At 50.5% G+C, this 139,781-nt stretch overlaps 8 protein-coding genes across 11 annotated transcripts; 3 read left to right on the top strand and 5 right to left on the bottom strand.

Moving 5' to 3' along the window:
* Positions 1-5,938: 5,938 nt before the first annotated feature.
* Positions 5,939-21,625, top strand: RDH13 (retinol dehydrogenase 13). Of its 4 annotated transcripts, none has more exons than XM_054709981.1 (7): positions 5,939-6,000; positions 12,708-12,826; positions 13,210-13,365; positions 16,285-16,389; positions 16,792-17,004; positions 18,382-18,483; positions 20,611-21,625. In XM_054709981.1, exons 3-7 carry the CDS (start codon positions 13,239-13,241, stop codon positions 20,817-20,819), a joined length of 756 nt encoding a protein of 251 aa, XP_054565956.1. In that variant the 5' UTR covers positions 5,939-6,000; positions 12,708-12,826; positions 13,210-13,238; the 3' UTR covers positions 20,820-21,625. The 4 variants fall into 4 exon arrangements, with proteins under 4 accessions (XP_054565956.1, XP_054565954.1, XP_054565953.1 ...); XM_054709979.1 differs by lacking the exon at positions 5,939-6,000 and adding an exon at positions 7,497-7,598; XM_054709978.1 differs by lacking the exon at positions 5,939-6,000 and adding an exon at positions 10,026-10,205.
* A 7,111-nt stretch (positions 21,626-28,736) lies between these two features.
* On the top strand, positions 28,737-35,138 carry GP6 (glycoprotein VI platelet). Its single transcript, XM_054710792.1, has 8 exons — positions 28,737-28,779; positions 29,974-30,009; positions 30,120-30,377; positions 32,275-32,559; positions 32,847-32,900; positions 34,033-34,083; positions 34,378-34,428; positions 34,894-35,138. The coding sequence occupies exons 1-8, from the start codon at positions 28,737-28,739 to the stop codon at positions 35,136-35,138; spliced, it is 1,023 nt and encodes a 340-aa protein (XP_054566767.1).
* Positions 35,139-36,578: 1,440 nt separating this feature from the next.
* On the bottom strand, positions 36,579-71,362 carry NLRP2 (NLR family pyrin domain containing 2). The gene is made up of 13 exons (XM_054710074.1): positions 71,351-71,362; positions 69,324-69,386; positions 60,136-60,397; positions 56,606-56,647; positions 53,441-53,515; positions 51,231-52,830; positions 49,341-49,508; positions 47,437-47,601; positions 42,681-42,851; positions 41,661-41,831; positions 40,228-40,398; positions 38,533-38,703; positions 36,579-36,717 (listed from the first exon to the last, which is right to left on the bottom strand). The coding sequence occupies exons 1-13, from the start codon at positions 71,360-71,362 to the stop codon at positions 36,579-36,581; spliced, it is 3,210 nt and encodes a 1,069-aa protein (XP_054566049.1).
* Positions 71,363-72,660: 1,298 nt separating this feature from the next.
* LOC114229790 (leukocyte immunoglobulin-like receptor subfamily A member 2) lies at positions 72,661-75,729 on the bottom strand. Its single transcript, XM_054710073.1, has 7 exons — positions 75,673-75,729; positions 75,184-75,219; positions 74,735-75,019; positions 74,198-74,497; positions 73,196-73,495; positions 72,880-72,924; positions 72,661-72,749 (listed from the first exon to the last, which is right to left on the bottom strand). Exons 1-7 carry the CDS (start codon positions 75,704-75,706, stop codon positions 72,661-72,663), a joined length of 1,089 nt encoding a protein of 362 aa, XP_054566048.1. The 5' UTR covers positions 75,707-75,729.
* A 1,560-nt stretch (positions 75,730-77,289) lies between these two features.
* On the bottom strand, positions 77,290-78,936 carry LOC103304795 (leukocyte immunoglobulin-like receptor subfamily A member 6). Its single transcript, XM_054710793.1, has 2 exons — positions 78,665-78,936; positions 77,290-77,704 (listed from the first exon to the last, which is right to left on the bottom strand). The coding sequence occupies exons 1-2, from the start codon at positions 78,933-78,935 to the stop codon at positions 77,571-77,573; spliced, it is 405 nt and encodes a 134-aa protein (XP_054566768.1). The 5' UTR covers position 78,936; the 3' UTR covers positions 77,290-77,570.
* Positions 78,937-79,915: 979 nt separating this feature from the next.
* On the bottom strand, positions 79,916-89,610 carry LOC103303386 (leukocyte immunoglobulin-like receptor subfamily A member 3). Its single transcript, XM_054710072.1, has 5 exons — positions 89,517-89,610; positions 88,968-89,267; positions 87,425-87,724; positions 80,248-80,547; positions 79,916-79,926 (listed from the first exon to the last, which is right to left on the bottom strand). Exons 1-5 carry the CDS (start codon positions 89,608-89,610, stop codon positions 79,916-79,918), a joined length of 1,005 nt encoding a protein of 334 aa, XP_054566047.1.
* A 13,719-nt stretch (positions 89,611-103,329) lies between these two features.
* Positions 103,330-113,667, top strand: LOC103303389 (NACHT, LRR and PYD domains-containing protein 2). Its single transcript, XM_054710071.1, has 7 exons — positions 103,330-104,906; positions 105,644-105,814; positions 107,913-108,083; positions 110,165-110,335; positions 110,668-110,838; positions 112,250-112,417; positions 113,334-113,667. Exons 1-7 carry the CDS (start codon positions 103,330-103,332, stop codon positions 113,665-113,667), a joined length of 2,763 nt encoding a protein of 920 aa, XP_054566046.1.
* A 9,522-nt stretch (positions 113,668-123,189) lies between these two features.
* On the bottom strand, positions 123,190-129,160 carry NCR1 (natural cytotoxicity triggering receptor 1). The gene is made up of 7 exons (XM_028137608.2): positions 129,127-129,160; positions 129,015-129,050; positions 128,511-128,795; positions 125,845-126,123; positions 125,539-125,589; positions 124,491-124,538; positions 123,190-123,380 (listed from the first exon to the last, which is right to left on the bottom strand). The coding sequence occupies exons 1-7, from the start codon at positions 129,158-129,160 to the stop codon at positions 123,190-123,192; spliced, it is 924 nt and encodes a 307-aa protein (XP_027993409.2).
* Between the last annotated feature and the right edge of the window lie 10,621 nt (positions 129,161-139,781).

Below are 139,781 nucleotides of genomic sequence, written 5' to 3'. Positions count from 1 at the left end.
TGAGAGAGAAACATAGACCAGCTGCCTCCTGCACACCCCCCACCGGGGATGTGCCCGCAACCAATGTACATGCCCTTGACCGGAATCGAACCCTGGACCCCCTCAGTCCGCAGGCCGACGCTCTATCCACTGAGCCAAACCGGTTTCGGCTTCTTTTTCCTTTTATAAATATATTTCTTTATTGAGTTCAGAGAGGAAGGGAGCGGGGGGGGGGGGGGAGAGAGAGAGAGAAACATCCATGGGGAGAGAGAATCAGGGATCGGCTGCCTCCTGCACACTCCACACTGGGGATGGAGCCTGCAACCCCGGGCATGTGCCCTTGGCCGGAATCGAACCTGGGACCCTTCAGTCCGCAGGCGGACGCTCTGTCCACTGAGCCAAGCTGGCCAGGGCTTTAAATATATTTTTATTGATTTAAGGAAGAGGGGGAGGGAGAATCATGGATCCGCTGCCTCCTGCTCGCCCCACACTGGGGATCGAACCCAGGCATGTGCCCTTGACCTGGAATCGAACCCTGACCTCCTGGTCCCTAGGCTGACGCTCAGCCTCGGAGCCAGGCGGGCCGGGCAGGGGCTGTCTTTCTATGCCCAGAGCTAGTGCCTGGCCCTCTGGGCACACCTGTCTGCAGTTCCGTCTCCACCTGTTCCCTTTCCCAGCCCCTTCGGGGATTTCCCTCACAAACCCCGGGTGATGGCCGTAGGAGCCCAAGGCGGCATGGGCAGCGAGTCCCCCAGAATGTCAGATGTCAAAGCTCAGACCTCACCCCCGGGGCAGCCCCCTCCCACGCTGATGAGACAGCCCCACCTGGTTCCCACCGCCATGGGTTCTCCCCTGGCCCTGCCCCCTAACTGGTCTCCCTGCTCCTGCCCTCCTCTCGCCCTAGTCCCAGTGTCTGCTCAGAAACCTCCAGGGGTGCCCCTTCTCGGGATAAAAGCAGAGTCATCGGGGTGTTCAGCGACATTACTCTAGCCACCCCCTCCCCGCTCACTCTGTCCCAGCACACCAGCCTCCTGCTGCTCCTCCAGCACCCAGACCCCATCCTGCCCCAGGGCCTTTGCACGTGCAGCTCTCTTTTCCTGGAATGCTGTTCCCTTCCCCGGCCTCCCCTCCTTCAGGTCACCTCCTCAGAGAGGCCCCCTGAAACACCCCACTTAAGATCCCCGCACCTCGCCCTGGCCGGGAAGCTCCGATGGTCGGAGCATTGTCCGGATGTGCCCATGTTTATGGTTTGATCCCTGGTCAGGGCACGTCCAACCAAGGAATGCATCAATGACTGGAACAGGAGCCCGGCCAGTGTGGCTCAGTGGTTGAGCACGGACCCATGAACTGTGAGGTCATGGTTTGATCTGGTCAGGGCACATTATATATTTTTTCAAAATATATATTTTATTGATTTTTTACAGAGAGGAAGGTAGAGGGATAGAGAGCTAGCAACATCGATGAGAGAGAAACATCAATCAGCTGCCTCTTGCACACCCCCCACTGGGGATGTGCCTGCAACCAAGGTACATGCCCTTGACCGGAACCGAACCTGGGACCCTCCAGTCCGCAGGCCGACGCTCTATCCACTGAGCCACACCAGTTAGGGCAGGGCACATTATATTTGTGTATGGATTCTCCCCACCACAACCTAGGAAATGGGTCCCGGGAACCCCATTTATACGTGACAAAACGGAGGCACATACAAGTTACTAGTAAGTAATTTGTTTACAACCACACAACCAATACACGACGAAGACTTAAAAATTTATATGTATATATTTGTATTGACTTCAGAGAGGAAGGGAGAGAGAGAGAAACATCCATGATGAGAGAGAATCATGGATCGGCTGCCTCCTGCACGCCCCTCACTGGGGATGGAGCCCGCAACCCAGGCATGTGCTCTGACCTGGAATCCAACTGTGACTTCCTGGTTCATAGGTCAACACTCAACCACTGAGCCACGCCAGCGGGCGTGATGATGGAGACTGTTGAACCCGGGCCATGCAATCATGCAATGCAGCCCCTTCATCTTCTGGTGCTACCCTCCCCTGACTGGCTCCTGCTAGCTGTGTGACCCTGGGCAGGTGCCTGCACCTCTCTGTGCCGCCCAGCACAGCATGGGGAGGGTGGCATGAGGTTATGGCGAGCGTTCAGCAGGGTAACTGGCCGAGAGGAAAGGAGATGACAGAGGCGGCGTCTCTCTTCCCGCATGTGCTGTCACGCGGCTGCAAAGGGCAGCGCGGAGCCCCGGAGCCGAGGAGGCTGTGGAGGGAGCGGGCACGGCAGACTTCCTGGAGGAGGAGGAGGGGCGGCCGGCGCTGAACCTGAAGGGCCGGTTCGGCAGCCCAGGGTGGCCCAGAGGACGAGGGAGGGGTGTTCCAGGCCAGGGAGCCGCTGAGCCTCTGCAGGGCTGGGCACACCTGGGTGCTGTCAGCAGGCCGGGCTCTGGGTCCCTGTCACCTCCCTGTCCCAAATGCTTTCTGAGCCTGGCCTGGCCTGGGTTGGGGTCCGAGGGAAGGAGCAAACCCCTTACCTCCTGTGAGGATGGGCACCCCATTCACAGAGGAGCAGATGGAGGCTCAGAGTCTGGGAGGGGGTCACCAGCCAAGGTCACAGGGCCCCAGGCTGTGACACTGACTCATATGCAGCCGAGCCCGGGCCCTTTCTTCACATGCAGGTGGAGAAACTGACCTCAGAGAGGCATTTGCTGGGAGTCAGGGCCTGGACCCCGCAGTCTGAGGGAGGAGGGCTGGGGGCCTGGGTCTGAGGGAGGAGGGCTGAGGGCCTGGACTCCTGGGTCTGAGGGAGGAGGGGCTGGGGGCCTGGGTCTGAGGGAGGAGGGGCTGGGGGCCTGGGTCTGAGGGAGGAGGGGCTGGGGGCCTGGACTCCTGGGTCTGAGGGAGGAGGGCTGGGGGCCTGGGCTCCTGGATCTGAGGGAGGAGGGGCTGGGGGCTGGACTTCTGGGTCTGAGGGAAGAGGGCTGGGGGCCTGGACTCCTGGGTCTGAGGGAAGAGGGCTGGGGGCCTGGACTCCTGAGTCTGAGGGAGGAGGGCTGGGGGCCTGGACTCCTGGGTCTGAGGGAGGAGGCTGGTTGCTGGACTGCTGGTCTGAGGGAGGAGACTGCCGTGGAGCAGGCACCCCCAGTCTCTCCCCCGCCTCCCCCCCAGGAGTCTGGAACAGTCTTTGAGACCGAAACCGAGTCCCCGCCCTACCTCCTGGGCCCAGTGGCTCCTTCCTCCTTCTCTGGCCGCAAAGGCGGGCCCCTCCCTCTCTCCAAACCGTAACAAGTGGTTCCCAAATTCCAGTGGGGCTCCCGCCCTCGGAGGGCTGGCTCAGTAAGTCCGGGGGAGCCAGGGGCCCCTGTCTGGGAGACTCCAGGGGGACCCGGCCTGCCTGCCCACAATTCTCCAGGCCGCCTTTCACTGAGTGAGTTCGGGCCGGGGCTCTGGGCTCATCTCTGGCCTCAGACTTGACGTTAGGGGGCTGGGCTGGTGTTTATCCTCTGGGCCGGGGAGGGAGGGAGGGTGGGGGGTGGGATGGGGGGCACAGGGAGCCCAGGAACTAAAGAGAATTCCCCACTGGGGCTTCGCAAGCTAAGGCCCCTGGTGTCACCCCTGGACCCGCCCCCCTGTCTTCCCGCATCCTCCCTCCCAGCCCACCCCTCCCCCACCCACCTGTAGGGTTTGCAGAAGAATTCCCAGGACTGGGAAGGAGGTCAGATTCCCGGGAAGTGGGAGGGATGGCGGGTTGCTGTGGGAGGGGTGTGGTAAGATGGCAGCTGGGTGTCAGCTCATTTACTCATGCAATACAAGGTTCCGAGACCTCATTGGTGCTCCCCCCACCCCCCCGCCCTCAAAAGAGGGTCCAACTGGGGACCTAGCCCCTGTGGGTCCCACAGTCCCGATTCACAGTGAGGCGTGCCCCCAGGGCGGTGGCCCCGTCCTCGTGATTCCCCAGAGGAGGCCTTTATTCCAGCTTTGTTGTGGGTGTGTGAGGCCGTCAAAGAAGCCTTCCCTGCTTCAGGGATAACGGGGCAGGGTTCTGACGGATGAATAGGAGTTCGCCAAGGAAGATGTGGCAAGGAATGATATCTAAACACAAACACGGGGAATGGCACACGGGAAGTCTCCAAGTCCTGCAGCAGCAGATTCTTTTTTTTACAAATATATTTGAATTTATTTCGGAGCGGAAGGGAGAGGGAGGGAGAGAGAGAGAGAAACATCAGTGCTGAGAGAGAATCATTGATGGGCTAACTCCTGCATGCCCTCTACCCGGGCATGTACCCTGACCGGGAATCCACCCGTGACCTCCTGGTTCGTAGGTCGATGCTCAGCCACTGAGCCACGCCGGTGGGGCTGTAGCAGCAAATTCCTAAGCACCTACTGTGTGCCAAGCGCATGCTAGGCGCTGGACAGAGGAAACCCCTGCCCATGTGTTAGTCATCCTATCGGGTGTGGTGCGGAGTTGGGAGGTAAACAGACAGGAACACACACACACACACACACACACAGACACGCACACACACACACACACACACACACGCACGCACACACACACACACACACGCACATACACACACACACACAGGAATAATTCTTTCAGAGAGTGAGTGCCCAGCGCGAGGGAGGAAATGGAAGGCGCAGCGAGGGACGGGAGGAGGGCCGGCAGGCGCGGCCCCGTCAGGGTGTGGGGACGCCTTTGGGAGGAGGTGGCATGCAAGCTGTGACCTGAATTTGGAGAATGAGAGAGAGGTCCAGGCCAGGAGACACCTTGGGGACGCGGGGGCGGGGGAATCTGCAGGAGGCAGGGCTGGCGGGAGGAGGTGGCAGGAGACCCAGCTGTGGGGACCTTCCTGATGCTGTGAGGAGAGCAAACGGGAGGGTGGCCGCCCCCAGGGCAAGCGGATTTGCCCGAAGCCTGAGCCTAAGAAGCTCCCACTCTGGCTGGGGAGGCGACACCAACGTGTTTCATTTTTATTTTTTAAAATATATTTTATTGATTTTTTACAGAGAGGAAGGGGGAGGGATAGAGAGTTAGAAACATCGATGAGAGAGAAACATCGATCAGCTGCCTCTTGTACACCCCCCACTGGGGATGGGCCCACAACCAAGGTACATGCCCTTGGCCGGAATCCAACCTGGGACCTTGCAGTCCACAGGCCGACGCTCTATCCACTGAGCCACACCAGCCAGGGCAAACGTGTTTTATTTTATTTAAAAAATATCTGCATTTATTTTTATTTTTATTTTTTTCAAATATATTTTATTGATTTCAGAGAGGAAGGGAGAGGGAGAGATAGAAACATCCATGATGAGAGAGAATCATGGATCGGCTGCCTCCTGCACGCCCCCTACTGGGGATCGAGCCCGCAACCCGGGCCTGTGCCCTTGGCCGGAATCGAACCCGGGACCCTTCAGTCTGCAGGCCGACGCTCTATCCACTGAGCCACACCAGTGAGGGCCCTTCCTTTCTTTTGAAAAAATGTATTGTTTTATTGGTTTCAGAGGCGAAGGGAGAGAGAGAGAGAGAGAAACATCAATGATTTGAGAGAATCATTGACCGGCTGCCTCCTGAACGCCCCCACTAAGGATCGAGCACACAACCCGGGCAGGTGCCCTTGAACAGAACCGAACCTGGGACCCTTCAGTCCGCAGGCTGAGGCTCTATCCACTGAGCCACACCAGCCAGGGCCTCCTAGTTTTTTAAATTTATTTTTTTAAGGGATTGGTGATAGAAACTTTAAAAAAAGTTACTTTTTTTTCAATTTCAGTTTACATTCCATACTATTTTGTACTCATTTCAGGTGGATAGCATAGCGGCTACACAATCATGTACTTTACAACATGACCCCCCGGATAGAAACTTTTAAAAAAAAAATTGTTTTCTTTCCTGGCAGGAAAAAAAGTGAACCAGATGTGAACTCGAAAGATCCTCGGGATGAGGAAGAGATGGGTGATCCTCGGGCGACTCTAAAAGCAACCCCATCCCAGGTGGAGAGTGTGTGTATATCTGTGTGGGGTGAGTATCAGATGCATGGAAATGAGCTTGGTTCGGTAGAGACTTGGACGCCAGGAGCCCTCTGATGGGGAAATCAGAGGGCATTGTGGGAAAATCCTCTCAGCACCTGGGACAGCGCCCAGTACTTAGGCAGCTAACACTGGTATGTAAACACGCAAAGCCTATGAAGATCAGAGGGAGGACTGGAAACATCCCGGGTGTGTCTGGGAACCAGGTGGGAGGCGCCCAGCGGGAGGAATCTGCCTGCATTGTTCCTTTAGAATGACACTGGCAGCCAGGGGTGCGCGGGCCCTCACCGTGGGTCAGGTCCTGGTTGCACGGCAGCTCCCAAAGTCTAGGACAGGAGCCAGCCAACCACGGCCCTCTGCTGTTTTATTTATTTTTAATTTTTATTGATTTCAGAGAGGAAGGGAGAGGGAGAGAGAGATAGAAACTTCGATGATGAGAATCATTGATCAGCTGCCTCCTGCACGCCCCCTACTGGGGATCGAGCCAGCAAAGGGGGCATTTGCCCTTGACTGGAATTGAACCTGGGACCTTCTAGTCCGCAGGCTGATGCTCTATCCACTGAGCCAAACCAGCCAGGGCATAGTTTTTTTTTTGTTTTGTTTTTTTTTACTCTAGGGACTAGTTGTTGTTGTTTTTTAAATATATTTTATTGATTTTTCACAGAGAGGAAGGGAGAGGGATAGAGAGTTAGAAACATCGATGAGAGAGAAACATCGATCAGCTGCCTCCTGCACACCTCCTACTGGGGATGTGCCTGCAACCAAGGCACATGCCCTTGGCCGGAATCGAACCCTGGGACCTTTCAGTCCGCAGGCCGACGCTCTATCCACTGAGCCACACCGGTCAGGGCTGTTGTTGTTTTCTTATTTTTATTTTTTTAAAGGTAGCAATTGTGACAACTTTTAAAGTTCCATATAACAGGACTTCCAGTTGTATTGACATTTTTTTTTTTGGTAAATATATTTTATTGATTTTTTACAGAGAGTCAGAAACATCGATGAGAGAGAAACACCAATCAGCTGCCTCCTGCACACCCCGCACTAGGGATGTGCCTGCAACCAAGGCACATGCCCCTGACCGGAATCGAACCCGGGACCCTTCAGTCCACAGGCTGACACTCCATCCACTGAGCCACACCAGTCAGGGCCAATGACCCATTAGTTACATACATTCTTACATGGGGAAGGAGGATAAAACTCCACACAGCTGGTTTGCCATGCATTGGAATGGCCGTTTAGGAAGGCTGTTCTGACTGACACTCCCACCGGCTGGTATGCGACCTGTTCTGCCACATCCTTCCCGACACTCAGTATCATCTCTGTTTTGATTCTGCCAATCTGATAGGCAGGAAACACGTTGTTATGATCCTAACGAACATTCCTCTGACTCCCAGTAAGGCTGAGCAGCTTCGTTACATTTGTTAACGTACTTTTATTTATTTATTTTTATTATTATTATTTTAAATATATTTTATTGATTTTTTACAGAGAGGAAGGGAGAGGGATAGAGAGCTAGAAACATCGATGAGAAAGAAACATCGATCAGCCACCTCCTGCACACTCCCCACTGGGGATGTGCCTGCAACCAAGGTACATGCCCTTGACTGGAATCGAACCTGGGACCCCTCAGTCCGCAGGCTGATGCTCTATCCACTGAGCCAAACCGGCTAGGGCTGTACTTTTATTTTTTGCAAATTGCCTGTCATGTCCTTTGCCTATGCTCCCATCTCCCTGTTGGAGGCAAGCTTTTTTTCTTCTTATTTATTCATAAGAGCTCTTTACATATTAAGGATACCAGCTCTTTGTCATTTGGGTGGGTAAGAGGATCCCGAAGTTGAGAGAGGGGGAAGTTGCTGTGTAAGGTACACATCTAAGCAGAGGTGGATCAGAAATTTGAAACAAGATCTGTCTGGATCCATGTCTGGGGATCTTTACCACAGCCTCCATGGCACCTTCTCCTGTCCCTGGCGTTGCCCCTCCACGGGCCAGGAGCTCTGAGTTCCCACAATCTCAGAAAGGGGAGAGGCCTCTGACCAGATCCAGCCACCCTTACTACATCCTCAACAGCAAACCAATTCTTCGGTTTGTTGTATCGATTAAATACTTGGCACATACTAGGTACTCAAGAAATAGTATCTGGTATTATTTTTATTTTATTTATTTAAATTCTAACCAGACCATATGTTTTTATTGATTTTTAGAAAGAGAGAGAGAGAGAAGAGAGAGAGAGAGAGAGAGAGAGAGAGAGAGAGAAAGAAACATCAATGTGAGAAAGAAACATAGATTGGTTGTCTCCCATATGTGCCCTGACTGGAATCAAACCTTTTTGTGCACAGGATGATGCTCCAACTAACTTAGCCATCCAGCCAGGGCAGTATCTGGTATTATTATTATTATTATTATTACTTTTAATTTAAAAATTTTCTCTTCAGCCACATGTCTTGCCAGCTGCCTCCTCCTTCGAACCAACCTCCTATAATGTGAAATATCGGGCACTCCCCAAGCAAGTTGCCTTCTGACTCCTGGCTTTTGCGTATGCTATTCCACCTCTCTACTTGGTCCTTTTGAAGAACTCCTACTCATACTGCAAAACCCTACTAAGGTTCCCCTTTCTCTGGGAAGTCTTCCCTCACTCCCAGACTGAATTCCCAATAACAGAGCCTGGGCCCAGGGCTGTTGTTTTCCCTCCGAGCTTTCCAGCCCACTCCAGAAAGAAGACACACCTCTCCGAGAAGAAAGGTTGTTAGCTCTATAAAAGCCGCAGAACCAAAGCGAACACACGTCACTCCATTCCTAGGAAACGAAACATTGCGTCCACGGTCAGCTTTAGTGTCCGAGCCAATACTCAGAGAGCTCTTGGGACAGTTGGAAACAATTTAACAGTCCGACATTTTTCACTTCAAAGCATTCTCAAGTGTGTCTGCTGCTTGCTGACAAAGCCGACCCACTCGTAAATTATCCAAGCACTTGTTGCCAAGTGATTTCCAAAACAAAACCCTAAAAATCTCTAGGGGGTTCTTTTCTTTTTAGCCAGCTTTATCGCAGCGTGATCGGCAGGCGATGGTATTCACTATTTGTAAGCGAACGCTGAGCCTTGTCAAATGTACGCAGTCAGGAGTATAACCATCCATAGGATGAAGATAGAGACTATCTCCAATCACACCCCCCAAATTCCCTTCCAGTCATCGCTGCCCTGCTCCCTCTGCCCCAGCCACTGAGCTCCATCCTCTCACTATAGCTTTGTCTTCCCTGGAATGTCATGTAACCGGATCCTACAGCACCAATCAGTCCTTAGGGTCTGCCTCCAGGGTCCCTCCGATCCAGGAGTCAAAACACCCAGCCCTCCTCCCTCAGACCCAGGAGTCCAGCCCCCCAGGCACCCAGCTCTCCTCCCTCAGACCCAGGAGCCCAGGCCCCCAGCCCTCCTCCCTCAGACCCAGGAGCCCAGGCCCCCAGCCTCCTCCCTCAGACCCAGGAGCCCAGGCCCCCAGCCTCCTCCCTCAGACCCAGGAGCCCAGGGCCCCAGCCTCCTCCCTCAGACCCAGGAGCCCAGGCCCCCAGCCCTCCTCCCTCAGACCCAGGAGTCCAGGCCCCCAGTCCCTCCTCCCTCAGACCCAGGAGTTTGGAAACCCGAGGCTAGTATATTGGTCCTGAGCATCAGAATCCTAAAAGTCAGCCATAGCGTCTGTGAGGAAGGTCTAAACACATTTCAGACGAGGCAACAGGCTGATACATTGGAAAGACACCCAGAGGAACAGTCCTGAAGCGGCAGCTGCAGGATTGGAATCCTGGATTCACCCCAGAACTGAGCTGTGTTTTGCAGCAGAACGACGGTGACGTCATTCCAACACCGCGTAGGCCCCGCCCCTTCAGCCTCGCCCACAGCCCTAGGCCACGCCCACAGCCTAGTAAACTACATTTCCCAGCAGCAGTAGCGCTCACGTCCCACCCCCATAGGTCCCGCCCTGGAAGCCCCGCCCCCTGTCGGCCACGCCACGCCCCTTTCAGGAAGTCGGCGGTTCCAGCCGGGCCGCCTGCCCTTCCCCACGTGGATCGCGGGTCGCACGCTCCTTGGAGCGACCGGGCGGCGGAGGTGCGGGCGGCCCCGCGCTGCGTCCCGCGCCCGCCCGGCATGAACCGCTACCTGGTGCCGGTGTCCATGCTGGGCACGGCGGTGGGCGGCGCCGTGCTGCTCAGGTGAGTGCGTGCCGGCTCCGGTCTGCAGCCGGGGGAGCGGAGGCCGGGCGGGGACCTCCGACTCCTCGCCCGCCAGCCACCCCCCTGCAGCGCCCCCGGAGGACGTGGGGACGCCCCGAAGCCCCGGCGATGGCAGGTCACCGCCAAGGTCACTCAGAGGAAGGGGCGGGTCCGGGCCCTGGGAAACTTGTTGGTCTAGCGGCTTCCGGGCTTCTAACGGGTGAATTCATTCATTCATTCTGCAGATAGTTATCGAGCAGCCCCGTATGTCACCGGCTGGGCCGGGGTGCAAGGAAAAGTGTGTGCCCCCTAAACTCTCTAATCCGAAATGAGGGGAACAGAGAGAATTGTGCAACTCGACACAGGGAAAGCTCCGGTTGCATGGGGTGTGAGTGTGTGTGTAGCTCACTTAAAAAACAAAACAAACCCATTGCTTATGCTGATAGGCATGCGTACAAGTCCTTTGGTGGCTCTCTAACCCTCTCACCTCCCTCCCCTGCCATTTGTGTCTGGATCTATTCTTTTTTTTTAAAAAAAATATTTTATTGATTTTTTACAGAGAGGAAGGGAGAGGGATAGAGAGTTAGAAACATCCACGAGAAACATGGATCAGCTGCCTCCTGCACACCTCCCACTGGGGATGTGCCCGCAACCAAAGTGCATGCCCTTGACTGGAATCGAACCTGGGACCCTTCAGTCCGCAGACCGACGCTCCATCTGGATCTATTCTTGTTCATCAAATTATGTTGCTCATTATACCCCACCTATGAGTGAGATCATGAGATATTGATCTTTCTCGGACTGGCGGGATGGGAATGGCTGGCTGGGGTGGGGGGTGGGGGGAAGGGTCAATTGGGGGAAAGGGAGACATAGGTAAAACTTTAGACAGTTAAAAAACCCCACAGCCCTGGCTGGTTTGGCTCAGTGGATAGAGCGTTGGCCTGCGGACCGAAGGATCCCAGGTTCGATTCCGGTCAAGGGCGCATGCCCGTGGTTGCGAGCTCGATTCGATCCCCAGTGGGGGGCGTGCAGGAGGCAGCCAATCAATGATTCTCATCGTTGATGTTTCTTTTTTTTATTATTATTATATTTTATTGATTTTTTTTTTACAGAGAGGAAGGGAGAGGGAGAGAGAGTTAGAAACATCGATGAGAGAGAAACCTCGATCAGCTGCCTCCTTCACACCCCCTACTGGGGATGTGCCCGCAACCAAGGTACATGCCCTTGACCGGAATCGAACCTGGGACCTTTCAGTCCGCAGGCCGACACTCTATCCACTGAGCCTAACCGGTTTCGGCTCATCGTTGATGTTTCTATCTCTCTCTCCCTTCCTCTCTGAAAATAATAAAAAAATATTTAAAAAACCCCCACAAACAAACCCCAAAGAACAGCTACCAACTGCTCTATAGCAGCGCTGTTCAGTAGAACTTACTGCGGTGATGGAAGTGCTTTAGAGGGGAGAGGGAGAGAGACACATCGATGTGAGAGCCCAGCACTGACTGGTTAGTTATTAAGTGATTTAAATGAAAGAGCGTCAGGTGGCTGGTGACTGTAGTGTTTCTTTTTTAATTTCTTTATTGATTATGGTGTCACGTATTTGTCCTCATCCCCCCATTCCCATCCCAAACCCCTCCCCACGCATGCCCCCACCCCCCTGTTGTCCGTGACCACTGGTTAGGCTTATATGCATGCACACAAGTCCTTTGGTTGATCTCTCCCCCTCATCCCCACCCTCCCCTACCTTCCCTCTGGGGTTTGACAGTCTGATCGATGCTTCCCTGTCTCCAGGTCTGGGGGGCGGGTGTCTCTCAGCCCGGCCTGCACCCTCTCCAATCTGGGACCCCTCGGGGGATGTCCGACTGCCGGTTTAGGCTCCTAACTGCTCGCCTGCCTGCCTGATTATCCTTAACCACTTCTGCCTGCCAGTCTGATCGTCCCCTTAACTGCTCCCCTGCTGGCCTGATCGCCCCCAACTGCCCTCCTCTGCCAGCCTGATCACCCCCAACTGCCCCCCCTGCCACGACCTGCCTCCTCTGCCTGGACCGGCCTCCTCTGCATTGCGCAGAGCTGCGGGATCCCCAGGCCTCACCGCATGGAGCGGCTGCTGGCCCTGCCTCTGCTGTGCGCGTGGCCACCTTGTGATGGCCATGTTGTGACGGCCATCTTGTGACGACGTGAGGGCATGACTAGGCTATTACTAGTGTAGATGATTTTTCCCTGGCCAGGCAGCTCGGTGGGTTAGAGCCTCATCCCAATACCTCCAGGTTCCGGGTTCGATCCCCTTTTAGGACACATACAGGGAGCGAACAATGATGCGTAAGGAAGTGGAACAGCAAGCCATCAGCCGTAACCTGGCAACGGCCTCGTGGAGTCAGGCAGTGTCGGCCCGTCTTTCCGTTGGGGGACACGAGCTCAGAGGGGCCGCTTGCCTGCGATCCAAGCGGTGGGGTCCCCGGTGCGTGGTCAGGCAGGTGGAGCTGAGGGGCTCTCTCTCGCCTTCAGGGACTATGTCGCGGGCGGGGCCTGTCCCAGCAAGGCCACCCTTCAGGGCAAGACCGTCATCGTCACGGGCGCCAACACCGGCATCGGGCGGGAGACCGCCTTGGAGCTGGCCAGGAGGGGTGAGTCCCGGGGCGGGGCGGTGGGGGCTGGGGGGGGGGCTTTGGGGGCTGGGGTGGGGCGGGGCGGTGGGGGCTCATCCCCCCATTCCCATCCCACACCCCTCCCCACGCATGTCCCACCCCCCTGTTGAACTTAACCATTGGTTAGGCTCATATGCATGCACACAAGTCCGTTGGTTGATCTCTCCCCCTCCCCCCACCCTCCCCTATCCTCCCTCTGCGGCCCGACAGTCTGATCGATCGATTCCTCCTTGTTTCTGGGTCTGTTCTTGTTCATCAGTCTATGTTGTTCATCATTTCCCCTAGATGAGCGAGATCATGTGTCACTAGAGATATATAGGGCTTTATTTTTAAAAAATTTTTTTTCCATCCCGGGCTTCCAGGCGGCAACGTCATCCTGGCCTGTCGAGACATGGAGAAGTGTGAGGCGGCGGCCAAGGACATCCGTGGGGAGACCCTGAATCACCGCGTCAACGCCCGGCACCTGGACTTGGCCTCGCTGAAGTCCGTCCGAGAGTTTGCCAAGAAGGTCATTGAAGGTAGAAGATCATTGATCTCACCGTGTGGGTGAGACCTCGGGGGGCCAGGCTCTGAGGACCAGGAATTAAACCAGGCCTGGACCTTAAGCTCACAAAGCCAATCATCTCTACTGTCTGGCCCTGGTCCCTTTTAAAAAATATTATTTTTATTGATTTCAGGGAGGAAGGGAGAGGGAGAGGGAGACAGAAACATCAACGATGAGAGAGAATCATGGATCAGCTGCCTCCTGCATGCTCCCTACTGCGGATCGAGCCTGCAACCCGGGCATGTGTCCTTGACCAGAATCGAACTGTGACCTCCTGGTTCATAGGTCGATGCTTAACCACTGAGCCACACCAGCCGGGCTGGACTTTGTTTTTTTTTTTTTTTTTCAAATCCTAGGATCAGGCTCGAGTTTCTGCACTTGTCACACTGATTGCCGACTCACGCATTTTGCTCCCCACCTGGGGTTCTCTGGACTGTGGGCGTACTCATGTTTTTGAACAGGAATGAGGTGGACAGTATTCAATGTTCAGAAGGTACAAAAGCAGAGGCAGTCAGACGTCTCCCTGCCACGCCCGCCCCTGGCTCCCAGCCCCGCCTTCCTCACGTGTGTTCAGTGCTCACATGTCCGTCTGCAGAGAGTTCATGCATCTGCCACACAGGAAGGTGCATCTCCGCCCGTGGCTTTTAGTACGAATTGGAGCCTGTCCTACGCCCGGTGGTGTCCCAGCACTGCCCTCCCCGTTCTCTCAGCTTCCTCATTCTTGTGGCTGCATGGTATTTCTTCATTCTTTCCGTGTGGCTACATGGTATCTCTTTACGACTTTATTGTGGCTACATTGTATCTCTTCATTCTTTCTTTGTGGCTACATTGTATCTCTTCATTCCTTTCTTTTTTAAAAAAATATATTTTATTGATTTTTTACAGAGAGGAAGGGAGAGGGAGAGAGAGTTAGAAACACCAATGAGAGAGAAACATCGATCAGCTGCTTCCTGAACACCCCCTACTGGGGATGTGCCCCCAACCAAGGTACATGCCCTTGACCAGAATAGAACCTGGGACCCTTGAGTCCACAGGCGGATGCTCTATCCACTGAGCCAAACTGGTTAGGGCTCATTCCTTTCTTGTGGCTACATTGTATCTCTTTATGCTTTTCTTGTGGCTACATTGTATCTCTTTATGCCTTTATTGTGGCTACATTATATCTCTTTATTCTTTTCTTGTGGCCGAATCGCATCTCTTTATGCCTTTATTGTGGCTACATTGTATCTCTTTATGCCTTTATTGTGGCTACAATGTATCTCTTTATGCATTTCTTGCGGCTACATTGTATCTCTTTATGACTTTATTGTGGCTACATTGTATCTCTTTATGCTTTTCTTGCGGCTACATTGTATCTCTTTATGCCTTTATTGTGGCTACATTGTATCTCTTTATGCCTTTCTTGTGGCTGCATGGTATCGTGTTCCCTCGTGTGGTCTGGCGGGTTCCGGCCATTTGGCTGCCAGCCTTCCCGCGGCTGCTGTGAACGTCTGACCTCGTGTCCGTGTCATTTGACTTGCGGGTGACGGTGTCTGCACGTCTCGGAGACAGCCTCTTCCTCTCCACCCGGCTGCGTGTGAAATCACAGCAGGGAAGCTAGCCGGGACACAGAGGAGCGGGTGCTGAGAAGAGGCGAACAAATAAACACGAATGGACTGTTTTCCCTGATGCAAAGAAATACATGCTCCTTATGGGAAAATTGATAAAATCGATAAAATTCGGGATGGTGAAGAACTAAACACCTTTGATTCCACACCAACCTCAGGGGACTCACTGCTAACTTTTCCCCTGCTGAAGGGTGAAGTTTTCTTCCTTTCTTTCTTTCTTTTCTTTTTTTTTTTTTAAACATATTTTATTGATTTTTTTACAGAGAGGAAGGGAGAGGGAGAGAGAGTTAGAAACATCGATGAGAGAGAAACATCGATCAGCTGCCTCCTGCACACCCCCTACTGGGGATGTGCCCACAACCAAGGTACATGCCCTTGACCGGAACCGAACCTGGGACCCTTCAGTCTGCAGGCCGACGCTCTATCCACTGAGCCAAACCGGATAGGGACATGGTGAAGTTTTCATTGTGAAAAACTTCACTACTTTTCTTTCTTTTAAATGCTAGAGGCCTGGTGCACAAATTCGTGGACCAGTGGGGTCCCTCAGCCTGGCCTGCGGGATCGGGCCGAAACTGTCTCTCTGACATCCCTCAAGGGGACCTGGATTGCGAGAAGGCACAGGCCAGGCCGATGGGGTGGGGAGGGATGCAGGAGGTTGGCCAGCCGGCTAGGGACTGTGGGAGGGCTCCAGGGCATGTCTGGCCGGTCTTGCTCAGCCCCTATCAGCCAGACCCCAGCAGCAAGCTAACCTACCAGTCAGAACGTCTGCCCCCTGGTGGTCAGTGCACATCACAGCGAGTGGTTGAGCAGCCTTAGCATATCAGTAGCATATTATGCTTCGATTGGTTGAATGGCTGACCAATCGATCGGACACTTAGCACATTAGGCTTTTATTATATAGGATTTTTACTGATTTCTAGAGAGAGGGGGAGGGAGAGGGAGAGAGAGAAACACCCATCAGCTGCCTCCTGCATGCTCCCCGCCGGAAATCGAGCCCCAAATCCAGGCACGTGCCTGACTGGGAACTGAACTGGTGACCTTGTGGTACCTGGGGCGACACCCAGCCCACTGAGCCACACCAGCCAGGCCCAGACTCCCCTTCTTGTGAGGACGCTAGTCATGCTGGATGAGGACCTGTGACCTCATCTTTACTCGGTTACTTCCGCAAAGACTCCGTTTCCGCAGGAAGGCCCGTGCCCAGGTTCCGGGTGGTCGGGAAGGTCGGGGACACCGTGCGGCCCGGCGCAGGCGGGAGCTGACGCACTTGCCCGGCCCCTGTCTTCCAGAGGAGGAGAAGGTGCACGTGCTGATCAACAACGCGGCCGTCATGCGCTGCCCACACTGGACCACGGAGGACGGCTTCGAGATGCAGCTCGGCGTGAACCACCTGGGTGAGGCCGCGCTGCGCACGCCGGGACGTGAGCCGAGCGGGTCAGGCACGGCTCTGGGAGGGGGTGTCCACTTCCTTTTTTTTTTTTTTTTTAAATATTTTTATGGATTTCAGAGAGGAAGGGAGAGGGAGGGAGAGAGAAACATCAATGATGAGAGGGAATCCTTGATCGGCTGCCTCCTGCATGCCCCCCACTGGGGATGGAGCCCACAACCCAGGCCTGTGCCCTTGACGGGAATTGAACCTGGGACCCTTCAGTCTGCAGGCTGACTCTATCCACTGAGCCACACCGGCCGGGGCGGGGGGGTGTTCACTTTCCATGTCGGCCAGGTGGCCACTCCTGGGGTCACTGCGCGCTCGTAAAGTCTTTGGGACAGTTCTCTTTTTGTCGGCGTTCATCCAGGTCACTTTCTCCTGACGAACTTACTGCTGGACAAGCTGAAGGCCTCGGCCCCCTCGCGGATCATCAACCTCTCGTCCTTGGCCCACGTGGCTGGGCACATAGACTTTGACGACCTGAACTGGGAGAAGAGGAAGTATAACACGAAGGCGGCCTACTGCCAGAGTAAGCTGGCCATTGTCCTCTTCACCCGGGAGCTGAGCCGGAGGCTGCAAGGTGCGTGTGTGCCGTGCCTCTTCCTGGAGCTCTGAGCCCGGAGCGGTCCTGCTGTGACCCTGGGCTGATGGGAGGTCAAGCATGGGCTCTAGGACACAGGAGGCAAATGCATGACACACACAACCAGGCGCCCCTCCAGTACCTGAGCAGACATCACTAATCAAGCACACACCACCAGGCTCCCCTCTGGTGCCTGAAGCAGACATCACTAATCTATCACACACCACCAGGCTTTCCTCCAGTGCCTGAAGCAGACATCACTAATCAATCACACACCACCAGGCTCCCCACCGGTGCCTGAAGCAGACATCACTAATCAATCACACACCACCAGGCACCCCACTGGTGCCTGAAGCAGACATCACTAATCAATCACACACCACCAGGCACCCCACTGGTGCCTGAAACAGACATCACTAATCAATCATACACCACCAGGCTCTCCCCTGGTGCCTGAAGCAGACATCAATAATCAATCACACACCACCAGGCTCCCCACTGGTGCCTGAAGCAGACATCACTAATCAATCACACACCACCAGGCTCCCCCCTGGTGCCTGAAGCAGACATCACTAATCAAGCACACACCACCAGGCTCCCCCCTGGTGCCTGAAGCAGACATCACTAATCAATCACACACCACCAGGCTTTCCTCCAGTGCCTGAAGCAGACATCACTAATCAATCACACACCACCAGGCTCCCCTCCAGTGCCTGAAGCAGACATCACTAATCAATCACACACCACCAGGCTTTCCTCCAGTGCCTGAAGCAGACATCACTAATCAATCACACACCACCAGGCTCCCCTCCAGTGCCTGAAGCAGACATCACTAATCAATCACACACCACCAGGCTCCCCTCCAGTGCCTGAAGCAGACATCACTAATCAATCACACACCACCAGGCTCCCCTCTGGTGCCTGAAGCAGACATCACTAATCAATCACACACCACCAGGCTCCCCCCTGGTGCCTGAAGCAGACATCACTAATCAATCACGCCTTTGCCCTTGTTTCTCATAGGGGGGTGGGTTGTCCGCTCACCTGGGTGCCTGTCAGACCCCACCCCGACCCACTGCTTCAGGCCTCTGGGGGTGGGGCCCGCGGTCTGGGTGTCCCCAGGCTCCACGTGATTTTGATTTTGACACACTGGGGTGGAGAGGCCGTGCTCTGGGCAGCCATGTGACGGAGCCGCCTCGCACGATGAAACCACCTGGCGTGGAGGTTTCAGAGCAACAAGGTGATGTGGGTTCAAGGGCAGGAAATGGGGCAGCCCCGGAGCTCAGGGTGGACAGCGTCAGGCTTGCTGGGAAGGAGCGAATCTGATATCCGTCTGCCCCCCCCCCCCGCCCCCTCCCCCCTCCCTTCTCTCCCCAGGCACGGGCGTGACGGTGAACGCGCTGCACCCCGGCGTGGCCAGGACAGAGCTGGGCCGGCACACGGGCATGCACAGCTCTGCCTTCTCCAGCTTCACTCTCGGTAAGCCCCCTCCTGGCCCGGGGGCCCTCGCTAAACCCCTGCCCTCCCGGCCTGGGGCCCAGGAGCCGCCTGCAGGGCATTGAGACCAGTGGGATGTGCACGGAGTGGCAGATTATGATGATCTCTGAACGCATAATCATCCGGCCACTCAGTGTGTTTGTATCTCAAATGGGCACCAGAAGTATTCCAGACTTTTGTGGAGATCAACCACCTATTTGCCCTGAGCTTTCTGTCAGCCAGTGCAGAGGGGAACACTGATCAGGTGCACGGTTTATAGTATCTTTTTTTAAAAAAATATTTTATTGATTTTTTACAGAGAGGAAGAGAGATGGATAGAGAGTTAGAAACATCCATGAGAGAAACATCGATCAGCTGCCTCCTGCACACTCCCCACTGGGGATGTGCCCGCAACCAAGGTACACTCCCTTGATGGGAATCGAACCTGAGACCCTTCAGTCCGCTGGCCAATGCTCTATCCACTGAGCCACGCCGGTTAGGGCCCTTTTTCTATTCTTGCCCTGGAGTGACTACATGCCGCCCACCTGGGTTTCCTTTACTCCGTCTGTCGATTCAAATGCTCATCTCCCGGTCACACCCTCACAGCCACCCCCAGACATACAGTGTCGCCCGAGCTCGGGTTGACTGCTAGCCAGTCAGGCTGACGTGATGCTAACGTCACATCACAGGCTGTCCAGGGGCTGGGCTCTGCTCCCTCTCCTGAGTCATCGTGGCACCAAGAAAGTCACGTTTCTGCGTGGCCGTGGTTCTCCACCTTCCTCATGCCGCGACCCTTTAATACAGCTCCTCATGTTGTGGTGACCCCCAACCATAAAATTATTTTCATTGCTACTTCATAACTGTAATTTTGCTACTGTTAATGAATCGTAATGTAAATATCTGATATGCAGGATGTCTTAGGCCAGTGGTCGGCAAACTCATTAGTCAACAGAGCCAAATATCAACACAACGATTGAAATTTCTTTTGAGAGCCAAATTTTTTAAACTTAAACTTCTTCTAACGCCACTTCTTCAAAATAGACTCGCCCAGGCCGTGGTGTTTTGTGGAAGAGCCACACTCAAGGGGCCAAAGAGCTCCATGTGGCTCGCGAGCCGCGGTTTGCCGACCATGGTCTTAGGCGACCCCTGTGAAAGGTTCGTTTGACCCCCAAAGGGGTCGCGACCCACAGGCTGAGAACCGCCGCTGTGTGGAGCCTCAGAATAGCCCAGGACACAGGCCAGGGCCCATCTGACTGACGAGAAAGCCACGTCTCAGAGGGGAAGCCCTCGGAGCCAACCCCTGGGGTCTGGCTGAGCTCAGGGTCACCTCAGTTCCACCCCAAACCAGCTGTGCCCCAGGGGGGCGGCGGCACCTCTCTGAGCCTCAGCCTCCTCCTGCAGAGGGCGGGCCTGCGTCAGCGCCCCGGGAGGGCAGGAGGAGGCCTCCCGTAACCGGCCAGCACAGCGCCTGGCCCAGACTGAGGGGGACAGTTCGAACTTTACAACTGGCATTGTCACCCGGAAAGACACGTGGTGGGTGCGACCAGGGGCCAGCATCTTAAGCTGTTTGCAGTCTATAATAAAAGTTATTTTAGCCCTGGCCGGTTTGGCTCAATGGATAGAGCAGACCCCCAAGGGTCCCGGGTTCGATTCCGGTTAAGGGCATGTACCTTGGTTGCAGGCTCCTCCAGGGCCTGGGCCTGGGCCCTGGTCCGGGCTTGTGCAGGAGGCAACCAGTTGATGTGTTTCTCTCACATCCATGTTTCTCTCTGTCTTTCCCGCTCTTTTACTCTCCCTAAAAATCAATAGAAAAATGTCCTCGGGTGAGGACTAACAACAACAAAAAGTGATTTTAAAGCAAGATGGGGTACGGTGGGGCCTCGGGGCTGATGGACAGGAGGGAGAGCCTCCATTTGCCTGGGAAAAGCCAGGGGGGCTTCCTGGGGGAGGCAGCTTCTGGAGGGATGTGCTAGGGAAGGGGAGGGAACCGCAGGGGCAGAAGCCCCGCGCGGGCTCAGTGGGACGCCCGGCCAACGTCTGGCCTGCCCGGGCCCCGCCCGCGTCTTGGGTTGGGTAGGACCTTTGGCGTCCTGATGCCTGTGGGCTGAACGCTCTGTGGGCTGATTGCAGGGCCCATCTTCTGGCTGCTGGTCAAGAGCCCCCAGCTGGCGGCCCAGACCAGCACCTACCTGGCCGTGGCCGAGGAACTGGAGGGCGTTTCTGGGAAGTACTTCGATGGACTCCGAGAGAAGGCCCCGGCCCCCGAGGCTGAGGATGACGAGGTGGCCCGGCGGCTCTGGGCCGAAAGCGCCCGTCTGGTGGGCTTGAAGGCGTCCTAGGGGTCCCCTTCCCCCCAAATACCTGGGAGCCGGTGTGAAAAAACCATCAGGATGGAGCCGCAAGACCAAGGCTGGCTGCCATGCCCACGCCACCCTCTAGGTGGCAGCATTGGCCAAGCCTTCAAACGAAGGACCCTGCCTGCCTGCCGTGCCCGCAGCAGCCGCTAGATGGCAGCATTGACCAAGGAATGCTGGCTGCCATGCTCACATCGCCCTCTAGGCGGCAGCATCGGCCTTTCCACGCTCCCTCTGGCTTCTGGCCGCGGTGGACTGGGCTGCAGGTGCGCACCTGAGCCCGGGGCTGCCACAGGGGAGCCAGGCCGCCAGCTGCTTCCCCTGGGAACCTAAACTGGGAACTGCTGGGGCAGGAGCCAGCGCCCTGTGACGTGGGCCACGGTGGGGGGCAGGGTGTCTGCTAGACCTGATCGAGTTCACCGTCCCCCGTGGGACCTGCACGCCGCTGGGCTCCTCTCTGAGCCTCAGTTTCCCCAACTGGAAAGCGTGCAGAATCCCCGGACTACCTCACAGGATGGCGTGCTGAGCGTTTCTTGCCAGGGAGTTTCCTGAGGGTCTTTGTGTGCCAGACCCTGGCCAGGTGTGGGGGAAGGAGGGGTAGCAGTGTGTGTGTGGGGGGGCTGTACCCCGAGACCAGGCTGACACATATCTGGCCCGTTATCCCTGAGTCACGCCCCCCTGGACAGGTGAGCAACGCACCAGCTGCTGCTGCTGAGGGCCCAGGGGTCACAACCTTCCCTTCCCCTGTGGACTCTCAAACTTGCTCTTTAATAAATAATGAGGAAAATCTAGCTGAGTCACAGGTCTCACTTCCTCTGGGCATGTGGGGAAGTCCCCATGGGCTCATGTATTTCTTCCTTTTTTTTTTTTTAGATCTTGCCATTCACACTCTAGGTTCCTTTTTATTGTTTTAACCCTTGGTAAAAATGTATCCAAGAAACAGGATACACATACATTTTAAAACATGAACCGTTAGAGCCCGGCCGGGGTGGCTCAGTGGTTGAGCATCCACCCAGGAACCAGGAGGTCACCCGGTTCGATTCCCGGTCAGGCCACATGCGGGGTTGCAGGCTCAACCTCCAGGAGGGTGTGCAGGAGGCAGCCGATCAATGATTCTCTCTCATCATTGATGTTTCCATCTCTCTCTCCCTCTCCCTTCCTCTCTGAAGTCAATAAGAGAAAAGGCTCCTGCCCTGGCTGGTTTGGCTCAGCTTGTGGACTGAAGGGTCCCAAGTTCGATTCTGGTCAAGGGCACATGCCCGGGTTCGATCCCCAGGAGGGTGTGCAGGAGGCAGCTGATCGATGATTCTCTCTCATTGTTGATGTTTCTCTCCCTTCCTCTCTGAAATCAATACACGTATATTTTTTAAAAAGCCTCCTAAGGCCGAAACCGGTTTGGCTCAGTGGATAGAGCGTCGGCCTGCGGACTCAAGGGTCCCAGGTTCGATTCCGGTCAAGGGCATGTACCTTGGTTGTGGGCACATCCCCAGTAGGGGAGTGTGCAGGAGGCAGCTGATCGATGTTTCTCTCCCATCAATGTTTCTAACTCTCTATCCCTCTCTCTTCCTCTCTGTAAAAAATATATTTAAAAAGCCTCCTAAGAATGAGTTACTAATTAAATATAAAATTAGTCCCCCGATCAGCAACTTCAATCCCACTCATTCCAGGTGCTTCCTCCACGCCCTTTGCCACGGGAAGGGGTGGTTTTGGGGGAGCAGATGTGGACGCCTTTGGGGGCGCCTCAGTTCTGTCTGCCACTCTGTCCCTTTCACACCTGCTTTCTTAGCGTTTCTCACGGTTCTGTTTAAAGGAGGCAGAATTACCGACCCTCTCCCCCCACCCACCTGGCCCGTGTTAGGAGCAAATCGTTAGGAGCAAATCGACTGAAATGAGATGTTATCGCCAACTCCCTGCTGCTCGCTTTGGCTTAAAAAAAAAAAATCAGGATGTCTCTGCAGGAAGAGGATCGGAATGCAAAGTCTGGTTCTGGGGCGCACTCTGTTCTGGGGGGATGGTTATGGGTTCAGAGGAAAACGGCAGCCAGTCTGGCCCTCAGCCACGTGCAGGCAGTTGGCGGTTTGCGGCTGCGAGCCACAAACCCCTCAGACCGACATCCGCTTCCTTTTCGGAACCGAGAAACCTCAGACCACAGACGCTGTCACACACACTGATGTCACCCTTCCTCGCCCCGGAGGCTCTGAGCGGCTCCAAACCCGGCGCGAACCGGAGGTGAAAGGTGAAGAAACCCCGTCTGAAACCACCTCAAACCCACAGCCGCCCGGGGACGGCACTGAGGGAGAGCACCAGCAGCCGGGGAGGAAGCGAGAAAGGGCTGTGGGTTATGGGGGGCGGGTGCAGGCTTCACGGAGAGGCACCCGAGTGGGGGTGACACTTTCGTGGGCTCTTTGGGGCCTGGGGCCTGTGCCGGGAGGCCCGGCTGCTGGGGACAGGTGCTGGCCGGGTGCCCGCCGGGCTGGTGTTCGCCCCGGCTGGGGCGGATGCTCTAACCACTGACCCACCGGCTCTGGCTGAGGGACCTGGTCACCATCCCACCTGCCTGACGGCGACCATCACCACGGGCCACTTCACCCCGACGCTGGGCGTCTGGGGCGGGTTGATGGTTCCCCCTAAAGTTATGTCCATCCCTGGCCGGTGTGGCTCAGTGGATAGAGCGTAAGCCTGCGGACTGAAGGGTCCCAGGTTCGATTCCCGTCAAGGGCACATGCCCGGGTTGCGGGCTCGGTCCCCAGTAGGGGGCGTGCGGGAGACAGCCCATCAATGATTCTCTCTCATCATTGATGCTTCTATCTCTCTCTCCCTCTCCTCTCTCTCCCTTCCTCTCTGAAATCAATAAAAAAAATATATATAAAAAAATTATGTCCTCGTCCTAACCCTGGGTACCAGCAACTGGGACCTACTTTGGAATAATAAAAAAAAAGGTTCTTTGCACTGAAGGTAGGGACTCGAGATGAGATCCCCCAGATGACCTGGGCGGGCCTCCAACCCCAGGACCAGGGGCCTTGCAAGGGGCAGAGGGGAGGACAGATGAGGGCAGAGGGCACAGGTAGGAGTGAGGGACCCCCACACCGAGGCACGGCCCCCCGAGATGCAAAAGGCAAAGAACAGGCTCCCCTGGGGCGCCCTGACCCCTTGACCTTGGAGAACTGAGCGAGAACAGGCGTGCTGGCCATGTTTCAACAGCCAGAGGACACATACAACCTCTCTCCCTCTCTGCTTTCTTTTTTCGCTTGTTATTCCTCACCCGAGGGTTTTCCCCCATTGATTAAGGGAGGGAGAGCGAGAGCAACATCCATGTGAGAGAGACACACGGATTGGTTGCCTCCTGCACACACGCCCGGGGGCTGGGGGGATGGAGCCTGCAACCCAGGTACCTGCCCTGGACCGGGATTCAAACCCGCGCCCTCTGGGTCCCTGGGCGGATGCTCTAACCACTGACCCACCTGGTCTCCACACCGGATGGCAGTACCGCCCCCCGAGGAGTGACAACCCGATGGTCCCCCGGCATCGCCGGGTGCGTCTGGGCGGGAAACGCCCCCTGTCGGAGGCGGGCAGCCTCAGGAGCGGGGAGCGGGCGGGGGGGGGGGGGGGGGGGGGGGGGGGAAATGGACCTACCGCTCCCGGCGGCGCACAGCGGGACCACACACCGCGTTTGCCCGGAGGCTCGCGGGGAGGGAGCGCGGCGCGGGCCGGTGGCTTTGGGGTTGACATCGCCGTGGAGACGGTGCGGATGGAGGGAGGCTGTGCGACCGAGAGCGAGTGTCCCCGAAGAGCGGCCGGTGCCCGGGAAGGCGCGAGAGAAACCGGGGTTTCCTCCAGCTGAGGGCGCCCCGAAAGCCACGCCCCCGGGGGGCGGGGCCTGTAACGGCGGCGGAGCTTCGCGGGAGGCGAAACGCGCAGCCTCGGACCGGCTGGACCCGGGGCTGGGTCCTTGGCGTGGACGCACCTGGAAACCTGGAGCCCCCCGCCCCCCCGCCCCCCAATGCCCCTGGATCGGAGGTCCCGGCAGGTGTCTCCCCCGTGAGGTTGATTGGCATCAAGCCCTAGCCCCGCCCACCCTCCTGTGACCGGCTCACCTGGGTGATGGGGGGCGGGGGATGTCGGCTAACGCGCGGTGATTGGCTGAGCCTGGGGCTCACCTGGGCGTGGCTCTCGGGCGTTAGGCGGGGGGCGGGGGATTGAGGGGTGAGGGTGGGAGGTTGGGGGGTCCGGCTGGGGAGAATCCGTGGACCGGGAGTTCCTTCAATATTTCTGGCTTTCTAACCAGTGATCACGGACAACAGGGGGGTGGGGGCATGCGTGGGGAGGGGTTTGGGATGGGAATGGGGGGGATGAGGACAGATATGTGATACCTTAATCAATAAAGTAATTAAATATTTCTGGCTTTCCGGGGACCCGGGGGCTGTATGTAGGTGTCTCCCACGTAACGAGTGAAACCGGGGCAGCCCTGCGGGTGTGGCTCAGCCGGCTGAGCATCGCCCTGGGCACCCACAGGTCTGGGGTTCGATTCCAGGTTGGGGCACGTGCCTGGGTTGCGGGTTTGATCCCCTGTCAGGGCGCCTGTGGGAGGCAACCAATCTATGTTTCTCTCCCTCTCTCCTGTCTCTCCCGCCCGCCCTCCCCTCATAAAAACAAATCCTCAGGCAAGAGCAAAAAGAATGCCTGATGAGACCATGTGTCCCTGGATCCGGATGAGGCCTCGTGCACCTAGGCCCGGGTGAGCCCAAGTGGCCCTGGGTCTGGGAGAGGCCAAGCGTCCCTGGGTCCGGGTGAGACCATGTGTCCCTGGATCCGGGTGAGGCCTCGTGCACCTAGGCCCGGGTGAGCCCAAGTGGCCCTGGGTCTGGGAGAGGCCAAGCGTCCCTGGGTCCGGGTGAGACCATGTGTCCCTGGATCCGGGTGAGGCCTCGTGCACCTAGGCCCGGGTGAGCCCAAGTGGCCCTGGGTCTGGGAGAGGCCAAGCGTCCCTGGGTCCGGGTGAGACCATGTGTCCCTGGATCCGGGTGAGGCCTCGTGCACCTAGGCCCGGGTGAGCCCAAGAGGCCCTGGGTCTGGGAGAGGCCAAGCGTCCCTGGGTCCGGGTGAGACCATGTGTCCCTGGATCCGGATGAGGCCTCGTGCACCTAGGCCTGGGTGAGCCCAAGTGGCCCTGGGTCTGGGAGAGGCCAAGCGTCCCTGGGTCCGGGAGAGACCATGTGTCCCTGGATCCAGGTGAGGCCTTGTGCAACTAAGCCCAGGTGAGGCCACGTGCCCCTGGGTCTGGGAGAGGCCAAGTGTCCTTGGGTACGGGTGAAGCCAGATCCTGGGTCCGGGTGAGGCCGTGCGCCCCTGGATCCATCCGGGTGAGGCTGGGTCCCAGGCCCGGGTGAGACCACGCGCCCCTTGGATATGGGTGAGGCCACGTGCCCCTTAGACCAGGTGACGCCGTGCCCCTGGGATCGGCCGAGACCAAACCAGAGGGAGTCAGACCTCCATTACCACCATTTGTCCACCATCCAGAGCTGAGGGGTCAGTGCTGACATGTACACATAAGGAACTACTGGACATCGAAATTGGGTCTCAAAAGAACTGTTGGTCCAGGGGGAAGCTCACTACAGATTGATTCATTTGCCTGTCAGCATAAATATTATTGCTCGTCTCACATTCAGTTCTTATTAGTATATATCTAGTGACATCTGATCTCGTTCATCTAGAGTAAATGATGAACAACATAGACTGAGGAACAAGAACAGAACCAGAAGCAAGGAGGCATCGATCGGACTATCGGGCCTCAGAGGGAGGATACGGGAGGGTAGGGGGAGGGTGGGGGGGAGGGGGAGAGTTCAACCAAAGGACCTGTATGCATGCATATAAGCCTATCCAACGGTTAAGTTCAACAGGGGATTGGGGCATGCGTGGGGAGAGGGGTGGGATGGGAATGGGGGGATGAGGACAAATATGTGACACCTTAATCAATAAAGAAATTAAAAAAAAAAAAAAAAAGAATGCCTGAACTTAGACACAATTTAAAAGTTCATGGAACCCTAACCGGTGTGGCTCAGTGGATAGAGCGTCGGCCTGCAGACTCAAGGGTCCCAGGTTCGATTCCAATCAAGGGCATGTACCTTGGTTGCGGGCACATCCCCAGGTACATGGTTTGCAGGAGGCAGCTGATCAGTGTTTCTAACTCTCTCTCTCTCTCCCTTCCTCTCTGTAAAAAACCAATAAAATATATTAAAAAGAGAAGAAACCAGAGGAAGGGCACCCTGTGGACTCTGCAGGGTTAAGGGAAAAAGGAGAAAAAAGGGGAAATTAAGATTTTTGCAAGGAGTGGGGGAGGGAAGGACGGAAACCTCCTCCCCTAACAAGAACCTGAACTTCACCACACGGACAGTAGAGGGCGCTCGTGTCTGAAAAAACTTCACCTTCGGCACCAGCCGCCTTAACTATTTAGCAACACGTGTTCTCTCTCCCACGGGTGTTTCTCTCTCCGTCTCCCCCCTCCCTTCACTCTCTCTAAAAATCAATGGAAAAATAGCCTCTGGCGACGATTAACACCAACGGAGGAACTCACGGAAGGGAACACGGTACCAATCACCCCACGCCAGCTGTTGTGACCAGAACCGTCACCGAGTTCTCAGGTTGGACCTGGGCCTGTGGCTCCGTCCACGGCGGTCCCACCGGGTTCTGCGGGGCGAGACTCAGCCCTCTGACGCCGCCCCGCCTCCCCCTGCAAACCCGCGGCTCTCCGGGTGCACACACAGGCCGGGGAGAGCCGGGCGGTCGGCCACGTGTCTGTGGCTGCAGGCCCAGCGGGAACCCGCAGAGGGATGTGGGTGGCCGCGGCGCCGGCTCTGCACCCAGCCTGTGTCACAGGAGGGGAAGTCCCCTTCCTGCTGAGCAGGGAGGCGGTCGCTCTGTGTCAAGGGCTCAGAGCGCCGGGCTGCCCCGTCCTGGGCGTGTCCCGCTGTGGCCATCGCCGTCCAGAGCGAGCTGCGGGCTCATGCCCGGGGGTCACTGTTCTGCTTGGACTTGGGGAGCTGATGGAGGAGGCTGTGGAAGGACGAGGATATAGATATGAGGTTCCTTACCCGGCGGCCCTCGGTGGGGTCCTGTGGCTGGTGAGGGATCGAGAGACCACCCTACGGTCATTTTTCTTTCTTTTTTATTATTTTAAAAAAATATATTTTTATTGATCTCAGAGAGGGAGGGAGAGGGAGAGAGAGATAGAAACATCAATGTTGAGAGAGAATCATGGATCGGCTGCCTCCTGCACGCCCCCTACTGGGGATGGAGCCTGCAACCCCAGCATGTGCCCTGACTGGAATCCAACCCAGGATCCTTCAGTCCGCAGGCCGATGCTCTAACCACTGAGCCAAACTAGCTAGGGCTTTTCCATTGATTCTGAGAGAGAGAGAGGAGGGAGGGGGAGAGAGAAACATTGACGTGAGAGAGACACATCAATCGGTTGCCTCCCACACACACCCTGACCAGCACCGGGGATCGAACCTGCAACCCAGGTGTGTGCTCTTGACCAGGAATCGAACCCCTGGCCCCACGGTGCTCGGGGGGCCAGCGCCCTAACCACGAGGCCAGGGCTCGTTGGGGGTTGGATCTGCACGTCTCCAGGGAATGCCAGGCGTCTGTGGGAAGACTGGCATGTGGAAAGTCCCTCCGGCGCCTGGTGGCAGGAGATAAGTGAGGTTCCTTGGAGCTGTGAGCAAGTCATTGCCGGGGGTGAGGGGGGCACAGCTCCGGCCGGATAAGTCTCCATTAGGAAAGGGCGGCGGGGGGAGGGGGGGAGGGCGCTTCTCCCTCTTCTCGTCTGTCCATCCGGTGTCCGGGCTCCAGCCCCTCACAGCTCCCTCCAGGGCTGCGGAGCTCAGGACCGGCCTCCTCGGAGCCATGTCCCCATCTCCGTCTGCCCGGTCTGCCCTCTTCTGTCTCGGTGAGTCCGGAGGGTGGACCTGGGAGACGCTGAGGGGCGGGCAGGGGGGTACCAGGCAGATAGCTGTTTGAACGTGGCACGCGCGATGGATTTCAGAGCAAGAGGCCAGCGGTGAGGGCCCCGCGTTGGGTGGGAGGGACCCCGGGGGTGACCTCTCTGAGTTTTCCCAGTCTCTTCACGGCCCGGGCAGGACATGAAGAAAACATGCTTGGTGTCGGCTCAAACTTTCTCCCACTACAACATCTTTTATCTATTTAATTAATTAATTAAAAAATGTTTTTATTGATTTCAGAGAGGAAGGGAGGGGGAGAGAGAGATAGAAACATCCATGATGAGAGAGAATCATGGATCGGCTGCCTCCTGCACGCCCCCTACTGGGGATGGAGCCTACAACCCAGGCATGTGCCCTTGACTGGAATCGAACCCAGGACCCTTCAGTCCACAGGCTGACGCTCTATCCACTGAGCCAAATCAGTTAGGGCCCACTACAACATCTTTTTTAAAAAAATCCTCACATACTTGGGTTGCAGGTTCGATCCCCAGCCCCGGTCTGGATGTGTGTGGGAGGCAACCAATCGATGTGTCTTTCTCACATTGATGTTTCTCTATCTCCCCTCCCCCCCGCTTTTCCTCCCTCCCTTCTATTCTCCCTAAAAAGCAATGGAGCCTGATGGTGTGGCTCAGTGGTAGAGCATCAACCCATGAACCAGGAGATCCTGGTTCGATTCCTGGTCAAGGGCACATGCCTGGGTTGTGGGCTCGATCCCCAGTGGGGGGCGTGTAGGAGGCAGCCGATAGATGTTTCTCTCTCATCATGGATATTTCTCTCTCCCTCTCCCTTCCTCTCTGCAATAAAAAAATATATATATAAAAAAAATAAAAAGCAATGGGAAAAATATCACCGGTGAGGATTAACAACAACCAAAAGGGGAAATGCTGTCCGTAACACTCACCCTCAACCTCCCCTCCCCCGGCCGCTGCCAACCATTACTCTACGTCCTGTCACTGGACGGATGGCCGCTGCCTCCACAGGGAATATAGAGGCCCGTCACGTTAGCTTCCCTCACTTCCGTTAGGGGCCTGTGTGTCTTCCAAAACCGCCGACCGGAGGCCCAGAATGCCTCCCGGCGTCCCGCCCACAGGAAGTGTGGGTCCCGGACGCCCTAGCCCTGGGTCCTTCCCTTCTGTCCCCAGGGCTGTGTCTGCTGCAGGTGATACAGGCTCAGGACGGTGAGTGGGGACCCCTCCTCGGGGCCCAGCCGGCGGCGAGGGGAGCGGGCAGGGCGGGAGGGCCCGGGGCCCGGCTGACCCCCACGGCCCTCTGCTTGCTTCCCTCCCAGAGCCACTGCCCAGGCCCACCCTCCAGGCCCTGCCCAGCCCCCTGGTGCCCCTGGACAAGCCGGTGACGCTCCATTGCCAGGGCCCGCCCGGCGTGCACTTGTACCGCCTGGAGAAGCTGAGGTCCGGCAAGTATGAGGACAAGGACACCCTCTACATCCCGGCCATGAAGCAGAGCGCGACCGGGCTGTACCGCTGCTCCTACCAGAACGGCAGCCGCTGGTCCCCGCCCAGCGAGCAGCTGAAGCTGGTGGCCACCGGTAACCGGACGGACGGACGGACGGACGGACGGACAGGACGGGGCGGGCGGGCTGTGGCTCGAGGTGCGGCCTCAGGGCTGATGGCGCTCAGTCCTGGGCTCGAAGGGGGTGCGATGGGGGGAGATGGTTATGGTAAACGCAGGGTCTCCAGGGGCTGGGACGAGGGTGGGGCAGGGACGCCCTGGGCTTGCGCGCTAAATGTTGGGGAGGTGGCCCCCCTAATGCAGCCATCCAGGTAAATGACATGTTAGGGCAATAGCTGCTTACAAAGGCCGGTGTGAAGCTCGGCCCGTGTGGCTCCGTGGTTGAGCGTGGACTTATGAACCAGGAGGTCACGGTTCGATTCCTGGTCAAGGGCACAGGCCCAGGTTGTGGTCTCGATCCGCAGTGTGGGGCATGAAGGAGGCAGCCGATCCATGATTCTCTCTCACCATTGATGTTTCTCTCTCTCTCTCTCTCTCCATTACCCTTCCTCTGAAATAATAATAGTAAAAAAAATTAGTGAAGCTCACCTGATGTGGCCTCATTGGTTGAGCACATACCTAGATTTCGGGTTCAATCCCCACTTGGGGCAGGTACGGAAGGCAACCGATAGATGTTTCTCTCTCTCTCACATTGATGTCTCTCTCTCTCTCTCTCTCTCTCTCTCTCTCCAGTGAGGATTTTAAAAAAATCATGCCCTAACCGGTTTGGCTCAGTGGCTAGAGCGTCGGCCTGCAGACTGAAGGGTCCCAGGTTAGATTCCCGTCAAGGGCATGTACCTTGGTTGCAGGCACATCCCCAGTAGGGGGTGTGCAGGAGGCAGCTGATCGATGTTTCTCTCTCATCGATGTTTCTAACTCTCTCTCCCTCTCCCTTCCTCTCTGTAAAAAAATCAGTAAAATATATTAAAAAAAAAAAGAATCTTAAAAAAAAAAAATCAGTGAACTAAACCAGTCAGAGAGAGACAAGTGCCAGATGATCTCACTCATACGTGGACTCTAATGAACAAAATGAACTAACAAGCAAAATAGAGACAGACTCACACGCTAGCGAGAGAGCAGGCTGCCGGCTGGTGTGAGTGTGTGTGTGTGTGTGTGTGTGTGTGTGTGAAGGGCTTGAGCAAAAAAGAGAGAGAAAAATGCATGGACAGGGACCACAGTGGGGTGATTGCCGGGGGCGGGGGGGGGAAAGGGAGGTGGAGGAGGGCATGGGGGATACATGGTGATGGAAGGAGACATGACTTGGGGTGGTGAACACTCCACATGCAGTGTGCAGGTGATGTGTTGTGTGGAACTGTGCACCTGATACCTGCATAATTCATTAACCGGTGTCACCCCAATAACCGGTGTCACCCCAATAACCGGTGTCACCCCAATGCATTCAATTCAAATTTGTTTTTGGTTAATCCTCACCCAAGGATCTTTTCCCATTGATTTTTAGAGAGAGAGAGAGAGAGAGAGAGAGAGAAAGAGAGAGAGAGAGAGATGAGAGAGAGAGAGACATTGATTGGTTGCCTCTCGCATGCGCCCCGACCAGGCAGGGCCCGGGGATCCAGCCTACAACTGAGGTACGTGCCCTTGTCGGGACTCAAACCCGGGACCCTCAGTCTGAGGGCTGACTCTATCCCCTGAGCCAAACTGGCCAGGGCTATGATGTCTAACTTTGTACATTAAAAAAGAAAAAACACACATACGTTTTTATCGATTTCAGAGAAAGGAAGGGAAAGGGAGAGAGAGAGAAACCCCGACGGGCTGCCTCCTGCTCGCCCCCTACTGGCGACCAAGCTGACAGGGCGGGCGTGTGCCCTGACTGGGAATCGAACCGGTGACCTCTCTGCAGGGGACGATGCTCAGCCAACGAGCCACGCCGCGGGCAGCGGCTGCTGTCTTTGCTACCAGAGTCCTCTTGTTCGCAGGGATTTATGACAAGCCCACGCTCTCGGCCCAGCCCGGCCCGGCGGTGTCCCCCGGAGGGGACGTGACTCTGCAGTGCCGGAGCAGATACGGCTTTGACCAGTACGCCCTGTACAAGAAGGGGGACGCCGGGCACTCCAAGGGCGCTGAGCGGTGGTACCGGGCCGACTTCCCCATCATCACGGTGACGGCCGCCCACAGCGGGACCTACCGGTGCTACAGCTTCTCCAGCAGCTCCCCGTACCTGTGGTCCGCCCCCAGCGACCCCCTGGAGCTCGTGGTCACGGGTGAGGGGGTGCAGGCCAGGCCTTCCCGCCTCTGTCTCCGCGGACCCTGATGCCAGCTCCCGGCGGGGGGGGGGGGGGGGCGGACCTAGAGGTGCAAAGGGTGGACTTTATGCCAACGCCCGAGTGTCTTCTCTCCCAGGAGTCCGTTAGGTCTAAAATATACTTTTATCGACTTCAGAGAGGAAGGGAGAGGGAGAGAGAGAAACGTCAATGAGGAGAGAGAATCGTGGGTGGCAGAAAAACACAGCGGACAGGCCGCAGAATTCCCCCTTTTTCTGATTTCTCAGGGATCTCCGGGACACCCAGCCAGGCACCCACAGAAGCACCTTCCTCTACAACACGTAAGTCCTGAGGGTTCGCCCCGGTGTCTGGGGTCCAAGGCACGTGGATCCCCTGTTTTTCATCCTCATCTGAGGACATGTCTGTTGATTTTTACCGGAAGGGAAGGAGGGAGGGAGAGAGAGAAACACTGATCGGTTGCCCTCCTATAGGTGCCCTGACCAGGGATCCAACCCACAACTTAAGGCACGTGCCCTGACTGGGAATCAAACCTACTTCCTGGTGCAGGGGACGACGCTCCGACCAGCTGAGCCACACCAGCCAGGGCCATTGGTCAATTCTTTTTATTATTTGTTTATTTATTAAATTTTTTTTTATTGATTTCAGAGAGGAAGGGAGGGGGAGAGAGAGAAACATCAATGATGAGAGAGAATCATTGATCGGCTGCCTCCTGCAACCAGGGCATGTGCCCTTGACCAGAATCAAACCCAGGACCCTTCAGTCTGCAGGCCGATGCTCTGTCCACTGAGCCAAACTGGCCAGGGCTATTTATTTATTTTTAAACATATTTTATTGATTTTTCACAGAGAGGAAGGGAGAGGGAGAGGGAGTTAGAAACATCGATGAGAGAGAAACATCCATCAGCTGCCTCCTGCACACCCCCTACTGGGGATGTGCCCGCAACCAAGGTACATGCCCTTGACCGGAATCAAACCTGGGACCCTTCGGTCCGCAGGCCAACGCTCTATCCACTGAGCCACACCGGTCAGGGCCCTTGGTCGATTCTTGCTTGTGCCCTGACTGGGGACCACACCCACAATCTTGGGGTATCAGGGCGATGCTCTAACCAAGTGAGCTACCCGGCCAGGGCCATTACTAGTTTAACTTTCACATCGACGGGGTAGAGGAGATGGCCCATCCCTTTACCCTTCCCTTAAAAAACCCCACAAAACTTTATTGTTGAAAGTATTACAGATGTCTCCCCCTCCCCCCCCCATTGATCCCCTTCTAGCCCACACCTGGCCCCACCCCAGGCCATCAACGCACTACCGTCTACTCTGTCCATGGGTGGTGCATATATGCACACAAGGTCTTTGGTTACCTTCTTCCACCCACCTTCTCTCTGAGATTCGACAGTCTGTTCCACGCTTCTATGTTCTTCCTTTTTAAAATTTTATTATTTTTTTATTTCAGAGCCTTCTAAGGACACCACCACCTTTTCAGGGGGGCCAGGCTCTACAACTGGTGAGTAAGGGATTCTCTCTGGACCTTCCTTCTCCTCACCTGTGTCTCTTTTTTTCTGATTTTTAAAAGTCTTTATTGTTGAAAGTATTACATATGCTCCTTTCCCCCATCTACCCCCTCCAGCCCACCCCCGACTCTGCCCCAGGCTCTCACCACCCCACTGCCTGTGTCCATGGGTTATGTATGCATCCAAGTTCTTTGGCTAATCTCTTCCTGTCCACCCAACCACCCACTCCCACCCACCTACTCCCACCTTCCCTCTGATATTTGACAGTTCTTTATTTTTTATCCCAGAGCCTTCTAGGGACACCACCATCTTTTCAGGGGGGCCAGACTCTACAATGGGTAAGGAGTCCTCCTCCCTGGACCTTCCTTCTCCCCACTCTTGTCTTTATCTATAGCTCACTGCTTTCCCTATACGGAAGCGATAGCTCTGGGATCTTGGGGCCCGATACACCCCGTGTGAAGGGGAGGGGAAGGAATGGTATATGGAGCTCAGACTGGGGAAGGCTGAGGTCTTCTAGAGGATCAGAGTAAGATCCATTCCACCTCCACCCCTTAGAGTAGCTTTTTCTCCCACAATCAGCCAAACAATTAGGGAGTATCTGTGTAGGGGGCGGGTTGCATCCGAGGCCTGATATGAAAGAGGTTATACTCAGGGAACTGGGCTTATCTGACCCTGGGGGAGGGGGAGGGGCCCTCCAGGACGGAGGTTGGCATCCCAGTGAGCAGAGAGTAACAGGACCTCAGGTGAGGGAGTACTGCTATGAGAAGCCCACGATGGGGCGCCCGATTCTCTTCATTCCCCAGGCCTCGCCCATCAGGACTACACCAGGGGGAACCTGGTCCGGATATGCCTCGGGGCTGCAATTCTCATACTCCTGGCGGGCATCCTGGTAGAAGACTGGCACAGCCGGAAGAAATTCCCGCTGCGCTGGGTCCCGGCTGTCCACAGGCCGCTCCCGCCCCTCCCACAGGCCCCGAAGTCACAGAGTGGTCAGGACGGGGGTCGACCAGCTGGCCATCCCCAGGGTTTGCCACCATCAGAACCTTAAGACATGGCTGTATCAAAGAGGTCATGAGAGCAGGGAGGGGACTTGGTGTGTGTGTGTGTGTGTGTGTGTGTGTGTATGTGTGTATATGTGTGTGTGTCTTCTTGGTGCTCCGTCAAGGAGCCGTTGAGTCAGTGTCTATTTGGCTTTCTGATTGCTTCTCAGCCTTTAAGGTCAAGTGCACTTGGCTTTCTGTTGATTAACCAAAGAACTTATCTACACTAATAAAAGAGAAACATGCAAATTGACCATCACTCCACTACGCCCACCAGCCAATCAGGAAGGAATATGCAAATTAGGACAAAGATGGTGGCCGCCCAGCTGCTCCAGGCATGGGGTGGCTGGGTGGGGCAGGTCACCTGCTATGAGAGGGAGGGCGGGGGGGGGGGGCCTGCGAAGGGATCTACAGGAGCGGCACTCCAGCTGCAGTGAAAACGAAGACTGCAGACTCCGGAGTCTGCAGCAAAGACGAAGAAGGCAGACTCCGGGCAGAGCGAAGGCCTGGGTCCCGGGTGCCACAGGAAAACCGGTGCTGGAAGCCAAGGGAAGGAAGGCCTATTGCATGAATCTCTTCATGCAACAGGCCTCTAGTATGCCTATATGCATTGCTCATAGACACAGACAATAGGGTGATGAAAGGCTGGGTGGGAACTGGGTGAAGAGGAGCAATGGGGGCGGGGGGAAATGGAGGGCACCTGTAAGACTCTCAACAATAAAGTTAAAAAAAAAAAGAGAACTCCCTCTGCTTGGGACAGAAAAGAATTGAACCAGCAACCCATCAGTTCACTAGACAATGCTCTATCCACTGAGCCAAACCGGCTAGGGCTAGTCACTGATGTCTTGCACATTGAGGCTCTTACAACTTCCTCACCACAACATCATACTTCCACCCTTTTTTCCCCCCCAAATGTTTTCATTGATTTTTAGATAGAGAAATGGAGAGGAGGATAGAAACACTGATTAGAGAGAAACATCGATTGGCTGCCCCCTGCACACCCCTCTACTGGGGATGGAGCTCACCACCCACCCGGGCATGTGCCCTGACTGGGATTCGAACCAGTGACCTCTTGGTGCATGGGAGGACGCTCAATCCACTGAGCCACTGGCCGGGCTCCCTCTTTCTTCAGCTGGCTCCTGGGTGGACCTCTGTGTCTCAGATGGCTCCTGGGTGGACCTCTGTGTCTGGTCTGACTCAGTCAGTGAATACAACCTCCTCCACAAGTGCTTTCACCTTTATTTCTCTTGATAAATTCGTGACTGGGGCAGCTCATCATAATAGGATTAAGTGACACGGGCGTGTCTTGTGTAAGGGGGAGGGTGCAACCACGGCCCATCGGGTCCAGCAGCTCCTGTCGCTGAGTGGGCACACAGTAAGCTCACCCTCGCCTTGAAGATCCGTGGGGACCACGGGACAAGGAATGACACAGGGGGCGAGGGGGGGATTCAGAAAATGAAGTACGCAGAAGAAGGCCTGTTATTTTTGGGTTCCTCGTTGTCCCTCTCAATGGTCAGTTTTGGGTTGCCCTCTTTGATTTCTGCCAGCAGCTTCTGGATTTGGGCGTCAGAATGATCCATCTTCAACCTGGGCGGGGGGGGGAATCGAAGGTTTCTTGTGGTTTCAAGGAGACTCATTCCAGACCCCCCAAGCACCCGCACGTCTCATGCGTTAGGGATTTTCAGTGAAGGGACCGCCTTTATGCTGCCACGTAGAGTTCCATATCGACTTGATAGGGAACACATGGCATCAGGCGACCCTCCTGACGGCATAAAGCCACTGGCGAGCTTTGGGTGCTCGGAGGCTCTTGGGTGATTTTCACGTCCTCCTTGGTGTGGGAGATGGAATTGACGCATGTGCCTGTGACATGGCTCTAACACCTGCCCGCTCCATACCTCACTCTGCCCACTTCTGCTGTGTAGGTGGATCCATACCTCACTCTGCCGACTTCTGCTGTGTAAATGGATCCATACCTCACCCTGCCGACTTCTGCTGTGTAAGTGGATCCATACCTCACTCTGCCAACTTCTGCTGTGTAAGTGGATCCATACCTCACTCTGCCAACTTCTGTTGTGTAGGTGGATCCATACCTCACTCTGTCAACTTCTGCTACGTGGGTGGATCCATACCTCACTCTGTCAACTTCTGCTATGTAGGTGGACCCAGGATGAGACAGACAGACTCAAGCCAAGTCAGCCAGATCAGCTTTTTATCCCCGTTAGGCTACATGATGCTATCTAATGACCATGCTCCATGCTTTTTTTTTGTTATTAATCCTTACCTAAGGGTATTATTTTTCCATTGATTTTTTAAAAAATATATTTTATTGATTTTTTTTTTTGTCACAAAACGGTACCAATTTTAATGGGTCCAAAATGAAACTAATAATTCCCTGCTACTGTCTCCCCCATTTTTATTGATTTTTTTACAGAGAGGAAGAGAGAGGGATAGAGAGTTAGAAACATCGATCAGCTGCCTCTTGCACACCCCCTACTGGGGATGTGCCCGCAACCAAGGTACATGCCCTTGACCGGAATCGAACCCGGGACCCTTCAGTCCGCAGGCTGACGCTCTATCCACTGAGCCAAACCGGTTTCGGCTTCCATTGATTTTTAAAAAATATATTTTTATTGATTTCAGAGAGGAAGGAAGAGGGAGAGAGAGATAGAAATACCCACGATGAGAGAGAATCATGGTTCGGCTGCCTCCTACAAGTCCCCCACTGGGGATCAAGCCCGCAACCCGGGCATGTGTCCTTGACCGGAATAGAACCTTGGACCTTACAGTTGGCAGGCCAATGCTCTATCCACTGAGCCAAACCGGCTAGGGCTCCATTGATTTTTATTTAGGGAGAGAGGAAGGGAGGGAGGGGGACAGAGAGAGACAGAGAAAGAGACAGAGAGGAAGAGAGAGAAAGAGAGAGAGAGGGAAAGAGAAACATCAATATGAGAGAGACACATTGATTGGTTGCCTCCCGCACATGCCCCGACCTGGGCCAGGGATCGAACCTGCATCCCAGGCACATACCCTTAACTGGGAATCAAACCTGAGACCCTTCAGTGATGCTATAACCACTGAGCAACACCACCCAGGGCTAACCATGCTTTATTTAACCTCTGATGATTGACAGCGGCCCCATTTCTAAGATTCACCCCTTGGTAACTATGGTAACTATCGAGCCCGGAACCCCGGGCATGTCCCCTGACCGGGAATCGAACCGTGACCTCCGGGTTCATGGGTCTAATCAAGAGAAGGAATCCACAGACAAATTATCTGGTGACCGAACATCAACGGATTAAAACGGAATGTTAGCGACATACGTGCCTACAAGGAATCCTGTCATTGGTGCTCCCTTAAAATCTACAATCATGGCGCAAACACTGGGGCATAGGAGGGTCATACCTGAGTTTCTGGAGAGGGCAACTCTGAAGTTTCAGGACATCTCCCAGCATCTTTATCCCGCTGTACTCCAAGGAATTCTGGCCCAGGTCCAGACTGACGAGGTGTTGGTTGCTGCTAAGGGCCGACGAGAGGTCTATACAACTAAAAGGGGTAATCGCACACCCCCATAACCTGTAGGCGAAACACAAAAATCCATTCATTCATTCACTCACTCATTCATTCATTCAACCAGTGCTTATTGATACCGTCCCATATGCCAGGCACACTGTTGGGTGCTGGGGATCCAACAGTGACCCACACGAGTCTCCTCCCTCCGAGTTTGGCAATAGGGAACAGAGCAATGAATCTAGTGTGCCATATACTACAAGTCCAACATAAAAGAGGGTTATGAAGCATAAGGGGTGAAGGGAGAAGCTGGGGGTGCTCACTGCCATGGCCGAGGAAGACCTGAAGGGTTAAAGAGAATGAGCCGTACAGAGAGCTGGAGGAGAAGCCCTCCAGGCAGAGCAATAGCTTGTGCAAAGGTCCTGAGGTTGCATCTGCTTGTTAGCATGTAAAGTAACATCAAGGCAGTCGCGTTGAGTGAGCCAGGAAGGGCTGTAGGTGATGCCACAGGTAAGCCAGGGAGGACTGTAGCGGGGGGGGGGGGTCCCAGATAAGAGGGGGCCAGCTCGAAGAAGGCCCTGAGGTCTTGGTAAACCTAGGATTTTACTCGGAAGGAGATGGGGAAGCACGGAGGGTGTTGGTCAGAAGGGTGAGGAAAGTTACACCTTAGATGGCAGTCTTATGGTTGGCTGGAAAACTGTAGGGGACAAAGAAGGCAGGATTCAGACTGATTTGAAAACTCTACCACAACCCACATGTTACCAGTATGTGTGTGGGTGGGTGGGGGTAGAGAACAGATCTAGATATCTGGAAGGGGGGGGGGTAGCATGATTTCAACAAGGGTTAGATTCGATACTTGAACTTATTGATTCCAGAGGGAGAAAGGAAAGGGGGGAGGGAGAGGGAAAGGAAGAGGGAGGGGGGAGAGAGAGAGAGAGAGAGAGAGAGAGAGAGAGAGAGAGAGAGAGACTGAGAGATTTGTTGTTCTACTTATTCATGCATTCATGCGTTGATTCTTGATTGAAACTACAACATTGGCATACGGAACACGATGCTCTAACCAACTGAGCTACCCAGCCAGGGCTATTCTAGAGGCCTTTTAAAATACATAATTGATTAAAAAATATCCTCGCCCTAACGGGTTTGGCTCAGTGGATAGAGCGTCGGCCTGAAAGGACCCAGGTTCGATTCCGGTCAAGGGCATGTACCTTGGTTGAGGGCACATCCCCAGTAAGGGTTGTGCAGGAGGCAGCTGATTGATATTTCTCTCTCATCGATGTTTCTAACTCTCTCTCCCTCTCCTTTCCTCTCTGTAAAAAATCAATAAAATATATTAAAAAAAACATCCTTGTTGTTGAAAGTATTACACAAGCCCCTCTTTTCCCCCCATCGACCTCTTCTAGCCCCCCTGCCCCCACCCCAGCCTTTACCATCCTCCAATCCTTTTTATTATGAGCACATGGCACAATAACATGCCTACATATCTCAATATTGTCATCAATAGAGCAGGGGGTGGGGAGGGGGGGGGGAGATTGCCACACGGATATTTCATTGCAGATGCAGATTCAAGTACAAAAGCCGTGAACTGACCAGAGACGTCTGAGGTGACACAGGGGTTTCCTCAGAGCCTCACACAGAAACTTCACCCCCGTGAATCCGATGTGGTTCAGCCCCAGGTCCAAGTGCGTGAGCCTCGAGTTTTCTTGGAGAAGCGCGGAGAGGGTGATGCAGCCGTCGCTGGTTATGCTGCAGTGGAACAGCCTGGAGATCGAGCGCAGGAAGGAAGGAAAAAACAACACAAAACTGTTAGTCCTCACGGGTGTGACACAACCAAACCATGATCGACAAGCTCAAGCCATGGCTGCAGATTCAATCCCTGGCCCAGGTCGGGGCATGTGCGGGAGGCAACCAATAAAAAAAATACTTATTTAAAAAATATTTTTATTGATTTCAGAGAGGAAGAGAGAGAGGGAGGAGGGGAGAGAGAGAGAGAGAGAGAGAGAGAGAGAGAGAGAGAGAGAGAGAGAGAGAAACATTGATGATGAGAGAGAATCATGGATCGGCTGCCTCCTGCACACACCCTACTGGGGATGGAGCCCACACCTGGGCATGTGCCCTTGACCGGAATCAAACCTGGGACCCTTCAGTCCGCAGGCCGACGCTCTATCCACTGAGCCAAACCAGCTAGGGCTGGACATCAATTCTACAACACATCATCTGTACATTGTATTGTGTGTTCACCCCCCCAAGTTGAGTCTCCTTCCATCATCACTTATCCCCCCTTTACCCTCTTCTACCTCCCCCACCTCCCCTCTAGCACCCACCAAACTGTTGTCTGTGTCCATGAGTCTTTTTTTCCTTCTTCGCTCAATCCCTTCGCCCTTCTCATTCAGCCCCCAGCCCCCTCCCCTCTGACAGCTGTCCAACTGTTCTCTGTATCCAGGTGTCTGTCTCCACTCTGTTTTGTTCTTTCGATTTGTGTTGCTTTAAGCTACTTAGTTTGGGGTCATTTGTTACAGACGCCCTGGGAAATCAGGACAGCTGGCCTGTATGACTTCTACTATAGCCACGGGGCAAAGAATTCCAATCCTACCGTGGTCTGCCACCTTCTACTAGCCCAGTGGTCGGCAAACTCAGGAGTCAACAGAGCCAAATATCAACAGTACAATGATTGAAATTTCTTTGGAGAGCCAAATTTTTTACACTTAAACTTCTTCTAACGCCACTTCTTCAAAATAGACTCGCCCAGGCCGTGGTATTCTGTGGAAGAGCCACACTCAAGGGGCCAAAGAGCTGCATGTGGCTCGAGAGCCACAGTTTGCCGACCATGGTACTAGGGGAAGTGGCCAACTGTATTCCCTAAATCCAGTTATTAGGAAAGTGGTATCTTAGGCATGGAGGGCACACACACACACACACACACACACACACACACACAACACACACACACACACACACACAACACACACACACACACACAACACACACACACACACACACACACACAGCCAGCGGGGACTTACACCAGGGTCTGTAGCTGACATTCCGTGTAGCTCAAGCCCTCGCACAGAAGTCTCACCCCGTGGTCCCCAAGGTCGTTCTTGGCCAAACACAGGTGTGTCAGCCTCTGGTTGACCATCAAAGTGGAGGCCAGCTCCTTGCAATAGGCGGCTGTAAGGTGACAGTTTTCCAGCCTGTGGGAGGGGGAAGCACCACACATACCCACGGTCAGATGGTGAGAACGTTCCCGAAGCCCAACCTTCTTGGCCGAGAGCTCTCCTTGTTGTCAGCAGGGCGGAGTCATCTGGGACGGCTAAAAAGCATCTCCCCCAAACCTGAATGGGATTGCTTGCTGCCAGACAGCTCAGGGCATCTTAATCTGCATGTTATTGCCTCCTGTTGGCCAAACACCGGAACAGCTGTAGGCTATTCCCCAGTCTGACACTGCTTCTGTAAGCCCTACCCTTTGAAACTTTACCTTTTATTTTAAATTTTTAAAAATATATTTTATTGATTTTTTTACAGAGAGGAAAGGGAGAGGGACAGAGAGTTAGAAATATCGAGGAGAGAGAAACATCAATCAGCTGCCTCCTGCACACCCCCCACTGGGGATGTGCCCGCAACCAAGGTACATGCCCTTGACCGGAATCGAACCTGGGACCCTTGAGCCCGCAGGCCGACGCTCTATCCACTGAGCCACACCGGTCAGGGCCCCAATGCCTTTTAAAACTATCTCGTCCCTGGACTCCTTACTGAATCTACACATCAGCTCCTTTCTCCAGATTGCTGAACCCTTTGTAACGCTGGGACAAGAACCCTGGCACTTGTTCATCCCCCACCCTCTCTTGCCGATCACATACGTGATCACAGTGACAAAGAGACAGGAGTGAGAGAGAAGAGATGCACGAGACCCAAAATGGGAACCAAGTGTCTACCTCAGTAGGTTGCCCAGCAAATATGGGTGTTACCATCGCTCTTCTCTATGTGGTCTCCGATCTAAAAAAAAAATGAAGATGCCCCGTGGGAAAAGAGGAGACACTCACGAAAGCCTCTGCAGGGTGCACTTGGGGTGTCGCAAAATCATGTACAGCAGCTTGGCGCCCTCGTCCTGGAACTCATTGGCCGTGAGGTTCAAGCACGTGAGGGAATGGTTCGTCTCGAGGGAGGTGGGGAGATCAGCCCACTGCTCGGCCGTGGCAGAGCAAGACACCAACCTGCAGGAGACATGGGAGGACGTCACCCTGGAGAACCAAACCCTGGACCGTGGCCCCCGTCTCATTCCTCACTCCACTCCGTGATGTGACTCCCTGGACCACACGGTCTGGAGTCGTGGCTGTCACCGTGTGGTCCCAGGACCACCTGCATCACCACCGTTGGACAACCGGCTGGAAGTGGAAAACTCCAGAAACGCTGGGTGTAGGGCCCAGTGATCTGTGTTTTCAGGTGTCCTGCAATCATCACCCAGAAGATGAGTTAACACACATTCTTGGGTCATATACCCAGAACCTGACTGAGAAGATCTTGGTGGGACCCAAGAATTTGGATTTTGAGAAGTTCCCAGGTAGCCCTGGCTGGGTGGCTCAGTTGGTTAGAGCGTTGTCCCGTTATCGCCAAGGTTGAGTGTTTGATTCCCTGGTCAGGGAATCAACCCATGAGTGCATAAATAAGTGGAACAACAAATCAATGTCTCTCTCTTCCTCTCCCCCTTCCTTTCTCTCTCTCTAAAAAAATAAATAAATAAATAAATAAATAAATAAATGGCACCCACATTCAATTTCTGGAAATGAATATTCTTTTTAAAAAATAAATATATTTTGATTTTTTTTTTTTACAGAGAGAGGAAGGGAGAGGTATAGAGAGTTAGAAACATCAATGAGAGATAGACATTGATCAGCTGCCTCCTGCACACTCCCTACTAGAGATGTGCCCTCAACCAAGGTGCATGCCCTTGACCAGAATAGAACCTGGGACCCTTCAGTCTTCAGGCCGACACTCTATCCACTGAGCCAAACCGGTTAGTGTGGAAATGAATATTCTTATTATGGTGCAATGGAATTTCACTGGATGTGTATCTCATGGCCTTTGGGGGCAGGTTTCTAAAAAAATTTGGTTCTTGCCCTGGCCAGGTGCCTCAGTTGGTGGAAACGTCATCCCATACACCAAAAATGTTGTGGGTTTGATCTCCAGTCAGGGTGTATACAGAAGGCAACCCATTAATGTTTCTCTCTCACCTCTTTCTCTCTTTCTCTCTCTCAAAATCAATAAAAACATATCCGTGGGTGAGGATATCCTGGTTCTTCCATTTACTATGCATGAAAATGTGGTCAAGTTACTTAAATTGATGAAACCTCATTCCCATCTTTAAGTTGGGAATAAGTCATACCCTCACATGATAATTTGCATGAAATGCCAACAGAGTGGATGTCACATAGCTCACATTCATGAAAATTCAGTGAAAACACATCCCTCTCTTAAGAGTCTCAACTGTAATAGAGGAACCAAAGTTAACTAGGGACTTGGAACACCAACTAGAACATTAACTGCTTCTGATGAAATAAGCCAAACATGCCAAAACCGGTTTGGCTCAGTGGATAGAGCGTCGGCCTGTGGACTGAAAGGTCCCAGGTTCGATTCCGGTCAAGGGCATGTACCTTGGTTGCGGGCACATCCCCAGTAGGGGGTGTACAGGAGGCAGCTGATCGATGTTTCTCTCTCATTGATGTTTCTAACTCTCTATCTCTCTCCCTTCCTCTCTGTAAAAAATTAATAAAATATATATTTAAAAAAAAAAAAAAAAAAAAAAAAGAAATAAGCCAAACATGTATGGAGTCTTCTCCTTCCACTTTGGGTATCTGCTTATCCACCGAGAAACAAATTAGGGACCCGAATCTTGCAGCGACACAATGTATTTTCCCAGTGAATCCTCGCGGGAAAGAGAAAGGAAGGTCACTGGGAATGATCGATAATGACAGTACCTACTATTGAATGTGTATGTGCTGAATGTGGTTTCATTCCACCCTCAAGTCCTTGTGAGATGGGCGTTATTCTATCCTACCGATGGGGAGAAGACCTAGTTCAATAGCCCAAGATTCTATCAGTAAAGGAAGAGCCATAATTTGAGACCAAGAGGTTACATTAAACTGTGTTTCTGTTACTACTCAAATGTGGTCACGTGAGGGCCAATGGAACCCGATGACGAGTGATGACCACACGGAGAACTTCCCAAGGGGAGGTCTCTCAAACCAGAGGGGTACCAGGAAAGGGAACACCCCATGCTCCCGAAGGGTCCTTTCGTGCAAAAATAAGGCCAGTAGCCCAAGCTGGTTTGGCTCAGTGGAGAGAGCACTGGCCTGTGGACCAAAGGGTCCCAGGTTCAATTCCGGTCAAGGGGACATGTACCTGGATTGCAGGCTCCTCTCTGGCCCAGGCCCTCGTCAGGGCTCATGCAGGAGACAACCAATCGATGTGTTTCTCTCACATCGATATTCCTCTCTGTCTTTCCCTCTCTCTTCCACTCTCCCTAAAAGTCAATGGAAAAAATATCCTTGGGTGAGGATTTAAAACAAAAAGGAAAAAGAAAAAGAAAAGGAAAAAAGGCCAGTAGCTGTTATTCTGAATCATGATGTAGAGAGACATGAGCCACAAACAAATGATGCCTGACAGAGGATGACAGCTCTAAGTTACCTGGGAGTTTGTTCGGACTCAGAGTTATTATGCACAGTTGTCCGAGTTGTCCAGTGATCAACACAAGTGGAAACGAAACTCCAGCTCTCTTTCTATTCTGAGATGTGAACCCTGAGTGGTACTGGTACTGTTGTAATTAAATAGTTATTAATAACTAGAGGCCTGGTGCATGAAATTCATGCACTGGTGGGGGTGTCCCACAGCCCAACCTGCATCCTCTTATAGTCTAGGATCCCTTGCACATGACCGCCTGCCTACTTGCTCTTTACTGCTCGGCTCACTGCTCCTAAGCACTGCTGTGGAGACAGGGCAGGCTCCCGCCACCACCATTGTGTTCACCAGCCATGAGCCCAGCTTCTGGCTCAGCAGCCGCTCCCCCTGTGGGAGTGCCCTGACCACCAGGCTAAGCTCCTGCATGGAGCATCTGCCCTTGGTGGTCAGTGCGCATCATAGCGACTGGCTGTTCTGGTCATTCCGCCGTAATGGTCGTTTCAGCTTTTATTATATAGATAGGAAAGGAACAAAGGGGAAAGCCAGACATAAGCATGGCCATTTGGGCATCTTCACCAGGGAGCTGCAATTTCACACTCCTCAGGGAACCGCCGGTCCATTCCCTCCAGAACACTGGGGGAAGGGGGCCAAAAAAGGGGAGGCAGGCCGAAACCGGTGTGGCTCAGTGGATAGAGCGTCGGCCTGTGGACTCAAGGGTCCCGGGTTCGATTCCGGTCAAGGGCATGTACCTTGGTTGCGGGCACATCCCCAGTGGTGGGTGTGCAAGAGGCAGCTGATCGATGTTTCTCTCTCATCGATGTTTCTAACTCTCTATCCCTCTCTCTTCCTCTCTGTAAAAAAAAATCAATAAAAATAAATATTTTTTTTTTAAAAAAAGGGGAGGCTGACACAAGCCCAGTGAAGTTGGGGTGACATAAGAAGGTGCTTGCCTGTCAGTCAAACCTGGGGACAGAGATGGTTGGCCAGAATAGGCGTGGCCACTACAAACCCATAAAAATTGAGGGGCACATAATCCCCCAAACAAGGGGATTCTCTCTCATGTTGCTCTTGACTCCTGGCTTGTGGGGCTTTTTCGCCCCGGCTTCTTTGCATTTGCCCGTGTTTCCTCTGTAGCCATGTGGCCCTGGGGACACCACATACAACACACCTGGAGACTACAGCTGGGGACACAGGCTAAGCCGGCCTGATGCGGGACCGACACTGCTCCAGCATGGAATGGAAGCTCTGGTCACACATCTTCTAGCCCCACTGAAGTCAGAGAGACACTTGTGATTCCATGGAAATAAAGCTTTCTATGCCCTGGCTGGCGTGGCTCAGTAGTTAGAGCATTGGCCTGTGCACCAGAGCTGAGGGTTCGATTCCTGTTCAAGGGCAGGTACCCGGTTGGCAGGTTCCATCCCCAATCCTCTTGGCGCACACATGGGAGGCAACCAATCAATGTGTCTCTCTCACTCTCACATCAATGTTTCTCTCTCTCTCTCTCTCTCCCCCCTCCCTTTCCCTTCCTTTCCCTCTCTAAAAATCAATGGGAAAAATATCCTTGGGTGAGGATTAAAAATAATAATAAGAAGAAAGCTTTCTTCTTCCTTCCTTCCTTCCTTCCTTCCTTCCTTCCTTCCTTCCTTCCTTCCTTCCTTCCTTCCTCTTGTTAATCCTCACCAGAGAAATTTTTCCATTGATTTTTAGGGAATGTGGAAGAGAGAGGGAAATACACATTGATGTGAGAGAAACACATCAACTGGTTGCCTCCTGCATGAGCCCTGACTAGGGCTCGGGCCGGAAAAAGCCTGCAACATACTTATATGTGTCCTTGATCGGAATCGAACCTGGGACCCTTCGGTCCGCAGGCCGACACTCTGTTCACTGATCCAGACTGGCCAGGGCAATAATAATAAAGCTTTCTACACTATCTTGTCCTCCGATGGGGGCCTCTAGAAATTCTTATTCAGTGGTTCTCCAACAACCCCACCTCTACCGGGAACAGTTTTGTTCCTAATCAGAATAAGAGATCCGCCCCCCCCCCCCCATTTATGCAGAATTGCTGTATAGGCGCGTGGCAGCTGTCTTCATAGGTGGCGGGGTCTCTGTGGTGGCGAGATGTACCTGAGATATTGCAGATTACACTTTGGGTGAAGCAAGGCCCCACACAGTATGGGAAGCATGTTACTCTGATCACTTCCTTCAAGGGTCAGGTGCGTGAGAGTCTCGTAACCACCAAGAATGATGCAGAAGTTCTGGTAAGCATCGGCGGGGGAGACATTTCGGAGGCTAGGGCAGAGAAAACAAAGGTGAGCTCTTGCACCTCTCCTGCACACGCATGGACACACAGGGCTGCCGTATGTTTACACGTTAGAAACGAATTTCTTCTCAAAGTTTCACCTTTACCGAGGTATTGCCAACAAATAAAAATTATACATATTTAAGGCCCACGACGTAATGTGTTGGACTTAATGCTTTTTAAAAAATATATTTTAATTGATTTCAGAGAGGAAGGGAAAGGGAGAGAGAGATAGAAATGATGAGAGAGAATCATGGATCGGCTGCCTCCTGCAAGGCCCCTACTGGGGATCGAGTCAGCAACCCAGGCATGTGCCCTTGACTGGGATCGAACCTGGGACCTTTCAATCCACAGGCCAACGCTCTATCCACTGAGCCACACCAGCCAGGACATGGACTTCATGCTTTGATAGACATGTACCTGGTGAGATGTCACCACCATCAAGCTAATTAGCATATCTGTCACCTCTCACAGACGCTACTTCCTCTCTTTGTTTTGTGGTGAGACCACTTATGATCCAATCTCTTCAGTCTTCTAGAGCTTATTCATCTCGCATGTCTGAAACTCTACCCCTGACTAACATCACATTTTAGAAACGATTAGACACGTCAATTTATTCATTTTTTAAATCCTCACCTGAGGATATTTTCCCCCCATTGATCTTTAGAGAGAGTGGAAGGGAGGGAAGAGGGGGAGAGAGAGAGAGAGGAAGAGAGAGAGAGGAAGAGAGAGAGAGACATATCAATTGGTTGCCTCCCACATGCGCCCCGACCGGGGCTGGGGATGGAACCTGTAATTGAGGTGCATGCCCTTGACCAGAAATTAAACCTGTGACCCTGTGGTGCAGGGGTTGATGCTCTAATCACTGAGCAAAATCAGCCAGGGTGCTTTTTTTTTTTTTTAAATAATCTTCCCTTTAGAATATGTATTTTTCATTGATTCTAGGGAGAGTGGAAGGGAGGGAGGAAGAGAGAGAGAGAGAGAGAGAGAGAGAGAGAGAGAGAGAGAGACATTGATAGGCTGCCTCCCAAATACTCCCTGACCGAGGATCGAACCCATGACCCTTCAGTGCACGAGATGATGCTCTAATCAGCAGAGCCACCCTGGCCAGGGCGACAGCTCCAATGTTCGTTATCTCAAGCTTTTGCCAAAGGGCAGTCAGTCGCTCCGGACAAGAGCTGTTCTATAGCTTTCTTTCTTTTTATTAAATTTATTGCCCTGGCTGGGGGGCTCAGGTGGTGGGAGTGTCCCATACACCAAAGAGTGGCGGTTCGAGCCCCGGTCAGGTCACATACAAGAATCCACCAATGAATGCATCAATATGTGGAACAACAGATTAATGTCCCTCTCTCTCTCTCTCTCTCTCTCTCTCTCTCTCTCTCTCTCAAATCAATCAGTCAATCAATCAAAACAGTAAGTACAAAGTTTGAGTTTTGCAAGATAAAAGAGTTTTGGAGATATATGGTGGCGATGGTTGCACCACAGGAATGTAATTAATTCCACCCAACTGTGCTATTCCCAATGGTTAAGATGGTTCTTTTTATGATATGCACATTTCACCACAGTAAAAAACTGGAAACATCGCTTTATACGATTCAGGAGACAAATTTAAGGACCGGACTTCCTCCATTTCTTGTGGTTGGAAGCGGGGTTACCAGAACTCAGAGACGGCTCCGTAAGGCTCCGACACGCCTTCGGGGCTGTAACCCCGGGGTTCGCTTCTACTTACACCACTTTCTGGAGGCTGCAGGGCGCAGAGGCGATTTTTGCACAAAGAATCCTGACTGACGAGGTGCTGAGGGAGCTCTGGCTGATGTCCAGGAAGACCAGGTCCTTGGAGCCGAGCACGGCGCAGAGGTCCATCCAGAAGGGAAGCAGGTGCTGGTCACTCCGGGACCTACAGCGACGCGACAAGGGAGGGGACTTACCAGCACTGCTGAGCGAGGACCCACATTTGTACGTCACCCTGGAGGTCCTTAGGGCTGCCCTGGGCACCCACCCTTAACGCACAAGTGCAACTCTGAAAGCTGGAGGACGGCCTGGCCCGGTAACTCTGCTGGTTAGAGCGTTATCCAGGTACACCAATGTTGCAGGTTTGATCCCCGGGCGGGGCACATAAAGAATCAACGAATGGCCCTGGCCGGTTTGGCTCAGTGGATGGAGCGTCGGCCTGCGGACTGAAGGGTCTCAGGTTCGATTCCGGTCAAGGGCATGTACCTGGGTTGCAGGTGTGATCCCTGGCCCAAGTCAGGGAGGCAACCAATCAATGTGTCTCTCTCATATCAATGAGTCTCTCTCTCTCTCTCTCTCTCTCTCTCTCTCTCTGCAAACACATCCTCAGGTGATAATTAAACACACACACACACACACAAAACCCTGGAGATTATGCCAAGTGAAATAAGCCAGTCAGAGAAAGACAAGGTACCATATGATCTCACTTATACGTGGAATCTAATGAACAAAATAAACAGATGAACAAAATAGGTCCAGAGACATGGATGCATGGAACAGACTGAGAAATCTCAGAGGGGAGGGGGTGGAGGGGACAGGAAGAGGTTAACCAAAGAACATATAGGCATATATGCAGTGTGGGGAAGGCCTGGGGTGGGGTGGGGGCTGAGTGGAGCGGGGCAAGTCTGTGCGTGTGAAAAAGGGAGACATCTGTTAAACTGTGAACAAACAACAACAACACTGCTCAGTTAAAGAAAGGTCCCACACAAGGTCTGGTTCCACAGCCCCCACTCCAACGAAGACACAAGAAATCCAGGGAGGAACCGGGAGAGAGACACACATCAGTGATGAGAGAGAATCATGGATCGGCTGCCTCCTGCACGCCCCCTACTGGGGACAGAGCCTGCAACCCCAGCATGTGTCCTGATGGGGAATCCAACCATGACCTCCTGGCTCATAGGTCAACCCTCAACCACTGAGCTAGGCCGGCCTGCGCTAAAGCCCCCGTTGCTAATTTGTAGTGATTTTTTTTCTTTTTTAGTTCTTTGATACTTTTTTCATTGTTATTTTTTTTTGATATATATTTTATTAATTTTTTCCAGAGAGGAAGGGAGAGGGATAGAGAGTTAGAAACATCGATGAGAGAGAAACAGCGATCAGCTGCCTCCTGCACACCTCCTACTGGGGATGTGCCTGCAACCAAGGTACATGCCCTTGACCGGAATGGAACCTGGGACCCTTGAGTCCGAAGGCTGACGCTCTATCCACTGAGCCACACCAGTCAGGGCCCCCATTGCTAATTTGAACATCGTGGTATCCGTCTTGAACGGTGAGCTGGCAGGAAGAAATTCTACCAAGAAGAAAATACTGCCCTAGCCGGTTTGGCTCTGTGGACAGAGCTTTGGCCTGCAGACCAGGCCGGAGGCAACCAATCCATGTGTTTCTCTCCCATCGATGTTTCTCTCTCTGTCTCCCTCTCTCTAAAAGTCAATGGACACATATCCTCAGGCGAGGATTAAAAAGAAGAGGAAATACTGACGCTAAGCCACGCCAAGCAGGAGGCTGTCCTCCCCAATGGAGCCTGGCATGAGGCTAAAGGTAAACACACACACACACACACACACACACACACACACACACACACACACGAGGAAAGGCGAGTCCTTACCGCTCCGCCCACGTGCCTGGCTCCCAGATCCCGTCATTCTCCAGGAAGATCCCCTTCTCCACCTGCAGCGAGAGCCCGCGCAGGGCCTGGCTGTGCCTGAGGCAGAAGGACGCTTGCACGAGGTCCCTCTCGCTCTGCAGGTGCAGGGCCAGCTCCGTGACGGGCGCCAGGGCCTCCCTCACCAGCGCCTCCTCCTGAGACTCATAGAGGCAGCGCATCAGCTCCCTGGTGTCCGCCCTGGAGGAGAAGGGCCAGTCCCTGGCGCGCGTCACTCGCAGCAGCTCCCGCCTCACGTCCAGGGACACGCGGCAGCCGAACGTGGCCTCCAGCTCCCGGGCCCGCTCCTCGTTGGCGAGGCCGAACAGGAAGTGGCCCACGCGGGTCAGGCTGGGGTTCCGCAGCCGCTCCTCCTTGGAGAGCAGGGCGCGCACGTCCCCGACGTCCTGCGCGCAGCCGCAGCCGCCCGCGTCCCCCGGCCCCGCGCCGTCCAGCAGGTAGAACAGGGCGGCCAGGAACTGCTGGACGCTGAGGTGCAGGAACGCGTAGCAGCCCTCGCAGTCCGCGTCCGCCTGCAGGACCTTGCCGTCCAGGAACGGGCGCAGGTCGGACTCGCCGACGCCCAGCCGCCCCAGGTCTTGGCCATCGAACAGGGACGTCTGCGCCCAGACGCCCTGGGCGGCCAGGAGGCTCAGGGCCTGGAGCGCAGTGGGGAGGCGCGGGGCGGGGCCGCGGCCGGGGGCTGCCGGCGGGCACTGGCCGCACAGGAAGCGCAGGAACAGCGAGGTGGGGGTCCGGCAGGTGGAGGCCGGGTCCTCCCCCTTCTCCAGCTGCCCCTTCAGACACGTGCACACGACCCAGCACACGGCGGGCGCCGCGCCCATGGGGAACAGCGCCGGGCTGCCCTGCATGGCCCGGAAGGCGCGCAGGGCCTGGTCCCGCTGCTCGAAGTGCCTCAGGAAGTAGCCCCTGCGGTCCGCCTCCAGGAAGCCCTCCGCCTCGATGAGCAGCGGCTGGTCCAGCAGGGGCCGCAGCTCCCCCAGGGCCTCGGGGCGCGTGGTGACCAGCAGCGTGGCCTTGGGCAGCAGCTTCCTCTTCAGCAAACTGCCCAGCAGGACGGGGACGGGCTTCGGCGCCTTCCAGTCGCCGCAGATGTCGTGGATGAGGGACCCCGAGGGCACTCGGAGCTCGTCGAAGCCGTCGATGACCACCAGGACCTTCTGGCCCAGGGCGAGGACCTGGGGGCCGGCCTCCTGCGCGTCTGGGCACTTCCTAGCCAGGAGCTCCGCGAAAGTGCAGGCGCCCTGGCGGCCCAGCCCCTTGCAACTGAGGTAGAAGGCGGAGTGGAGTGTCTCGGGGAGGTGGTCCTGGGCCCAGTCCAGCATCCACTTCTTGGCCAGCGTGGTCTTCCCCACGCCCGCCGCGCCCTGCAGCACCACCGTGTGCGGGAAGGGCCCGGCCCGCATGCTGGGGTTACAGAAGGGGACCAGTCTCTCATATCTCTGCGTGAACGAAGGGACGTGTTCATGGGCTTCGGGCCAAGGGCTTTGCTTCCAGATGGGCCCGGATGTCTTCCATATATTGCTGTACGTGTCCTGTTGACCTTCAGGGATAGGAGATGGGGGAGAGTCAGGGTCTAGCTGGTTAATCACTGGGAACAAAGTGCTTTGTGTCAAGTAGGCAAGAAGCACAACACACACACAGACACACACACACACACAGACACACACACACACACAGACACAGACACACACACAGACACCCCCCCCACACAGACACACACACAGATACCCCCACACACAGACACCCACACACACAGACACACATACAGACACCCACACCCACAGACACACACCCGCACACCCGCACATCCACACTGACACACACAGACACACAGACACCCACACACAAACACCCACACACAGACACATACACACACCCACACACAGATACCCACACACAGACATCCACACACACACACAGACACCCACACACACAGACACCCCACACACACACCCCCCCACACACACATACACACACACACACACACACAAACACACACACACACACACACAGACACATACACAGACACCCACACAGACACATATACAGACACCCACACAGACAGACACACAGACACACACACACGGGGAAGTGAGGTTTCTAAAGAGCCACTGGATGCTGAGCTCGCTCCAGAAAGATCTGAGACACACCTGGCGTTTCTCCTTCCGAAGTTTCCCTTATGTCTTCTGGGTTGGTGACACTTCCGCCCTGTGCTTGAGTGAGCTCTGTAACGTATAATTAGGGTGAGCTTGCCACAGAACAGGTGTACGTTATAGGCAATAGAATATGACACGGCCCGGATAAAGAATGAATCTTGCCACTTGCGACAGCATGGATGGGCCTGACTTATGCTCAGTGAAATAAGTCAGACAGAGAAAGACAAATGCCATATGATGTCACTTATATGTGGAATCTAATGAACAAAATAAACTAACAAAACAATAAAACAGACTCGCCCTGGCTGGTTTGGCTCAGTGGATAGAGTGTCGGCCTGTGGACTGAAGGGTCCCAAGTTCGATTCAGGTTGTGGGCTCGATCCCCAGTAGGGGCATGCAGGAGGCAGCCAATCAATGATTTTCTCTCATCATTGATGTTTCTCTCTCTCTCCCTTCCTCTTGAAATCAATAAAAATATATTTTAAAAAACACAACAGATTCACAGATAAAGAGAACAGATTGACAGCTGCCAGAGGGGAGGGCGTTGTGGGTCTGGGTGAAAAAGGTGAAGGGATTAAGCAAACAACAACAACAACAACACAACCTTCCTACCAGGAGGAAACAGGGTTTGGGGAAAATAGAATAAGGTAAAGGGGAGATAAATGGTGATGGAAGGAGACTTGACTTGGGGTGGTGAACACACAGTACAATATACAGATGAGGTGTTGTAGAATTCTACCCCAACACTTATATGATTTTATTAACTCATATCACCCCAATAAGTTCAACAAAAAAGGAAAAGAATGATATCGTAGTAACTTTGTATGGTACCAGGTGGGTTCTAGACTGATCAGGGGGAACATGTCTTAAGTTATATAAACGTCTAATCACTGTGATGTATACCTGAACCTATATTGTACGTCAACTGTAATGAAAAAATAAAAAGATAGAAAGAATACTTAAAAAAAATAGGTGTAGCTACTTCAGCGGAAGTGTGATGATAAAACAGGCTCCAGGGAGTAGAGAATCTAATCCAAAATCTTGGTCTACAATTTGTGCTGGCAAGTGTGACGGCTGGGCTCACAGAGACGAAGAAAGCAAGTAACTCCCTAAATCGAGTTTCAAGGCCTCGACGTGGTAGAACCATGAACAAGAAATCATTGCTCTATTGAAGCTCAGTGTGATCTGCCCTGGCCACTGGGACTCAGTTGGTTGGAGCGTCCTCCCGTGCAACACATCAGGGCACACGCCTAGGTTTTGGGTTTGGTCCCCGGTCTGGGCATGTGAGGGAGGCAACCAATCAATGTTTCTCACTCATATCAATGTCTTCTCTCTCTCCCTCTCCCTCTCTTAACCTCCCCCCAAAACACACACACACACACACAGAAAAAAACAAAAACAAAAACCCACTACCTGGCAGACTTGGGGGAAAAACTAATGCTACATGGACTAGGATACCAGTTGAGGTAAGTCTTCATCATGGTTGCTCGGTGAGAGTCTCCATTTGTTACAATTAAAGTTGTCTGGGCGAGATCGTAAAGTACAAAATCTAAGAGAAACTCTCTCCAACGTACTCCTAATTTTCCTAGGAAGTGAATTCTTATTCTTTCCAATATTCATTTCCCCCCTCTAGGGAGGAGACATCCTCCATGACATAGTTGGTGATTGTATATGTTGGAGAAAATGAGATTGGAGGGAGGTGGGATTCCCAAAAGAGAGGACACGGAAAAGGGGTGGCTTCTCTTAGCTTCCTCTAACACTGGACGTTCTAAGACCAACCTGGCTCTTCTCCTTCTCCTCCTCCTTCTTTTCCTTCTCCTTCTCCTCCTCCTCCTCCTCCTTCTAAATGCTGTTGTATTTTTTCCTCGTTTGCACATTTGGGTTCCCAAGTCCGTGCTATCCCTGAAGAAAAGAAAGGACATCATGGGCTTGTCGCTGTACCAGTATGGAGTCTTCAGTTTGGCAGAGGTGGGACTTCAAGGTGGTTCAAGGTCAACCGTTGGGTCTCAATGTTTAAGCCCAGGTCACATAGAAAGGGTGCCAAGGATGTACGGGAGATGAAGTGTGCCAGGCCATGACATCAGGTTTACATGCCTTTTCTGGCAAGGGGCTGCCGATGGAGTTAAGAATACAGGGTCAGGACCCTGGCCAGAGAGCTCAGTTGGTTAGCATGTCATCCTAACATGCCAAGGTTGTGAGTTCAACCCCTGGTCAGGGCACATACAAGAATCAACCAATGAGTGCATCAATAAGTGGAACAGCCGAAACCGGTTTGGCTCAGTGGATAGAGTGTCGGCCTGCGGACTCAAAGGTCCCAGGTTCGATTCCGGTCAAGGGCATGTACCTTGGTTTCGGGCACATCCCCAGTAGGGGGTGTGCAAGAGGCAGCTGATCGATGTTTCTCTCTCATCGATGTTTCTAACTCTTTATCCCTCTCTCTTCCTCTCTGTAAAACATCAATAAAATATATTAAAAAAAAAAAGTGGAACAAGTCGATGTCCATCCCCATCAAAAAAAAAAAAAGAATACACCGTCTGAGCCCTGGCTGTTGTGGCTCAGTGGTTAGAGTGTCGGCCTGCGCATCGAAGGGTTGTGAGTTTGATTCCCAGTCAAGGGCATGTACCTGGATTGCAGGTTTGATTCCCAGCCCAGGTCGGGCACACATGGGAGGCAACCAATCCATGTGTATCTCTCTCACATTGATGCTTCTCTCTCTTTCTCCTTTCCCTTCCCCCTCCCTCTCTTCCACTCTAAAATCAATGGGAAAAATATCCTGGGGTGAGGATTAACAAAAACAAAACAAAACAAAACAAAACAAAACAAAAAAACAAACACAAACAAAAAAGTGAAAACTATTCTTAGCGTGTAGGTGGGTGGGACTGCCTTTGTGAGTCATAGCTTGGCAACCCCTGCCGCAGGTCAGTCCAACACCCAGCGTATCTAGATCCCAAGAGAAAGCTCTCTCCGATTTCTAGTGTCAATACGGCCTCATGTTACCTTCCCACGCCTTACACCTCCTACCACTGCCGCCTGCGTGACCGCAGAGAGGAAGTCTTGTACTTCTTTGCAGTCTTAGTGCTTGGCATAATATCTGGTCCCTAAATCCCAAAATCTCACATTAAAAAAAAAAAAAAAAAGACTGTCAAGGAGATAACTTACCTAATGGAAGCTCATTTTCCTGAAGAGACTTCAAAGCCGCTTCTGAAAAAGTAGGGGGTGAGAGACGTGTGCAGTTTTCAGAGCCAGACCCTGAACTGAGAACACGCTGATGTTCCTCATGCTGCTTTCAGACCTGTAATTTCTCCAGGGGCCGGCGAGGGCTAATCCCTCACCTGTCTCCTGAAGACGGGGAACAGCCAGGATGGCATGCTCAGCGGTTGAGCGTCGACCTATGAACCTGGAGGTCACAGTTTGATTCCCAGTCAGGGCACATGTTTGTATATGTATATGTATATGTATATGTATATGTATATGTATATGTATGTGTATATGTATATGTATATAATAAAGACAGGGGACACTAAGCTAAAAATGAAGCCCCAGCTGGAACAAAACCAGAAAAATTTTAAATATATATTTTTATTGATTTCAGAGAAGAAGGGAGAGGGAGAGAGAGAAACATCAATGATGAGAGAGAATCATGGATCAGCTGCCTCCTGCACGTCCCACACTGGGGATGGAGCCTGCACCCAGGCCTGTGCCCTGACCGGGAATTGAACCATGACCTTCTGGTTCATAGATCAGTGCTCAACCCTTGAACCACATCGGCCTGGCCAGAAATTTTTTAAAAAGAAAAAAAGTGATAGGAGGCAGCTACTGTGTCAGGGAGCAGAGCCCTCTAGGTAGGAATTATAACACTTGGGATGCACACAGGCATCACTCGGAAGCCTTGAAGAACCCCGTGCCTATGGCTGGACCTAGCGGGTACGATGCTTAGTGAAATGAGCCAGGCAGAGAAAGACAAGTACCGCAGGATCTCACCTAACTGTGAGAACAAAACAACCAACCAACCAAAGAGAAACAGACTCAGAGAACAGCCTGGTGGTTGTCAGATGGGAGGGGCTTGGGTTGCTGAGTGAAAAAGGGGGAGGGATTAACAAGCCCAAATTGGGTCCAACCCACATGGCTCAATGGTTGAGCCTTGACCTATGAACCGGAAGGCCACAGTTGGATTCCAGGTCAGAGTCAGGGCACATGCTTGGGTTGTGGGCTCGGTCCCCAGTGGGGGGCATGCAAGGGGCAGCTGATTAGTGGTTCTCTCTCATCATTGATGTTTTTCCTCTCTCCCCCTCTCCCTTCCTCTCTGAAATCAATAAAAATATATTTAAAAAAGTGCAGATTGAAGTCACAGAATAGTCACGGGATGTAAACAGCATAGGGAATATAGTCAACAGTATTGGGAGGGGGGCAGAAGAGATTAACCAGAGAACTTATGTGCACATATGCATCACCCATGGACACAGACAGTATCACCGTGAAGGCCTGGGAAAGGTGGGAGTGGGGTAGAGGGAGTCCATGGGGGAAAAAGGGGGACATCTGTAATACTTTCAACAATAAAGATAAAGAAAAAACCCAAAGAATCCAAAACAAACCAGTGTTGTAACAACTATGTATGGTGTCAGATGGGGACTACAGTTACTGAGTGAATCACTTGGTAAGGTATACGGATGTCTAACCACCATGCCGTCCACCTGAATCTAATACAAAATAATATTGAATGTAAAATTGTAATAAAAAAAAGGAATTACATGCCTAGGGGGAGCCATAGATCAATGAGTGAAATGGGTGTCTCCAGCGATAGGTTCCAGATGTCAGTATATTTCAAGCTCCCCAAGAGATTGCTAAGAACAGTGAGAGTGGGGAACCCCGTGACATAAAACATGGCTCTCTACTCAGGGCCATTCCCCCCGCAAAGGGGACACTTGGCCATATGTGTAGACTTCTTTGGTTGTCACCAGTGGTGGTGGTGGGGGGGCAGTGTGCTGCAGGCATGTAAGGGTTAGAGGTGCTGGGATGCTAGCACCCATGTACCAGGGATACTGCTAACCATCCTACAGGGCACGGGATATCCCTTTCTTTCGCCCAGGAGAGTCACCCAGCCCCCAGTGCTGCTGACCTAAAGCACAGTAGGGGTTGCAATGTATGAATGTGTGTAAGGATGTTTATAGACATACTATGTGGGAAAGAAACATTATAAGTAGGAATTAAAAGCAAAACAGAGGTTATGCGGTGATTTAATATTGTGGAGGACAGGCGAGAGAGATGCAAATTAAAACCACAAGGAGGTATCATCTCACACCTGTCAGAATGGCGACCATCAATAAACCAACAAACAACAAGTGTTGGCGAGGATGCGGAGAAAAAGGAACCCTGGTGCACTGCTGGTGGGAATGCAGACTGCTGCAGCCACCGTGGAAGACAGTATGGAGTTTCCTCAAAAAACTTAAAATGGAACTGCCATTTGACCCAGCGATCTCACTTCTGAAAATATATCCGAAGAACCCAGAAACACTAATTTGAAAGAATATATGTCCCCCTATGTTCATAGCAGCAGCATTAAACAGCAGCCCAGATCTGGACACAGCTCCAGTGCCCATCAGTAGGTGAGTGGATAAAAAAAAGCTGTGGTACGTCTACACAATGGAATACTATGCAGCTGTCAAAAAGAAGGCACTCTTACCTTTTTCGACAGCGTGGGTGGACCTGGAGAGCATTATGCTAAGTGAAATAAGTCATTCAGAGAAAGACAAGTACCATACGGTCTCAGTTATATGTGGAAATCTATTGAACAAAAGACACTGATGAACAAAATAGAAACCGAGGCATGGATGCGCGGAACAGACTGACAGCTGTCAGAGGGGAGGAGGGTTGAGGGACTGGATGAAGGGAGGTGGAGGGATCAGCCAAAGAACATATATGCACAACCCACGGACACAGAGCACAGTGCGGTGATGGCCAGAGGGAAGGGGGGTGGGAAGGTGCGGGGGTGGAGGTGGAGGTGGGCATGGGGGCGGGGAATGAGGATGGAAAGAGACTTTGCTTGGGGAAATGGGCGCACGATGCAGTGTGCAGATGATGTTTTGTTGAGTTGCACCGTTGAAACCTGGATGGTTTTGCGAACCAATGTCACCCCCAATAAATTCAAAAATAAGCAAGTAAGTAAATAAATAAATACAAAGGAAGGAAGGAAGAAAATCATGAATACATTTCAAAACAGTTTAGAACAGGAGAAGGGATGTATGGTAAGGAGCCCAGGGTAGGTATACGGGACCCAGAAACAGTAGAAATAGCTAAGATACACGAAATAGTGAGGATGTAAGAAGTGGCAAGGCCAAAACCGGTGTGGCTCAGTGGATAGAGCGTCGGTCTGCGGACTGAAGGGTCCCAGGTTTGATTCAGGTCAAGGGCATGTGCCTTGGTTGTGGGCGCATCCCCAGTGGGGGGTGTGCAGGAGGCAGCTGATCGATGTTTCTCTCTCATCGATGTTTCTAGCTCTCTATCCCTCTCCCTTCCTCTCTGTAAAAATCAATAAAATATATTAAAAAAAAAGAAGTGGCGAGGGTATAAGAATGACACTTTGTGTTGAGCCCAGGTGGCCCCTCCGAGGCTCCCTGCTATCCCTGTGTTTCTCAAACCCTGGACACTCCCACCCCGCCCCCAGGACACAGGGCGGCCTCCCGTCGGCTCACCTCTGAGCTCATCCTTGGCTCTCTTGGACAGATCCGTTCGGTTCATCTTGTCGAAGACCTGGATGGTCACCATCTCCACCCAAAAGACGGGGCAGCGGGTGGTGAGGATCTCCGCCAGCTGCTGCCCGCTGGCCTCGTCCACCTCCGTCTGGGACACGTGCTGTAACTCATCCTGTGGGGGAAGGGTCCTCAGCAGAGACTTGAACTTGCTCAACTCCTCCAGCTCCAGCTGTTCCAGGAGAGACCGCAGGTTGAAATCCATCTTGTCCTACCAGGGGAGAGCTGAGCTTTTGGCCATGGACTACTACATGGCCACAAGAAAGAACTCTTACCTTTTGCGACAGCATGGAGGGACCTGGAGAGTAGTAGGCTAAGTGAAATAAGCCAGTCAGAGAAAGACAACTATCGCATGATCTCACTTATAGGTGGAGTCTAATGAACAAAATAAGCGGACGAACAAAATAGGTCCAGAGACATGGGTACATGGAACAGACGGACAGAACTCAGAGGGGAGGGGGATGGAGGGGACGAGCAGGGCTAATCAGAGGACACATATGCATATACTGAAGGCATAGCCCAGCTGGACACAACAATAGTGTGGGGGAAGGCCTGGGGTGGGGCGGGGGTGGGTGGAGAGAGGCAAAGAAGGGGAAAACGGGGGACATCTGTAATACTGTCAACAATAAGCTAAAAATAAATAAAATAAAAGGCAAAAAAAAAAAAGTGGCAGTAAATTTACACAATGGAGTACTATGTGGCTGTAAAGAAGGAAATCTTGCCCGGCGGGCGTGGCTCAGTGGTTGAGCATCGACCTATGGACCAGGAGGTCACGGTTCGATTCCTGGTCAGGTCAGGTGCACAGGTTGGGAGCTCATTCCCCAGTGTGGGGCATGGAGGAGGCAACCGATCCATGATTCTCTCCCATCATTGATGTTTCTCTCTCCCTCTCCCTCTCCCTTCCTCTCTGAAATCAATCCTATATAATAAAGAGCTAATATGCTAATTAGACCAAACAGCAGAATGACCGTCCTGACAACCTTCCGGACGAAGCCGGGCTGCAAGGGCCGAGCCCCTCGCACGAATTTAATGCATTGGGGGCTTCTAGTAAAAATATATTTTAAAAAAAGAGAAGAAAATATTACCTTTGCAACAGCATGGATAGACCTGGAGATTAGACAACTACCATATGATCTCACATGTGGAGTCTAATGAACAAAACGAACCGATGAACAAAACAGAAGCAGAGGCCTGGATGCACGGGACAGACAGCAGGAGGAGGGAAGGGGAGTGGGAGGGACTGGACAACAGAAGGTGAAGGGATTGATTACCCAAAGGACATCTGTGCATAACCCATAGACACAGACGAGGGTGGTGGTGGCCAGAGCGGGGGAGGCAGGCTGGATGGAGGTGGGCAAAGGATGGGAAAACGGGGGACCTTAATAGTGCCAACAACAACAACAAAAAGACCATGGCAACTACCCCATTCCCAGTGCCATTTTTATGTGAATCGGGTGTTACCCATCTAATTTCGCCCTCGTTGAAAGACTTGAATGAGGTCATGAGTAAGGATGATCCTTTTAAAACACAGGGAAAGGAGATTTAAGAGAGATGAGCGACGGTCCTTCTCCGCCAGCTGTGGCGTGTGGAAGCCAACACTTGAATCAGACCAGCCTTCCTTCAGATGCTGTGATCACAATTCCTCTGCTAATCGACTCCCATAGACACCCCTCTCCCCCCAGCACCCCGACCCAGGCATCAGGTGCAAAAACAAGGGCATTTCAGAAGAGAATCGCCAACTCGTTAAACCCAGAATAAAGTCTTCCATTAAAGCCGGGAGGCGAGCCGATGAGGTGAAATGGGTCAGAACCTGGTGGGCCTTTGAGGCTGTGGATGGGTGGGCCACCTGCATCGAGCAGCTACATCGGAAAGAGAAAAGTCACACCTGCAACGGGTCCAAAGTCACAGCAAGGAAACGCATCTTACACCGAAGTAGTGTGTGTACACACGTGTGTTCAATGGTCGTATTTACATTGAGATGTCACCGTGGGACCCTTATGCGTGGAATCGAAAGAACAACATAAATGAAGAAACGAAACAGGAACAGACTCATAGATACAGGGAACAGACCGCGTGAGGGTTGCCAGAGGGGAGGAGGGTTGGGGGGCTGAGTAACAAGGGGGAAGGGATGAACAAATACAAGTGGGTAGTTACAAAATCGTCGCAGGGATGTAAATCACAGCCTAAGGAACAGAGTCAATAATATTGTAACGTCTGTGTGTGGTGCCAAATGGGGACTAGACTTATCGGGGAACTCATATCATGAGTTCTATGAATGTCTACCCACTATGCTCTACACCTGAAGCGAATATAAAATAGTGGATGTCAGTGTAATTTGAAAAATGTTAACTAACAAAAGAAACGTTAACAGGAGATTCTTAATGCTGGTCTTGACCTCCCGGTCTTGAACTAGCCTGCGTTTTGTCTGTATGAGGACACGTTTCCTAGAACAGTGGCCGGCAAACTGCGGCTCGCGAGCCACACGCGGCTCTTTGGCCCCTTGAGGGTGGCTCTTCCACAAAATACCACGGCCTGGGCGAGTCTATTTTTGAAGAAGTGGCGTTAGAAGAAGTTTAAGTTTAAAAAATTGGGCTCTCAAAAGAAATTTCCATCGTGGTCCTGTTGCTATTTGGCTCTGTTGACTAATGAGTTTGCCGACCACTGGAACCTAGAACAACGATTCAGCTGCCTGATGGAGACCCGTCAGAGAAGGACCCCAGCTCTTCTTCGTGTTTGGCAGACAAGATCTTAAGAAGAGCAATTTCAGGGGAGCGGTGGGGCAAGAAGCTAGACTGTGAAGGGCAGAAACATGCATGAGGTGTCTTGGCGTGGAGGCATGGGCATAAAATAAATGGAAGGACAAATCCATCTCTCTCTCTCTCTCTCTCTCACTCTCTCTCTCTCTCTCTCTCCCTCCTCCTCCTGCCTCAGCCTCTCAAATCAATTTTTAAAAATATCTGTATGTGCCAGTTGAGCATCAGCCTGTGAACCAAAGTTATACTTCTATTTCTAGAAACTTGGCTACGAAGAGTGAAATTAGAGATTCGATACCGGCTTCAGGGAAAATGGGAGCTTGGATCTGGCTTCATATGGCCACACATTAGCCTCAACGTTGACCATGGGGTGTATCTTTTACCCTTAAAACATTCGTTGCACGCTTTTCACACAAAACAGGTTATTTTTATGTTCTCATTTGGCCAACGTTAATCCAACTTACATTTATATCCAGTGATCTTGGGAAACTGAGCTTCAGCAAGAGGGAAAAAACACACAACTATTCAAAGTTATAGGAGTCATGGTCAGAGGGGAATCCGACTTGAAATTTCAAAGGTTTAACATAAAAAAAAAAAAAAAAAAGAGAGGAGGCATTTTTATTGTGGACTTAACAGCTGAATGAAGACAGAGACACATGGAGTAAAGAAGAAGCCGGGATGTTACTCACCTCGCCTGCGCCCGGACCCATGCTCTGACCAAAGACACCTGAGGTTTGGAAACCCGCCTATAAGAAGGATCTCTTCCCACCCAAGCTCTGTGATTGGCCCGCTGCCGAGAACTGCCCGCCTCCAGCGTGATTACTGGATAGGTGGAGACCCTTTCTCTAATTTGAGCATCCGTTCCCCTCACGTTCTCAACCTTGACTGCGGGTTAAACTCACCTGCCTCGAGCATCGTTTCCAAGTACCGAGGCCCAGAGAGTCTGCTGTCTACATCAGTGGGGGCTGCCCAGATGTAGGGGTGCTCTTAAAGAGTCCCAGGTGATGGCAATTGGGGCCAAGCCTGAGAACCAGGGCTTGGTACCTTCAGCTGTGATTAGCTGCTTCCTGCTGTCATACAGATATTTAAAAAAATTGATTGGAGAGAGCGATGGGGGGCGGGGGGGGGGAGAAAGGGAGAAAGAGAGAGAGAGAGAGAGAGAGAGAGAGAGAGAGAGAGAGAGAGAGGTGGATTTGTTGTCCCACTTATGCTGCGTTCATTGATTGATTCTTGTATGTGCCCTGATCGGGAATCAAACCGTGATCTCCTGGTTCCTAGGTTGACACTCAACCACTGAGCCACACCGACCGGGCAACCTCTTCACCTTTTTCACCCAGCTCCCCAACGCCCCTCCCCTCTGACAGCTGCCAGTCTGTTTTCTGTATCTACGAGTCTATTTCTATGCTGTTTGTTTTGCTCATTGAATTCCACATGTGAGTGGGATCGTCTGGTATTTGTCTTCCTCTGACTGGCTTATTTCACTTAGCACAATACTCTCCAGGTCCAAAAGCTGAATTTGAGACGAAATAGTCAACAGCTCCATTTTCAGAGCAGTGTTTCAGAAACTCAGGCATCTTCAACTTCTGAGACACATCACACTGGTTAGAATGCAACATGTAATGGATATATGAGGGTCATCTGGTTGACCACCTTACACTCAAGGACTGGAGAGCAACTAGGTCCACACCGGGAGTCTGGGGAAACACTTCTCTGTTAAAGGAAATCATTGCATGGCTCATAGGTGAGAATATTTGCTCTTTAGAGTAAAAATATTCCTTACTATAGCATGTTTTACAAGGGAAATTGAGACGGCATGTCCAGTGTTCAAAAAGTTTGTATTTCCTTTTTTTTTTTTTTTGTTAATCCTCATTTGAGGATATTTTCCATTGATTTTTAGAGAGAGTGAAAGGGAGGGAGGGAGAAAGAGAAAGACTGATGTGAGAGAAACACCTGGATCAGTTGCCTTCTGCTCTGGCATTGACTGGGGCTGGGGATCAAACCTGCAACCCAGGTACCTGCCCTTGACTGGGAATGGAACCCATGACCCTTCAGTGCATGGGCTGACACTCTAACCACTGAACACACCAGCCAGGATATATATATATTTGTGTGTGTGCATGTGTGTTTTTCTGTGGCTATTTAAGGAATACTGACCTTAAAAAAGAAAAGAAAGTAAAGACTACTGAACTGAGACTTCCTGAATATTCCACATTGTGTAACCATGCTTTGAGGTCAAGTTCCCCAAATGGGTTTGTTTGTGATTCACATCTTATATTTGGACACATGTTGCAAACTGCTCTCCAGAAATTCTGCACAACTGCCAACTTCTTACTTTTTTTAAAAAAACAAATGTAGTTTCGAAAGTCACAGAGATAGAAGAAGTGAGTGGGAGAAGAAATGGACTCAGGAAACATGTGATAGAGGCGAAAGAAGGGGCCCTGGGAGCTTAGGAGAGAGAAGGGTAAAGGTAGCTTGCACGGAGGAAGAAGAGGGGAAGGGGAAGGTGGGGGCGTGTTCCCAGAAGGGAGAGCCACAGCTTCTTCCTCTGATTCAACCACAGAGGCGGGTCAGCTGCTGCAGCCTCTGGGTAGCTCTAACATTGGCTCTTTCCTTCCTCGCCCACGGCCTAACTTGAGCTCAGACCTGACCTTCTCTGATATGGCTTCTTTCACGAGCCTGCAAATGGTCTCCCCTCTCCTCAGGCCCCTTTCAGTCCCATCTCCACTGTGGCCTCCGGGGAGATCTGTCTCAGACACCATTCGGATGCATCACTGCTCCATTCAACACTCCGCTTTCATTCCAGCCCCCCACCCCCTTTCTTTCCTTGTTCCCTCATTTAATTAATTTAATTTTTTATTCTTAAATTTTTGGAGCAGGGCCCAGACCTTTACGCATGTCTGACCTTCCTACCTGTCTCTATGTGGCCTCTTCTGCAAATCCTTGGCTCTAAGACTCCACCTCAGCTAGTCTTTCGTTGGTTATTCAGGGTGGTTGTTAATTCATTCATTAATTAAGAATATGTTTTTGTTGATTTCAGAGAGGAAGGGAGAGGGATAAAGAGAGAGAAACATCAATGATGAGAGAGAATCATTGATCAGAAACCTCCTGCACACCCCACACTGGGGATCGAGCCTGCAACCTGGACAGGTGCCCTTGACTGGAATCAAACTTGGGACCCTTTGGTCCGCAGGCCATCGCTCTGTTCGCTAAGCCAATCTGGCTAGGGCAAGTTGTTGTCTCTTGACTGTCTATATTAGAACTAAGGATTTTATAAATTATACTATTTTCTGACTGATGGCCTCAGCTGTGTGGAGAAACTGTAGGATCAATCTTTAACCATCCTCCTCCAGCTCTTCGCTTTTACAACACTTAGACTCTGCCATTATATATATAACACGTAAGTAAACATGAGTGGTCATATTCCAACAAAACTTTAATTATGGCCCTGGCTGGGGAGCTCAGTCGGTTAGAGCATCATCCTGATATACCAAGGTTGTGGGTTCCATCCCTTACAGGGCACATACAAGAATCTGTTTAATAAAAGGGTAATATGCTAATTAGACCAGATAGACTGGACATCTTCCAGACGTCCTTCCGGACAAAGCCACGGTGGTGTGGCTAAGGCAGAGGTGGTTAGGGATGATCAGGCTGGCAGGAGAGAGTGGTTAGGAGTGATCAGGCAGGTAGGCAGAGAGGTTAGGGGCGATCAGGCAGGCAGGGGAGCAGTTAAGGGCATCAGGCAGGCAGAGTGGTTAGGGGCGATCAGGCAGGCAGGCAGTGAGCGGTTAGGAGCCAGCGGTCCCGGATTGTGAGAGGGATGTCCTGGATTGGAGAGGGTGCAGGCTAGGCTGATAGACCCCCTCCCCTCCACCCGTGCACAAATTCCATGCACCGGGCCTCTAGTTAACCAATAAGTGTCTAAATAAGTGGAACAACAAATTGGTCTCTCTCTCTCTCTCTCTCTCTCTCTCTCTCTCTCTCTAAATCAATACTTATTTTTGAATATATATATTTTTTAATTTTAGAGAGAGAGGAAGGGAGGGGGAGAAAGAGAGAGAAAAACATTGATGTGAGAGAGAAACATTGATCTGTTGTCTCCTGTACTCACCCCGACCGGGGATTGACCCCACAACCTAGGTATGTGCCTTGAATGGGAATTGAACCTGCAACCTTTTGGTTGTACACTCCCACCCACTGAGCCTCCAGGCCAGGGCTAGACCACACATTTTTGACAAGAGGAATGGTTTTGGGATCTTTTCTGTGCATCTCTAGGCTGTAATAGAAAACCTGGCACCCAAGACGATTTAAGTATATTTGTTTAATCAGTGAGAACATACAAACAGTATTCTGCCATTGTCCCAATAACCTGGGAGGGTCCCGGGAATTGCTGGGTAATTACGGTGGAGATTCTGGAACTGATTGGGTGATAATCTCCCGATTCAGGGGGCGCCGGGGCCTTCTTTCTGGGTAACGTGGGTGGGTTCCCTCAGCCTGGCTGACAGCCTCAGATTTAGAAGCAACGACGCCAGTGGAGGGACCTTCCAACCGGCAGCTCTGAGTCCTACTGTCCAGAGCACGGCTCATCTCAGGACGACTGTGGCATACTCGCTGGCCTGGGTCGGCCTGGGCAGCAAGGAGGGGGCTGAAGCTGTCCCGTGGGTGGGGGCATCGAAGGCCACTTGGATATAGGTGACATCCTGTGGGTCTCTAGCTTCAGAGGCCTGAGGGAAGAAGGGAGACTATGATATGATGGTGTGATATTGGGGACCAGAGGAATTGTTGGGAGGGGGCAGAGTAGAGGAGGAAACTCTTACCAGTCTGTTCATGGGCTCCGTGGCCTGTTGTCTCTTTGTCTCGGTGACATCTGGAGGGAAGAGGACGTTGTTAGGGCTGCATATTTTATTTAAAAACTTTTTTATCCTCACCTGAGGACATGTTTTTTAAAAAATATATTTTTAGCCCTAACCGGTTTGGTTCAGTGGATAGAGCATCGTCCTGCAGACTGAAGGGTCCCAGGTTCAATTCCGGTCAAGGGCATGTACCTTGGTTTCGGGCACATCCACAGTAGGAGGTGTGCAGGAGGCAGCTGATGGATGTTTCTACCTCTCTATCCCTCTCCCTTCCTCTCTGTAAAAAATCAATAAAATATATTTAAAAAATATTTTTATTAATTTCAGAGATAATGGGAGAGAGAGGAGAGAGAATTATCAATTGGCTGCCTCTTTCACTCCCCACACTGGGGATCAAGCCTGCAACCTAGGCATGTGCCCTGACCGGGAATTGAATGGTGACCTCCTGGTTCATAGGTCAACACTCAACCACTGAGCCATGCCAGCTGGGCGAGGATATGTTTTTTTTTTAAATTGAATTTAGCCCTGCTGGTGCGGCTCAGTGGTTGAGCCTTGACCCATAAACCAGGAGGTCACGGTTCGATCCCCAGTCAGGGCACATACAAGAAGCAACCAATGAATGCATACATGAGTGGAACAGCCCTAGCCAGCTTTTCTCAGTGGCTAGAGCAGTGGTTCTCAACCCTCCTAATGCCGCAACCCTTTAATACACCTCCTCATGTTGTGGTGACCCCCAACCATAAAATTATTTTCGTTGCTACTTCATAACTGTAATTTTGCTACTGTTATGAATCGTAATGTAAATATCTGATATGCAGGATGTCTTAGGTGACCCCTGTGAAAGGGTCGTTTGACCCCCAAAGGGGTCGCGACCCACAGGTTGAGAACTGCTGAGCTAGAGCGTTGGCCCGTGGTTCAATTGCAGGTTCAATTCTGGTCAAGGGCACGTACCTCAGTTGCAGGCTTGGTTCCCAGGCGGGGGTGCATGGGGTAGGCAACCGATCAATGTGTCTCTCTCACATAGATGTTTCTCTCTCTCTGTCTCTCCTTTTCCCTCCCACTTTCTCTAAAAAAAAAGAAAAAACAAGGAAAAAATATCCTCAGATGAGGATTAACAATAACAACACCAAAGTGGAAAAACAAATCAGTCTCTCTCTCAAAATCAGTAAGTAAAAAAAAGAGAGAGTTATCACCATCACAACTTGAGCCAGCAAACCAGCACCCACCTCCACGCCTCTGGCTCCCTCACCCCCTTTCCCGCCCCCAGAAGATGCCTCTCCCCGCTTCCCTGTAGGATTTGCACCACAGGGGCCTCTGCTCAGGCTTCCCTCCCTCGCTGAAGGACTTACTGTTTTTGGCTTTGCGATGGCGGTGGCGGAGGATGAAGAAAAGGAGGAGGAAGAGGAGGAGCAGGAGGACGATGGCCACTGGGAAGCCGATCAGAATACCCTGGGGGTCCTGGGTCTGGTTGTGGTCTGTGGCTGCAAAGGAGGAGACAGTGTTGGGGCGGCTGCCCTTCCTAAAGTACCTTCGCGGAGGGCACGGGGCCGGGTGCCCCCCCATGCCCCGCACAGTCCCGAATGGTCGACCCCTGTGAGCCATAATATAAACAGAGCCACTGAAAAATGGATCCAGCCTGCCCTAGCTGGTTTGGCTCAGTGGATAGAGCATCGGCCTGTGGACTGAAGGGTCCCAGGTTTGATTCCGGTCAAGGGCACATGCCCAGGTTGCGGATTCAATCCCCAGTAAGGGGCGGGGTGGGGGGGGAACGGGGTGAAGGATGCAGCCAATCAATGATCCTCTCTCATCATTGATGTTTCTATCCTTCTCTCCCTCTCCCTTCCTCTCTGAAATCAATAAAAATATATTAAAAAAATAAATTCAGCCTGGCTGGTGTGACTCAGTGGTTGAGCATCGACCTTTGAACCAGGTGGTTATGGTTCCATTCCCGCTGAGGGCATATGCCCTGGTTGCAGGCTCAATCCCCAGGAGAGGTGTGCAGGAGGCAGCCAATCAATGATTCTCTCTCACCATTGATGTTTCTATCTCTCTCTCTTCCTCTCTAAAATCAATAAAACTATATAACACCCCCCCAGCTCCCATGATCCAACCAAGATAAATCAAGAGTGTGAATGTCATGCTAAACAAGGTAAAGTCAATCAAAAAAGTTAAGAACCGCCGGGACTGGTTTGGCTCAGTGGATGGAGCATCGGCCTGCGGACTCAAGGGTCCCAGGTTCAATTCTGGTCATGGGCATGTACCTTGGTTGCGGGCACATCCCCAGTAGGGGGGTGTGCAAGAGGCAGCTGATCGATGTTTCTAACTCTCTATCCCTCTCTCTTCCTCTCTGTAAAAAATCAATAAAATATATTAAAAAAAAAAAGTTAAGAACCATATGATTGCATTCATATGTGGGATATAAAACTGAAAGCAGCCAACAAACAAACAATACAAACAAAAACTCATAAAAACTCATAGACACAGTCAATAGAAGTTTAGTTACTAGAGGGGTAGGTAGAAGAGGGGCAAGAGGGGTCAAATACATGGTGATGGTAGAAGGCTTGAGTGTGGGTGGTGAGCACACAGATGATGTGCTATGGAATTGCACATTTGAAACTCATGTTATTAACCAATGTCACTCCAATAAATTTAATAAAAACTTAAAAAGATTGTAAAGGTAGCAAAACAAATGAGAGCGTTCCACTTCAAGAATGTAGAAGTGAGGCCTAGCCGGTGTGGCTCAGTGGAAAGAGCATCAGCCTGTGGACTGAAGGGTCCCCAGTTCGATTCCGGTCAGGGGCATGTGCCTTGGTTGCGGGCACATTCCCAGTAGGGGGTGTGCAGGAGGCAGCTGATCGATGTTTTTCTCCCATCGATGTTTCTAACTCTCTATCCTTCTCTCTTCCTCTCTGTAAAAAATCAGTAAAATATATTTTAAAAAAAAAGAATTAAGAAGTGAGCTGCTCATGGATGAACCTGGAGGTTATTATGCTAAGTGAACTAAGCCATCTATTTTTTTACCCCAATAGATTTAAAAAAATATTTTTATTGATTTCAGAGAGGAAGGGAGAAGGAGAGAGAGATAGAAACATCAATGATGAGAGAGAATCACTGACTGGCTGCCTCCTGCAGGCCCCCCACTAGGGATCGAGCCTGCAACCTGGGCACATGCCCTGACTGGGAATCAAACCAGTGACCTCTTGGTTCCTAGGTCGACGCTCAACGGCTGAGCTACACCCGGCTGGGCAGCCCCGGTAGGTCTTTTTGGCTTGTATGCTTGTGTTTCCCCTTAGGACTTCCTTCTCACTCTACTGCAGGACCGGTATTATCTTCCCCACGTTACTTGCAAACGTTATGCTCAATAGTTCCACACCTGTACCTACAGTTCTTCACCCTCTAACTCAAGATGTGTAAAGCCAACTCTTGAATGCATGTGAGATGTTGCCTGGCCATCTCAGAAGCAACAAGTCCACGACACAGCTCCTGACCTTTGAAATGCACTTGTCCTTTTCTCTGTGAACGGTCCCCCGATCCACGCATGTCATAGGCACCGACAGAGACCGTCATGGGTCTAAAGTCTGCTCATCATGTAGGGAAGCACTGACAGTGGCCTCAACCACAGAAGGTCTTGGGTGAACAGTTGTTTTTGTAATTTTTTGTAATGGAAGAGGAGAGAGAGAGAGAGAGAGAGAAGAGAGAGAGAGAGAGAGAGAGAGAGAGAGAGAGAGAGAGAAAGAGAAAGAGAAAGAGATCAATTGCCTCCCACATGTATGTGCCCTGACAGGGAATCGAACCCACCACCTTTGGTGCATGGGATGACCCTCCAACCAACTGAGGGATGACCCTCCACCAGCTAGGGCATTTCTCCGCCCCCCTTATTTATGTAATTGAATTTATTGGGGGTGACACTGGTTCGCAAAACCACACAGATTTCAAGTGTACAACTCAAAAAAACATCATCACACTGTTGTCTGTGTTTTACATATGTGTGTGTGTGTGTGTGCGCGCGCGTGTGCCTGTGTGTGTTTTATTTAATCCCTTCATCTTCTTTCATCCAGCCCCTCTGACAGCTGTCGGTCTGTTCCACGTATCCATGCCTCTCAACAGTCCTTCTTAATCCTTTACAGAATTTTTGTTTCCTTATATGTGGAGAAAATGCGGCTCAGAGGAGAAAAGAGAGTAGCGGGGGGACACCCTGAATTAATTGTAGAAATAGCTCTCAGAGCTTTAGTGTCCTCGGTGAGGGCAGGGATGAAGCCTCCAGAGAAAAGGTTGTCTGGCTATCTCAGTTATTTGGGGCTGACATAATGAATATCAATCTGCCCTCTGGGAGTCGAGCTCCATGATGAGAGCTAGGAATCCTAGATGCTCTCAGAAATACTGGCATATGGACCAATGATGAAAGGTACCTGTGGAACCTACAGATGTGATTTGCCACCCACAGACCATCTAGCCTTCTGCTCTTCCAACAGAAAACAGCCCCACCTCCTTCACCTGTACGCTCCCTGCTTCCTCCAGCCGTCAGAGGTCCTCCTAAAAAGCTGACTCTGGCCCTCGCCAGTGTTACTCCATGGTTAGAGCGTGAGCCTGCACATCACAAGGGTCCTGGGTTTGATTCCCGGTCAAGGGTACGTACCTGGGTTGCAGGTTCCATCCCTGGGCCTGGTTGGGGCATATGTGAGAGGCAACCAATAGATGTGTCTCTCTCATATCGATGTTTCTCTCTCTCTCTCTCTCTCTCTCTCTCTCTCTCTCTCTCTCTCTCTCTCTCCTACTCTCTCTAAAAATCAATGGAAAAAGCATCCTCAGTGAGGATTAATTAAGAAAAAATAAAAAGCTGACTCTGTCCCTGGTAAATGAGATTTCTACTCCATGTACTTTCCGTTCTCCACACAACCCAGAGACTCACCTTGTGGATGTTTGGGCTCCATGGATGTGGGGTCGAAAGGAGCTTCTATAAACAAAGATGAAATGGGGGTGGTTACTTAGTTATTCTCAGGCTCTTCCTACACAGACTCCCAATGACCTACATGGCCTCTTGGCCCTGAACATGTGACCGTTCTCCACACAACCCAGTGACTCACCTTCTGGATGTTTGGGCTCCACGGGTGTGGGGTCCAAAGGAGCTTCTGCAAATGAAGATGAAATGGGGGTTACTTTAATTCTTCTCAGGCTCTTCCTACACAGACTCCCAACGACCTACATGGCCTCCCTGGCTTAGAACGTGTGATAAGAGGGCTGCAAGGTGGACAAGGAGTGAGGTTGACCTCATAGCTTTGTGTCTAAGAGGAGGGTGCTGACAACAACTCCCCAGGCCGCTCTCCTCCTTTACCCAGTCTTCCCTCTAACTGGACATCATCAACATCAGGAGGGAACATATGGATGGACGGGCATCCTCACCTCTGACCTCAAGCTGCAATGGGTCACTGGGGTGAGACCATACGTAGGGGTAACTGCTGAAGGCACCGTAGCACCTGTAGGTCCCTGCCTGTGTGGCGGTGACACGGTCCAGGTGGAAGGTGGTCTGCTGTCCATTGTCCTGGGAAGTGGAGCTTTGTCTCTGGGTAAACTGAGGTGCCTCTTCTTTCCTGAGAATAAATGCTTCAAACTCGATTCTGGAGAAACACTGTAACTTCACATTGTCTCCTGGAGCCACCACCGTGCCACTCATGCTGGAGAGTGAGGGTTTGTCATAAGATCCTGAGAAAGAAGGAAGTTGTTGGTAAAGGGGAAGCCATGTCCATGTGCTGTGCCTCCCTGTTCCCCGGGAGCAGACGTGGCTCTGGCTTCCATCCCCTCCATGTCCCGCCCTGTTTCATTACATAGAACCATGGATCCAGGCTGAGCTGTGATAACAGGTGGGGGGAGATATCCTAGAAAAACAGGTATTAACTTTACAGGTGAATCTGTTTCTCATGCCACCCTCTACTTCCTCACCTTTTACAGCCATGAGTCTAAATTCCAAGACCCCTCTTCCCAGCCCCCAAAAGAGAGCTGACATCTGGTCAAACCCTGCTGAGTCCCTGAACATTAGAAGGATACGCTGCATTCTGAGCCTGAGTGCTCTGGGTTAGATAAAACCCTGGAAGGAAACATTGGGTGAGAACAGCTCACTCTTTAACATTTAAAAAAAAGTTTCAATTACAGTTTACATTCACTATCACTTTGTATTATTTTCAGGTGTAGAGCTTTGTGGTTAAATAATCATATGCTTCCAAAAGTGTTCCCCGTTGCTATTTCTAGGAAGCCTGCATGGTGAGAGCGGGTGAGGTGCTCGTGGCTTTGTGGAAGCAGATGGTGTAGCCAAGGGCTTCCCACCACAGTCTTCTCTTTCTTCCAGTCACTCCCTACGTGGACAGTGTCATGTCCAGAACAAGATGTGCGGATGCACCAGTTCCTCACCTCTGACCTCAAGCTTTAATGGGTCGCTGGGGTGAGACCACACATAGGGGTCTTCGTTGAAGGCACCGTAGCACCTGTAGGTCCCTGCCTGTGTGGCGGTGACACGGTCCAGGTGGAAGGTGGTCTGCTGTCCATTGTCCTGGGCGGTGGAGCTTTGTCTCTGGGTGAACCGAGGTGCATCTTCTTTGGTGAGAATAAATGCTTCAAACTTGATTCTGGAGAAACACTGTAACTTCACATTGTCTCCTGGAGCCACCACGGTGCCACTCATGCTGGAGAGTGAGGGTTTGTCATAAGATCCTGAGAAAGAAGGAAGTTGTTGGTAAAGGGGAGGCCACGTCCCTTCCTGTTCCCAGGAGAAGATGTGGCTCTGGCTTCTATCCCCTCCGTGTCCCGCCCTGAGGGAATGTGTCTCTGCATCATCCCTGAGGCCTTCCTGGTGGTAGAGGCTTTGCTGGTTCCTGCTCCGTATCTCAGAGCCTGGTTCTCCCTCTGCAGAGAGGTCCCTCCCGGCCCTGCTGCCTGGATCCTACTCACCCGTCATCACCAGAAGCAGGATGTTACTGATCGGTGACCAGTGTCCTCCTCTCTTATAGGAACAGTGGTACAGTCCTGTCTGGTCTGGTTTTATTTCTTGGATATATAAAGTGCTGGTCTTCCCAGCCACCAGTAATTTTCTTGCATCCCTAGGCTCAGGGTCTTCCACTTTATATATCTCATAGGCTTTAGCGTCTGTAGGCCCTTGGCACAGGATGGTTACTCGTTCCTTATATAGAACCATGGATCCAGGCTGAGCTGTCATAACAGCTGGGAGGAGATTTCCTAGAAGAAGAGGTAATAAATTTACAGGTGTATCTGTTTCTCATGCCACCTTCCACTTCCTCCCCATTTACAGCCATGAGTCTAAATGGTCTCTTTCCAGCCCCCAAGAGAGCTGATATCGGGCCAAACCCTACTCATTCCTTTAACATTGAAATGATACTCACCATTCTGAGCCTGAGTGCTCTGGGCTAGACACAACCCTGGAAGGAACATGGGTGAGAACAGCTCAGTCTTTTTAATTTTTAAAATATTTTTAATTACAGTTTACTTTCACTATTATTTTGTATTATTTTCAGGCATGCAGCCTGTTGGTTCGATAATCATATACGTTATAAAGTGCTTCCCCTTGCTTTGTCCAGTACCCTCCTGGCCCCATACGTAGTTGTTACAATATTATTGGCTATATTCTCTATGCTGTACTCTAAGTCCCCAGGAGTATTCTGTACCTCCCAATCTATACTTCTCAATCCCTTCACCCTTACACCCAGTCCCCATACACTCTCCTCTGGCAACCGTCAGTCTGTTCTCCGTGTCTGTGAGTCTGTTTCTGTTTTGTTTGCTCATTCATATTGGAGAACAGCCCAGCCTTATGGAACCGCCCACCTGGCCCGGTAGTGTTGTGTTTGCACCCCGACCCTTCTGTCCGCACTCACCGAGATAGAGCAGAGTGGGAAGAACCACGGACATGATTCTGGGTCCTCTCTTGCCAGTTGGCCTCAGCAATGCTGCCTGTATGCGGAATGGACTTCTCTGAAAGTCACTCCAACCAACAGGAAGTGGTGGGAGGGCCTTGGTTCTCCTCCCCAGAGTGAAGGCATGTCACAATGTCTTCTGCTAAAGCCTCGCAGAGGCAGCTGAGATCATGACATTAGTCCTCTGAACTTCAAACCTCCATCAGCCCCGCTTGGTCCCTATTTTCTGTCCCCAATTCCTCATGGTATTTAATCTTTCTGTATAAAGTGAGCAGTAAGAGGGATCACAGATGAAGAACAGGACAGAAGTAGTTCCCAGTGTGAGATCTGCTCTGAAATACTCTGTGAGCTCATGGCTCCTGCTACTATATGCTGAGCTTCCTCCTGTTCATGCTCAAAATGGGTCAATAATTGTGTCTTTCTGCAAAGCTATACTCACAGTGTGTGCATGTGGCCCAGAGAAGGCCCTACCAGGGAGCCAATGACATAATGATTAGTTCTTCGTTTGCTGTGCATGTTCCCACCACTCCGTTAGGATTGACTCTGTCCGTGGGTGAAAGTGATGAACCTATGTAAGATAATTTCACTCGGTGTTGTCACCCCTCGATTCTTTTATTTTTGCTGATAAAAATGAAAGAGGTTTATTCGAGTGCTGGCTTCTCTTCACCCTTTTGTTGTTATTGTTTATAAAATTATGATTTTATTGATTTCAGAGAGGGAGAGAGAGGTAGAAACATCCATAATGAGAGAGAATCATTGACTGGCTGCCTCCTGCATGCCTCACACAGGGGATTGAGCCCACAATCCGATTTGTGCTCTGACTGGGAATCAAACCGTGACCTTCTGGTTCATAGGTCAATGCTCAACTACTTAGCCCTGTGAGCTGGGCATTGCCTCTTTGTTTTTAAACCTTATAAGTAGCTATGCCATCCACTTTTCTCAATAAACATAAAACTTAGATTTAAAATCCTCCCCTCTCTGCACCCACATGAGTCACTCTTCCACACAAATCTGATGTAATGCAACAGCTGACCTTCACTGGGTTTTTATTTTTTACCAAGATCCTGTGGGGAAAGTTGCACACAATCTTCACAAGAACTGTGGTGGGTTGGGTTAATGTTCCAAGTTATTGGGTCATGTCTTCGTTCATCAGACCCTGAGGACACTGTAGTCAATGATAAATCCCACCTGGTTCTTCGGGTTTAGAAATATCTCCTGCTGCTTCTAGGGTTTCCCTGTGGTTGTGGTGTTTCAGTGAACAACCATCTAAGCTTAACCCCAGCATCACCACAACCAGTTCAATTAGCTGAGGAAGTGAGACCCCGTGTTTGTGCCATTGGTACGTGGCCTGGGCATAGAGCAGAGGGTGTAAGGTGAGATTATTGCAGATGAGAAATTGGGGTTTTCTCAGGATTAAGAAGATAATGGAAGATTCCAGCTGAGAGGAAGAGGAGACAGGTCAAAATGGTTAGATAAGACTTAATTTTCTTTGACACTTGTGCAAAAAAATGCTTTTGTGTTTTTCTGTCTCTTTGTCTACCTACGTTTTATCATGTTACTAATGTAGTATTTCCAACAATAAATGATAAGTTAAAAAAAAACACCCATTCAGGCCAGTGGACACATTTTAGGCATTTGCTCTTCAGAACTCCAAGAGAACCCATTAGCACTGCATTAATTCGCTGTGATGTTGGGACATTGTGACCGATTCTGCAGGAGACAGACACACTGTAGACAACAGTAGACAACACAGCCAGTGCCTGGTTTCCTCTGGTCACCCGCCTCTCAGGTCAACACTGTCCTTGGACGCCGTGAGTGTCCTCGGTGTTGGTCATGACGCTCAGGTGTGGAGGGGGGTCTCATCTGAGTCCGTGGAAGGACCTCTTGTGGCTGTAGCAGGCCTCCGCCAACACGACCACCAGGGCCAAGAGAACCAGGCCAGCCAGACTCAGTCGGACTTGGTTCACCAGGGCCACACTCCAACCAGCAGATCCTGAGAGAGAAAGGCCAGAGGTCACAGAGGAGGAGCCAAAGGTCCTCGCAATAAGATGTCCTTCACCTGAACTCTTGTCTCCATTCTCCTGGATCTGTGAGGCCGCTGCCCAGCCACCTTCTGCATAAGCAATATCTGCCTTCTTTCCTCTCCTCATTATGAGCCCTGTGCTGATTTCCTTAAGGAATTCTGGGGTCATGAAAGGCAGGGGTGGGGACTTGGTGAGGAGCTTTCAGTCTTCTCCCTGGGAGCCCTGCCTGGTCCTTCTTTGGGACGCCCCTCTGCAAACTACTGACTCAGCTGATGGGGATGGCCTCCCTGGTACTCCGTGGGCACGAAAGCTTCTCTCTCCCTCGTTCCCTTTGCACCTAATCTCCCTTCACCTTTTCTGCTCCTTCTGCAAAGACTACCAGTTGGCTTTCTCCATCCATAGAGCCTGCCTGTGCTATTCCCTTCCCTCTCCATCTCCCTTTTCCTTCCCTGCTTCCCCACCAGACACCTTACCATTCGCTTCCTCACTGTCAAGCTCAAAGGGCCCTTGCTTTACCTCCATAACTTGTTTCCTAAGTCCCTTTCTTCTAGGACTTACTTATTCTACCTCTGTAATTTACCCAATAAATTGTTTCTTTACAGTTAAAAAAAAAAAAAAAGACAACCAGTTACTCACCATGAGGACGGCTGGGTTCTGTGGGATCTGGATTGTCAGCAGCTTCTGCAAACGGGGATGAAATGGGGGTGGTTCCTTTATCTGTGCTCAGGGTCTGTCTCCCCAGACTCACAACAACCTGCATGCTCTCCCAGCCCCTGGGCATGTGTCAGAGGCCACATGGTGGGTGAGTGGTGAGGACCTCATAGGTTTTGTGGAAGCAGGTAGTGTGGACACGGCTTCCCACCAGTCACTGCTCTAAGTGGACAGTGTCATCTCCAGAAGGGGATGTGGGGATGGACCAGCTTCCTCACCTCTGACCTCAAGCTGCAGTGGGTCGCTGGGGTGAGACCACACTTCGGGGTTTGTGTCGAAGGCACCGAAGCACCTGTAGGTCCCTGCCTGTGTGGAGGTGACACGGTCCATGTGGAAGGTGGTCTGCTGTCCATTGTCCTGGGAAGTGGTGCTTTGTCTCTGGGTGAACCGAGGTGCATCTTCTTTCGTGAGAATAAATGCTTCAAACTTGATTCTGGAGAAACAGTGTAACTTCACATTGTCTCCTGGGGCCACCACGGTGCCACTCATGCTGGAGAGCGTGGGTTTGTCATAAGATCCTGAGAAAGAAGGAAGTTGTTGGTAAAGGGGAGGCCACGTCCCTTCCTGTTCCCAGGAGAAGATGTGGCTCTGGCTTCTATCCTCTCCATGTCCCGCCCTGAGGGAATGTGTCTCTGCATCATCCCTGATGCCCTCCTAGAGGTAGAGGCTTTGCTGCTTCCTGCTCCGTATCTCAGAGCCTGGTTCTCCCTCTGCAAAGAGGTCCCTCCCGGCCCTGCTGTCTGGGTTTCACTCAACCGTCATCACCAGATGAGGGGGTCACTGAGTGGGGACCAGTGTCCTCCACTCTTTTTTTTTTTAAATATATTTTATTGATTTTTTACAGAGAGGAAGGGAAAGGAATAGAGAGTCAGAAACATTGATGAGAGAGAAACATCGATCAGCTGCCTCCTGCACACCCCCTACTGGGGATATGCCCGCAACTAAGGTACATGCCCTCAACCGGAATCGAACCCGGGACCCTTCAGTCCGCAGGCCGATGCTCTATCCACTGAGCCACACCGGCCAGGGCTGTCCTCCACTCTTATAGGAACAGCGGTACAGTCCTGTCCGGTCTGGTTTCATCTCTTGGATAGAGAAAGTGTCAGTCATCCCAGCCATTGGTAATTCCCTTCGGTCCCTAGGCTCAGGGTCTTCCACTTTATATATCTTGTGGGCTTCAGCGTCTGGAGGCCCTCGGCACAGGATGGTCACTGGTTCATTATACAGAACCATGGATCCAGGCTGAGCTATGATAACAGGTGGGGGGACACTTTCTAGAAAAACAGGTAATAACTTTACAGGTGTGTCTGCTTCTCATGCCCCCCTCTACTTCCTTCCCTTTTACAGCCACGAGTTTAAATGCCAAGACCCCTCTTCCCAGCCCCCAAGAGAGCTGATATCTGGTCAAACCCTACTGAGTCCTTGAACATTAAAAGGATACGCAGCATTCTGAGCCTGAGTGCACTGGGCTAGATAAACCCTGGAAGGCAACATTGGGTGAGAAGGGCTCAAGCTTTTAAAAAATTTCTAAAATTTTAATTACAGTTTACATTCACTATCACTTTGTATTATTGTCAGGTGTACAGCATATTGGTTAGATAATCATATGCTTCCAAAAGTGTTCCCCTTGCTATTTCTAGGAGGCCTGCGGGGTGAGTGCGGGTGAGGTGCTCGTGGCTTTTGTGGAAGCAGATGGTGTTGCCAAGGGCTTCCCACCACAGTCTTCTCTTTCTTCCAGTCACTCCCTACGTGGACAGTGTCATCTCCAGAAGGGGACGTGGGAATGGACCAGCTTCCTCACCTCTGACCTCAAGCTGCAATGGGTCACTGGGGTGAGACCACACATAGGGGTCTTTGCTGAAGACACCGTAGCACCTGTAGGTCCCTGCCCGTGTGGCGGTGACACGGTCCAGGTGGAAGGTGGTCTGAACTCCATTGTCCTGGGCTGTGGAGCTTTGTCTCTGGGTGAACTGAGGTGCATTTTCTTTGGTGAGAATAAATGCTTCAAACTTGATTCTGGAGAAACACTGTAACTTCACATTGTCTCCTGGAGCCACCACGGTGCCACTCATGCTGGAGAGTGAGGGTTTCTTAAAAATTCCTGAGAAAGAAGGAAGTTTGCTGATAAAGGGTAGGCCACATCCATGCGCTGTGCCTGCCTGTTCTCCGGGAGCAGACATGGCTCTGGCTTCTATCCCCTCTGTGTCCTGCCTTGAGGGACTGTGTCTCCGCATCATCCCTGAGGCCTTCCTAGAGGTAGAGGCTTTGCTGCTTCCTGCTCCGTATCTCAGAGCCTGGTTCTCCCTCTGCAAAGAGGTCCCTCCCGGCCTGTTGCCTGGGTCCCATTCACCCATCATCACCACATGCAGGGGGTCACTGAGCGGGGACCAGTGTCCTCCACTCTGATAGGAACAGCGGTATAGTCCTGCCCAGGATGGTTCCATCTTTTGGATATATAAAGCGTTGGTCTTTCCAGCCATCATCAATTTCCTTCCGTTCCTAGACTCAGGGTCTTCCCCTTTATATATCTCATAGGCTTCAGCGTCTCTAGGCCCTCGGCACAGGATGGTCACTGGTGTATTAAATGGGAACATGGATCTAGGCTGAACTGTGATATCAGGTTTGGGGAGATTTCCTAGAAAAACAGGTAATAAATTTACAGGTGTATCTGTTTCTCATGCCACCCTCCACTTCCTCCCCTTTTATAGCCATGAGTCTAAATGCCAAGATCCTCCTCCTAGCCCCCAAGAGAGCTGATATCTGGCCAAACCCTACTCAATCCTTGGACATTAAAACGATACTCACCATTCTGAGCCTGAGTGCTCTGGGCTAGACACAACCCTGGAAGGAAACATTGGGTGAGAACAGCTCAGTCTTTTTAATTCTTAAAATATTTTCAATTACAGTTTCCATTCACTATTATTTTGAATTAGTTTCAGGTGTACAGCCTAGTGGTTGAATAATCATATTCGTTATAAAGTGCTTCCCCTTGCTATGTCCAGTACCCTCCTGGCCCCAAACGTAGTTGTTACATTATTGGCTATATTCTCTATGCTGTACTCTAAGTCCCCAGGAGTATTCTGTAACTCCCAATCTGTACTTCTCAATCCCTTCACCCTTACACCCAGTCCTCATACACGTTCCTCTGGCAACCGTCAGTCTGTTCTCCGTGTCTGTGAGTCTGTTTCTGTTTTGTTTGCTCATTCATATTGGAGAACAGCCCAGCCTTATGGAACCGACCACCTGCCCCGGTAGCATTGTGTTTGCACCCCGACCCTTCTGTCCGGACTCACCGAGATAGAGGAAAGTGGGAAGAACCGCGGACATGATTCTGGATCCTCTCTGGCCTGTTTTCCCCAGCGATGCTGCCTGTATGCGGAATGGACTCCTCTGAAAGTCACACCAAGCAACAGGAAGTGGTGGGAGGGCCTTGGTTCTCACCCCCAGAGTGAAGGCATTTCACAATGTCTTCTGCTAAAGCCTTGCAGAGGCAGCTGAGATCATGATGTTAGTTATCTGAACTTCAAACTTCCATCAGCCCAGCTCATTCCCTATTTTCTGTCCCCAATTCCTCATGGTATTTAATCTTTCTGTATAAAGTGAGCAGTAAGAAGGATCACAGATGAAGAAGAGGACAGAAGTAGTTCCCAGTGTGAGATCTGCTCTGAAATACTCTGTGAGCTCATGGCTCCTGCTACTATTTGCTGAGCTTTCTTCTATTCAGGTACAAAATGGGTCAATAATTGTGTCTTTCTGCAAAGCTATACTCACAGTGTGTGCATGTGGCCCAGAGCAGACCAGACTAGGGAGGCAGTGACATAATGATTAGTTCTTTGTTTGCTGTGCATGTGCCCACCACATTGTCAGCACTGACTCTGTCCATGGGTGAAAGGGATGAACCTAAGCAAGGTAACCTCACTGTGTTTGGTCAGCCCTTGGTTCTTTTATTTTTGCTGGTAAAAGGAAAGAGGTTTATTCGAGTGCCAGCTTCTCTTCACCCTTTTGTTGTTTATTAAAAATATATTTTTATTGATTTCAGAGAGGAGAAGGGGAAGGGCGAGAGAGGTAGAAACATCTATGATGAGAGAGAATCATTGACTGGCTGCCTCCTGCATGCCCCACACAGGGGATCCAGCCCACAACCCAGGCATGTGCTCTGACTGGGAATGGAACCATGACCTTCTGGTTCATAGGTCAATGCTCAACTATTTAGCCCCGTGGGCTGGGCATAGCCTCTTTGTTTTTAAACCATCTTACTGGCTGAACCTTACTGAGTAGCTATGCCACATACTTTTCTCAATAAACATATAACTTAGATTTAAAATCTTCCCCTCTCTGCACCAATATAAGTCATTTTCCCACACAAATCTGATGTAATATAACAGCTCACCTTTACTGGGTTTTCATTTTTTATCAAGATCCTGTGGGGAAAGTTGCACACAATCTTCACAAGAACTGTGGTGGGTTGGGTTAATGTTCCAAGTTATTGGGTCATGTCTTCGTTCATCAGACCCCAAGGACACTGTAGACAGTGATAAATCCCACCTGGTTCTTCAGGTTTAGAAATATCTCCTGCTGCTTCTAGGGTTTCCCTGTGGTTGTGGGGTTTCAGTGAACAACCATCTAAGCTTAACCCCAGCATCACTACCACCGGTTCATTTAGCTGAGGAAGCGAGACCCCGTGTTTGTGCTATTGGTACGTGGCCTGGGCATAGAGCAGAGGGTGTAAGGTGAGATTATTGCAGATGAGAAATTGGGGTTTTCCCAGGATTAGGAAGATAATGGAAGGTTAAGAAGATAATGGAAGATAATTACTGAGAGGAAGAAGCAGACAGGTCAAAATGGTTAAATAGGACTTGATTTTCTTTGACAATGGGACAAAATATGCCTTTGTATTTCTGTGTCTCTTTCTTTATGTTTTATCAACCTACATTTCATGTATATTTCCATCTGTTAAAAATACATATCTATCTATAATTTATTATGTTTATCTGTTATCTATTTTCTGTTCTATCTATCAATATCTATGTATCTATCTCTCATCTATCTATCTATCTATCTATATCTATCTATCTATCTATCTATCTATCTATATCTATCAATCTATCATCTATCTATCTATCTATCTATCTATCTATCTATCTATCTATCTATCATTCATACCAGCTTTCTCTCTTTCATCTACCTACCTTTCTGTCATGTATATATCTATGTGTAACTATCCATGTATCTATATAATCCTATCTAATAAAGAGGGAATATGCTAATTGACCATCACTCCATCACAAAGACGGCTGCACCCACAGTTGAGGCCAAGTTCCTTTACGCAGCCTTAATGAGCAATCAGCAGGGACCTGTGGGGCTTGACAGGGGACCTCAGGCTGTGCCCCACTCCCTGGCATCAGGCTGGGGTACCTCAGGCCATGCCTCCTGCCTTGGCACCAGGCCAGGGAACCTCAGGCCTCACCCCCTTACCCGGCGGGGCTTGACAGAGACCTCAGGCCGCAACCCCTGCCCTGGCTCCAGGCCAGGGGACCTGAAGCCATGCCCCCCGCCCGGTGGGGCTTGATGGGGGAACCTCAATCTGTGCTTCCCATCCTGGTACTGGGCTAGGAGACCACAGGCTGCTCACCCTGCCTCAGCACCAGGCGAGGGGACCTCAGGCTGCGCCCCCCACCAGGTGGGGCTTGACAGGGGAATTCAGGCCACACCCCCACCCCAGCAACAGGCCAGGGGACCTGAGGCTGCACCCCCCTGCCTGGCAGGGCTTGACAGGGGACCTCAGGCCATCTTCCCCACCCAGCGGGGCTTGACAGGGGACCTCAAGGTGCACCCCCAGTCTTGGGTTGGGGGAACTCAGGCCATGTCCCCCACCCAGTGGGGGTGGACGGGGGACCTGAGGCTGTGCCCCGCTGCCGGTGGGGCTTGATGCGGGATCTCAGGCCGTGTCCCCCACCTGGAGGGGCTAGACGGGAGACCTCAAGGCACACCCCCTGTCCTGGCACTGGGCCAGGGGACCTGAGACTATGCCCTCAACCCGGTGGGGCTTGACAAGAGTAGGACTGGCCAGATCTGGATCGAGACCAATGGGGGGGGGGGCTGCTGGGTCTGGGTCTCACATGATTTTGAGGCACATGTGGGTGAGCAGGGACTTGACTCTGGGTCCCCCTTTTAATGTGCATGAATTTCGTGCACCAGGCCACTAGTTTATTATATTTCTCTATCATCCAACTACCTACCTATGAGTCATTTATACCACCTTTCTCTGTCATCTGTGCTTTATTGATTTTAGAGAGAAAGGAAGGGAGAGAGAGAAACATCAAGCAGCTACTTCCTGCACATCCCCTAGTAGGGATCAAGCCTGCAGACCTGGAATTGAACCAGTGACCTATTGGTGCCTAAGATGATGCTCAACCAACTGAGCCATAGGAGCTGGGTGATAGCTCTATTCTTCATTTTTTGAGGAGCCTCCATACCACCCAAAGTCAAATCCTCTTAGGTCACCATCTATTTGGTCCTCTTTACCCCCTTTTAAAAAAAGATATATATATTTTTATTGCCTTCAGAGAGGAAGGGAGAGGGAGAGAGAGACAGAGACATCAATGATGATAGAGAATCACTCACTGATCAGCTGCTTCCTGCATGCCCCACACTGGGGATGGAGCCTGACTGGGAATTGAACCATGACCTCCTGGTTCATAGGTCAATGCTCAACCACTGATCCATACAGGCTGTGTGGTCCATTTTACCCTTTACTACCCCTCCAGTCCCTTTCCTCTGATAACTACTATATTCTTGTTTGTCTGTGAGTTTCAGTTTTATATCCCACCTATGAGTGAAATCCTTCGGTTCTTAGCTTTTCCCAACTGACTCATTTCACTTAGAATAATATTCTCAAGGTCCAATCATGTTGTCACAAATGCAGTATTTCATCTGCTCTCATGGTTGAGGAGTATATAATGCAATATGTTGATCATGTATCATAAAATTATAAATGCAAAAACGATATGATCTTATTAACCAATGTAACATTAATACATTTACTTAAAAATAGCATAGATCCTTCTTTTATACAGGTGCATAGTAGTCCATTGTGTAAATGTACCACAGCTTTTAAAAAATCTATTCATCTACTGATGGGCATTTGGGCTGTTTCCAGATATTAGCTATTGTAAATAACATTACTAGGACATAGGGCTGCATATATACTTTCTGGTTGGTATTTTGGGCTGCTTAGGATAAATTCCTAGGAGTGGGATCACTGGGACAAATGGAAGTTCTATTTTTAATTTTTCATGCTGAGTGAACTAAGCCAGTCAGAGAAAGACAATTACCACTGATCTCACTCTTATGTCAAATCTAATGAACAAAATAAGCTGATGAACAAATAGATCCAGAGACACAGAAGCATGGAACAGACTGATGAGTCTCAGACAAAGGGGGTCAGGGGTCAGGAAGAGATGAACCAAAGAACTTATATGCAAAAACCATGGACACAGATTATAATGCAGAAGGCCCAGGGGGGTGGGGGCATGGGTGCAGGTTTGATGGGGTCCTTGGGGAAAATAAAGGAACATCTGTAATATTTCCAACAATAAAAGATATGTTAAAAAAAAAACACGATTCTGGCCAGTGGACACATTTTAGGCATTTGCTTTTCAGACCTCCAAGAGAACCCATTAGTACTGCATTAATTCATGGTGATGTTGGGACATTGTGACCGATTCTGAAGGAGATGGACACACCCCATTATCCAGTAGACAACACAGCCAGCACCTGGTTTCCTCTGGTCACCCGCCCCTCAGGTCAACACTGTCCTTAGACGCCATGAGTGTCCTCTGTGTTTGTCATGGCGCTCAGGTGGGGAGCTCATCTGAGTCCATGGAAGGACCTCTTGTGGCTGTAGCAGGCCTCCGCCAACACAACCACCAGGGCCAAGAGAACCAGGCCAGCCAGACTCAGCCGGACTTGGTTCACCTGGGACACACTCCAACCAGCAGGTCCTGAGAGAGAAAGGACGGAGGTCACAGAGGAGGAGCCAAAGGCCCTCGCAGGAAGGTGCCCTCCACCTCAGCTCATGTCTCCAGTCTCCTGGATCTGGGAGGTCATTGCCCAGCCACCTTCTGCATAAGCAATATCTGCCTTCTTTTCTCTCCTCATTATGAGCCCTGTGGTGATTTCCTTAAGGAATTCTGGGGTCATGAAAGGCAGGGGTGGGGACTTGGTGGGGAGCTTTCAGTCTTCTCCATGGGAGCCCTGCCTGGTCCTTCTTTGGGACGCCCCTCTGCAAACTACTGACTCAGCTGATGGGGATGGCCTCCCTGGTACTCCGTGGGCACTAAAGCTTCTCTCGCCCTCGTTCCCTTTGCACCTAATCTCCCTTCACCTTTCCTTCTCCATCTGCAGAGATTACCAGTTGGCTTTCTCCATCCAGAGAGCCCGCCTGTGCCATTCCCCTCCCTTTCCATCTCCCTTTTCTTCCCTGCTTCCCCACCAGACACCTTACTATTTGATTCCTCACTGCCAAGCTCAAAGGGCCCTGTTTGACTTCCATAACCTGTTTCCTAAGCCCCTTTCTTCTAGGACTTACTTATTCTACCTCTGTAATTTACCCAATAAATTGTTTCTTTACAGTAAAAAAAAAAAAAAAAAAAAAAAAAAAAAAAAAGACAACCCGTTACTCAACATGAAGTTGGCTGGGTTCTGTGGGATCTGGATTGTCAGCAGCTTCTGCAAACGGGGATGAAATGGGGGTAGTTCCTTTATCTGTGCTCAGGCTCCATCTCCCCAGACTCACAACAACCTGCATGCTCTCCCAGCCCCTGGGCATGTGTCAGAGGCCACATGGTGGGTGAGTGGTGAGGACCTCATAGGTTTTGTGGAAGCAGATTGTGTGGACACGGCTTCCCACCAGCCACTGCTCTAAGTGGACAGTGTCATCTTCAGAACTGGATGTGGGGATGGATGGCCTTTCTCACCTCTGACCTCAAGCTGCAATGGGTCGCTGGGGTGAGACCACACATAGGGGTCTTTGCTGAAGGCACCGTAGCACCTGTAGGTCCCTGCCTGTGTGGAGGTGACACGGTCCAGGTGGAAGGTGGTCTGCTGTCCATTGTCCTGGGCGGTGGCGCTTTGTCTCTGGGTGAACTGAGGTGCATCTTCTTTGCTGAGAATAAATGCATGAAACGTGGTGTTGGAGAAACACTGTAACTTCACATTGTCTCCTGGAGCCACCACGGTGCCACTCATGCTGGAGAGTGAGGGTTTGTCATAAGATCCTGAGAAAGAAGGAATTTGTTGAAAAAGGAAGTTGTGCTGTGCCTTCCTGTTCCCCGGGAGCAGACTGGGCTCATGCTTCTATCCCCTCCGTGTCCCGCCCTGAGGGAATGTGTCTCTGCATCATCCCTGAGGCCTTCCTGGAGGCAGAGGCTTTGCTGCTTCCTGCTCCGTAACTCAGAGCCTGGTTCTCCCTCTGCAGAGAGGTCCCTCCAGACCAGGGGTCCTCAAACTTTTTAAACGGGGGGCCAGTTCACTGTCCCTCAGACCATTGGAGGGCCGGACTATAGTTAAATAAAAAACTATGAACAAATTCCTATGCACACTGCACATATCTTATTTTGAAGTAAAAATCAAAATGGCAAAAACACCCGCATGTGTCTCGCGGGGTATAGTTTGAGGATGCCTGCTCCAGACCCTGCTGCCTGGATCCTACTCACCCATCATCACCAGATGCAGGATGTTACTGAGCGGGGACCAGTGTCCTCCACTCCTATAGGAACAGCGGTACAGTCCTGCCCTGTATGGTTTCATCTCTTGGATAGATAAAGCGTTGATCTTCCCAGTCATCAGTAATTTCCTTCCGTCCCTAGGCTCAGGGTCTTCCACTTTATGTATCTCGTAGGCTTCAGTGTCTGGAGGCCCTCGGCACAGGATGGTCACTGTTGTATTAAATGGGACCATGGATCCAGGCTGAGCTGTGATAACAGGTGCGGGGAGACTTTCTAGGAAAAAGGTAATAAATTTACAGGTGTATCTTTTTTTCATGCCACCCTCCACTTCCTTCCCTTTTACACCCATGAGTTTAAATGCCAAGACCCCTCTTCCCAGCCCCCAAGAGAGCTGATATTTCGTCGAACTGTACTCAATCATTGATTATTAAAAGGATACTCAGAATTCTGAGCCTGAGTACTCTGGGCTAGATACAATCCTGGAAGGAAATGTTGGGTGAGAATGGCTGCAGGCTTTTGAAAAATTTTCAATTTTCAATTACATTCACTATCACTTTGCATTATTTTCAGGTGTACAGCCTTGTGGTTAGATAATCCTATGCTTCAAAAAGTGTTCCCCTTGCTATTTGTAGGAGGGCTGCATGGTGAGTGGTGGTGAGGTGCTCCTGGCTCTTTTGGAAGCAGACAGTGTTGCCAAGGGCTTCCCACCACATTGTTCTCTTTCTTCCAGTCACTCCCTACGTGGACAGTGTCATCTCCAGAAGGGGACGTGGGGATGGACCAGCTTCCTCACCTCTGATCACAAGCTGCAGTGGGTCGCTGGGGTGGGACCACACAAAGGGGTCTTTGCTGAAGGCACCGTAGCACCTGTAGGTCCCTGCCTGTGTGGAGGTGACACGGTCCAGGTGGAAGGTGGTCTGCTGTCCATTGTCCTGGGCGATGGAGCTTTGTCTCTGGGTGAACCGAGGTGCATCTTCTTTCCTGAGAATAAATGCTTCAAACTTGATTCTGGAGAAACACTGTAACTTCACATTGTCTCCTGGAGCCACCACGGTGCCACTCATGCTGGAGAGTGAGGGATTGTTATAATATCCTGAGAAAGAAGGAAGTTGTTGGTAAAGGGGAAGCCATGTCCGTGTGCTGTGCCTCCCTGTTCCCTGGGAGCAGACATGGCTCTGGCTTCTATCCCCTCTGTGTCCCGCCCTGAGGGAATGTGTCTCCGCATCATCCCTGATGCCTTCCTAAGGTAGAGGCTTTGCTGCTTCCTGCTCCGTATCTCAGAGCCTGGTTCTCCCCTCGGCAAAGAGGTCCCTCCCGGCCCTGCTGCCTAAGTCCCACTCACCTGTCATCACCACACGCAGGATGTTACTGAGTTGGGAATAGTGCCCTGCAATTCTATAGGAACAGCGGTACAGTCCTGTCTGGTCTGGTTCCATCTTTGTGATATTTAGAGTGTTCCCAGCCATCAGTGATTTCCTTGTGTCTTTAGTTGAAGGTTCTCTCACTCTATATATCTTGTAGGCTTTAGTTTTTAGAGGCCCTCGGCACAGGATTGTCACTGATATATTAAATGGGACCATGGATCCAGGCTGAGCTGTGATAACAGGTGCGGGGAGACTTCCTAGAAGAAGCGGTAATAAATTTACAGGTGTGTCTGTTTCTAATGCCACCCTCCACTTCCTCTGCTCTTACAGCCACGAATTTAAAGGCCAGGACCCCTCTTCCCAGCCCCCAAGAGCTGAAATCTGGCCAAACCCTTCTTAGTCCTTGGGAATATTAAAGGGAATACTCACCTTCCTGAACCCAACTGCCCTGGGCTAGATACAATCCTGGAAGGAAACACAGGTGAGAAATGCCCCGCCTTACAGAACCACCTTCCTGCCGCCCTTCTATCCAGACTCACCGAGGTAGAGCAGGGTGGGAAGAACCAGGGACATGATCCTGAGTCCTGGCGGCCAGGCTGCTGGCTTCAGGAATGCTGGGCAGACTTGTGTGAAAGTGACCCCGCCCTCCAGTGAGTGTGGGTGTGGCCCCGCCCCCAAAGGGAAAGCGAAGGCAGGTCCATATCCCTTTTCCTAGTTCCTCTGGGAGGCCTGCAGCCACAGCTGACAGCATGACGTCATTGACCATCTAAACCTCAAACTGCTGTGAGCGCAGAAGGAGACATGGGTGTGGTGTCTCTGGGGGCAGATCCCCAAGGTCCACAGGCTCCTACTGCTGGACCCGCCCCCCGGAAGTGCGTCACCCACTGTGGCTGCCTTGTCAAGGGCTCGCTAATAAATGTTGCACTATAGCTCAAAAACCACCCCCCAAAACACCAAAACAAACAAAAATACAACAACAACAACAACAACAACAACAAAACAACAACAAAAAGCCTGGCTGTCAGTCTAATCTGATTTGTATGTTCTGTGCCCCATTTTAATCTTTTTAAGTTGTGGATGGGGTAAGATAATCACAGGATAATGAACAGGAAAGAAATAATTTCTTTTTAAAAATCCTCACCCAAGGACATTCCCCCCCCATTGATTTTTAGAGAGATTGGAAGGGAGAGACAGAGACGGAGAGAAACACTGATGTGAGAGAGACACATCGATTGGTTGCCTTCCTCATGCCCCCGACCAGGCTGGGAGCCTGCAACCGAGGTACTTGCCCTTGACCAGAATAAAACCTGGACCCTTCAGTTTGCACGCCGATGTGCTATCTACCGAGCCAAACTGGCTAGGGCCCTGTCTCTCTCTTTCTCTCTCTCCCTTCCCCCTCTCTTCCCTTCCTTCCACTTTGTCTAAAAATCAATGGAAAAATATCCTCCAGTGAGGATTAAAAAAATAACTCTTCCTGGGGTATAAGAATAACATTTCCCCCCGACGGGAGCAGTAAATGCTAGGCCATTCTCTCCCCAGCCTCCGTTCCATGAGGTCCATGGGGCAAGGAAGAATAGGGGCTTTGAGGTGGAGTTCCCATTGCCCCTCTTGGTTGCAGGTGGGATGCTGGGCCAGAGCCGCTGGTGACTAATTGTGAGGATGCAAGGCTCCTGCTGAAGACGGAGCAGCAATGAGGCTGAAGCATGGGTGGTCTATGGTAGGAGGGGCAGTGCCCACATCAGACCTGGCCTGTGGGAGTCTCAGGGCATCCCTGACCAGGAGTCTCCAGGCTTGTTCAACAGCCCTCAAAATCATCCTGACGCTCACACTCTCACCTGACTCTCATTAAAAAAAAAAAAAAAAATCAAGCCCAACCAGCGTTGCTCGGTGGTTGAGCTTCGTTCGACCCATGAACCAGGAGGTTGAGGTTTGATGCCCAGCTAGGGCACATGCCTGGGTTGTGGGCTCAATTCAGGAGGAGGTGTGCAAGAGGCAGCCAATTGATGTTTCTCTCTCATTATGTTGCTATCTCTCCCTTGCTCTCTTTTTAAAATCAATAAAAAAATAGTAAAAATTTAAAACAAATCAACATAAATAGCTTCCATTGGTATGATCTGAAAACAGAAAATTATGCTTGAGATGAAACTGAATTCTTTAGAAAATTTTTTATTGATCAAATTTTTTTTTTGAGAGAGAGAAACATTGATTTGTTGTTCCACTTATTTATGCATTCATTGGTTGATTCTTATATGTGCCCTGACTGGAAATTGAACCCACAACCTTGATGTATTGGGACAACACTCTAACGAACTGAGGTACTTGGCCACGGCTAGGAATACCAGAGATGTAATGAGTGGTTGATTCTGGGGCTTATAGGAAAGGGAAGAAGTAAGGATGGATGGTCCCCACATGTTTACTTGAGTTACTTACTGAAGTCTGGTACCATAAGCAAGGAAAGAAAAAGCCTCTGTGTGTGTGTGTGTGTGTGTGTGTGTGTGTGTGTCCCCACCATCAATGTAGGGTAACATGGTGTAGAGGTTATAATTGGGGGTGTCTGTGGCTGAAAAGAAGGGGTTTTTCCAGAACTTAGAAGATAATTGAATGCTCTACTCAGAGGCAGACAGGTCAAAAGTAGTTAGATAGGGTTTCCTGTCTCTGACACTAGGGAAAGATATCCATATCAATCAATCAATCCATCAATCAATACATTCACCTATTCATTTATCTATCTACTATCTATCTATCTACTATCTATCTACCCATCTGTCTATCCATCTATTCATCATCTATATGTCCATTCATCCTTCCACCCACCCATTTATCATCCATCCATTATTCATCCAATCATCCATCCATTATTCATCCAACCATCCATCCATTTTCCTTCCTTCCTTCCTTCCTTCCTTCCTTCCTTCCTTCCTTCCACTCATCTAACTACTATCTATCTATCTATCTATCTATCTATCTATCATCTATCTATCTATCTATCTATCTATCCATCTGTCTTTCTATCCATCTATCCCTCATTCATCTGTCTATCCATCCATCCACCATCTATCTGTCCATTCATCCATTGTCTGTCCATCCATCCATCCATCCATCCATCTATTATTCTTTTGTCTCTTCATCCTTCCATCTGTCCATTTACCATCCATCCATTTTCCTTCCTTCCTTCCTTCCTTCCTTCCTTCCTTCCTTCCTTCCTTCCTTTCTTCCTTCTTTCCTTCCTTCATCATCCACCACCCATCCATCCATCCCCATCCATCCATCCATCCATCCATCCACCCATCTATCTAATCTATCTCCATCTGTCAGAGCCACAAATGGAGACCTTAAACACAACAATGACTATTTTTGTTAAAGAACCATTTTCGGGCATACTCCTTAACATTTCTTTGCTCTCAAGCTGTTTTGGCTTCAGCTTTTAGGAGCACAGACCGCAAGGCTGGATTATTGAGTTCTTAATTCTCACCTGATAATATTCCCCAGAAGTGGGGATTTTTCTGCTACTATAGCAAAATTGCGTAGCTGCAATGGAGACCCAGTGTCTTGCCATTTAGTGTTTGGCCTTTAGAGAAAGTCTGCTGATTCTTGACTTAGAATGACAGTCACAACCAGCAGCAGAGTCTGAGAAGGCACTCAGAAAAAAAACTTATAAAGAGTTTTGTGTGTGCATAATTCAATGACTTTTACTAAGTTTCCCAATTTATGCAATCATTGCCACAATCCAGTCTTGAAATCTTCCACAGCTCCGCTAAGATTTCAGATTCCCCTTTACAGTTTACCCCATTTCTACCACAGCCCCAGGCAATCTACTTTGTGTCTCTGCAGGGCTGACTTTCTTGGAAATTTCATAGAAATGGAACCACTTAACAGGTGGTCTTCTGAATCTTGGCACAATGTTTTCATCTGAGTTGCAGCATGCATCAGGCACTTCATTCCTTTTTTTTTTTTTTGGTTTGTTTTGTTAATCCTCACTTGAGGATATTTTTTTCCATTGATTTTTAGAGAGCGTGGAGGCGGGGGGGGAGAGAGAGAGAGAGAGAGGGAGAGAGAGGCCAATGTGAGAGACACATCCACTGGTCTTGGGTAGGGATCCAACATGCAACCCAGGTACGTGCCCTTGACCAGGAATCAAACCTGAGCGTCAAGCCCAGTGTTTGGGCCGATGCTCTAACCATGGAGCACACCTGCCAGGGCAGCACCTCATTCCGTTCTACTTTTATTGATTGGGATATAATGGACATATTGCATTGTGTAAGTTTAAGGTGCACCATGTGTTGATCTGATACATGTATACATTGCGGTACGATTGCCACTGCAACGCTAGCTGACACTGCCATCACTTCACGTAGTTACCATGTTTTTTTGTTGTTGTTTTGTTGGTAGGAACATTTCATACCTCTTAGCAACTTTCAAATACATAATATCATACTGTTAACTGAAATGACCATGCTGCTGCCCAAGCTGGTGTGGCTCAGTGGATTGAGCGTCGGCCTGTGGACTGAAGGGTTTGGGTTCAATTTCAGTCAAGGGCACATGCCTGGGTTTCAAGCTCCATCCCCAGTAGGGGATGTGCAGGAGGCAGCCGATCAATAATTCTCTTTCCATTATTGATGTTTCTCTCTCTCTCTCTCCCTCTCCCTTTCTCTCTGAAATAAAAAAAAAACATATTAAAAGATTAAATAAAAATTTTTAAAAATGATAAAATTACTATCCTCAGGACTTAATCATTGTAGAAGGGGAAGTTTGTATCATTTGACTTACAACTTCCCATTCCCCCCACTCCCACCCCCTGGTAACCACAATTCTACTCTTTGTTTCTGAGTTTAGGGTTTTTAGATTTCAGTTATAAGTGCGGTCATGCAGTATTTGTCTTCCTCTGACTTACTTCACGTAGCATAATGTCCTCCAGGTTCATCCACGTTGTCAGACATGGCAGAACCTGGGAGCTTATTTTGAAGCAGGTGGTTTTGAGGTTGGGGTGGGTTTTACTTCTCCCTCTCCAGGTGATGGTCCTGCCCTCTTCACCTCACTCACCTGCCCCCTTGCAGAGACCGAGGCCTGGGCTGGGCTCTGTTTTAACGACACTGGGCGTTCTGTTAAAGTATTTTTGATTGTGGCTTCCTATCAGCTCACCCCGTGCTCTGTTCTGGCCACATCGTTCCTCTTTTTCATATTTAGCCACCATTTCAGGCTCCATCTGTCACACCCAAACTCACTCCAATAGAAGTCTGTTGAAGTCCATTCCTTTCCTTGCCACCCGTGAATTCTGTGAACTTGAGGGGGATGTCACTCAATATTTCAGTCTCAATTTCTTCACTTGTCAATGGCGGGGGGAGGGTGGTGTTCAGAGTACACCTACAAAGGCTGTTGCAGGAGATTATGATTTGATTCCTGGTCAATGGCACATGCCTGGGTTGCAGGCTCAGTCCTTAGCAGGGGGCATGCAGGAGGCAGCTGATCAATGATTCTCATCATTGATGTTTCTATCTTCTCTCCCTCTCCCTCCCTCACTGAAATCAATAAAAATATATCCTTTAAAAAAGAGTATACATAGCCCTGGCTGGTTTGGCTCAGTTCACAGCATCAGCCTGTGAACTGAAGACTCCTGGGTTTGATTCTGGTCAAAGGCACATACCTCGGTTGCAGGCTCAACCCCCAGCCCTGTAACCACTTAAAAAAAAAAAAGAGTGTACAAACATCATAGGATGGTTAAAAGAAATAATGTAATAACTGGCTCATGGTACATATGAGTCCATACATATATATGTAATTATTTTGCCTTCAGGTTGATTTTCTGAACCCTAAACTATGTGGTCAATAAGCAATTGTATGCTTTAATTTATGCATGTGGTGATTTATTAATTTAGTTAGCTGGATAGTTATTGTGCTTAGCTAACAGCTCAAGGCACTGACTTTCATGTCATTCTTTTTCTTTTTAATCCTCACCTGAGGATATTCTCATTGATTTGAGGGAAAGAGAAGGGGAGAGAGAGAGAGAGAGAGAGAGAGAGAGAGAGAGAGAGAGAGATTCTTGTATGTGCCCTGACTAGGGATTGAGCCCGAAACCTTGGTGTATCGGGATGACACTCTACCCAACTGAGCTACCTGGCCAGGGCCTAATATATGCATTTTATTGAACATAGAATGTGCACGCATTTCAATCCACTTGGTGCTAGAAAGCACCCAATTGCAACCACGTTGGTGGTTCTCAACCCCTGGCGACATGTGACAATGTTTGGGGACCTTGATGGTGGTCACAACTGGAGATGCTATTGACACCTCATGGGTGGGGGCCAGGGGCCAGGAATGCTGATCAACACCCCACCATAAGCCCTCCAGACCCCGCCCCCAAAGAATCGTCCATCTGGAGAGGTTGAAAACCCCGCCCTGATGGTCTAGGAGTGAGACTGAGCATTCAAATCACCGGGGAGCTTCTGACCAGTTCCATTAGGATCACCCCAAGTAGGGCCCAGGTCATTTCAATGTGAGTCTCCTTTTCCAGGTGAAGAAGCGCACGTTGATGATCACAGTGGGGCTATTTCGATACCCTGGGCGGGAAGATCTGCTCCCCCGCCAATCACGGATCGTGGGCGGGCAGCAGAGCTGCTCTTATTGGGGGGGTTCCTTTGCGTGGGATACTCTCAGGCCAGACCTAAACGCTCGCCTTAGGCGGTGAGTACCAGCTCGCTTCCTCTTTCTCTGTCTCTCTCTCTGTCTCTCTCTTTTTTAAAAAAAAACAACACATGTTTTATTGATTTTTACAGTGAGGAAGGGAGAGGGATAGAGAGTTAGAAACATCAACGAGAGAGAAACATTGATCAGCTGCCTCCTGCACACCCCCTACTGGGATGTGCCCGCAACCAAAGTACATGCCCTTGACGGGGATCGAACCCTGGACCTTTCAGTCCTCCGGCCGACGCTCTATCCACTGAGCCACACCGGTTAGGGCTCTCTGTCTTTTAAGTACACAGCAGTTACTGGTTTAGTTGCTCTGGTTCTATTTTGTTGCTAGCTTTAAAGGGGCTCTGTGAGACTTGTAGAAGGATGACTTGAGGTCTTCAGGCTGAGCTCCCTTTTACAAGGATGAGAAAATGGGCTGAGAGCGGGCAGCTCCCCGTGCTTCCATATGCAATTCCCACCCCCCTCTGTCACTTATAAGTGTCCTGTTCAGGTATAATTCCATCTCCTAACCCCCCCCCCCCGTTTTAGGCGGGCTGTGACTTTTAGTAGACATACGGAGTTGTGCAACCCCCACCACAATCTGATTTCAGAATGTTTTTGTGGCCCCAGAGAGATCTCTCCTGTCCATCTGTGGCTTCCTGGCACCGCCCCCTCCCCCTCCTGCCTCTCGTTATTTCGGGTGGAGCATGGCTTTGAGCTTCAGTCTTTATTTTTATTGTTGATACTATTACAGATGTCCCTATCTCCCCCCACACCCTGTTGCCCACTTCCATCGAGCCCTCCACCCCCTTTCCTCTGGCCATCACCACACTGTTGTCTGTGTCTGTGGGTTATGCTCATATGTTCTTTGGCTAATCCTTCACCTTCTTTCATCCAGTCTCTTCCCCTCCTCACCAAACCCCCTTATCAGTCTTTTCCACGTATCCATGCCTTGGCTCAATTTTGTCCGTCAGTTAATTTTGTTCATTAGATTCCCTATATAAGTGAGATCATGTGATGCTTGTCTTTCTCCGACTGGCTTATTTCACTCAGCACAATACTCTCCAGGTCCCTCCATGCTGTTGCAAAGGGTAAGAGATCCCTCTTTTTCACAGCTGCATAGTATTCCATGGTGTAATGCACCACAGCTTTTTCATCCACTAATCTTCTGATGGGCACTGGGGCTGTTTTCAGTCTTTCATCTGTAGATTGGGAGGTATCACAGCTGGGTCCCAAAAGACAGATACAAGCGTCACAGAAATGCAGGCTTCAGGACAGGGATGTCGTGGAATTCACAGTTCCCTCCCCTCTCTCCTCTCCCCTTCCCTTCTCCCCCAATGCCTATGGTGACAGTGTGAGGGTACTGTTGCTAAGGACACACGTGGCGTCTGTAACAATCCTGTCCTTCAGGCTGTAGCACAGTACTGCTTCCAAGCAGGTGCCTTTGTGCCTTTATTTAAATTTTTCTTTTTCTTTTTGGCAATAGCATGACTGACTTTTATTCATTTATTTTTCTATTACAGTTGATATTCAATATTTTATATTTGTTTCAGGTGCACAGTTTAGTAGGTGCCTTTATTTATTGTAAGTTTAAAAAAATTTAAATTGATTTTAGAGAGGGAGGAAGAGAAAGATTGGTTTGTTGTTTCACTTATTTACACATTCATTCATTGCTTAAAAAAATGTTTTTTTTTATTGATTTCAGAGAGGAAGGGAAAGGAAGAGACACAAACAGCAATGATGAGAGAGAATCATTAAGAGGCTGCCTCCTGCACGCCCCACACTGGGATTGAGCCTGCAACCGGGGCAAGTGCTCTGCCTGGGAATCCAACCGGGACCTCCTGGTGCATAGGTAGACGCTCAACCACTGAGCCACGCTAGCTGGACCGTCGGTTGCTTCTTGTATGTGCCCTGACTGGGCTTTGGCCTCTGGGGAGGATGCTCTAAGCAGCTGAGCTATGGGGCCAGGGCCCAGGTGCCTTAATTTTCATTTCACCAGGAGGATAGGGCCTCTCAGGCTCATTCTGCTCAGCTCCTGCCTGGTTATCAGCTCCGGCCTTTATCCTTCCTCACTCAGACCTCTCACCAGGGAAACGCTACTCACCTGGCTCCACCACCCACTCGCTGCTTGTTGCTCGTTTTCCTAAGCTCCCTCTCAAGTCTTATCTGCCCGAGTGGGGCAGTTGGCTGAACCCTCCCCGCGCCCCCCAGCGTGTGGGTGGAAACTGGACTTCAATGACTTATTACCCACAGGGAGCAAGGTCAGTGGGGCTTCCAACATGTGCACAAACTCCTTACCTGTTTGTAGGAAACCTTTCTGGCTTCCTCCTCCGCCTCCACCCCATTCCTCCCTCTCTGAGCTAAGCCCCACCCCCTCAGTGGTCCCGAGAGCTCACACCTCCGAGCGCGCGCGTGCGCACCACGTGGCTCTGATATCTGATATGTGGTTTTGTTGCCCCACGCTCCCTTCCTAGAAAGTGAGCAGATCTCAGTTTTTTTTTTTTTTTTAATATTTTTACTGATTTCAGAGAGGAAGGGAGAAGGAGAGAGGGAGATAGAAACATTCATGCTGAGAATCGCCAATTGGCTGCCTTCTGAACGCCCCACACTGGGGATCTAGCCTGCAACCCAGGAATGGAACCATGACCTCCTGGGTCATCGGTCCATGCTCAACAGCTAAGCCATGCTGGCCGGGCAGTTGGCGTTAATTTCCCTCCTGGCCGGTCTCCTATGAGTCATGTAGGACCACGTTCTGAGTCGGTAAGCGGAGATCTCCATTGACCCAGGGGGTGACTCTCGGCTTGCCTTCCCGCCTGCTTCATCCTGCTTTTCTGGGTGTGCGTTCTGTAGGTGCAAGCCTTTCCTCTCCTCACTGTCTGCTCAAAAATTCCATCCGACCAGCCCTGGCCGGTGTTTCTAAGTGGTTAGAGCGCCAGCTGGCCCATTCGAGGGTCCCATTCTGGTCAGGGGCACATACCTCAGTTGCAGGTTCCATCCCAACCCCAGTCTGGTCACACACGGGCGGGCGGCAACCAACCTCCCTCCCTCTCTCTTCCTTTCTCTCTCCTTCCTCTCCCTTCCACTCTCTAGAAATCAATGGAAAAAATATCCTCAGGTGAGGATTAACTAAATAAATTCCACCAGACCTCATTCTCCCCTCACGCTGGTCTGCTCGTCAAATTCCCCTGTGGGCTCTCACAGCCGGACCTAGTTTCTCACTCTTCCAATGGGGTTCCTATGAGCAGCTGTTCTCACCTCCAAGTCCTCGCTGCACCCGTGTGTCCCCGCCCACACGAGCCTGGCGTCTAACTTCCTAACCCACCACCTTCCCGAAATCACTTCCTTCTATCGGAACCTGAAAAATGTGGCCGACGTGCTGTGTTCCCCCCCCCCCCCTTTTTCATTATGTAAAACAGATATTTTATTAGTATAGAACTACAGGGTTACAGTTATAACAGATAACTTGTTACACGAGGACATGGAGGCTGATGGAAATACCAATTAGACTCAATGCCACGTGGATTGGCTCCTGGAATGCAAAAGGGCTTTAGTGGAAAAGCCGGTGAAACCTGAAAAAAATGCGGAGTTTGCTTAACAGTAATTTACTGCTGTTGGTTGCTTAGTGTTTTTATTTTATTTTATTTAAACATTTTTATTGTTGACACTAATGCAGATGTTCCCCATTCCCCCCATTGCCCCACCCCAGGCCTTCACCATCCTATTATCTGTGTCCATGGGTTATGCATATGGGTATATAAATTCTTAGTTTAATCTCTTCTCACCCCACTCCCACCCTCCTCCCTCTGAGATCTGTCCGTCTGTTCCATGCATCCATGCCTCTGTTTCACTCATCAGTTTGTTTTGTTCATTAGACTACAGCTATAAGTGAGATCATGTGACGTTTGTCTTTCTCTGCCTAATACTTGCTCAGCATAATGCTCGCCCAGTCTCCCTTTTAAGTTTCTTCCTCACAAAACCAAATGCATGCTGCTCCAAGACAGCATTGGAAAAGGACACTATCAGGACAAACTCACCCATGACATGGACACTCAAGCGGGTCTTTGGAGTTCTGGGGGTGCCCATGTTTCCGTGACTTTTCCATCTGAGGGGTTGGAGGTCTTGCAGAGTGTGTGACTTGATGGTTTTTGTTCTGTTTTGACTTTATATTTTATATTAAATATATTAAAATATTATTGATTTTTTTAGAGAGAGAGGAAGGAGTGGGGGGAGAACGATCAAGAGCTCTTTGTATCCATTGTGCTTTGAAACATTTTGCATGATCCATCTTGTTCCTCCCCCATCTTCTGATTGGATGTAATTTCCCCTCTGTCTTTGCTAAACAGTTGTATTTCATCTTGTGACTCATCCCTACTGTTGCCCACTTAACACCTGAGGATATAAAAATTTAATTTGCTTTTATTTAATTGGTTGAGGCCATGTATAGGGTGTGTGTGTGGGGGGAGAGCACAGATTCTTTTTTCTTAATTGTTGAGAGTATTACAGATGTCTCCTTGAACCCCCGATTGCCCCCTCATCCAGTTCCCTCCCCACCCCAATTCTTCCCCACACTGTTGTCTGTGTCTATGGGTTATGCATATATGCATATAAGTTCTTTGGTTCATCTCTTCCTGCCCATCCACTCCCCCTTCCCTCTGAGATTCGTCAGTCTGTTCCATGTTTCCATGCCTCTGGTTCTAATTTGTTCATTAGATTCCATCTATAAGTGAGATCATGTGATATTTGTCTTTCTCTAACTGGCTTATTTTGCTTAGTATAATAATCTCCAGGTCTCTCCATGTTGTCTTGAAGGGTAATAGATACTTCTTTTTGACAGCTGCACAGTATTCCATGGTGTAAATGTACCACAGCTTTTTTTATCCACTCATCTACTGATGAGTGCTTGGGCTGTTTCTAGATCTTAGTTATTGTAAATAAGGCTGCTATGAACATAGGGATGCATTTATTCTTTTTAGTTGGTGTTTTGGGATTCTTAGGGCATATTCCTAGAAGTGGGATCACTGGGTCAAATGGGAGTTCCATCTTTAGTTTTTTGAGGAAACTCCATACTGTTCTCCACAGTGGCTGCACCAGTCTGCATTCCCACCAGCAGTGAACTAGGGTTCCCTTTTCTCCACATCCTTGCCAGCACTTGTTGTTTTTTGATTTATTGATGGTAGCCAACCTTTTTGTAGTTTTAATTTGCATCTCTCAGATGATTAGTGACATTGAGCATTTTTTCATGACTTTTGGCCATTTATATGTCCTTTTTGGAGAAGTGTCTATTTAGGTCCTTTGCCCATGTTTAAATTGGATTGTTTGTCTTCTTTTGTTGAATTGTATGAGTACTTCATATATGTTGGAAATTAACCCCTTATCAGATGTATCATTGGCAGACATGTTATTTTTTTAAAAATAGGGATGAGGGCATGCGACGGGGTAGGGGAGGTTGGGGGAAGGTCAATGGGGGAAAAAAGGAGACATATGTACTACTATATGTAATATAAACAAGAAAAAATTAAAACAAAAAAATTAAAATATATTTTTATTGATTTTATATTTTAGAGAGAGGAGGGGAGAGAGAGAGAGAGAGAGAGAGAGAGAGAGAGAGAGAGAGAGAGAGAAGCATTGATGAGAGAAAAATACCAACATTGATTGGCTGCCTCCAGCATGGTGCTCCCACTAGGGGATCAAGCCCACAACTCAGGCATGTGCCCTGACTGGCATCCTCTTGGTGGATGGGTCAATTCTCAACCATGGAGCCATACTGGCTGGGCAAAGTTGTTCTTTGTAAATTAAACAATTTTTTTTTGAATTTTTAAATATTAAATCTATTGGGGTGACATTGGTTAATAAAATCACATTGGTTTCAAATGTACAATCCCATGATACAGCATGTGTATGTGCCGCAACCTGCATGGCTGGGTTCAGGATCTGAAGGAGGGGCCAACACACAAATGAAAATACTAGACACAAATATGAATTATTAAGGGTGTGGGGCCAGGCGGAGCCTCTTTCTTGAAGAGGCACACTTGAGACCTGGGCTTATCTGTTTTTTATTCAGTTTTAGATACACATCTTGCCCTCAGGAAAGCACGGCAAACAGGTAGCAGACAGACTGTCTCCAAGGTCAGTAAAGATCAGTGAGGTCAGGAAATTGCTTCGAGCCATCGCTATCTCAACACGAACAATCAGTGCTTAGCGTCAGCCCTGCTAATGCTCAAGGTCCATCGGCCTTCCGCGTTCCTTGGTGCACTTTCATGACAGTATTGGCAAGCAGTGGCTTCCCGTGTGTATGTGGCATAGTGTTATTCAGTTTCATTTCTGTTGTCTTTTTAAATGACATTTTGCATCCAACATGATGTATTAGTTTCAGGTGTACAGCATAGTAGCTAGACAATCATGTACTTTACAAAGTGTTCCTTCCTTCCCCCTGATATTTCCAGTACCCACCTGGCCCCATCCATAGTTATTACAATATTATTGACTGTATTCCCTGTGCTGTACTTTACATCCCTGTGACTATTCTGTAACTTCCAATCTGTACTTCTCAATCCCTTCACCTGGGGGAATCACAGTGTAAGGTATATAAATGTGGAATGGATTATGTTGTTACTTGAAATGAATAGAACCAATGTGAGATTGTATACCAATTGTAGTTTAAAAAGAGACAGAGGATGATGGCCCTGGCTGGGTGGCTCAGTTGGTTGAGCATCATCCTGGACACTGGAAGGTTGCAGGCTCAATTCCTGGTCAAGGCACATGCCCTGGTTGTGGGCTTGATCCCCAGTGTGGGGCATGGAGGAGGCAGCTGGTCAATGATTCTCTCTCATTATTTATGTCTCTCTCTCTCTCTCTCTCTCTCTCTCTCTCCCTCTCTCTTCCTCTCTGAAATCATAAAAAATATATTAAAAATAGAAAAGAGAAGCCAGGTAGGTAAATACTGTCTTAGAGACTGTCTTATACGTTCAATGTTTGGTACAGTACGAGACACTTGATTCCTTCCTGGTATTACTCATTTCTGGTCCTTTACAAAGTGTATGTTCTGGTTAAGTAGAGTGACTGGCATGCCAACTTTCCTCCTTTGCCTCCCATTCCAGGTGGAAAGGAGAGAGCCCGAGCCACGCGATGGAGAAATTCTGCTCTATCTGGAAGCACACATTTTGGAACGGAGTTGGTGATGACTTGCATTATAGAATCATCCAGGGAGGCCACAAGTCCACATGGCTCTCCAGTTTCAAAACATCCTCCCAGCGCAGGCTGCTGACCGTGGTGCTGCAGGGCGCGGCGGGCGTGGGGAAAACCACGCTGGCCAAGAAGTGGATGCTGGACTGGGCCCAGGACCACCTCCCCGAGACACTCCACTCCGCCTTCTACCTCAGCTGCAAGGAGCTGGGCCGCCAGGGCGCCTGCACTTTCGCGGAGCTCCTGGCTAGGAAGTGCCCGGACGCGCAGGAGGCCGGCCCCCAGGCCCTCGCCCAGGGCCAGAAGGTCCTGGTGGTCATCGACGGCTTCGACGAGCTCCGAGTGCCCTCGGGGTCCCTCATCCACGACATCTGCGGCGACTGGAAGGAGCCGAAGCCCGTCCCCGTCCTGCTGGGCAGTTTGCTGAAGAGGAAGCTGCTGCCCAAGGCCACGCTGCTGGTCACCACGCGCCCCGAGGCCCTGGGGGAGCTGCGGCCCCTGGTGGAGCAGCCGCTGCTCATCGAGGCGGAGGGCTTCCTGGAGGCGGACCGCAGGGGCTACTTCCTGAGGCACTTCGAGCAGCGGGACCAGGCCCTGCGCGCCTTCCGGGCCATGCAGGACAGCCCGGCGCTGTTCCCCATGGGCGCGGCGCCCGCCGTGTGCTGGGTCGTGTGCACGTGCCTGAAGGGGCAGCTGGAGAAGGGGGAGGACCCGGCCTCCACCTGCCGGACCCCCACCTCGCTGTTCCTGCGCTTCCTGTGCGGCCAGTGCCCGCCGGCAGCCCCCGGCCGCGGCCCCGCCCCGCGCCTCCCCACTGCGCTCCAGGCCCTGAGCCTCCTGGCCGCCCGGGGCGTCTGGGCGCAGACGTCCCTGTTCGATGGCCAAGACCTGGGGCGGCTGGGCGTCGGCGAGTCCGACCTGCGCCCGTTCCTGGACGGCAAGGTCCTGCAGGCGGACGCGGACTGCGAGGGCTGCTACGCCTTCCTGCACCTCAGCGTCCAGCAGTTCCTGGCCGCCCTGTTCTACCTGCTGGACGGCGCGGGGCCGGGGGACGCGGGCGGCTGCGGCTGCGCGCAGGACGTCGGGGACGTGCGCGCCCTGCTCTCCAAGGAGGAGCGGCTGCGGAACCCCAGCCTGACCCGCGTGGGCCACTTCCTGTTCGGCCTCGCCAACGAGGAGCGGGCCCGGGAGCTGGAGGCCACGTTCGGCTGCCGCGTGTCCCTGGACGTGAGGCGGGAGCTGCTGCGAGTGACGCGCGCCAGGGACTGGCCCTTCTCCTCCAGGGCGGACACCAGGGAGCTGATGCGCTGCCTCTATGAGTCTCAGGAGGAGGCGCTGGTGAGGGAGGCCCTGGCGCCCCTCGCGGAGCTGGCCCTGCACCTGCAGAGCGAGAGGGACCTCGTGCAAGCGTCCTTCTGCCTCAGGCACAGCCAGGCCCTGCGCGGGCTCTCGCTGCAGGTGGAGAAGGGGATCTTCCTGGAGAATGACAGGTTCTGGGAGCCAGGCACGTGGGCGGAGCGGTAAGGACTCGCCTTTCCTACCTCACTTGTGTTTTTATGTTTTTAAAAAATATTTTTATAGATTTCAGAGAGGAAGGGAGAGGGGAGAGAGAGAGAGAGAGAGACATTAATGATGAAAGAATCATGGATCCGCTGCCTCCTGCACGCCCCGCTATTGGGGATGCAGCCTGCAACTGGGCGTGTGCCCTGAGAGGTTATCCAACCGTGACCTCCTGGTTCATAGATTGATGCTCAACCACTGAGCCACACCGGCTGGATTTGTTTCTTTAAAGTTTAATATTTTTAAATATATGTGTGTGTGTTTGTGTGTGTGTGTATGTGTGTGTGTGTGTGTGTGTGTGTATAATTGATTTCAGAGAGAGGAAGAGAGAAGGGAGAGAGAGATAGAAACATCAATAAGAGAGAACATCCACCAGCTGTCCCCTGACACCCCCCACTGGGGACCCACCCCACAACCCAGGCATGTGCCCTTGACTGGAATTGAACCGGGGACCCTTCAGTCCACAGGCCCACGCTCCATCCACTGAGCCACACGGGCCAGGGCTAAAGTTTAATTTTGATTGTTGACGTGACTACAGATGTTCCCTGTTTCTCCCTCCCATCCTGCCTCCACCCTCTGCCCTGACCCGGGGATGGAGCCTGCAGCCTTGGTGTATCCCGACGATGCTCCCACCAACCGAGCTACCCGGCCGGGGCTGTACTGTTAACAGGCGCTCTTCTCCGTGACTTCCTGCTAGGTCCCAGCAAGACCATCACGCTCTTTGTCGCTGGACGGAGCTCTGCTCTGTGCTGAGTTCCAACAAGAACCTGGCGCTTCTGGAAGTGAGTCAGAGCTACCTGAGCCACTCCTCCGTGAGGATTCTGTGTGAGCAGATGACCCGCGTCACCTGTAACCTCCAGAAGGTGGTGTAAGTAGAAGCTCAGCTCACCTTGCAATGGCCGTCCTTGTGTGTGAGTGCGTGTGTGTTTAATCCTCACGGGAGGATATTTCCCATGGATTTTTTTTTTTTTTGAGAGTGAAAGAGAGAGGGAAAGACAGAGAAATATGGATGAGAGAGAAACACATTGATTGGTTGCCTCCCGCAGGTGCCCCAACCAGGGCCCCGGACTGGGGAGGAGCCTGCAACCAAGGTATGTGTCCTTGACCGGAATCGAACCTGGGACTCTATGGTCCACAGGCCAATGCTCTGTCCACTGAGCCACACCGGCTAGGACCATGCATGTGTGTTTTTAATGTGAGGGCAACATTCAGATGCCTGACCAGGCTCTGACCAGTCAGGTGCTCAGAATACAAAGAAATGAAGGGGTTTTTATCCTTCAAGGTGGCTAGTGGGAGACTCATATGTCACATTGGGTCCTTTTCATGAAGTCTGGCCAAGAGTTTGGATGTTTGCAAATATCTACTGTGGGTGCATTTTTAAACTTATTTATGTTGTTAGATTTATTGGGGTGGCATTGGTGAATAAGATTATATAGATTTCAGGCATACATTTCTATGTTACATGATCTGCATATTGCATTTTGTGTCCACTACCCAAAGTCAAATTTTCTTCCATCACCATATACAGGGGGTCTCCCCCAAAATGTATATTACACTTTAACAGTTGACAGCTCAGTTTTGAAAATGAAATGTATTTCAATTAACACTGCCTTTATAATTATTCAAGTGTGTATATGCATTTTGGGGGGACATACTTTACCCGTGACTACCCTTCGCCCTTTTTCCCTCTGGTAACCACCATACTGTTATCTGTGTCTGAGTTAAAAACAACAACTCAGAATGGTCCATACCTTCAGGGAGTCTCCAATTTATTTGCTAGCTTAGAAACCTTAACTGACTGTAGCCTACGTCAGTACTACTTTGTAGAAATACAGGGACCACCTGTGGGTATAGGGAAAAGTGATTTATTCTTACTAGAAGGCAGTAGGCATTGAGGGGTTGGGGAAGAAGTGTGTGAGCTGAATGCTGAAGGAACTGATACAATCCATATATATAAAAGCCTAATATGCTAATTGTCCCTCCGACCATTCAACCAGGCGCTATGATGCGCACTGACCCCCAGGGGGCAGATACTCTGACTGGTAGGTTAGCTTGCTGCTGGGGTCCGGCCGATTGGGACGGGGTAAGATGGCCGGACACACCCTGGAGCCCTCCATCGGTCCCTCCTCGGCTTGATTGTGCACCGGTGGGGTCCCTTGGCCTGGCCTGCACCCTCTCACAATGGTTTTGCTCAATCCCCACAGGCCAGGCCGAGGGACCCCACAGGTGCAGGAATCCATGCACCGGGCCTCTAGAACAAAAAATAAGGAGCCCTGACTGATGTGGCTCCATTGGTTGGGCAGCGTCCTGTGCACCAAAAGGTTGCCGGCTCAGTTCCCAATCAGGGCACAGCCCAAGTTTCGGGCTCGATCCTGTAGGTGGCGTGCAGGAGGCAGCCAATTGATGTGCTCTCACATCAATGTTTCTCTACCTCTCCTCTCCTCTCCTCTCTAAAAATCAATAAAAATATTTAACAAATAAGGGTACGGATATTTCATCTGGGGAATCCCATGGGCAAAGATAATGGGTATGCTAACTTCATCATCTGATTCCGTCTTTCCCCATCACCCTATGCTTCTTCCACACACAGCCCCTCATTTTTCTCTTTTCCAGCTATTATTCCACTGGCTTGTTCTTCAAGTAAGTGTATCAGACCATGTTTCCCTTTTTTTCTTGTTAATCCTCACCTGACAATATTTTTTTTCCATTGATTTTCTTTATAGAGAGAATGGAAGGGGAGGGGGGAGAGAGGGAGACAGAGAAACATTGATGTGAGAGAGACACATCCATTGGTTTCCTCCCGCACGCTCCCCTACGGGGATGGGAATCGAACCCGTGACCCTTCGGTGTGCAGAACCCATCTTCCCCTTTCCCATCCTGGTGTGCGACGTCCCATCTCACTCGGGGTTCAGAGCACCAACCATTTTCAGCAGCCAAGATGGGACCCCTCCCTTCTGTGTTTCCAGGATTAAGAACGTCTCCCCGGTGCACGCCTATCGGGACTTCTGTCTGGCTTTGGTGGGCAAGAAGACCCTGACGCACCTGATCCTGGAAGGCAGCATCCACTGCGACAGCATGCTGCTGCTGCTGCTGTGTGAGGCCCTGAAGCACCGGAGGTGCAACCTGCAGTATCTCAGGTATATGGCGGGGCCTACAGCATCTCAGGTATTTCTCACATCACTGTCAGGAACAGAGCACCACTCTGATTGGTTATCACACCACACGGGGGCGGGGTTTCAGCCTCCACACTCTCTCCAGCCGGTCTAGTGCATCGAGTAATGAGCCTCCAACGCAAAGAAACACGCAGACTTCTGTGGCATCCTCTAGCGTAGGGTCGAGGTACTCCAGGTGGCATGCTGCCTGTCTGCTGTGACCCAGAGCAGCCCGCCACCTGAACTGTCCACTCCGTAACCCTCTAGAAGCATCCAGGCTCCTGGTTCCGGGGGGCTCACTCCTTGTGGAGAGTCCCCTTCGTCAGTGAAGACCCATCACATTGTTGATTGTCATCACCCAGCTTTAGGGCACCGTTTCCCTCCCCCCCTTTATACTGTTGACACTATTACAGGTGTCCCCCATGCTCCCTCCTCCTTTGCCCACATCCACCCAGGCCCTGCCCCTTCTCTCTGGCCATGACCACACTGTGGTCTGTATCGATGGGCTATGCCTATGTTTTTTTGTCTAATCTCGTCGGCTTCTTTCATTCCCTCCCCGCTGAGATCTGTCCGTCTGCCCCAGGCACCCGCGCCTCTGGTTCTAGCTTGTTCATCAGTTTATTTTGTTCATCAGATTCCACACATAAGTGAGATCATATGGTATTTGAGTCTTTCTCTGACTGGCTCATGTCACTTAGCATAATGCTCTCCAGGTCCACCCATGCTGTCGCAAAAGGTAAGCGTTTCTTCCTTCTTTTTACGGCTGCAAAATATCCCATTGCATAAATGTACCACAGCTTTTTTTTTTTTTTTTTACCCAACTCCTCTATTGATGGCCACTTGGGCTGCTTCCAGATCTTAGCTATTGTAAATAATGCTGCGATGAACATAGGGTGCATATATTCTTCTGAGTTGGTGTTTCGGGATCCGTAGGATATATTCCCAGAAGTGGGATCCTCCGCTCACTCGGCAGTTCCGTTTTTAATGTTTTGAGGAAACTCCATACTGTCTTCCCTAATGGCTGCACCAGTCCTCATTCCCACCGACTGTGCACGAGTGTGTCCTTTTCTCCGCACCCTCGCCAGTGTGTGTGGTTTGCGGATTTATTGATGGCAGCCATTCTGACAGGTGGGAGGTGGTACCTCGTTATTAACTTGCAAAGATTTTGCACATAGTAAGTCGGACAATAAGGTTGTCCTGGAGTCCCACTCCCTGATCTGTCTGTAGGAGTAGCCGGGTTTCAGAGCCCAATAGAACGGATTCATGGATTCCCTCAGTGTCCTCCCAGTGCACAGAGGGAGTTCCCAGTTCTCATCCTTGCAACTTCTAAACTCAACACCTGGACAGAGTTTTGGACCTGGCTGCCTAAGGTCAGATTGTAACTCATTGTTTTAATTTGCATAGTCCCTAATAACTTGTGAAGTTGAACTTTTTGAGTAGCAGGCATCAACTCTTTTTCCTCCTATAGAATCACTTTTTAAAATTTTATTTAAAAAAATCCTCACATGAGGATATGTTTTTATTGATTTTAGAGAGAGAGGAAGGGGGAGAAAGAGATGTGATGTGAGAGAAACATCAGTCGGTTGCCTCCCATATGCCCCTGGCCAGGGAATCAAACCTGAAATCTAGGTATGTGCCCTGACTAGGAATTGAACCCATAACCTTTCTGGTGTACAGGACGAAGCTCCAACCAACTGAGCCACACGGTGAGGGCTCCCCTATAGAATCATATATCTAGACCCAAGTGAGAATAGGACAGACTCGGGCAGAGAATGTGATGATCATATTAAAAAAATGAGAAGCAAAAAAAATAACAGGTCATGTTGGTGAAACTTCACACAGAATTATATTACAGATTTGAGAGGAGGCTGGGCAGTGATTGAATGGCCATGACGATATTTGAAGAAAAGCCAACGAGATCAACTCCCTCCAATCCTTCGGGCCAGGGTTGGCTACATGTCGAAGTAGAATGAGATGAACACCCAGGATACAGTCTTTGCGGGCAGCATAAGCCTGTAGGGTCTCTGTCCTCCCAGGAGAATGACTTTCCCCCATGTATCCCACAGGTTGGGGTCTTGTTCTGATTTCACTCACCAGTTGAATGACTTCTCCTTGGCCCTCAAAGTCAACCATTCCCTGAAATCTCTGGACCTCACTGCCAGTGAGCTCGGGGATGAGGGCGTCAAGTTGCTGTGTGGGAACCTGAGGCACCCAAATTGCTTCCTACAGTGGTTGTCGTAAGTGTCTCCTCTTCTCTCACGGGGCACCATTGTGTTTGGAGAGCGATGGGAACACCCCTATTTGCTGGACACCCTACTGATGTAGGCAACACCTGGTTTATTGATGGTCGCCATTCTGACAGGTGTGAGGGGATACCTCGTTTCCGTGTCTGGTCGCAGGTGGATGAATCCTACATTTTTGCTTGCCCTTCTCTCCTTTCTGGTCCCTCATGGCTCAAGATAGAGAGGGTGTGTGTGGAGGGGGGAGTGAACCAAAAGAGCTCTCCCCGGAGAAGGTTGTGCTTTGGAAATGTTCTCCCCGCCTGACTGTGGGTGTGGTGCTTCTGCAGGTTGGAAAACTGTCACCTGACGGAAGTCTGTTGCAAGGAGCTCGCCTCCACTTTGATGGTCAACCAGAGGCTGACACACCTGTCCTTGGCCAGGAACAACCTTGGAGACGGTGGGGTGAGACTTCTGTGCGAGGGTTTGAGTTACCCGGAATGTCAGCTACAGACCCTGGTGTAAGTCCCCATTGGTCCTGTGTGTGTGTGTGTGTGTGTGTGTGTAGGACAGATACACTGAGTGGCCAGATTATTATGATCTCAACGCATAATAATCTGGCCACTCAGTATATATATTAGAGGCCCAGTGCATGAATTTGTGCATGGGTGGGGTCCCGCCAGCCTGGCCAGGGGGAGGGGACATGGGCGGTTGGCCGGCCTGCCTGCTGGTCGAACTCCTGGTCGAGGGGACAATTTGCACATTAGCCTTTCGTTATATAGGATATACACTGAGTGGCCAGATTATTATGCGTTCAGAGATCATAATAATCTGGCCACTCAGTGTATAACACCACTTAATAATTCTTCTTGAAGCAACCGGCAAGACCCTGCTGCCAGTGAGGGAACACTTGGGTAGAAACAGATGCTAATATTTGCCTGCCTTTCAGGGCCGAGTGGACCTTTCTGCTTCTCCCCAGGCTGAGAATTTGGGATAGGAGCTAGGTGCTCGGTTCTGACACTTTTGTGTGTTCTTCGAGTTCGTATGACACACTTCTTCCTGCAGTTGGGAGTGGATTGAGTTATAGGGTATGGGTTGGAATTTTATTTTTCTGTGAAGAGCCATATTGTAAACATGCGAGGCGTGGTGGGCCATCTGGTCTCTGTTCCAGTTAGTCAACTTGGCCACCGCCACGTAACCGCGTGCAGGAATGAGTGTGGCCATGTTCCAATAAAACGTTATTGACAAAAAAAGCCATGGGGGGTAGGTGGAGGTGGGCAAAGGGAATGGGGACGGAGAGAGACTTTGCTTTGGGTGATGGTTGGATGATGCAGTGTGCAGAGGAGGTTTTGTTGAGTTGTACACTTGAAATCTGTATGGTTTTGAGAACCAACATCATTCCGATGGAAAAACAAACAAAGAAAGAAAACAAAACAGGTGGTGGGCTGGATTGACCCGTGGGCTGTGATTTGCTGACCTTGTTACCTGGGAACAAGCCCAGCAGGGACCACCTGTGCCCGTTCTCACCACAGGGAGGGCAACGTTCCAGAGACTGTGTCGAGTTGGAGCCCTGTTTCTGCTCAGGAGTTCTATCCGGTTTTGATTTCTCTGGGGCTGCTGCTCTCCTAAAAAACTGCCTGCAAGTCATCGCTACGGCTTCTAGCACGGCCCTGGAAACACCCACCTGATGTCTCAGTCTGGCGAACTGTGGCTCGCGAGCCACATGCGGCTCTTTGGCCCCTTGAGTGTGGCTCTTCCACAAAATACCACGGCCTGGGCGAGTCTATTTGGAAGAAGTGGCGTTAGAAGAAGTTTAAGTTTAAAAAATGTGGCTCTCAGAAGAAATGTCCATCGTTGTCCTGTTGCTATTTGGCTCTGTTGGCTGATGAGTTTGCCGTTTGGCCCCTGTTCTTCTGACCATCTTTTCCGTAGGTTGAGCCAGTGCAGCATAACCAGATGCGGCTGCCAACACATCTCCGACTTTCTCCAAGGAGACTCCAGCCTGACCCACTTGGACCTGAGCCTCAACCCCATCGCGACTGGATTGTGGTTTCTCTGTGAGGCGTTGAAGAAGCCAGGCTGCAACCTCAAATGCCTGGGGTAGGTCCTTCTGCTCCTGTTCCAGGTGTTTTGGAACTAGATATCCCCTTGGAGATAGTTTGACAGGGGGTGGGGACCGGGGGGGGGGGAGACTGTGATAGAACTACCCCTGGTCCAGTGTTGGGCCCAAATGCCAACAGAAAGGGAATGCAGGTCAGTGGGTGGTTACAAAGGCACCCAGGGCCTGGAGGAGTGGACGTAGGTGCAGATGGGATTCAAGGATGCCCATACCGCTTCTTGTTAGTTCTGAGGGGCAGCTTAGTATCTCAGCTACATTGTCCTTCAGTGTTTTGTTTTGTTTTTTTTTCCTTGTATCATCTTCCCAAGGAGGAATTCACTGACTGCTCTGGTTGGTATGTTCAGTGGTTAGAACGTTGACCTATGGACCAAAGGGTTGTGGGTATGATTCCTGGTCAAGGCCACGTACCTGGGCTGCAGGTTCGATCCCTGGCCACGGTCAGGTGTGTGTGGGAGGCAGCCAATCAATGTGACTCTCACACACCTCTCTCTCTCTTCTCCTTCCTCCCTCCCTTCCACTCTCTAAAAATAAATGGAAAAAATATCCCTGGGGGAGAATTAACAACAACAAAATTCACTGACCGCTATCAACCTACCTAATCCTTCGCTCTGGCTGACTTATCCCAACAACTTGTTCATATGGTCTTCCAGGCAGGAACTGGGTGGAGAGGAGTAAGGGGAGGGCGAGGAAGGGGACATCTGTAATACTCAACAATAAAGATAAAAAATAGCATGTCCCTATGGCCAATGTCCCTAAAATAAGCTCTATGAAGAAAACCATTTCCCCAGTTTCTTCACTACCAGGTCCCCTGCAGGCCGGAGTGTGGCTGGCTCCCAGCAGGGCCCCAATAAGGACTTGTTTCGAGAGTGATCGGCACCCATTTTCCTCCCTCCACAGGCTCTGTGGCTGCTCCCTCCCGTCTTTCTGCTGGCAGGACCTGGCGTCTGCCCTGGCCAGCAACCAGAGGCTGGAGGTCCTGGACCTGGGCCAGAACTCCTTGGGGCAGAGCGGGATCACCGTGCTCTTCGAGGCCCTGAAGCAGAGATCCAGCCCTTTGAAGAGGCTCCGGCTGAGGGCCGACGAGTCCAGCGCCCAGACCCAGAAGCTGCTGAAGGAAGTGAGAGACAGCAACCCCAAGCTGAACATCGACTGCAAGGCTGCCCAAGCGGCCAGCTCCTTCTGCGAATTCCCTTTCTTTACGCCCCAAGATAACTTCCCAGTTATCTATTAGTCTCTCCGGCGGAGGCCTGATGGTCAATGTTAATTACCGGGTCACAGTGGAGAAGGGAGCTGACGCTCTCCGCTCTCTGCTCTCCAGTGTATAGTAAGTTCTGCACGAGTCACCTACCCACTTTATGTCAAATGTCTGTGTTGTTTTTTTTTCACAAGGATGCGGGATAATAAAAGGCAAAGCACAATGTTGGAAACTGCCTTTATTTTATTTGACCTTTTACGGCTTTATAGAGAGGAAGGAAGAGGGAGAGAGAAACATCCGAGGGAGAGCGAAATATAGATCAGCTGCCTCTTGCACGCCCCCCTGATGGAAGTGGAGCCCACAACCCGGGCATGTGCCCTGGCGGGGAATGGAACCAGCAACTCTTTGGTGCAAGGACGATGCCCAACCAACTGAGCCACACCAGTGAGGGCAACTTTTAATTTTTTTAAGATCTTCACCTGAGGACATGCTTATATATTTTAAGAGAAGGGGAAGGAAAATAGATGAGAAAGAGAGAGAGAAACCAATGAGAGAAACATCAATCTGTTGCCTTCGGAAACCTTGCTGACTGGGGAATCTAACAGGAAACCCGGGTATGTGCCCTGATCAGAATCAAACACACAACCTTTCAGTGCACAGGACGAGGCTCCAACCGACAGAGCCACATGGGTTGGGGTGAACCTGCATTTATCAATACGCCCCAAAGCTAACTTAGCATAAACTTGACGCGTGGCATACTTAGTCTAGGAAAATATATTATGACGTTGATGATGGTTGATTTTTCTCCCCCTGTTTTTCTGTGCCACCTCAGGTATTTCTTGGCCTAACTTGATAGTAGCCCAATGGGTCGCCATGATTGGTGTAGTTTATGGTATTTTAATGCAGGAGTTGGTAAGCTTTTTTTTCTATAAAGGGCCAGATAGCCAATATTTAGGTTTTACAGACTACATGGTCACTGACAATGACTCAATGTTGCTGTTACAGTGGAAAAACAGCAGTAGACAATGTTAATGAGGGGGCGTGGCTGTGTTCCAATAAAACTTTATTTACAAAAACAGGCAATGGGTCAGATTTGGCTCATGGGTCCTAATTTGCCCAGCCCTGCTCTAATCTATCCTGTTGTGTTTCAATCCTCACGAGGATATTTCACCAATTTTTAGAGAGGAAGGGAGACGGAGAAACATGGATCGGTTGCCTCCCATACTCACCCCAACTGGGGATCGAACCTGAAACCTTTTTGGAGCATGGCATGTCGCTCCAACCAACTGAGCCCCCTGGCCAGAGCTAATCAATTCTGTTATTGATGAAGCACAGATCTGATCACATCACAGTTCGATTTAAACTTTCAGTAATTCCCCGTGTGCAACCCATTCTCAGGGAGAACACAGCCTCTGTGATCCACAACCTATTGCTGGTTATTTATAGAAAAGCAGCAAAGCCACTTCAGAACGTCCTTTAAAGAGTAAATTCAGAAAATTAAATTCATTGAGCACTAATTCCTAGACACTGATAGAAGTGAGTCATTTCTATTTTCCCTCAAAAATTTTTTGGTAATCCTCTCCCGAGGATATTTTTCCATTGATTTTTAAGGAGAGTGGAAGAAAGAGGGAAAGAGAAATATTGATGTGAGAGAAACACGTCGATTGGTTGCCTCTTGCATGAGCCCCAACCAGGGCCCAGGCCAGGGAGGAGCCTGCAACTGAGGTATGTGCCCTTGACCGGGATCAAACCCGAGACCCTTTGGTCTGCAGGCTGATGCTCTATAAACTAAGCAAATCCACTAGGGCTCCACCAAGTTTTAAAAAATACATTTTTATTGATTTCAGAGAGGAAGGGAGAGGGAGAAAGAGACAGAAACACCAGTGATGAGAATCATTGATCGACTGTCTCCTGCATGCCACACACTGGGGATCGAGTTGGAAAGCCAGGCATGTGCCCTTGACTGGAAATCGAATTGTAACATCCTGATTCATAGGTCGACACTCAACCACTGGGCCACACTGGCTGGAGAATTATTGTATTTTTCAATTACAGGTGATATTCAGTATTTTATAGTAGTTTCAGGTATACAACATAATAATTAGACATTTGTATAACTTCTGAAGTGATCCCCTCCTAATATTTCAAGTACCCACCTAGCACCATACATATATTTATGACAATATTATTGACTACTAGAGGCCCGGTGCATGAAATTTGTGCACAGGTAGGGTCCCTAGGCCTGGCTGGGAATCAGGTTCAATCTGCGGGGTGACCGGCGGGGCAGTCGGGGGGGCCCCCACTGGCACCCACCTAGGCTGGCCTGGTGCCATCCACTCATTGGCCCCACCCCCCGCCACTGCCAACGGTTGCCTCCCTCTGCGGGGTGACCAGTGGGGATATCGGGGGAGCTCTCTGCTGGTACCCGCCTTGGCTGGCCTAGGGCCTGTGGGCTGGGGGCAGCTCTTACTTTGAACGTTTGCCCCCTCGTGGTCAGTGCGCATCATAGCGACCAGTTGTTCCGCTGTTGGGTCAATTTGCATATTAGGGTTTTATTATATAGGATGTTCCCTGTGCTGTACTTGACATCCCGTGACTGTGCTGTAACTGCTAATTTACACCCCTTAATCCCTTCACCTTTCCCACCCAGGCCCCAAAGACCCTCCCATCTGGTTGCAGTCAGTCTGTTCTCTGTGTCTATGAGTCTGTTTCCACTTTGTTGGTCGGTTTAGTTGTTCCTTAGATTCCACATGTAAGATAAAGCGTATGGTATTTGTCTTTCTGTGACCAGCTGTCTCTCATTTCTCTCTCACAGTTCTTAACCTTTCACGTTTTCCCTCCTGTGCCACATTTTGTGGGTTAAACATCACCTTCGTGAGCTGAGAAAGAATGACCCAAATGGAAGATAAAGGCCCCAAATCAACACGGAACCCTTTATTAACTCAAGTACGGAAGTAGGCGGGCTTAACTTAGTCACTCGTGGTTCTCAAGTGAGGACAGTTTTGCCCCATAAGGGATACTTGGCAATGTCGAGAGAGAGAGAGAGAGAGAGAGAGAGAGAGAGAGAGAGAGAGAGAGGCAAAATACATCAAGTTTACTGTTTTAATCATTATAAAGTGTACAATTCGGTGGCATTTGTTGTATTCACAATGCTGACCACAGGGTGGGGGTGGGGGAGAGAGGCAGAGGTGGGACATTCTATCATAGACCACATGGGGGAAAGCAGAGGTGGGACATCCCATCATAGACCACAGGGGCGGGGGCAGAGGTGGGACATTCCATCATAGACCACAGGGGCGGGGGCAGAGGTGGGACATTCCATCATAGACCACGGGGGGGGGGACAGAGGTGGGACATTCCATCATAGACCACAGGGGGGAAAGCAGAGGTGGGACATCCCATCATAGACCACAGGGGGAGGGACAGAGGTGGGACATTCCATCATAGACCACAGGGGGAGGGACAGAGGTGGGACATTCCATCATAGACCACATGGGGGAAAGCAGAGGTGGGACATTTCATCATAGACCACAGAGGGGACAGAGGTGTGACATTCCATCATAGACCACAGAGGGGACAGAGGTGGGACATTCCATCATAGACCGCGGAGTGGGGGCAGAGGTGGGACATTCCATTATAGACCACAGGGGGGACAGAGGTGGGACATTCCATTATAGACCACAGGGGGGACAGAGGTGGGACATTCCATCATAGACCACAGTGGGGACAGAGGTGGGACATTCCATTATAGACCACAGCGGGGACAGAGGTGGGACATTCCATTATAGGCCAAGGGGAGAGGCAAAGATGGAACATCCCATCATAGACCACGGGAGTGGGCAGAGGTAGAACATTCCATCATAGACCAGGGGGGGAACCAGTAGATCCACTGCTCAGCCTCCCATCCTAACGCAGTCCTTAGGGTCTGGATAGAGCATGCCTATACCGTCCGGGACCCAGGCTAGCCGCCTGGACCTCTCTGTAGTCCAGTGTTTCTCAGCAGAGGATGATGCGGGTCTCCCCCTCCCCCAGCTCAATATCTGGGGACACTTTTGGTTGTCACAGCTCGGGGAGGAGATGGTTCTGGCTCCTGCTGGGTGGACTCCAGAGATGCTGCTAGACACCCCACAATGCACAGTACAGCCCCCCTCACCCCAAGAATTATCTGGTCCCACATTTCCGCGGTGCTGAGGCTCAGAAACCCTGGCTTAGCCGATCCTTTGCCAGAAACTGACAACCACCTGGGGCACTCAATGTGGGCAAAGGCAGGCTCGCAAGTCCAGGACGATTCTCCCAACTCAGCTCAGAGCGAGACACGCCTGTTCCCAGAGAGCTCGGCATTAGGGCCCGAGTCAGTGAAAAGAGGTCAAGCACAGCTGGAAGAGATAAACAGGCTGAGGCATTTTTAAAAAGTTCTCTACCCGGCCCTGCTGACCTCTCCACTCACCTCACAAGGGTTCTCCCAGCTCCCTCTGCTCCAGCTGAGGGTGCACCCACCGCAGGCTCTGCCCTTGCTGCTCTCTGCCTGGCGGTGGGTGTTCTGGGTGTTGCAGCCGCGTCTCACACACCCCTTCTCAGCACAGGCCCCGCCTCCTCCCTGCTGTGCCCCGGCCAGATCCCATGCAGGCCCCTCCCACCATACGTGCCTTCTCCCCTCACCCTGTCTATATGCTTCTAAGCCAGAGGTTATCTGGGGGGTGATTTTTGTCCCCAAGGAGACCCTTGGAATTATCCAGAGATATTTTTGGCTGTCACAGTTGGTGGGGGGTGGGTGTGTGCTCCTGGGATCTGCCAGCTCGAGGGCAGGGGTGCAGCTTGACATCATACAGTGCCCAGGAAGGTCACTGCTGTGGAATGAACTGTGTGTGTCTCCCCCCAGCCCCAAATGCACATGTTGAAGCCCTAACCCCCCTCGTGTGACTGTGTTTTGAGATATGGGCGTTTAGGAGCTATGAAGGTTAAGGGAGGTCATAAAGGTGAGGTGCTAATTCAATAGGATGGGTGGTCTTATAAAGAGAGGAAGCCAGATGAGATTGGGAGCATTCAGGGTGCATATAAGCATAACCAATGGATGCAGAAGCCAGGGGGGTGAGGGCATGAGTGTGGGGGGGATGGGAGGGCAAAGGGGGATAAGGACACGTGTGTAATACCTTAATCAATAAAGAAAAAAATGTAAAAAAATAAAAAGAGGAAGCCAGTGGTATCGGTATCCAGGTGCGTGCATGGAAGAAAGTCCATCTGTAAATCAGGGAGAGCTCTTGTTTTAGGTTTATTGCTTTTTTTAAAAATATATATATATTTATTGATTTCAAAGAGGAAGGGAGAGGGTGAGATAGAAGCATCAATGATGAAAGAGAATCATTGATTGGCTGCCTCCTGCACGTCCTACACTGGGGATCGAGCCTGCAACCCAGACATGTGGACCAACGGGGAATCGAACCGTGACCTCTTGGTTCATAGGTCGATGCTCAACCATGGAGTGACGCTGGCCGGGCTGTGTTTGTTGCTTTAATATGTGGAAATATCTATGACAAATACTTCACCCCAAAACTAAAAAATGTAAAACTCAAGGTACAAGAGTGATTTGATTGACTTGGGCTCCAATGAGACCCGGAAGAATTTTCTTACCAGAAACCCAGTGGGTCAGCAACTTGGTCTTGAAACTGGGAAAGAATACATTGCTGTTGTTTTAGCCGCCCAACTGTGGTTTTTGTTACAGCAGCCTGAGCTGGCTGAGACAGTCCCCACAAGAGAGGGCTACCTGGCCCCAAATGAGAAACCCTGCTCACATGCTGAGTTTTAAAAGTTTCAGACATGCATACGTCAGTAGAGATGTCCATGCCCATGAGGGTCTGATTTGTAGGTGAGTGACCAACTCATTCTGGGTTTTTAAAAAATATATTCTTATTGATTTCAGAGAGGAAGGGAGAGGGAGAGAGAGAGAAACATCATTGATGAGAGAGAATCATGGGTCAGCTGCCTCCTGCATGGCCCCTACTGGGGATCGAGCCTGCAACCTGGGCATGTGCCCTTGACCAGAATCGAAACCGGGACCTTTAGGTTCACAGGTGGATGCTTTAACCGCTGAGACAAACCAGCTAAACAGAGAAAAAGATTTAATTTTTTTTCAGTTTTGCTCACAGTTCAAGACCTCCTATTTATTTTTTTCGCATCACCATTTATCCCCTCTATGCCCTCTTAATTTTACCCTTTGCTATAGCGTGGGTGGACCTGGAGAACACGATGCTCAGTGAAATAAGCCAGTTGGAGAAAGGCAAGCACCATATGACTTCACTCATATATAGAATTTAATGAACAAACTGAACTACCAAGCAAAACAGAGACAGACTCATGGGTAGGGAGCAGGCAGACAACTCTGGTGGTGGTGGTAGTGGGGCGGGGGGTGGGGGGGGAAGAAAGGGAGGTCAGTGTTGGAGGTGGTGGTGGAGGGATTGAGCAAAAAAGAAACAAAAGAGAGAGAGAGAGCTCATGGTCATGGACATCTTGGTTTTTTACATTAGCCATATGTAATGCAGCATTTTACACAACAATTACATTCATTGTTAAGTTAAACAAGTGACTTCTATCATGTAAACATGGGTGACATATATGTCATAGCCAAGCTAAAGCAAAAGTAGCTTCATGGGCAAGTTGAGGACAATGTGTCTTAGGGTTTGTGAGACTTTTCAAGTGAAATGCAGGAACATGGACGTCAAAAGTATTTACCAATGGCTACATGTCAATCAAAATGCCGTGAGTTGCAATTGGTACTTGTATGTACCAGAGAAAACATGTGACGTGATTACAAATAAATTACTTATATGATCTGATATTATATTGTGTGTATTGTATTATATACTCCCGTAATTTATTAGAAGACAGACAACCCTTTCAAAGGTTTTTATATAATCAACATTCACTTTTTAAATTAGATTTATTGGGGTGACATTGGTTAATAAGATGATATAAGTTTCAAGTGTAAAGTTCTATCGGCTTGAAGAATAAAAATGTTTTAAAGTTAAAAAATAAAGAGCCCCAGAAAAAAAAAAAAAATAAAGAGGGCTGGTTGAGTAGCTCAGTTGGTAGGAGTGTTGTCCTGATACGCTAAGGTTTCGGGTTTGATCCCTGGTCAGGGAACATTCAAGAATCAACCAATGGCCTTAGCCGGTTTGGCTCAGTGGATAGAGAGTCAGCCTGTGGACGCAAGGGTCCTGGGTTTGATTCCGGTCAAGGGCACATGCCTGGGTTGTGGGCTCGATCCCCAGTGAGGGGCGTGCAGGAGGCAGCCGATCAATGATTCCCTCTCATCATTTATGTTTCCATCTCTTTCCCTCTCCTTTCCTCCGAAATAAATAAAAACATACTAAAGAATCAATCAGTGGTTGCATAAATAAGTGGAGGAACAAATCAATGTTTCTCTCTCTCTCTCAAAATCAATAATAAAAAAGAAACATATACTCTTGTCCTGAACCTTCTGGAAAAAAAAAGTTTATATATAACCTCTACCTGACCAGAATGTCAAAAGACAAGTAGCCATAAGGATGCTTGCTGGGAGCAATAATAAAAATATATATCTCTAGCCCTAGCTGGTTAGGCTCAGTGGATAGAACATCGGCCTGCAGACCGAAGGGTCCCAGGTTTGATTCCAGTCAAGGGCATGTACCTTGGTTGCAGGCTCCTCTGGGCCCTGGCCCTGGTTGGGGCTCTTGCAGGAGGCAACCAATCGATGTGTTTCTCTCACATCGATGTTTCTCTCTGTCTTTCCCTCTCACTTCCACTCTCTCTAAAAGTCCATGGAAAAATATCTTCGGATGAGGATTAAATAAATAAATAAATAAATAAATAAATAAACCCATAAATGATAAACTGTATCGTTCCCTGCTGACTTGTGTGACACATTTTTCTAACAGTGACCAGAAGCACAAGTGTAGGTACAGAGAACAGAGCAAAGTGACCGAAAACAGGGTGGGCATTCTTACAAGTGAGAGGGACACCTTTGTAGGTGGAAAGACGATGCATTCAGATTAGTTGGTGGGGGTGGGGGGGGGAAGCTGATAAAAATAACCCGAAGGTCAGGCAAAAAATTAAAATAGAATAAAATCAGGGTTCAGAGAAACAGATCGGGGCATTCATCTTGGGGAAAGTGAAACCATGGGCTTCAATGAGATCAACCAGACGAGTGTCCGGAGAAAGGGGGGGGAGGCCTGCCAGCGAACCCCGAAGCTCCGGCGTTGGGGAGGCTGGAAATCGGATGGTGCAGGAGACATCAGAGAATGAGCAGAGAAAGGCAGTGAGAGGCGAGGAGGAAGTGGTCGTAGGCAGCCGGCCGGCCGGGGAACAGAGATAAAAGGCTTCAATGTGGCCACGTGTCCACGGCAAGTTCTAGGAAACCCATTAGCGTTTGTCATGAAAACAGCTCCGGAGGAAGTAGGGGTGAGAAACCAGTTTCCAGTGGTTGAGGAGTGACATGAAGGGGCACAGCCAACTGGGGGTGTGGGTCCTTTCTCAGGGGAGTCGGGCTCCACACCCAGGGACCCGTAACACCAGGGAGACGGACGTTCTCCTGCAGAATTGACTCCAATTTCTGAAGCTTTAACTTTTGCTTCTTTTAAAAAAAATTATTACTATTATTATTTAAATGAAGAGCTCTGCAAGTCCCCCTTGCATTTATCACTTGCATTTCCTGTAAAAATACCTCGCCTACTTTTCCTTATATAAAAATACTTTATTGGAACATCATCAAGTCCTTAAAGCAGTTACAGAAAATGGGAAATGCTTGACATAAAAACACTTGCTAATGTTCCTTATTTTCATCCATTGAATATATTTATATAAAATATGTTTTTATTGATCTCAGAGAGGAAGGGAGAGGGAGAGAGAGAGAAACATCAATGATGAGAGAGAATCATTGATTGGCTGCCTCCTGCACGTCCCCTACTGGGGATCGAGCCCGAAAACCCAGTCATGTGCTCTTGACAAGAATAGAACCTGGGACCCTTCAGTCCGCAGGCTGATCCTCTGTCCACTGAGCCAAACCAGAGAGGGCTGAACCTGCAACCGTTTAGTGTATGGGAAGACACTCCAACCAACTGAGCCCCCCGGCCATGGCAGATGTTATGTATTTTTTTTAACAGCCAAACAATAGTCCCCAGACTCATTGATAGAGGACACACTGACAGCTGTCAGAGGGGAGGGTGGTAGAGGGAAAGGGGGTGGGGTGGGGGAAGGTAGGCAAGGGTAAAGGAGGGACAAGTGGTGATGAAGGAGACTTGACTTAGGGTGATGAACACACGATGCAACGTACGATGGAATTGTACCCCTGAAGCCCATGTAATTTTATTAACCAATGTCACCCCAATACATTCAACAACAACAACAACAAAACACTCAGAACCTACAAGAGACAGTGGGGTCTGCCTGCAGGAGACATTTAGCCTCTTCATCCCTCCTCCTGCCTTGGTTCATCAGTTGTCCCCTGGTTTCCTTCCAACATAGAGGTCGCCCAGCTCAAGGTCAAGGTCAGCGTTCAGCTTCACCTATGGCCGCCGCATCTCTCCGTCATTCGTCCGGGGCTTCTTGCCATCTGAACCTTCTCCTGCGTTCCTGACTCGAGGCCACTCTGAGTCCCCTTGTCATCTTCTTCCTCAGAAGACGGTTGTGGGCCAGGAGGCACACAAGGGCCACCAGGACCAGGAGGCCCAGGCCCATCCGAAAGAGGTTCTCCGCCGTGTAATCCCAGGAGGCCAGCTCTGGGGTCGGGAGAACGGTGATCACAGGCAGGAACGGATCGATAGCATCTCATCCCATCTCTTTCCCAGGCCCTACTCCTTCCTGTGCAAGCTCCTTCCTCCTAGACCAAGCGTGTCAAACTTGTGGCCCACAACGAATATTTTTGTGTCCCAGCCAATATCATGGCATGTAAGGAACGTTTTAATAAAAATTTTGTAACTTACTTTTTACAATATCCTGTTATACGTCATTATTAATAACGAACTACAACGTTCACTAATGACTGATGACTGTCATCGTGTTGCCTTCATTTCCCTTCTGCGCCTTCCGCCCAGGCGCACCATTTCTCTCCACTAACACCAGCAGCGAATATTCTAGCAGCCGATGGCCACATGATTAGTCTAGGACTGACTTGTTGGGTGTGTGCAACAGGAAATATTTTGCTTTTGGAGAACAACAACAAAAAATAGGTTTATTTGTGTGACACTTATTAATTTGTGCAGTTATGCAGTGTCTGGTAAGTTCATGTTCAAGGAAAAAGCATTAATTTTTATTAAAATGTCCTACTATTTTGTGTTAACAATGACTCATTTACACTGAATGGCCAGATTATTATGGTCCCTGAATGCATAATAATCTGGCCACTCAGTGTATATCCTATATAATAAAAGGCTAATATGCAAATTGTCCCCTGGACCAGGAGTTCAACCAGCAGGCAGGCCGGCCAACCGCCCATGTCCCCTCCCCCTGGCCAGGCTGGCGGGACCCCACCCATGCACAAATTCATGCACTGGGCCTCTAATAATATATATATATATATATTTTATGAAAAAATAAATAATATATATATTATTATAGTGGCATAATAATCTTATAGTGGCACCATAATAATATATATATGGAGTGGCAAGATTATTATGTGTTCAGAGATCATAATAATCTGGCCACTCAGTGTATTTCAGCCCTTTGTCTTCAGCACGTCTCTATCGACATAAGCCTATGTTTCTATGAAAATGGAAGCTTTTGTTTTTTTCCGGCCACATCCACATAAACCTTGTTTATTCAGCCCGTGGTAGCCTTTGAGTTTGACATGCTTGCTCTAGAGTCTGCATCCCCAGCTGCTCGCTTACCTTTCTGGAGTCCCTTCCTTGTGGTTGCCAAGTGGGGTTCCCCATCGTCTGCAGGAGATAAGGAACGTGGGTAAGGGAGCAAAGGAGATGGCGTGGGCCTCTTCCACCCCAGCCTCTCTCCTCTCCTTGGACACACCCCATGGCTTCCTAGTGCTTTTCAGGGTCCCCGCTCCGCCCTCCAGGCCCCAGCGGCTTCATCTGGCAGGTGGAGTGGAAGAATCAAAAGGCAGAGGAACTCGAGGAAGAATTCAGCTCTGGGGCTCTCTTCACGCCAGGCCTGTCTTCTCGCTTCGCCTGTTTCCTCAGCGAGTCAATCAATATCATCTCTCCTTCCTCACACACAGGAACAGTCAGGCTTGCCACTTCCTCAAGGTCCTACGTGAGCTGCCCCAGGCCCACCCCATCCCCACTGGACATGACTTCCAGTCCCACTGGCCTCCTTTAAAAAAATTTTTTAAAAAAAAAATTTTTTGTTTGTTAATCCTCACCCAAGGATATTCTTCCCACTGATTTTTAGAGAGAGTGGAAGGAGGGGGGGGGGGGGGGGAGAGAGAAACATCAATGTGAGAGAGACACATGGATTGGTTGCCTCCTGCACACACCCCAATTGGGGCCGGGGATTGAGCTTGCAACCGAGGTACATGCCCTTGACCGGGAGTTGAACCCCTGACCCTTCTTCAGTCTGAAGGCCTATCTTCTAACCACTGAGCAAACATCTTCCTGGAACCCTTCTTCAGATAGCCACAGTTTTTGCTCAGAGGCCTCCGTCTCTGTGAGGCCAGCTGGACAACCCTGTGTACTATGGCGACCTGCCTCCCCCATCACCTTAACGACAAGGTTCTGCTTTGTCTCCTCCCATCCCACCGTTTCCTGCGCACGAGCTGTCTGATTGACGAGTGGGCTGTGACTGACTCATCGTCTGTGCCCCGCTGCTGGAATCAAGGGTCACAGGAGCAAGGACATCTGTCTGGTTGGCCGACGGAGCTGTAGGTGATGGTGCTGGGAGGCTCTGAGTCCCTCCCCACGTTCAGAAGCGCCTGTTACTCACCTGGGGAAGAGGGCTGTCCTGCGGATGCAAGGTCAGCGACCCCGGCATCTCCTGACAATGGAGACAAGAAGAAAGAAAAAGTGAGGGCTTTGGGTTTCCTCTGGTCATCCCACCTATTATCTATGCCTGTTCATCTGATAGTCTTCCTCACCAACAGTCAACCGGGCCTCAAGGACATGGACCTGGATGAAGCATCGCTGGGAGGTACAAGCTCCCTCTCTCTCCATCATCCCAATTGGCCCTCACCGCATGGGGGTCCCTGGGGGTTCCAGAGAGGCCCTGGGGAAACACGGGGGGCGTCCTCACCTGTGACCAGGAGCGTCACAGGCTCACTGGGGAAAGACCATATGTGCTCGTTGTAAGAACCGAAACACCTGTACGTCCCCCTGTGGGCTGGGGTCATGGGGCCCATGGGGAACGCGGCCCGAATGTTGCCGACTCTGCGCCACGGGCGGCTGGCCGGCCCCTCCTTGTGCAGGAAGAAGGTGGTCGTTGCCGTCTCTAGGTGGCAAGAGAAGGTCACGTTCTCTCCTGGGGACACCGCGGGCCCAGGGTGAACGGAGAGGGTGGGCGTGTCATACATTCCTGTGGGAGAAAGGGGTTGGGAGGTAAAGGGCGTCTTTCTCCTGCCTCCCAGACCTCCCGCCCCTTCCTTCCCTTGTCCTTACTTTTAAAATATTTTTATTATTATTATTTTTTAATAATCCTCACCTAGTCAATGGATATGTTTCCATTGATGTTTAGGGAGAGTGGAAGAGAGAGGGAAAGTCAGAGAGAAACATCCATGTGAGAGAAACACATCCATTGGTTGCCTCCTGCACGTGCTTTGACCAGGGCCTTGGCCAGGGAGGAGCCTGTAACTGAGGTACGTGCCCTTGACCAGAATTGAACCCTGGGACCCTTTGGTCAGCAGACTGATGCTCTATCCACTGAGCCAACCCAGCTAGGGCCCTCTTAACCACTTAAAAAAATCCTCACCTGAGGATATGTTCATTTACTTTAAAGAGGAAGGGAGAGAGAGAGGACAAAAGAGAGGGGGGGGGGAGAGAGAGAGAGAGAGAGAGAGAGAGAGAGAACAAGGGGGAGAGAGAGGATGAGGGAGAGAGAGAGAGAGGATGAGGGAGAGAGAGAGAGAAAGGGAGAGAGAGAGAGAGAGAGAGAGAGAGAGAGAGAGAGAGAGAGAGAGAGATTGGTTGCCTACTGTGCATGTCTTGATCGGGAATCAAACCCACAACCTTTTTGGTGTATGGGAGGATGCTCCAGCCACCCGAGCCACCCGGCCAGGCCATCTTGATCACTTTGAAGTGCACTGTGTGGTGGCATTAAGCACATTCGTTTTTCCGTGCCACCATCACCCCTTCTATCCACAGGACTCTTTTCATCTTGCAAAACTGAAACTCTGGCCCCATAACCAACAACTTCCTCTTTCCCCGCCCCTTAGGCCCCTGACACTCCCCCCACCTCTATTCTACTTCCTGTCTCCATGAATGTGACTATTCCAGGGACCTCAGAGAAGTTGAATCAGGCAGTACTTGTCCTTTTGTGATGGACTTATTTCACATAGGGTTCACCCCTGTCGTAGCACGTGCCAGGAGGTCCTTCCTTTGTAAGTCTGGACAATATGTCCTTGTGTGGATGGACCACATCTTTTTTTTTTTTTTTAAATATTTTTATTGATTTCAGAGAGGAAGCGAGAGGGAGAGGGAGACAGAAACATCAACGATGAGAGAGAATCACTGACCAGCTGCCTCTTGCACTTCTCCTACTGGGGATTGAGCCCATAAGCCGGGCATGTGCCCTTGACCGGAATCGAACCCGGGACCCTTCAGTCCACAGGCTGATGCTCTTTCCACTGAGCCAAACCACATCTTGTTTACCCCTTCATTTGTCAATGGACACTTAGGTTGTTTCTACCTTTTGGCAACTGTGGACAGTGCTTCCATGAACACGGCTGTACCGAAGCCGGTCTGTGTTCAATGAGCACTCCAGGCAAGTCCACACTGGCCTACGTTTGAGAACACTCCTCAGCCGAAGGGACCCCAAGATTACCCTCCCTCCCTCCCTCCCTCCCTCCCTCCCTCCCTCCCTCCCTCCCTCCCTCCCTCCCTCCCTCCCTCCCGCCCTCCCATCACTTTTACCCTGTCCTACTTTGTCAGGCAGCCATTTCCTCCTCACGAGCTACTGAATTGACTTACGCATCCTGACTCTGACTCCTGGTCTGTCTTGGGCGAGAGTCCAAGTGCCGTAAGAGCAAGGGTACCTGGTGGAACCTCCCTGGGAGGGGTTCTCATCCAATCACTGGCTGCTGAGGTGGGGGGGGGGGCTCCTAGCATCATTTGAGACCAGTCTGAAGGGCCCTCTCAGGGCTAGAGTGCCACATATGCGTGGCCGGGTTCAGAGTAAGTCTCCCAGTCTCACCTCATCTGCCCGGCCTGTGTCTCTCATCCATCACAGGGGCTGTTTTCTGAGGTCCACCCCCTCTGCCACCCCAGTCATCCTTCCTTGCTCACAAACATCCATCTCAGTGTCTCTTACCGGAAGAACTTGACCTAAGACAAATCTGACCCTAGAACGTAGAGATAACTCTCAAACAGACAACCCCTATAGAAAGTGATCAAACGCCCTCCCTCAAGGCAAACCGTGTCTGAGTGAGGTTTGGAAGAGACGAAAAGAGATGAATAGCCCAGTTGGGGTGGCTCAGTAGTTGAGTGTTGACCTGTGGACCAGGAGGTCATGGTTCAACTCCCGGTCAGGGCACATGCCCCGGTTTCGGGCTAGATCCCCAGTAGAAGTGCAGGAAGCAGCTGATCCACGATTCTCTCTCCTCGTTGATGTTTCTAGCTCTCTCTCCCTCTCCCTTCCTCTCTGAAACCAATAAAAATATTAAAAAGAGAGAGAGATTAATAAATGACGATGCCCCCCAGGATTCAGGCCGAGGAGGAGACTCTCCGGCTCGAGCAGGGAATACTTACCTGTTATCACCAGGTTCAGAGGGTCACTAGGCTCTGACCAGAGCTCCCCGGTTCGATAGAAGCACGTGTACTGCCCTGCAGTGTAGGAGGTCATGGCCTGGATGGAGAACTTGACTTTGTTCCTCAGCCCAGAGGGCTCTGGTCTCGCCAAGGCGGAGAGGAGTCCCTCAAAATGCAGCTGGTACTCCATGGCCTGGTGAGTCCCCTGGCACCAGACGGACACCGACGCCCCGTTTGGAACCATGAAGCTGGGGTTGGCCCAGATGCGGGGCTTTGAGAGGGTCTCTGGGAGGGAATCAGAGGCTGGAAGGACTCCAGAGAAAGCCCCTCCCCCCCCAATTCCTACCCAGCTGCTGGCCAGCCCTCCCATTGTTCTCAGGTGGAGACGGTGGTCGGCCCCACCTGAAACCCATTTCTGGGCCAACGTCTACACTCTGAACCGCGGACGCTATGCCCAGCCTGAACCCGCAAGGGTGACGCTGGGGTTTTGAAGGGAGGACTCACGGTTCTGGGCGCCGACCCTCAGGCTCAGATACAGTCCTGGAAGATAGGAACAATGAGCCGGGGTGCCCCACCTGGACCCTGGACCCCACATCCTGTCCCCGTAGGAACTCACCGAGGCAGAGCAGGGCAGGGAGTGTAGACGGCATAGCAGAGTCTACCAGGCGGGCGGGCGGACGAGGAGAGGCAGAGCCCAGCAGGCCAGGCAGATGCACAGGATGTGGTGAGCGAGGCCCAGCGCCTGCCGACATGGGGCTCTCAGATGGACTGGTGTGCAAGAAGGCGCTCAGCTCTCCCTCGCCTCTGACCGGGCGGCGTAAGGAGAGGGACATGGTCCTCACGCTACGTCTAGTCACAGCCGGAGGCCTCACCCGATCCTCTGACAATGGTCTGTCTTCTCTGAAACTGGTTTCTGGGTCAACGTCTACATTTTGAAATGTGGGCATTATGCCCAGAGAAGGTGGTGTTCAAGCAAAAATCTTAGAATCATTATTATGTTTTCAATGTTTTGGGTAAATTTTAATTTAAAACAGTACACTGACCTTTGTATGCAGAGCAAATTTAAATTCATGTTTTCGCCAATAATAACAAATGTATATCATCTGGATTATAAATTATATAAAAAGAGGGTTTTTTCCCCTTGGAGTGTTTTATGGCACAAATATAATAAAAGACTGAATATTTAGTGAACTTTGGTAGATTAGCTGACTATATTTTAAATTTAAGCTATTAATGTTCAGTAAAAACAATTTTTATCTTTACACTGCTATTTTATCTAATGTACAAATAATACAGCAAATATCATATATCAGAAGCACAAAAATTAATAACTTAGTGGTCTATTATTTTTTAAATTGATTTTGAGAGAGAGAGAGAGAGAGAGAGACATCGATTTGTGGTTCCACTCATTTGTGCATTCATTGGTTGACTCTTGTCTGCTCCCTGACCGGGGATAGAACCAGCAACCTTGGTGTATCAGGTCAATGCTCTAACCAACTGAGCTAGTCGGCCAGGGCTAGAATCATTCTTAAAAATGTGTGTCTATCCTTGAACCCCTATGTACGGCATGTGTACACTTGCAAAAATTAATTGGTTCAGTCAGAATAGAATGACAGCATCATCTTCTTCAAAGATTTGTTACCATGTTTTAGTGAAATGTAACTTTTTAAGCCCAAAAGCTTCCATTTCTTACATAAATGCATCCCTTTAGTCTGTTACAAAGGAGAAATTAAATATTAAAACATAAAACAATTAAAAATTGGTGTTAAAATATTAATCAAAAGCATTTAATAGAAAATACTTAACTATATTTTAAAAGTCTAAATCATTCATTGCCTTTTTTCCCCTCAAAGGGTCTAAACAGTTTGTGCAAGTGAAATGCTATGCCATTTAGATTCTGCCTCACTTTGAGGAGAAAAATCTTTCCCAATCGATTAGCTTTTGTTCTTATTTCTTGATGTTGCTGTCGAATCGTTTCCATTCACTTTCCTTTTTATAGACAGTAAAATTCACTTGGATGATGTTTAGTTCTACGAGTTTTTTTTTTTTCCCTACGAGTTTTGATAAATGCACAGCCATGCGACCATCACCTCAATCAAAATAGAGAACAGTTTCAGATCGGTGGTTCTGAAATAGTCTTGGCCCAAGACTCTTGGGGATGTAAAGTACAGAACAGGAAATATAGTCAACAATATTGTGATAACTATGCGTGGTGTCAGGTGGGCCCTGGAAATATCGGGGTGGGGGGTGGGGGACCGGTTTATAAAGTTTATGATTGTCTAACGGCTATGCTGTACACCTGAAATGAATACAACATAATAATAACTAAAAATTGGAGTTAAAAAAATTTAAAAAACGTAGAACAGCCCTAGCTGGTTTGGTTCAGTGGATGGAGCGTCAGCCTGCGGACTCAAGGGTTCCAGGTTCGATTCCGGTCAAGGGCATGTACCTTGGTTGTGGGCGCATCCCCCGTGGGGGGTGTGCAGGAGGCGGCTGATCGATGTTTCTCTCTCATCTATGTTTCTACCTCTCTATCCCTCTCCCTTCCTCTCTGTAAAAAAGTCAATAAAACATATTTAAAAAAAAACCAACGTAGAACAGGGTCATCCTTATATGAGCAGCATTTGTCCGTATCTGTCTGGCTTAGTTCACGTAGCACAATGTCCCCGGGTTCATCCTCGCTGTTGCAAAGAACAGGATTTCCATTCCATTACTGTCTGTTGTCCTCAACCCTCAGCTCCAAATGTCAGAATTCTCCTTCTCTAGCAGCCGAGATCCATCCATTCTATCTGCCTACAGTCTCCACCATGATGTTCTTGCACCATGTTGAAGGAAGGTGTCAGCCCCTTGTGTAGATAACATCCTGCTCAAAGGCTACCTCGAGGGGAAAAAAAGCGAAACGGAGATGTTCACTCCTGATTGAACTCCTGGGCAGAGTCCGACCTAAAATCGCAAGCTCTGTTCTCCCCGGGGAAAGGGTCGCTTGCTGGATTGTTCCGTCTCATCTTCCCACAGTGGCGCCTTCAATATAGGACCCGCCAAGAATAAGGTTGAGTGCTTCCAGCTAACTTCCTGTTTTGCATGGTTTGGAGACCTTAGTCTTGATGGGTGCACAGGAAGTAGTGGGTGAGAAGCCAGGGCCATGCATCAGAGTTTCCACGTTGACCGCATGTAGATAGCAAGAACACAGCTCATGCAGGTGAGAAAGCTGGTTATGTGCTATGGGTTTTTTGTTTGTTGCTGTTGTTAACCTTTACCCGAGGATATTTTTTACCCATTTAGTTTTAGAGAGAATGGAAGGGAGTGGGATGAGAGAGAGAGACAGAGAGAGAGAGACAGAGAGAGAGAGAGAGAGAGAGAGAGAGAGAGAGAGAAACATTGATGTGAGAGAGACACATGGATTGGTTGCTTCCCACATACGTCCTGACCAGGGGGATCGAAACGACAACTGATCTTCTATAAAGAAAGGGTGAATTGCTGGAATGGCTACAAATCAACAAACAACAAGTGCTGGTGAGGATGTGGAGAAAAAGGAATCCTCATGCACTGCTGGTGGGAATGCAGACTGGTGCGGCCACTGTGGAGAACTGTGTGGAGTTTCCTCAAAAAATTAAAAAACGAAACTGCCCACTTCTAGGAATATATCCTAAGAATCCCAAAACACCAAATCAGAAAGAATATATGCAATCCTATGTTCATAGCAGCATTATTTACAACTAGTGTTCCCGTTGCAGGAAAAATCCTGCAATAGGATTTCCTGCTGCACTCTACCCCGCCTCCCCTCCGCCCTTGTAGCCTGCCCCGCCTTCTCCTCCAGCCCGCCTGCTTTTCCCTTTGCCCCTGGCCCTGACTTCGCTCCTCCCTTCTCCTCTCCCCTCTCCCGGCTTGCTTGCTTCTTCAAAGCTTTACTCCCTTCTGCAGCTCTTGGCTTCTTTCGAAGCTGTCTTGATATGCAAATTACCCGCCATCTTTGTTGGGGGTAATTTGCATGCTTGTCCTGATTGGCTGGTGGGCGTGGCTTAGGTGTAGCGAAGGTGCGGTCAATTTGCATATTTGTCTATTATTAGATTAGATAGCCAAGATGTGGAAACAGCCCAAGTGCCCATCAGTAGATGAGTGGATAAAAAAGCTGTGGGACCTGTACACCATGGAATACTATGCAGCTGTGAAAAAGAAGGATCGCTTACCCTTTGAGATAGCATGGAGGGACCTGGAGAGCATTATGCTAAGGGAAATAAGCCAGTCAGAGAAAGACAAGCATCACATGATCGCACTCATATGTGGAATCCAATGAACAGGATAAACCGACGAATAAAATAGAACATTGAAGCATGCAACAGACTGACGAATCTCAGAGGGAAGGGGCTGGGGGGATGGGGAGAGATTAACCAAAGAACTTACATGTATATAGGACACAGACGACAGTGTGGTGCAGACTTAGGGTGGGGCGGGAACTAGGTGGAGCGGGCAATGGGGAAAGTATAGGGGACATCTGTAATACTCTCAACAATAAAGATACAAGAAACAAAAATGAGAGAGTGAAAGGAGACAGCCAGGAGAATTGAGAATGCTTTGTGTTACCTTTTTTTTTTTTTTTTTTAAATTATAGGAAATGAGTTACACGGAGGCTACAGGTGAGAGATTTCCGGAAGGTGGGGTGCAAACACATCAGGCTCATATAAGAAACTGTCACTCGATGGGCTTGAAAGTGGATCCGAGCTCCTCAGCGTCCCTTCCTCCTGTGTGTGCTGCCGGACCCCGCAAGCTCAGATGCTATCCGCCTGCAGGCCCGGGCGTCTTCCTGGTGGGAGCCGGGGCTCGGTCCACAGGGCTACACTGCCTGGCTTTTCTGCTCACTCGGGCTCGGTTCAGGCACCTCTCGCCAGTGTCCTCCGTGTGAAACCTTACGGCTGCGCAGAGAGCCAGGAGCACCAGCACGGCCGCGCCCATTCCGATCAAGTTCTGCACTATGTGGTCTTGGCTCACGGTACCCAGAGACACAACTCAAAGGGGATGGACCGTCACTGGTCATGTTCCATATCATTTCAGCTCCAGAGCCCAGGAATGGGAGCTCATTTTTATCTTTATTTTAAAAATATATATTTTTAGCCCTAGCTGGTTTGGCTCAGTGGACTCAGAGCGTTGGCCTGTGGACTGAAGGGTCCCAAGTTCCATTCCGGTCAAGGGCACATGCCTGGGTTGTGGGCTCGATCCCCAGTGGGGGACGTGCAGGAGGCAAGCCAATCAATGATTCTCTCTCATCATTGATGTTTCTATCTCTCTCTCTCCCTCTCTCTTCCTCTCTGAAATCAATAAAAGTGTATTTAAAAAATGTATATTTTAATAGATTTTTACTGATTTCAGAGAGGAAGGGAGAGGGAGAGAGAGATAGAAACATCAATGATGAGAGAGAGTCATTGATGGGCTGCCTCCTGCATGACCCCTATTGGAGACTGAGCTGGCAACCCTGGCATGTGCCCTGAAGGAGAATCAAGCCTGTGATCTCTTAGTATGTGGGTCGATGCTCAACCACTGAGCTACACTGGCCGGGCAAAACCAATATAATTTCATTAACCAATGCCACCCCAATAAATTTAAGAAAAAAAAACAAAAAAAGAAAGAAAATCAGAGGTGGGTCAGTCTAAGGATGTGTCAAGGATCTGTTGTCTCAACGATGTCCCTTAACATGATTGTGAATAACAACCTCTCCTTGTTTTCACAGGGTGCTGTCTGGGGAACTCTCGGAGAGGAAGTGCAAGCCAAGTGTGACGGGAGTGAGGAGAGCTTCTCTCTCCTCAGCCCTCTGAGTAATGGCTCTCTACTGCTCCGCTATTGTTTCTCAATGCATCTCGTTATGTTCCCGCCCAATGCCAAGGCTCTGCACAGCCAGCCGGAGCCCAGAGGAGGAGGGCATAAAGATGTAAAGGCTTGCCCTAACCGGTGTGGCTCAGTGGATAGAGCGTCAGCCTGCGGACTGAAGGGTCCCAGGTTCGATTCTGGTCTAGGGCATGTACCTCGGTTGCGGGCACATCCCACTCTTAGCCCCAGGGCCCGTGCAGGAGGCTACCAATCAATGTGTCTTTCTCACATCGATGTTTCTCTCTGTCTCTCCCTCTCCCTTCCACTCTTGGAAAATATCCTCGGGTGAGGATTAACTAAAATAAAATAAAACAAACAAACAAACAAATACACATAACAGGAAAAGAACTAGAGCTCTGGTCTTTGAAGCCTGAAGAGCCACATGGTCCTGCTCTCAGGGACAATATGTAGGTTGTCCCTCTCCCCCAAACCACCAAGCAATTCCATGACACCAGCAGGGTGGACATTCCAGGAGTTTTAAGAGTTTTGTGCCAGGAACTGGACAAAGACCAAATATATGCACCATTTTGTTTGTTTGTTTGTTTAAACCCTCACCTGAGGAAGATTTTTTTCCCCATTGATTTTTAGAGAGAATGGAAGGGAGAAATGAAGGGGGGAGGGGAGAGAGAGAATGAGAGAGAGAGAGAGAGAGAGAGAGAGAGAGAGAGAGAGAGAGAGAGAGAGGAACATTGATGTGAGAGAGACACATCAATTGGTTGCCTCCCACAGGTGCCCCAACCAGGGCTGGGGATCAAACCTGCAATCCAGGTACCTGCCCTTGACTGGGAATTGAACCCATGACCCTTCGGTGCCTGGGCCAATGCTCTAATCACTGAGCACACCAGCCAGGGCTCTGTCATATATATATATATTAGAGGCCTGTTGCACGATATTTGTGCAAGAATGGGCTTCCTTCCCCTGGCTTCGCTCCCGGCTGCCTGGGAGCCTGCAAGTTCCTGCTCCCCTCAGAGCACCGCTCCTGTAGCTCCCTCCGCCATCTCTTCCTCCCGCTCATAGCAGGCTTCCCACCCCTCCCAGCTGCTCTGTGCCTGCATATGCAAATTAACCCACCAGCTTTGTTGGGTTAATTTGCATACTCACTCCTGATTGGCTATGGGCGTAGCGGAGGTAAGTCAATTTACATGTTTGTCTATTATTAGATAAGATATATATATTTTTTTTTTCTTAATTTTTTGTAAATCTGAAACTGTTCTAAAAACAAAGTCCTAGTAACCAATGTCACCCCAATACATTTATTTAGAAAAGAATAAAAACAAAGTCTGTGAAAGGTGCAGGGTGAAGGGGGTCAATGGAAAAAAACACAAAGGGGCCATCTGTAATACTTTCAACAATAAAGATACATTTAAAAAATTTTTTTTATTTTTAATCCTCACCCGAGGATATTTTTCCATAGATGTTTAGGGAGAGTGGAAAAGAGAGAGGGAAAGACAGAGAGAAACATCGATGTGAGAGCAACCCGTCAATTGGTTGCCTCCTGCATGTACCCCGACCAGGGCCCAGGCTGGGGAGGAGCCTGCAACGGAGGTACGTGCCCTTGACTGGAATCGAACCCGGGACCCTTTGGTCTGCACACTGACGCTCTATCCACTGAGCCAAACCTGCTAGGGCCATAAAGACCCATTTTTAAAAAAGAAAAAATAACACCCACGGACTGGCCCCCCATGATCCCCCTGAGGCCCACCCCCCCACCTGTCACCACCCGGGCCAAGGCTTGACTGCGCTCCGGCCGGCGGCGCTCCTTCCTGTTCTGGCACCGATAAGGCCCGGCGGTGTGTGCACCCACGAGTGCAATGGTGAACGTGGCCCTCTCCTGGAACCCCCAACTCTCCTGCAGCACCTTGTCGGTGGCGTTTCCCAGGCTCCCCGGCAGTACAGCTAAGACTCAGGGGCTTCACAACACAGGAGCCTCACAGACTCGGTCCAGGGACCAGAGAACCGGGCCTGGCAGATAGGACAGGAGTGGGAAAGTCCCAGGAAGAAAGCCGAGCCAGACGCAGGTGCCCGCCATGCAGAAACCACGCTCCTTCCCTTCTCCGTGGGTGGGTGGGCGGGGGGCACATACATAAATAAAGGCGTGAAGGACCTCATAATTCCTCCCTTTAAAAAATAGCTTTTTATTGATGTCAGAGAGGAAGGGAGAGATAGAAACATCAATGAGGAGAGAGAATCATCAATCAGCTGCCTCCTGCACGCCCTCACTGGGGATTGAGCCTACAACCCGAGCATGTGCCCCGATTGGGAATTGAACCATGATTCCTGGATTCATAGGTTGGTGCTCAAACACTGAACATACCTGCTGGCTCCCTCCTCCTCCTCCTCCTCCTCCTGCTGCTCCTCCTCCTGTTCCTCCTCCTCCTCCTGTTCCTCCTCCTCCTCCTCCTCCTCCTCCTCCTTTTAAACTTCTCACCCAAGAACATGCTTAGAGAGAGGAAAGGAGAGAGAGAGAGAGAGAGAGAGAGAGAGAGAGAGAGAGAGAGAGAGAGAAGAGAGAGATATCAATGTGAGAGAAACACGTCAATTGGTTTCCTTGTATAGGCTCCAGATTGGGGATCAAACCCACAACCCAGGTATGTGCTCTGACTGGCAGTCGAACCAGCAATCTTTTGGTGCATGGATGACACTCAACCACCTGAGCCTCTCTGGCCGGGCCAATTCCTCCCTTAATTTTTTTTTTTTTTGGGGGGTGTTTCTAATGTGGTAAAATACATAAAATTTACCATTTTTAGCTGTGTGACTCCGTGCGTTAATTGCATTCGTTATATCGTTTAAATATTACCGCCATCACCATGGAGCCACAACTCCCCACTTCCTCTTTTTTCTGCTTCCGGTAACCTCTAACCTACTTTCTGCCTCTATGGATTCGTCTCTTAACAATACCATATTTACCTTACTGCGCGTGGCGCATTTTACGTAGCACAATGTCCTCAAGGTTCATCCATGTTGTAGCATGTGTCAGAATGTCCTTTTAAAAGATATATATATATTTTAATAGATTTCAGAGAGGAAGGGAGAGGGAGAAACATTAATGATGAGAATCATTGATCGGCTGCCTCCTGCACGCCCCCTATTGGGGATTGAGCCTACAACCCAGGCATATGCCCTTGACTGGAATTGAACCCGTGACCCTTCTGTCCGCAGACTGACACTCTATCCACTGAGCTACACCAGCTAGAGCCAGAATGTCCTTTTTAAACGGCCGAATAATATTCCATCGTATGAAGAGACCACGTTTTATTCAGTCATTCACATCAGTGGGTATTTGAGCTGTTGCCACCTTTTGGCTATTGTGACTATTACTGCTGTGAATATGGGGCCACTCTGTTTGAGTCCCCACTTTCAATTCCTTTCGTTATAAATGTAGGAGTGTCATTGTTGGATCCTATGTTTAGCTTTGAGGAAGTGAAGAGCTTTTTTGGGAACCAAACCACTTCCTTTATATATATTATTGAGGTGAAATGCATAACAGAACATTTTAAACATGTGGGATCCCGTGGCCTTGAGGACATGTGCAATGTGGAGCCACCATCACCTCCATCTCGTTCCATCTTGGTTCCCTCCAAGGAGACCCAGGAACGTTAAGCAGTCACTCCCCACTCTCCCCTCTCCTCAGCCCCTAGCAGCCCCTTGTCTGCCTTGAAGTTTGCTTGGGGTTTGGTTGCCATGGTAATTCTTGTCCACATGCAATTCTGCTTTACTCTGTTTTATATTTCTTGTTAATCCTCATCTGAGGATATTTTTCCATTGATTTTTAGAGAGAGTGGAAGAGAGAGGGAAAGACAGAGAGAAACACCGATGTGAGAGAAACACATCATCGATTGGTTGCCTCCTGCTCAAGTCCTGACCAGGGCTTGGGGCCAGGGTGGATCCTGCAACCGAGGTACCTGCCCTTCACCGGAATCGAACCCGGGACCCTTTGGTCCAGAGGCTGATGCTCTGTCCACTGAACCAATCCCTGATAAACACAGATGCCAAAATCCTCAATAAAATATTAGCAAATCGGATCCAGCAATACATTAAAAAGATCATACACCATGATCAAGTGGGATTCATTCCAGGGATGCAAGGTTGGTACAATATTCACAAATCAATAAACGTGATGCATCACATAAAAAAAAAAAGAAGGATAAAAAAAGCACACAATCATATCAATAGGTGCAAAAAAAAAAAAAGCATTCAACAAAATCCAGCACCCATTTTTGATAAAAACTCTCAGCAAAGTGGGAATAGAGGGAACATACCTCACCATAATATAGGCCATATATGACAAACCTACAGCCAACATTGTACTCAATAGGCAAAAACTAAAACCATTTCCCCTAAGAATAGGGACAGGACAGGGATATCTGCTCTTATCACTCTTATTCAACATAGCACTGGAAGTCCTAGCCACAGTGATCAATCAAGAAGAAAAAAAAAAAGGCATCCAAATTGAAAAGGAGGAAGTAAAACTCTCATTATTCACAGATGACATGATATTTGCACACAGAAAACCTTAAAGACTCCCATCAAAAAGGTACTAGACTTAATAAATGAATTCAGCAAAGTAGCAGGATATAAAATTACCCAGAAATCAATGGCATTTTTATACACCAATAACTCTCTCTCTCTCTCGCTCTCTCTCTCTCTCTGAGGAAACTGAGTTTTGACCCATAAACAAGAGATGATTTTAAAACAACAAAACAGATCTTGTAGGTTTTCTTCTCTTCTCGAAATGCAGAATCAAATTGCCTTTTGGACTGGATGACAGAGGTGAAGATATTAGGCAAAACACATACATGCATAGCCCATGGACACAGACAATAGTGTGGTGAAGGACAGGGGAGGGGCAGGTAGGGGTTGGGTAGAGTTGGGCAAAGGGGCAGAAAATGGGGGACATCGGTGATAGTGTCAAATATAAAAATTATTTTAAAAAATCAACATGTGATTGTCGAGTTTAGAAAACTAAATATGGCAGTCTAGACAGGAGGCCTGTTCAGGGATGTGGCTCAAGTCAGACCCTCAGCACCTGCTATTTTTGGGGTGATAAGAGTTGGTATCCTGTGTGATAGGCACCTTGTGCTCTGTGGGGACCCTGCCCACCACATCCTGTGAACTTGTCTCACGAGTGTCACTTTAACACCTGAAAAATAAGTCATCGGAGACTCTGCTGAAAAACGTCCACTGGGCCCTAGCTGGTTTGGCTCAGTGGATACAGCGTCAGCCTGTGGATTGAAGTGTCCCAGGTTCGATTCTGGCCAAGGGCACATGCCTGGGTTGTGGGATCCATCCCCTGTAGGGGGCGTGCAGGAGGTAGCCCATCAATGATTCTCTCTCATCATTGACATTTCTAGATTTCTATCTCTCCCTCTCCCTTCCTCTCTGAAATCAATAAAAATATATTAAAACACAAAC

This window comes from Eptesicus fuscus, chromosome 21 (genome assembly GCF_027574615.1).
Source record: "Eptesicus fuscus isolate TK198812 chromosome 21, DD_ASM_mEF_20220401, whole genome shotgun sequence".
Classification (NCBI taxonomy): Eukaryota; Metazoa; Chordata; class Mammalia; order Chiroptera; family Vespertilionidae; genus Eptesicus; species Eptesicus fuscus.
Note: the sequence above shows the minus strand (reverse complement) of the source record. Positions and strands in the feature narration are given on the sequence as shown.

What these genes read in the sequence shown, in the direction of transcription:
- GP6 (XM_054710792.1), top strand. Translation starts at nt 28,737, where the DNA reads ATGTCCCCATCTCCGTCTGCCCGGTCTGCCCTCTTCTGTCTCG. An exon ending in GGGGCCAGGCTCTACAACTG is followed by an intron (nt 34,084 to 34,377) that starts GTGAGTAAGGGA and finishes TTTTTATCCCAG; the next exon opens with AGCCTTCTAGGGACACCACC. An exon ending in GGGGCCAGACTCTACAATGG is followed by an intron (nt 34,429 to 34,893) that starts GTAAGGAGTCCT and finishes TTCATTCCCCAG; the next exon opens with GCCTCGCCCATCAGGACTAC.
- LOC103303386 (XM_054710072.1), bottom strand. Translation starts at nt 89,610, where the DNA reads ATGGAACCAGACCAGACAGGACTGTACCGCTGTTCCTATAGAATTGCA. An exon ending in CCTGCGTGTGGTGATGACAG is followed by an intron (nt 89,268 to 89,516) that starts GTGAGTGGGACT and finishes CTTCTTTCTCAG; the next exon opens with GATATTATAACAATCCCTCA. An exon ending in ATTGCAGCTTGAGGTCAGAG is followed by an intron (nt 80,548 to 87,424) that starts GTGAGAAAGGCC and finishes CTTCTTTCTCAG; the next exon opens with GAATTTTTAAGAAACCCTCA.
- NCR1 (XM_028137608.2), bottom strand. Translation starts at nt 129,160, where the DNA reads ATGCCGTCTACACTCCCTGCCCTGCTCTGCCTCG. An exon ending in AGGACAGCCCTCTTCCCCAG is followed by an intron (nt 124,539 to 125,538) that starts GTGAGTAACAGG and finishes TATCTCCTGCAG; the next exon opens with ACGATGGGGAACCCCACTTG. An exon ending in AAGGAAGGGACTCCAGAAAG is followed by an intron (nt 123,381 to 124,490) that starts GTAAGCGAGCAG and finishes TCCCGACCCCAG; the next exon opens with AGCTGGCCTCCTGGGATTAC.
- LOC103304795 (XM_054710793.1), bottom strand. Translation starts at nt 78,935, where the DNA reads ATGAGTGGCACCGTGGTGGCCCCAGGAGACAATGTGAAGTTACACTGT. An exon ending in ACTGCAGCTTGAGGTCAGAG is followed by an intron (nt 77,705 to 78,664) that starts GTGAGGAAGCTG and finishes TTTCTCTCTCAG; the next exon opens with GATCTGCTGGTTGGAGTGTG.
- LOC103303389 (XM_054710071.1), top strand. Translation starts at nt 103,330, where the DNA reads ATGGAGAAATTCTGCTCTATCTGGAAGCACACATTTTGGAACGGAGTT. An exon ending in TGCAACCTGCAGTATCTCAG is followed by an intron (nt 108,084 to 110,164) that starts GTATATGGCGGG and finishes TGTATCCCACAG; the next exon opens with GTTGGGGTCTTGTTCTGATT. An exon ending in TGCAACCTCAAATGCCTGGG is followed by an intron (nt 112,418 to 113,333) that starts GTAGGTCCTTCT and finishes CTCCCTCCACAG; the next exon opens with GCTCTGTGGCTGCTCCCTCC.
- LOC114229790 (XM_054710073.1), bottom strand. Translation starts at nt 75,706, where the DNA reads ATGTCCGTGGTTCTTCCCACTCTGCTCTATCTCG. An exon ending in TCCCACTCTGCTCTATCTCG is followed by an intron (nt 75,220 to 75,672) that starts GTGAGTGCGGAC and finishes TGTTCCTTCCAG; the next exon opens with GGTTGTGTCTAGCCCAGAGC. An exon ending in ATTGCAGCTTGAGGTCAGAG is followed by an intron (nt 72,925 to 73,195) that starts GTGAGGATGCCC and finishes CTTCATTTGCAG; the next exon opens with AAGCTCCTTTGGACCCCACA.
- NLRP2 (XM_054710074.1), bottom strand. An exon ending in GCCCCGTGCCCTCCGCGAAG is followed by an intron (nt 60,398 to 69,323) that starts GTACTTTAGGAA and finishes TGGTAGGACAAG; the next exon opens with ATGGATTTCAACCTGCGGTC. An exon ending in TGCCCTCTCCAGAAACTCAG is followed by an intron (nt 36,718 to 38,532) that starts GTATGACCCTCC and finishes CCCCCCGCCCAG; the next exon opens with GTTGAAGATGGATCATTCTG.
- RDH13 (XM_054709978.1), top strand. Translation starts at nt 10,141, where the DNA reads ATGAACCGCTACCTGGTGCCGGTGTCCATGCTGGGCACGGCGGTGGGC. An exon ending in CTTGGAGCTGGCCAGGAGGG is followed by an intron (nt 12,827 to 13,209) that starts GTGAGTCCCGGG and finishes CCGGGCTTCCAG; the next exon opens with GCGGCAACGTCATCCTGGCC. An exon ending in GCTGAGCCGGAGGCTGCAAG is followed by an intron (nt 17,005 to 18,381) that starts GTGCGTGTGTGC and finishes TTCTCTCCCCAG; the next exon opens with GCACGGGCGTGACGGTGAAC.